Here is a 121,896-nt window from a genome sequence, read left to right on the forward strand (position 1 = left end):
AATGTTAATGGGACGGATAAAGCCGAAGAGTACCGCCCTATTAACATGCTGCACATATTAGAGAAACTGTTAGAACTTGTTGTGAAAGGTCAGCTGATACATTTTATAGATAATAACAGTTTGCTAATACCAGAACAGTCGGGATATCGAGAGGGACACTCTTGTGAAACCGCGCTGAATCTGGTATTAGCAAAATGGAAAGAGAATATCGAGGCGAAAGAGACTATTTGCGGTATTTCTGGATCTTAAACGCGCTTTTGAAAAAAATTCTAGGCCCTTATTGTTACAAACACTGAAGCGCATTGGAATTGTAGGGATGGCGTACAAATGGTTTGAAAGCTATTTGTGCGATAGAACTCAAAAGACTCGTTTCAACGATTCTGTTTCCGATCCCATTGGCAACTCACTCGGGGTGCCACAGGGAAGTGTTTTAGGGCCCATTTTGTTTATTTTATACATAAATGATCTGCGACGAGTTTTACGATACTGTGACATTAGTTTGTTCGCGGACGATACTGTCCTGTTCATCGCAGCTAAGGATATAAAAGAAACCGCGGAACACATAGACGAAGATTTGCATTCTCTGGCTCAGTGGCTTAAATTTAAACAATTAAAGTTAAATGTTGGCAAAACAAAATACATGCTCATTTCTGCAGCAAACTCCAGTATTGACGTAAATTTTGAAATAGATGGTGAGACATTAGAACGCGTGAAAGAAATCAAATACTTAGGAGTTATTATTGATGACACGTTAACTTTCAAGTCTCACATCAATAATGTCATCAAAAAGATTACCAAGAAGTACGGCGTTTTGTGTCGTTTGAAGAAAGAGTTGACAATAAACAGTAAAATTAAATTGTATAAATCATTGATTTCACCGCACATAGATTTTTGCTCGTCGATCCTCTTCCTTGCAAATAATACACAATTAACGAGATTGCAGCGTTTACAAAATAAAGTAATGCGTTTGATTTTAAGATGTAGTAGATACACTTCCTCTAGTTTGATGTTGGACGCGCTACAGTGGCTATCTGTGAAGCAGAGAATTTATTACATGACAATGGTGTTCATCTTCAAAATTTTCAACGATTTTCTACCTCGATATTTGTGTGATCGAATTGAAAGAGGAAGTGATGTTCATAGATACAATACAAGAAACGCGAATGATGCAAGAACACCCAACTTTATGTTTAGTAGGTCGCAGAACTCGTTGTTATATAAAGGTATAAATTTCTTCAATTCGATGCCCAGAGAAATTAAACGTGCGGCAACAATGGCAGAGTTCAAGAAAATGTGTATTTCACACGTAAAATCTGTTTTGTAAACAGGTTTTATAATTTTTTCCTAAATCATTCATTTATGTTTTCAATTGATTAAAATTAATAAAATTTATTTACAGGTTAAACTACCATGTTCGTACTAATGATGATGATTTTTTTTGTTTTGTTTATGTATATTGTAAAAAAAAAGTAATAAGCGTTGTCTACGAGAGTTTGAGCCTCGCGCGCGTTTGGTCGGCCTGGACTATGTTAATGGAACACTGGCAGAACACTGATACATAATGAAATTTTTATGTGGGTCTGAAGTGGAAACTGGAATGGGGATAGCTCATTCTGAATTGTCGTAAACTATCTTATCATAAGATGGTTATATCGAGTATTTCTGAATGTGGCAGATCTCTATCATGTTCTAAGTAGACACTTTTAGATATTGGGTTCGATTCCCAATCTGTCAAGGATCTTCCCGGGTTGGAAATTTTCTTGACATGTCTTAAAAAAACTTTGGGTCTGAAGTTGGGATTATCATTATGATAATGTCGATAAGGATAGGACCATTGTTTTTCTTTTAAAGTTTTTGCCTATTTATGATGTTCGATTAATAGAAATTCATGCCTGCAACAGAGTCAGTTCGCTGTTTTGTTTTATAATACTGATATCTTAATTTGGTTAAATATAAATATTATCTATTAGATAAATCGGCCAGTTCAAACCTTTGTAGGGGTATGAGGTGGGTCATCATCATCATCATCATCATCATCATTCATTGGGCCTTATTATGGAAATCGAGTCGATACGAATTTTGCTCGCTAGCTCTATTTTACTTTTATAGATACCGAGCAAGTCGATAGCATCCACCGAGTGAAAGCTATCGGTACAGGTGTCATAATTTATCGAGTTTTTATATCGACTTCTCAATTCGATTCGGCCTCATGATAGTACAATAGAGCTAACGAGCAAAATTCGTATTGATTCGATTTCTATAATAGGACCCAAATGCTACTTTGTTTGTAACTCTTCAATTATCAACAGTTTCAAACATAGAACATAAAAAAAATGATTAGAATGTTCAGCATTTGCCAGTAGGGGAGGTGGGGGTAAAACGGACATGTTAAGAAGAACTTCATTTATATCTTAGGAAACTCATGTTTCCTAAAGCTTTGATGCAGTTTCTTGCAATTCAATATACTGCTTTTCTACCTAATTGGCTAAATATTTAACAAAAAAGTGTTTTTCAATGTTTTTTACTGAAATTAAAGACAGACAACATTTTTTTCGATGCGAGTAACATGGACATATACAGCCCTATTCTGTATTCCAAGGGATTTCCATTTCGTTCGAGCTATAATTTCGCTTCACCTATTTCGAACGTTTTGCCCCTTTAATGTTCTAAGAGGAACAGATTGAACGAAATGCAAAAACAACTCGAACAGAATACAGAATGGAATTTAATCAAGTCGTTCGAAATATTTCGAATCAATCGAAGTACAGAATAGGGTTGATAGTGGGGATAATATGGACAGGTTTGTAATGTATGGATCGTAGAGGTTTATCGATCGCGAGAGGAATAATTTTATTCAGCAAGGTCTGAACTCATCACGAGTGTCCGTTTAATTATGAAAAAATCGAATTAATCTACCTAGAAGTGATATCGTGCTTTTCAGCAGTATAAACGGACAGACCCTCAACTATTTTGCTTTTGGTTCCAGTCAGCTTCTAAACAGTCCACATCTGGCGATTTGATTTCCATGTATAGACGCAGGGCATTCCTTAGGAACAGATTGAACAGACTTTTCACAGTCCATCTCATTCCTACAGGCAACTGTCCGTTTTACCCCACCAGTTCAATTATTTCAATCATTTAAAATTTCCACTCAAAAATGAATTTACTTTTTCGTACATACCTACTGTCGCTTCTCTGTTAACACAAAAACAGAAATATAACCATCAGCGAATTGAATTTTGATATTAAACCACTCAAAATGCTTAATATCAGAGCAGCTAAAATTACATCCTCACGCGGAATCATGTATGATTTTCGGTTTTTGTTTCCCTTTTCCACTTTTGATCAGTATTCATTGCCATAGGGTGGCTTAAATGTTATAGAATAACATGTAGAAGGTGTTCTTATTAACAGATATCTGAAATTCAAAATGTAACTATACAAATCGACCACCTGTCCATATTACCCCCACTGTCCGTATTACCCGCGCTTCCCCTGCATGGTTTGAGACACAGTAGGCAATGTTATGTATCTTAATTGGCATTGCGTTTTAACCCTCCTATGCTCGCGCATAAGATCTGACAGACCCAGAATCTATGAGGTGGATAAATTCAATGTTTATTAAAACTGAATAAAGTCAAAGATAAAAAAATATTTTCTGGAGTTTTCTCATTCAATAATACACAATAGCAATATTGTAAAGACACGCACAGTCTAAGCGTATACGAGTTACGATTTTTCGAGCGAGTATAGGAGAGTTGAGCAGGGATCTGTTCAAGGTAAAGTGCGTTACTCTTGATGTTTACATTTGTAGTGTTTCTGGTCTGCATGTAACGTCCTATATTCGAGACACCGTACGTACTGTGTCGACATCTACAAAAGTTTGCAGTTGCAGTGTCAAAGTACGTAGAATAAGAAGGTAGTCTCTTCCCTGCTTTATTCAAGTAGTGGTAGGCAAAGAAAAAAAAGCAAAAAATAGTAATAAACCATCGATCGAATTCATATAAATTCGAACATTTTTTAATTTTTTAAAATTGTTCCCGTTCCCGATCCAAAGAGCGAATACATGGGACAGCTGAAAACATCTCCGATTAGTTTATCTTATCACAATTTATATAAAACACGCTTACCTCTAGTACAAAGTGGTCTTCTGTGCTGATTATCGGTTAAAACTAGACTTTCCGAGATCTCGCACAGCACGCAAAAGAGACAGTGTGCTTTGCGTTATCCAGTCTCACATCTCACTAAGTCATTGGGAGCTGTCTGTGAAAAAGAACGAGGTAGAAGGCTCTTTCTCTTCTCTTACGTAAAATTTTGTGATGTATTCAGGAAATGCCTCATCGCGTTTCGATGCGAACGATGCACATGTGTTATGTACATGAAGAGATGCTCGTGCATTAGTGCTCGCGAGACTTTCTCGTGTACCTGCCTCAAAGTGACATTTGGTTAGGCCTTCTGAGATGAATAAAAATAAAATTCAGCTTTACTTTACTTGAATCACGCATTCGAGCAGTGACATTAAGTATTTACTACGTTTGGTATGAATAAAACTGGCAACTGAGTATGAACTTTTCGAAAATGGATGTTTACTTGATTTCGTATGAATAAAACAGCATTTATCAAGTATTTACTTTGTCGTTATCAAGTATGCTCATGAGCGTACTTTGCTTCTGAAAACTCTTTTGTTTATCTTATGCGATTAATATTTAATGCTGCTATCTTACATTTAAACAAGTGAAAAATGTATTATGATGCGCCAAATATTCCTTTTCCGCTCGTTTGTGACATCGGTCCTTCATTTGAGAAAAATCGGGTTCTTTATTAATTTAACTTTAATTTAAAAAATATATACAAAAAACAGGAAGTGGGTTATATCTATGGTATAACCGCAAGGGTGACGTAGGACTATCGTTGATTTATAGATCATTTGTTTGAAGTTGAATCTGAATTCATTCTGAATGAATAAATATTTGGGGGACTTCGAAAACGAGAGCGTTACGTTCGAGGCACAAGGTTTTATGCATCCAATATTGGATACGGAAATATCCTACTGATGGGGAAGAATAATCTTCAGAAGCTATCCTGTTAATTGCGATTGCTTGAAAAATCACAAAACCAAATGTATTTGGTCACAGTGTTACATGGATAGAAAACATTCAAATAAACTCTTTCACATGAATGTATTTTTAAATTCCCAGAGGAACTGGCAGATTATTTTCCGGATCTTTCTCGATGCTGAATGGCATCCAAACGGAAAGAATTCCGCGCGTGTATATGTGTGTGTGTGTATGTAGCGGCTGCTTCGAGATCTTCCCGGGGAACCGTTTGTGGCATCACTCTCCTCCTGATGGATTCCCTTCTGGCCTAAGGTGCACAAACAGGCTTTTGGTGACACCGTTCATCCGCGCTTTCATGATAAACGAAGAGCTTCACCACAACAGCGACAACATGCTCCAATCGCTGTTCAATTAGAACTGAGTGGATTTCCGAGCGGCGCTCGCTTATATACCGATTGGTGATTTCAATAGCCTGTTTTGAAAGCAATTTTAAGACTATTGAAACAAGTTTTTGGATCAAAAAGTAACAAGTATATAACGCGTAGACATTTTATCTTTCGAATGAAGTGTTTATCATACCATTTCGTTCAGTTGTTTAGGAGCTATTAACGCTCAAAATCTCGGTCTCCGGCGTAACGCTTTCGTTTTCGAAACTTTGATTTTACACCCCGGTATAGAAATGAAAGACGTAGTCCTACGTCAAAAATATATACACTTTCAGATGATCATGTTCTCTTTGAGTTTTTTGATTTTCAGGACAGCAATTTCCTTTTTCAGAACCAACAGCTCCATTTCTTTTTGGTGTCGCTCTTCTTGGTTTGCTTTCAATACATCCGTATAATCTTGTTGCTTTTTCAGGAACTTAAGTTGCTCCTCACACACTGTTTGTTGTGTTCTGCCACGTGTTTGGAATAAGAAAAAAAAGAATTAAAAAACTATAAAAGTTCTTTGAAGAACAATTTTAGGAGAGAAATGGGAATAAAAATACCATTTTAATCACTGAGAGCGCATGAAAAGTAAAAGTAGAATTAAAATAAAACACATACCGATTTTTGATTTGTTTTTAGTGTTTGACACGCTTGACTCGGCGCCAGAAACTCGTTCTGCAAGCTGTTGTAATCATAATCATCAGAAGAATCATGCTCCTCCTTCGGTGGATCCTTCCCCATTGCAATATTTTTGCTTCCTACTGCCAGACCATCTGTAAAAGTTATGATAAATGATAACATTTCAAAAGTTTAAATATAATTGAATTAATGAAATAATTTTTAACTTACACGGAACGCTGATGATGCTGGGATTGTCAACACCCCCCAGCAGTCCATAAAACTTTTCTTGCGGTTGGTTGAGCACAATTTTAACGTTCTCTGTTTTTTTTGGTATCCGCTTTGTTTTAACAGCGGTCTTCATGTTATTGATTTTCTTCAATATTTGGTCGCCAGAGAACTCCAATCCACGACGGATGAGCAACTGGTGTCGCATCGCCGCCAACGCTGTCACTTTGAGGCAGGCACACGAGAAAGTCTCACGAGCACCAACACATGTGCATCACTCATGTTGAGGTGCAACGAGGTATTCTTGAGCACATCTCCATATTTTACGAAAGAGAAGAGAAGGAGCCGAACCCAGGCTCGTGTGCTAAAGCCCGGTCTCATCGCTTGCACATGAGGGGGTTGTGAGGAGGAGAAAATCAATACTCGTCCCTCGATTTTTAGTCGCGCGCGTACAGGAAGTCTGAACACATCTCAATATTTTACGAAAGAAAAAAGAAAGAGCTAATCCCAAGCTCGCGTGCTACAGCCCGATCTCATCGCTTGCACATGGAAGGGTTATGAGGAAGAGAAAATCGATACTCGTCTCTCGAAAATAAAGCGCGCGCACAGGAAGTCTGGTTAAAACAGTATCCCCAAAAAAATCCGGCGAAAAATGAAGCGAACAAACCAATTTGTTTCGCGTATCGAACGAGATTTGTATCCGAAAAAGTTTAACCATTTTCGTCCCAACAATTTGTTGGTCGGAAAACAATGGAAAGTTATCCGGCTTTCTTCAAAACTTTCGGTTCTGCTGCTATTCAATATTATTCTGCTCCGGCATCGCGGGACGTGGCACTTTGCTGAAGTAAACAAAAACTGTTCAGTATGAAATCGATAATCGAGAAATCTCAACAAGATACTACTAATAAATATGGCGCAAGTAATACCTACGTTGAGAAGGCAAAAGTTCCACTGGGAACGTTAGTGTCATCCAAGAAGAAAAAGATGATATGAAAACATATGTTAGGGACGTGAAAAAATAGTCTTCAGAAACCGTATCTCATTTGGAAACTTGACATCTCGAGTGGTTCGGCATCCCTGTTGCTCGAAATTGATAGAAGGGTAAGAGTAGGAAGCCGGGCTCTGCATAGTCATAGTCAACTGAGCATAGTCAGCTGACTATCTGACTGACTATATCCATAGTCAGTTAGTAACGACTTTTGGCTTCTTCACGCAGTTTCTCCGCTAAAACGACTGAACAGTCAGTCGGGCGTTTAGTCGCTATCTCCCTCTACCGACTCGACTATATCATTTCATTCTTCCCAGTCAAATTGTCCAAGGTGCTACTGACACTCGACCGCAACGGTTATGTTTTTAGCGCCATTCTAAAAGAGAACAATAGCAATAGAAGTTTTCTCCTGCTACCGAATGCAAAGCTTTTTTCAAAGCTAATTTCGGTCCTAAATAAAGCGTTTCTTACAGCAACAGTTGTCCGGATACCAGGAAAGGAGGAAGCAGCCGAGAAGCCCTCAACGGCCATTCAGGAAGTTGGTTCGGTCGGATTGGCCACTTTGACCGGCAGTTTTCACTGCCCCTTGCGTGTCCCGCTGTTTGCACCTGTCTCATCTACATCGTTTTCCTGCCAGTGACGCGCGATTTTGGCGCAATTTCTGCTCTTCAGCCATCAGCAACTCAGGAGGTGTGAAAGAAGGTCTTTTTCGCTTCGTCGCTTCGAACCGCTGCGGCGATTGCCCTGCCATCGGCGGTATCCGGTCCCTTCCCCGCTACCCCACTACCATTAGGTGGTGAATTCGGAGTGGTTCTTCGGTACGATCGGTGAGTGATTAAAACCTCTTCATTATCAGGAGTTAGAAAGAACAGGACGCCCAGAGGGCATAGGTTAGATAATTTCTAAAACTTATCCCAAGAATTCCATTAGTGATTGCAATTTCTCAAGTGACATTTATTTAGTGATACTTAAAAGGTTTTCAGCAAGTGTTTTTCAGCCAGTGAATTTATCCGCAAGTGTTTTTTTCCGCCAAGTGATTTCGGTGTTAGTTTTTGAACTGCGTTGGCATTGTCCCCCGCCGTTACTGTCCTCCGTCGTTTTCGTCCCCCGTCGCACGTCGTATATTCTACCTTGGTTTGTGAATATTTTTCCGCGCCTGGCTGTACTTCGATATAGCCAGGCCCCGATCATGGCTTCCAGCAGCTCCGGCGCCGGAAGGCCAACCAACATTTATAATGGTGTTCCCACCACTCGTACCTCGCCCAGATGGGCTGACCCTTTTGGTGGCAACTTACAAATATTACTTTTGAGAGCCACTGAAGGCAATCTTCTTCCATCGAATCCTTTTACTGTTTCCAAATCGATCCAAGGAGTGATCGGTAAGGAATTCAAAGATGCTAAACCTCAACGCGACGATAAAAATCGCCTTCAATATGCACTACATCTACGAGATGAAAAACTTGTTCAACTGCTTCTGGGTACAAAGTCGCTGATCGACGAAACACCCATTGAAATTACTTACCATCCCACCTTGAACCAACGCAAATGCGTTGTGTCCTGTCGTGACGTTATGTTTTTGAATGAAGATGTCCTCCTAACTGAACTAGCCGACCAAAATGTGATCGGTGTTAAAAAAATTCTATGATTTGACACAGTCTTGAAGGAAAGAGTTCCTACTTCAACCATGATCCTCATCATTAACGGAACAGTTATCCCTGAAGCAATTAACTTCGGATTCCTCCGTGCTCCAACCAGAAACTTCTACCCAAACCCGATGCAATGCTTCGGATGCTTCGCTTTTGGCCGCACTTCCAAAAAGTGCGCTAAAAAAATCCAACTTTGTCGTAACTGCGGTGTAGCCCACCCTGAACTAAACACAAATACTAATGATAAAGACAAAATTAAAAATTTTATTTGCAATGCACCTGCCTCTTGTGTGAACTGCAAGGGAAATCACGCCTCAACCAGTAGGAAGTGCCCAGCGTGGATCGCAGAGGATAACATCACCAGAGTCCGAATTGACCAAGGTGTGTCTTATAAGGAAGCTAAATCCATTTTCGAGAACAAAAATGGTCCTTCCTTTGCTAGTAAGCTGCAAGAAAGACTAGAGAAAATTCAGAATACTGGTTGTTCTCAATGCAAGTGCAACTGCACTCAGGCTAAGCCAATTTCTTCCGTAAAAGCAGTTCCAACCCCGTCCAGTAATCCACAGGAATCGGAACTCAGCACCTCCTCGTCAGATTCAGAATCCGACCCAGATATTTCAATGGAAATTGATACAACCCCCTCCAACAAGAGGAAGAATACTAACAAAAGGTCAACCTCAGATGAATTCAAATCATCAGAAAAGGAAATTTTTCGAGGAAAAGAATCCAATAGGAAGAAATCTAAGAATCAAAAATACAACTCAACCCAACCATCCACTTCCCTCCAACCATCCACTTCCCCCCAACCATCCACTTCATTCCAACCAACCACCGCATCCAAAACTAAAACCTCCAACCAATCAAACCATTCAAACAAACCCACCCCACTTGCCAACAAACCAATTGCCAACGTTTCCAAAAATGACCCTAGACTAAAGAACAAATCCGGCAAGTCTACCCATTCCTAATCTCATACCCTTCTCTCATCTTCGAACCCTTATTTACTTACCTCAGCCCACTTACCTTCTTCTCATTTTTAAAATTCACTCCTCTAGCTAGTAACAGCAACCCTTCGTCCTGTAACCAAACACCCAACCGAAAACTTGCTATTCAATGGAACTTGCGTGGGCTATCCACTTCCATGAACGAAATTAAGCTAATGTTAGCTGAGGAACTACATCTCACACTAGCACTGGCTTTTCAAGAAGCTAAAAAAATCAATGTATCGCTCTTAGAGCGGGCGTTTAGCGGCAAATTTTCATGGTATTTTAAGGAAGGGCCATCCTCGGGGCTTTTTGGAGCCTGCCTCACTGTCCTGAGTGACTTTCCTCATACCGTCATCCCCATAACATAATCATTACAAATATGTGCGATACAACTGAAGGGACCTCTACAGGTAACCCTTGCTTCCTTGCAACTTACGGATGCCATCAAACAGTTACCGCACCCATTCGTCCTGATGGGTGACTTTAACGCCTCCCACTCTTCATGGGGAGGAAACAAATGTGACAAAAGAGGTAAAACAATTTTGGGAATCGTCCAAAAGCTAAACCTCATCATACTTAACGATCACCGTCATACCAGGATAGATATCCATCACGGATCATCATCGGCCATCGACATCACGATTGCTTCCTGGGCCCTCGCCTCCAGGTTGAGCTGGACCGTTGATACTGACCTCAGAGGTAGTGATCATTTCCCCATCCACATCCGAACCCTGTCTAGAAACCCAAACATTCGTTTGCGCAGGAAATGGATATACCAGTCGGCTGACTGGGAAGGCTTCGAATCCACAATCAACAGCTTACTTTCCGAACATGAAAGCTGCTCTGTGGAAGAATTGACCCACGCCATTATTTTAGCGGCTAAACAAAATATCCACCGTACCAGTGGGAAACCCGGCCGATAGGCTGTACCATGGTGGAACGATGCAGTTGCACAGGCCATCAAAAGGAGAAGAAAATCCCTTCGTATCCTACGACGCCTTCCTGATGGAAGCGCTTGCAAAATGATTGCCCTAACAAACTTCCAAACGGCTAGAGCTCTAGCTAGGAAGGTAATAACCGAAGCCAAGCAAAACAGTTGGATGGAATTTCTTGATTGCATCAACCCTAATACTTCGACATCTGAACTTTGGAACAAGGTCAACTTACTTAGTGGCAAGAAAGCTTCAAACTGCTATTCCTTCGAGATTAATGGCACCTTCACCGAAGATCCAGGCACCATAGCCGACCATCTAGCCGACCACTTTGCCACTATTTCAGCCACCTCCAACTACACTAACGAATTCAAGGCTATTAAGGCGGAGGCGGAACTTAAAGTTTTTCCTCCTGCTTCGGAACAGGTCCACAAATACAACGATAAGTTCTCTTTGGACGAGTTGTTATGGGCAATAAAAATATCCAAAAGCAAATCAGCTGGCCCAGACGGAATCGAATATCCGATGATCAAGCATCTACCTCTTCATGCAAAAAATCTACTTCTTCAGATATACAACGAATGTTGGGCTAACAGCTATTTCCCTGACGCATGGAAAACGGGCTTGGTAATACCTATCCCAAAGGTAAAGGAGAGTAAACGGGCCGCGAATAACTTCCGTCCCATAACCCTCCTCAGCTGCTTAGGGAAAGTCTTCGAAAGAATGATCAATCGAAGACTTAGGACGGCCCTTGAAGAATACCAACTATTGGACCCCAGACAGCACGGCTTCCGCCGAGGTAAAGGTACGGGCACCTACTTCAGTCAACTCGATCATTTCCTTCAAGAAACTACCGAAAAGGGCCAACACAGCGAAATCGCTTCACTCGATCTAGCCAAAGCCTACGATACCACATGGCGCCATAACGTTATCGATCAACTCCACCGATGGGGTTTTGAAGGCTCCCTCTTCAACATTCTTCGCTGTTTCCTCACCAATCGAGGCTTTCAAGTTCACTTCGGAGGAGTACTTTCGGATCACCGTTGCCTAGAAAACGGAGTACCACAAGGTTCGGTTCTATCAGTTTCCCTCTTCCTCGTTGCTATGCAGTCGGTTCTAGAGGTTATCCCTAAAAACACCGAGGTACTGGCCTATGCAGACGATCTACTGCTGATGGCAAGAAATCCTTTCCCAGAAATGGTCCGCAGAAGACTGCAGGAAGGAATCTCGGCTGTTAGTAACTGGGCAAATTCCATCGGGTTTAAGTTTTCGGCAGAGAAGTCTAATATAATGCACTGCTGCAAATGTAAAGGTCATAGGAAAAGGTTTAGAACATGTCTAATCAATGGCAGGCCTATTAAGAGAGTCAACTCAGCCCGAATTCTTGGAATGCTAGTTGACAGTAAACTATCCTTCGGACAACACCTCAGAAATGCTAAAGCTAGTATGAAGTGCCACCTGCGACTGGTGAAAGCTTTAGGTGGCCGATGCCACTTGAGTTCTCGTAAAACCATGTGCAACATAGGCAAAAGCATTATCTTCTCTAAAATTCGTTACGGCATCGAACTTTTCAGCCGTGCCTCTTGGGCTCACTTGAATTACTTAAAGCCTGTCTACCATAGTGTGATTAGATATGCATCAGGAGCCCTTCAGACCAGCCCAATAAACGCTCTGCTTGTGGAGGCTGGCGTAGTTCCTTTCGAACACTTCCTCACAAATATCCTAGCCACTAAAGCCATCCGGACGTCCGAGAAATACCCGGATCTTCTATCCATTTACTCCAGAGCCAACATTTGGCTGCAAAATATTAGCCAAGTCACCCTCCCGACTATTGCCCCATTAAGCAGAGTCGGTCAACGCCCATGGCACGCACATCCGCCAAAGATAGACTGGTCTATCAAAAATGCTGTCAGGGCTGGGGAAGCCAGCAGCATTGTTACGGCCTGTTTTAATAACCACCTTCACAACAAGTATCACACCCACCACAAAATCTTCACAGATGGGTCTTTTGATGGAAACCTAACAGGGTTTGGAGTTTTTGCCAATAACACGGAGCTAAAATTCCAACTGCCTTCCATATGTTCGGTATACTCCGCCTAAATTGCCGCTCTCCTTGTCGCGACATCACTCTGTGATAACGACCGTAAAGTGGTGATCTTCTTAGATTCCTATAGTGCATTACGGGCGCTACAAAGTGACGATAGTAAACACCCTTGGATACAAAGCATTGAGGAAAAAATTACAGGGAAGGACATCACATTCTGCTGGGTCCCAGGGCACTGCGGAATCCATGGTAATGAACAGGCTGATCGTCTCGCCAAGGAGGGTAGGCTCTTAGAACTATGGACCACCTCCCACCCAGCAAATGACACCATCAGATAGGTCAGTCAATCCCTCAGATTGAGCTGGGAGAACAGTTGGTATTTTTCCCGCGACCTTTTCTTAAGAAGGATCAAGAATACTACCCTTCCCTGGAAGGATAGTATTCTCCGATCTACTCAAGTATGTCTGACACGTTTACGTATCGGGCATACATTTTTAACACACAAATTTATCATGTGTAGATTGGAACCAACACTATGTGAGTCATGCAATGTAAGACTCACGGTGGAACACATATTAATCACATGCCCTAAATTTAATGCTTCAAGAATAAAGTTTCAGGTCGCAGACACCATAAGGACAGCACTATCGGACGACGCCGTCGAGGAAAAAAGGACCATCGATTTCCTAAAGGATACAGGTTTATTCGATCAGATCTAATGTCTAATTACTACATTTACCTATACTGATAAAATTTCGTTTGTCTTCTCTTCTACTTTCAGCAAAAGATGAGCAGGTTTTTTACGCCCCTTTTAGAAGCGAGCTCCTCAAGCACACTAAAAGGGGCTTTTTCCCTGCTCCAATTGTTTGGTTGTGTTTTTGACCCCGGGGCCGTGTAGGGTGCGGCGATACGACATACATCCATAGCGGTTACTAGGACTGGGTCGAGCGAGAATAACGAATTTTGCAATAGTTTTCTTAGTTTTCTTTCCAGTTAAATTTCCCGCCCTCAAGGGCAAGAGACGAATGAACTCTCAGAGTTTAAAGTCTCTTTAATTCAATACCGTTACCGTCAAATTGTCCACATTCTTTGTGTGGACACCGACTGGACAACATCGTTGCTGGACAAGCTGGACGGCGAGGGATCGAGTGCCTTTCTCAAGGCAAGAGGGTGGAGGTGGTAGCGCTGGAGTAAAAGTAGAGTAGAGTTTTCAAAGGGCCTTTCTCAAGGCTAGAGACGAATGAACTGCAAAAGTTTAAAGTCTCTATAATACAATACCTTCCTTCCTTCCTTCAAATTGTCCTCATTGCATTTTGAAGAGACTTCCCCCAAAACGAACTCGTTCCTCTCTTTCTCTCTCCCATGTACATGTGCATGCATGGATGTTTGAGTTCAACGTGGTTTGACATACGCTACATGTGAGCTAGATTCTTTTGTATCGTACAAGAAAATTATTTACACTTATAAAATAACGTGCAGTGTGTGTGCGCTATTTTGCACGCCTAATACTAACTAATACTAACGCGAGGACCTTTATAGCATAAATGTCTAAGTTCGTTGGTTTGAGTTCACGATGGGTAGACAATAAACCGTTCGTTGATGGGGTAACTTTTTTTTTTGCATCAGAAATCGTGTTTTCGTTCCTCTTTATATGGACGTAAAAATAATATTGCGTACGCGGGTATGAATTAGAGTTAGGGGAAAATGGAAGTGTGGATTGAAGTCAGTTGAATGAAGAAGTAGATTTGTATTCATTGTTTGAGTCAGTTAAAATAACCACTGACTGGACTAGTTCTCCAGTCAACCTCGCTAGTCAACGCTAGTCAATTCATTTTCTAGTCAAGTTACTTTTTGTTGCCGGCGACTGCCGGAGCAGTTCTAGTCGAAGCAAAACTACTGAGAGTAGAGTCGGTCCTCATTTTTCACCTTCGAAGATTCCGGGCCCTGGTAGGAAGCCAGCTGTCATGTTTTGTGTTAGATAAAAATGAACGAATTATATTTTTCATCAATTAATGCTAGCGTTCAAAATCATAAGAGCCAAATTGTCAAAAATGAGTGTTGTGAAATCGCGAGGTAAAAAATGGTGCTCAGATGAAGACAAAGCATTATGCCGGCCTTGGCTTGATGTGTCGCAGAATGCAGCCGTTGGAATTAACCAAAGAACGGACAATCTGTATGACCGTATTCACACCAATTGTGAGGAAAATCACATCAAGTGTATACGACAGCAGAGTGGTGCTTCTCCGGAAGATGTTTTCAAACAAGCGCTATCCTATATGCAACATAAAAAAAAGATATAGTTTGGAAAGTGTCCTGAAGTGAAAACAATACCACAGTGGAAAGGTAATTTGTTTTTGGTGCCCAATGAAGTAGTTTCAATTTTCTCTCGACTGTATTTCGCTTGTCTCGTGGAAAAAAATCTTTTTATGAGAAACATCAAAGAAACAGCTCGGTGAAATTTGTAAAAACATCCATTAATTTCAATCCCTTCATGCAGGCTCCCAAAAAATCCCAATTTATGAATGACCTCGAAACTGAAGAATTCCGTGATGAAGCAACTACTGGAGGAACATCAGCCTCAAGTGCGCACCGTCCAATAGGCAGGGATGCAGCCAAGAAGCAAAAGAAATCAGAACTCGATTTGGCCAAATCTGGTAGGTTTTTGGTAGTAGCTCAAGCAAAGCTGATCGAAAGAATCAAGGTGTTAAAAGGATTGGTTAACCATTCGATTATATCTGTGAATCTGAACAGATTAAGTAATGTAGCCAGGAAGTATTACGCTTTGGAGCAGCAACGTATTTTGTCAGAACGAAGCGAAAAACCTGGTTCCTTTTCAGAAGCTGATTTTCAGGAAGACGTACTTGCAGATATATCCGATGAAGATGTTGTCAATGAAAATATTGATTAATTTTCTAAATAATGTATATTTGTCGCTATCTAACTTTTAATGAGTTGATAAATCTTTTTCGAATGTTTTTTAACATGTTATTTTAATTTAAATGATAACTAAAAAGTAAAATTAAGTAATAAGTCAGTTTTATTAATTTCAATTAATGCTCTTCCCCCCTCTTGCTCCATCAATGCTCAATACACAAAACCTGGTAGTGAATATTGGAATTGTGTACGTATTCAAAGCGCGTCAAAAATTCTGAATAAACTGCTTCAGAGGTCTCTGGAACAATGGAGTTTTCATTTTCATGCCACTAAAATACACTCTGTCCAACTTTTATAAGACTACCCTGTATATATCTCGTTGCAACACAAACAGTTATTATTTAAATATGTTACATTCATACATTGTAAAATGCTTAGAATAAAGTATATTTAACGTCAATTTCGTTCAAAAGAGTTATTTGTTTATTTATTGTGCCTCAATATGACAATTTCAGCTGTCCAGTTTCTATAAGACCATTTCAAAATTCATAAGTATTATCAATATTATCAATAAAAAATTCAAAACGACTGGCTGATTTACATGTCATTAATTGGCAACCCTGCCATTTCGGCTAAAAACCTGGAAAATTCGTGTTGGTATACTATTTACCAAATTCTGCTAAACAAATTTCTCGATATTTTTCCATGTTTCCGAAATTGCGACCTTGAGCTCTTCAGTCATGGTGTACCTCAATGTAGATTCTGCGTACAAGGATCTCCCTAAGATTTTCAGCAGGATTCAAGTCTGGAGAGCGAGCGGGCCAGTCCAAAAAAAATATGTTTTTGGTCCTTAATCCATTGCTTCGTTCCCTTGTTTTTATGAATAGTAGCATTGTTTTGCTGGAATGTGCATTTTTTGTGACGATATCTACGCAAAAACGATGGGAGGGAAGATTCCAGAACATGTATGTAATTCTTGAATGATGTGAAAGTTATCTTGAGCTTTCCGGTTGCAGAAAATGCTTTTCCTCCTTCCGTAAATCACACCAGTACTCGTTGAAACCATCAGGTCCATCCAAATTGAACTTTTTTTCGTTTGTGAAGATAACCTATACATTGAAGAACTTTTCGTTATGGTATACAGCAAAAAATATTCTTTTAGAAACATTCTTTGTCACAACATACCATGTCCCACTGTCGGTTCATGTGAGCTTTGGTAAAACTCAGACGTCTTCCGATGTGAGATGGTGTGAAATTAGGAGCTTTAACATTTTAAGTCCTCTTTAGGTGAGGACTTTTTACCAAAACTCGACGATTTGTCACCCGAGAAACATTTAAATTAAAATATTGCTTTATTTGCATAAATGATTTTAAGGTACCGTATTACCGTTACCGTATCCTTGAGGATTTTCCAAATAATTGAGCTCTACTTGATGAGATCGTCCAATCCGCCGAACAATTTCTCTGATAGCAACATTTTCTTGGTGAAATGCATCGATTTGTCTTCCTTCTCTCTCCGTGAGCACTTTTCCCTTCGGTATTTTCCAGATTTATTGATCAAAACAACTTAAACTACGGAAAATATAACAGGTCTCATAGAAACTGGACACTTGAAAAATACAGAAACATTAATTTACACTCAGACTTTTTCGGATACAAAGCTCGTTCGATTCGCGAAACATATTTGTTTGTTCGCTTAATTTTTCCCCGGATGTTTTTGGGGATACTGTTTTAACCAGCCGGGTGACGTCTTTAGAGAACCCCCATTGAACTGACAGGAGCCAACATATCGGGTATCCCACTGACATTTTCCCTTTGTTTTCATATGAATTGGGTATCCCACTGACAGTTCTGCTTGAGATTTTGCTAACTATCCTAGCATCAATCATAGCACCCGGCTGGTTTTAACCGATATTCAGCACAGTAGACGTCCTCGTACTGGAGGTAAGCGTGTTTTTTATAAATTGTGATAAGATAAACTAATCGGAGATGTTTTCAGCTGTCCCATGTATTCGCTCTTTGGATCGGGAACGGGAACAACACTGCTTCGATATAACCTCTCCACATATTTGTTCATCGGGTTTTGATTTTTTTTTTCTAATACAAGTGCGATAATTTTACTGTTTTCAATTTTAAAATGATTAAGTGAACTGCTATTTAATGCTTCCGAGATATATTTTGAGGCAGTTCTAGTGTTACAATTTTAAAAAATTAAAAAATATTCGAATTTATATGAATTCGATCGATGGTTTATTACTATTTTTTGCTTTTTTCTTTGCGTACCACTACAGTAAACATTTACTAACTGGGCGAGAATGAAAGACCAGATATCGACATTCACGTTAACTGGTCCGGCATGTTAAACGTCAAATAAAATCGAGGTGAACTTCAATGAATTGTTTGTTTCGCGTTTATCATGAAATTGGATGAATTCCAATTTATGTTTCGAATTGAGTGCGACAACAGGTATGAAATATATTTTGAGGAAATTATTTTTCTTTAATTTAATCAATGTTTTTGTCATGCGAAAATAATGTCAATTTTCATGACATTTCAAACTACATTCGAATGACCATTAGGGGCTGTCCACATACCACGTGGACAACTTTAGGGGGGGTAGGGGGTATCAGAATGTCCACGCTTGTCCACGGAGAGGGGGAGGGGGTATAGACTATGTCCACGTGGACACGAAGAATAAATATTTTTTCAAATATAATCACCGATACACTCGAAATTAAATAAAAATCGTTCCGTATTCAAGAATTTCAAAACTCCGCCCAACCTGAGTATTCCATAATTATCAATAAACTGATTGAGATGAGAGTCAGATATTTACTGAGAGTGCTCCATATATATTTACTAGATCATTGGACTTCTTCACTAAAATCCATATTCTGAAAATAACTCATGTAAACTGTGAACAGCCGGGCTATTTCCTATGATCCTATGACTTTTAGAGTTACGGGCTATACATAGACGTTCATAACCAAAAACTATAAAAATTAAACAGTTCCATAATGGTTGAGTTTTCATGATATTACGCATATGGTTTATTCATCAAATATAATGTTCTATAGATTTTTTTCTAACTCGAGAACAGTTAGTTTTAGAACGAAAATGTCTGTATAGTTTTTCATGCAAAATTACGTGTAAAACCTTTTTTTTTGAATTACTTTTCTTGAAAAGTAACAATTTTCCAAAGTATTGGAATTTTTCAATTTCTAGGATATATTTACATTTACGAAAGATGATTTATGCACCACTAGTTGACATAATTTCCTATGATCCTCTTATCTCTCCACGCTAATAATCTTTTGTTTACACCGAGTACCATTATCTATTATCCATAGAAAACTGCGTTTTATTGCATGATCAAATTCACTAGACATTAAAATTCGTACAGAAGTAGTGTAAATTATTGCATGCGGTTGGATAAAGTATTTAGTATGATTCCTCGCAAAAGGTTAATGAATTGCAGAATGGTCGATAAGGATTTGAAAAATAATAAAATATTTTGATACGCTTTCAATACCCTAATTTTCCGAACTATTGCGGAAAAGGTTTCGTATTGCGCTACAGACTAAAGGTGAATCGGAAATTCAGAGTGATGGGGCCTGATTCTCAAATACACTACGAATACACTTCACGGTGGAAACGGTATGAAACGCATTCGCGATGACAACGGTACGGTGTCGACATCTGGATGCGAGATTAGTTTCCCACTAAATTTATCATTATAAAATCAAATTATCTTCAGATTAAATTTTTGTATGAGATTATTATATCACACGAAGAAAACAAAGTTTTCCACTCACATTGAGTACCAGTTTGATAAGAAGAGGTTAATTTTCATTAATGATTTTTTATTTGAAAAGTGCTCATTCTGCCTGAAAACTCATCATTATCTTCGACACTTCACTAACTCGTAAAACGTAGTTCAATGGCGTGCCGTTTATTTCGTTTCCACCGTGAAGTGTTTTCGAGAATCAGGCCCATGATGAATCGGCATTTGCTGTGATCGATCATATTCCGGAGTGGCCAAGGATCTGCACTCAATAAAAAAAAATAAAGGACCAGAATGCAACATCGAAAATGTTGAGTGGGTTTTGGAACGCTGTAACTGTCATAAAACGATGCATTTGTCAAAGCAATAACTGGGTCTTGTATAGAACATTTCAAAACTGTCCATCGATTTGCTGTGCGATCGTTATGTCATTAAATGTTTATAATCCAAAATGAAAAAACAAATTTTCCTTAGATCGAGAATATCTCTGTGAAAAAAATTCTACTGGAATTCCATTTGAATCGAATGAAAGCGAATCAACCAGGTTAATTGGATTATTACTGGATTTTCAGATGGAATAAGTACACTTCTGAAATAAAGCTGTGAACTTAAATTAACATTATTGTATCTATGTATTCTATGTGATATCAACACATTTTTTAGGAAAAACCTGAACTAAAATTGTATTTGAAAATAATTTCAAATCCATTTTATTTTATTCGATTGGCGTTTGAAATCACAATTAGTAAAGCTCCAGATCAATCTTCGAAGTTGTGTAGTTTATATTCAGATGCGGATTGTTCCTCACCTGGTCAACTGTACATTACTAGTTTCCGTGTGGGCAAACTAGATAGCCTGCACATCTTCGCTGATAATGGAAAATCAAAAGTTTACTCACAAGTATTTTAAAATTAAATGGAACATGTGCTTTGTTATGCTACACATTTCTCTACCTGGTACAGCAGGGTACAGCTAGTAAAACCTGAAATAAAATAAACTTAAATGGAATTTAAGCGCGATTCAGACATTTCCTTAGTTATTTTAATTAAAAAGAGAAAAATGTCCACGTGGACAAAGGGGGGTAGGGGTATTAAAATGTCCACGCTTGTCCACGGAGGGGGAGGGGGGAGTCTAAAATCGTGCTTTTTCTGTCCACGTGGTATGTGGACAGCCCCTTACAGCAAATCTTCCATTTGATTATAGCGTCGATTGTTTACGAAATTCTGCTTTTTGAGTGGTCCAAGGTACATTGCTAAAATAGCTCCCTGTCAAAACCGATCGAAAACCAATTCCAGTAGCAACCATTGATGTGGTTAGTTTTATCGACTGGATTTCTAGGGCCCTTTAACCCTTTACCGTACAACATCGAGTCTCACTTGTGGGTACTTGAATAACATAGGGCGCTAGAACGCTAAACAGGCTAGTGAAATCACTTGATGTGTGACGTATTAAATACTACGGGAAGGGGTTAATTACTCCGTAATTTCGACCAATGAACTATAGGTAAGGGGAGGCAATACGGAGATGGCACAGCGTTCCGGTCGATATCTCGTTCATCGATTTCATGCTGAGTAGTTCATTAATCGATTAATCAAACTATTGCCGGACATCACTATGCACCATCTGACATTGAGCTAGACGTGAAAGCAGCTGGCTGGGTGTGAAAACGTAAACACTAGCCATCACCAATTCATAACAAAAACCTCGCAGTGCAATACGTTAGCCTCCCGAATTTTGAGCAGCCATTTGTGTGCTTATGGTCGAAATTGTTCGCAATCGAGTAGTCAAAATGATGAAGTGCTGAGATTGTATAGAATTTGGGACTCACCATCGGGAGGGTGACAAGCTTCCCACCCATATCGAAGCGCACAATCGGAACAAGAGTACCAACCAACTTGTTTAATAATAAGCTACATTGCACCTGCAGCAGGGAAACACGAACGGGTAGCAGAATGATTACACTGACCAGGAAGAAGAAGGATGCAAGTAACTCGGCGGCGGATTCTAGCAAGCGAATTTCCATCCGAGAGTTTCTCCTCGTTAAGGAAGTGCAAGAATTGGACCAGAACCTGCCGAACACTTGCAAGATCACCTTCCAGGATCCGAACGTGTTGAGTGAATTCACGCTGGTCATCACACCGAACGAGGGCTTCTGGCAGGGTGGTAGATTTAAGTTCGTCCTTTTCGTCCCCGAGGAGTATAACATGGCGGTGAGTAGCAGTAATGTTCCGCCGAGAAGAATTTGCTTCGTGACACAAATTGTCCATTTACAGCCACCGAAGGTGAAATGCGTTACGAAACTGTGGCATCCCAATATATCCGTCGAGGGAGATATCTGCCTATCGTTGCTGCGATTGAATTCAATAGATGGCCTTGGGTGGGCTCCCACTCGGCGGCTGAAGGATGTCATATGGGGACTGAATTCTCTGTTCACGGTTAGAGTATAGCCGGTTTTGCGCGTTAGAGTTGCTAATAACTGTTTTGTTTTCATCCAGGACCTCTTGAATTTCGAAGATCCACTGAACATTGAGGCGGCGGAGCAATTCGCCAGGGATAAGGACAAATTCCAGGCGAAAGTTCGAGAGTACGTAGCAACGTACGCCCGGAGATAATCGATTCAGCCCGGGCGTACCGAAAAAAATAGCGACAACAAAAAACGGACAGAGGTGTGATATGCAGCGGCGCATAAACGTGCGTAAAAAAGCGTGAATAATTTTATGGGTGATTGGCTATTCACGTTTTACGTTTTTCTGAGTAGTCGTGATATTTGTTGTAATTATTTTCGAACACTTGCTGGTTGGTTGTAAATTTCATCGAGTATCGTTTGTTGGAAACATCTTTTTTACATCTTGACAAAATGGGCAATGTTGTACGATTTCGTCGTCGTGAGTTTCTAGAACAACTTATTTTTGTACTCGTGGCAAATTTTTAAAACGGTGGCATTTGATTACATTTATTTTTATCAAATGACATTACAAAAATAAAAAAAAATATTTGAGTATATTTTTATTTTTGTTTCTGTAATTAGTGTCTTCATACCGGTCTAATTTAATAAACGATGATAAGTTATGAGAGATGAAAAATTAAATGAAATCGATTTTAGGCAACGTATTCCGAAATAGATTCTATCACTCCTCCCAGCCCGATGTGGATAAATCGCACGCTTTCCACCGGTAAACGATGGTTGAATTTACAGAACTTATTTCCATTGATGATGATCGAGTAGTACGAATCTTTCACTTTGATTTCCATGTCGAACGGAGTCCCGATCGAAATGGGACATCTCCCATCGCGTTCCTCATTCTGCCAAGCACCACCCTCGTAGCTGGTGCGGATTATTCTTCTGTCGCCCGGACGAATACTTATATGCAGTGGTGCGTCATCACGAGGGTCTACAGCTGCACCCGTTTGGAGATTTATGTTAAAACTAATAACAAGCAAGATGAAATGGATTAAACAACCACATAATGCAAGCTACATCGTTCAACACTTACAAATCATTGCCCGTAACCTGTCCGCGGATATGAAGACTTTTGCCAGCGAACAAACCCCCAGGAATTTCACCAAGAAACGGGATTGACTAGTTAATATGATGATGCAAATGCGTTAGTAAGTGATTAACAAACGGTTTACGTCTTCTGTTTACCGTGTTTTCCACCGGAATTGTAGCCATTTCGACAGATAGTGTAGCCAATACTCGGATAAACGACGAGTTGGTGACCGCTTTAATATAAACTGCTAATGGATAGGTGATTGATTTCAGGCAACTCTTACGGGTATGTTATCTTATCAATTGCCGATAAATAATATGAGGTGATTCATACATTTCCGTCCCAAAGGCGCTTTTGCAATTGCCGATAGAAATAGAGTAGGATTAGAGCATTGTTTTGGAAAATGAGTAAAACGCACACTAATCTTTCTACCGAATTTGAAGTGATGCTTTCCGATGAGTTCCAATAAATGTAGAGTATAAGGCCTTTCAGGCCGTGCAATTATAGCAGTAATAGAACAAAACTACTATGAAGACAATTTTTACATATTGGAAAAAAGTAAATTTATTTTGTTCCAAAAACAATTGGAAACTCTGTTTAGAAGCCCTTAAATATTTCAGCGTTAGGAAATCCAGCCGGTATACCACGCCACGCGGCACATCCATCGTCAGCGGTATGCGATATGCATACCCAGCAGAATGAAATAATAAAAAGGCCACAGCCATGTGGCTCGCTCTCTTTTCTCACACTGGACGTCGGCTAGGGAATAAGTAGGTTAGGAATTTAATAAAACTCTTTTTTAAAAAGTATATAAACAGGAAGAGTTTCCTTACTGGCGCAGCCGGTAGGATACCCATCAGGAGGTTTTAGAAAAAAAGTGACAAAGTGACAGTGAAAGCTTAGTAGTGATCACCAGCAGCAGCACCAAATAATCATTCTGGAGCATCGCTTGGACATCGCCCCTAGCAGAACGACAACTATTGCCCGCCTCCTCGGGGCCTACATATCAGCATATCGAATGCTGGAAATAATCGTGTAAGTACACACATTTAATTATACTTAACTACCGAAACAATGCCAGACGAAAAGTGCAGTGAAATTGAGCAGCTCCGTAACACGGTTGAGGAGCTTAAAACAATGCTCGCCGGGGGGCAGAATGACGATCTTTATCGCCTGCCAGATCCCATCAAAAATTTGTCCGAGTTCACGGGCAACAAACGAGAATTAAACTCGTGGTTGGAAGAAGTTGACGAATTATACGATACCTTTAAAGTGAAGGGACGAAAGGGTGCTCCTGACACATTAAACATGTTCTATCTCAGAGCAATAAGAAACAAAATTAAAGGTGAGGCACGCACCATTCTATGTGCCAACGGGAATCCCAGTACTTTACAGGGGATTAAGAAAATTTTGGTCGAAAACTTCGGTGACCAAAGAGATTTTACTACTAACCTTTCACTTTTATTCCATATCCGTAAAGGTGACAAAAACAATTCGAGATTCTTTAACGAGGTTAAAGAAATCAATACTAAGTTAAAGGCTAATCTTCAAATGAACCCGCTTTCACCAAACGAAATTATCGAGATGATAACAGTCTCAAAATATTTGGACAATATAGGGGAGCCACTTGCGTCCATTATTAGAAATTCTAAACCTTCTACACTCGATGAAGCACACTTAGCAGTTATGCTTAATGCTAACGCCGAGACACGCGCAAAGGGGACGGTAAAACCAAAAGCATTCGGAAATCAAGCACACCAAAGTAAATTAAATTTTAATAAACCCCCACCGCAACAGCAACAACAACAACAACAACAACAACAACAACAAAAACAACAACAACAACAACATAAGAAACCATATCAGCAATACAGAGCGCGGGTTGAGCATAATAATAATGAATCAAATGGAGCGCAAAGCGCCATAGTGGACAATGACTCGGACGATGACAATGACGATGACGATGACGACGAATCAGATATCGCAGTGGAATCCAATGAACTAAATTTTCACGTGGTCAGATTGAAAAACTCTCGAACTTGAATTTTATACCATACATTCGTTTTACGACTTCGAAAGGTTATTTAAACTTTCTGGTCGACACAGGGGCCAATAAGTCGTATATAAATCCGGAACATGTCAAAACCGCTAGCAAGGTATCTAATCCTGCGGTTGTAACAAACAAAAATGGTAAATTTGTAATAGATAACGTTGTACATGTTAATTTGTTTGCAGAATCCTTCAGTGAAAAATTGCCATACCACGTGTTTAAATTTCATCCATTTTTCGATGGCCTTATAGGCTACGAAAATTTAGCGCGCATGAACGCAATCATTGATACAACACATCATTTTTTAAAAATTGGTAACAGAGAGTACTCTTTCACAAAGTACTATCCTTCAAACATAAATTTCCACGAGTGTCGTGAAAAACTTGGTGAGATTTGTACTACATCGAATGGCACATTTTTGATTGAGCATGAAACAGATATTGCTACCTTGGCTACCATGACTGTTGATAGATCACAGTAGCCATGCCAGAAGCAGGAGTGACATGCTTTTAGATTTGTGCTTATTCTAGTTTTACCTTCCAACTAATAAAGACATGAAATCCTCAAACTCTCATAATTTATTTGACTACTGAGAAGGTAACATTTTTGGCGACGAGGTTGAAGCCTGAAGATTCTTCCGAGATGACCACCGAATATGGAACTCAAGCCGGATCCGAAGCTGGAGCAAGTGGAGGAGAAATTCCGTTGTCCGTTGTGATGCAGCAAATGGCCGAGCAAAACAGCCGTTTGATGAAGTTACTGGAACAGTTCACCGGTAACCAAGCAACGTCAACACAGCAAAACGCTCCAGAAAAAATTCTCGAATCCCTTGCAACCAACCTTAAGGAGTTTCACTTCGATCCGGAAAACGGGTTGACTTTCGATCGCTGGTTTTCTAAGTACGAGGATCTATTCAGGCAGGATGGCAGAAGCTTGGACGATGCCGCGAAGGTTAGACTTTTGCTGCGGAGTCTCAGTGTTCCGGTGCACGAGAAATTCCTCAACTACCTGCTGCCGTCCCACCCACGCGATTTCACCTTCGACGAAGTTGTAGACGAGATGAAGCAGATTTTTGGTCAGCATAAATCTCTGTTCAGCAAGCGCTACGACTGCCTCAATATTGAGAAGAACGAAGCCGACGATTTCGTAACGTATGCTGGAATCGTCAACCGTCAATGTGAGGATTTTGAACTTCAGAAGCTCACCGTGGATCAGTTCAAGAGCCTGGTGTTCATCTGCGGTTTCAAGTCATCGAAAGACACCGACGTCAGGACCCGACTTCTGTCGAAGCTCGAGTCCGATCAAGCTGAAACCATCAACCTGGCAGGACTGGTCACCGAGTGCCAACGACTTTCGAATCTTAAACACGACACGGCGTTGGTCGAGAAGAAACCGACATCTTCAGCGGTCCAGGCAGTTCGGCAGTCAAAGAAGCAGCCGAACAACCAGATGAAGTCATCAGCAGACATCAAGACACCTCCATCACCATGTTGGCAATGCGGCGCAATGCACTTTGTGAAGGACTGCAAATTTTCGAAGCACACCTGCAAACAGTGCGGGAAAGTGGGCCACAAAGACGGCTACTGTGGTTGTTTTTCCAAGTCATCAACTACGGAGTCGAAAGCTGGTTCCAAGAAGAAGAAGCCTTTCAACACGAAGGTTATTCAAATCGTGAAGCAGGTCCGTAGCCGTAGAAGGTTCATCACCGTCAATTTCAACGGAAAATCGGCCGAGCTCCAATTGGATTGTGGTTCCGACATCACCGTTATCAGCACACACACGTGGAAAATGATTGGCTCACCGTCATCAACGGTGACTAGCGTAGAAGCATCAACGGCATCAAGGGAACCACTCGAATTGGTTGGCGAATTCACCTGCCCGGTTACTATCGGGAAAACTACGAAGGCATCGGTCTGCTACATCACATCAGTTGAAGATCTGAACGTCATCGGACTGGACTGGTTGGACGCGTTTGACTTATGGTCGAAGCCGCTTGCTGCCAACTGCAAACAGGTGAATCTTTCCAATTTTTCACTTTCCTCTGATCAGCACTTCCTTAAGCAATATCCTGAAGTTTTTCAAGATGGTTTGGGCTACTGCATGAAGACGAAAATTTCACTGTCTCTGAAGCCGGATGCCCAACCCGTTTTCCGACCAAAGCGACCGGTGCCTTTTCATGCCATCCAAAAGGTAGAAGAGGAGCTGGATCGACTCGAGCGGTTGGACATCATCTCGCCGGTCGATTTTTCGGACTGGGCAGCACCCATCGTCGTTGTCAAGAAACCGGGGGGAAAAGTGCGTGTATGTGCCGATTACTCGACTGGGCTCAATGCAGCACTGGAGACCAACAACCACCCTCTTCCTACCCCGGAGGAGATCTTCAGCAAGCTATCCGGCAGTCAAGTCTTCAGCATCATCGACCTGTCGGATGCCTACCTTCAGGTGGAGGTCGATGACGAATCCAAGAAGCTGTTGACGATTAACACCCACCGTGGGTTATTCCGTTTCAACCGATTGGCTCCAGGGGTCAAGTCAGCACCCGGTGCATTCCAGCAGCTAATGGCGAAAATGGTTTCGGGTCTACGTGGTGTGGAAGTTTTCCTCGACGATATTCTGGTGCACAGCAAGACTCTCGTGGATCATAACCGAATCATCCACATGCTTTTCAACCGTCTTCGTGACTATGGATTCCGTCTACGTGTGGAGAAGTGCCGATTCCACCAGGATCAAATCAAGTACCTTGGACATATCGTTTCTGCTAAAGGTATCCAACCCGATCCAGCCAAGATTGCAGCCATTTCGGAAATGCCCGCACCAACCGACGTTCCCACCTTGCGCTCGTTCTTAGGTGCAGTCAACTTTTACGGCAAATTCGTCCGCGAGATGCACCAACTACGCCATCCGTTAGACAACCTTCTGAAAAAGGACACGAAGTTCGATTGGAGTAAGGAGTGTCAGCACGCTTTCCAAAACATCAAAAAAGTGCTACAATCTGGTCTGTTGCTCACCCACTACAATCCAGAGCAAGAGATTATCGTGGCAGGAGATGCGTCAAAAACTGGCATTGGTGCAGTTATTCTTCATCGTTTTCCGAACGGCATCATCAAGGCTGTGTCACATGCATCGAGATCGCTGACTGTAGCAGAGCAGAACTATAGCCAAATCGAAAAAGAAGCGTTGGCATTGGTTTTTGCTTGCACGAAGTTCCATCGTTTGCTGTGGGGTCGCCGGTTCACGCTTCAAACGGACCATCAACCATTGCTGAGAATTTTCGGATCCAAAAAGGGCATTCCTGTACATACCGCAAATCGGCTCCAACGATGGGCCCTGACACTTTTGGGATACGATTTCAACATCGAATACGTATCAACTCAAGATTTCGGTTACGCTGACGTACTTTCCCGGCTTATCAGCAACCATCCGAAACGGAAGTGGAAGTAGTCGGGTAACGAGTTTGCAGTATTTCCGGCCACTTTGAGAAAGAATCCACCACAACTAAATAGTATTCTCCATCCACAGGTCCAGCGAAATCGATGTGGAGTCGTTACCCGACTACTTCCACAACGACCACATTTCTTCGAGAATGCTTCGCAAGATTTGGAATTCCTACAGTCATTGTGTCGGACAATGGAAGCCAGTTCACCAGTGCTGAATTCCGTGATTTCTGCGAAGAATTTGGGATCGTCCATTTCCGTACAGCTCCGTATCATCCACAATCAAACGGGCAAGCGGAGAGGTTTGTGGACACCTTGAAGAGATCGCTGAAGAAAATTGTCGACGGAGGAGAGAAGTCAACCCTTACTGCGCTTCAAACGTTCCTGTACGTCTACAGATCCACTCCATCAGCGGTTCTGAGTGGACAATCTCCAGCCGAGGTAATGCTTGGACGCAAGATGAGGACAACTTTGGACCTGTTACGACCGTCACCCAAACCAGAATTTCACCCGCAACATCAACCAGTCAAGCGAAGTTTCCTAGCTGGTGCTCGAGTTTATGCCAAAGTCTACTCTGCAAACGATAAGTGGAAGTGGATGCCCGGTGTTGTGCTCGAAGCTATTGGCAACGTCAACTACAACATATTATTGGACTGCCAAGTTGGTCGACGCAAAGTGCTACGTTCGCACATTGATCAACTCCGAACGGGAATGGAAGAAGTTGCTCCTGCACCAGCACCATTATCTATCTTGATTGACGACTTTGGACTTACTCCAGCTGAACCAACACCTCAGCTGGACAGAACCCAATCTTCGATCCAGAACGATCAACCAACACCTAATGAAGTCCTGAACTTGGATCAACCAACATCTGATGAGGAGCACGTTGAGTCAGCCGAGGTTCTTGATCTTCAAGATACGTTGTCGAGTGAAGGAGATGAAACTCTACTGTCAATGGATGTTCCCCAGCCGATTCTGACATCGACACCTTTGCAACGTCCCGTGCGATCAACCCGGCCACCAATCAAGTTTCAAGATTATCACTGCTACCAAATTAGAGGGGGAGATGCTACCTTGGCTACCATGACTGTTGATAGATCACAGTAGCCATGCCAGAAGCAGGAGTGACATGCTTTTAGATTTGTGCTTATTCTAGTTTTACCTTCCAACTAATAAAGACATGAAATCCTCAAACTCTCATAATTTATTTGACTACTGAGAAGGTAACAGATATCAACTCAAATGTCACTGTAAATCCTGGCTTATATGTAGCCGAGGATAACAGGGCAACAGTATTTCTGTCTGCAAATGGAAAGAAAAGAAATCACAACTTAAAACCATTCGATAATGATCCTTACTTGTTGGAAGACAAATGCAGTACAGGTAAACTAAAATTTCCTGCCGATCATTTAAACAAAGAAGAAATCCGCCTACTGGTTAAAACCCTGAAGCCATTCAAAGACATATTTTTCAATGAAAGCGAAAGGTTAACTTTCACTCATGAGGTAAAACATTCTATAAACACGACTAATGAAAAACCCATCCATCAGCGTACATACAAGTACCCATACCACCTTCGAGAAATTGTTTCTGAACAGATTCAGAAGATGTTAGACAACGGGATTATTCAAGAGTCCTCATCACAGTGGACATCTCCGATTTGGGTCGTACCCAAAAAAGACGACAATTCAGGCAAAAAGAAATATAGGATTGTGGTTGACTATCGCAAGCTAAACGAAGTCACACCCGCTGACCGATACCCTATACCGGAAATCAGCGAGATCCTTGACAGATTAGGAAAAGCTCAATATTTTTCCGTGTTAGACTTAGCAAGCGGCTTCCATCAAATTGAAGTGGAACCAGCTCACATTCCCAAGACTGCCTTTAATGTAGATCATGGCAAATACGAATTCATTCGCATGCCGTTCGGGTTGAAGAATGCGCCCGCTACTTTCCAAAGGTTGATGGACTCTGTATTGAGGAAACACCTGGGTATCAGATGTTTCGTCTATATGGACGACATCATTATCTTTTCCCCTTCCTTGGAGAATCATCTGCAAGATATCACTAAAGTTTTGCAAACTCTGAAAGAAGCCAATTTGAAGGTACAGTGCAATAAGTCGGAGTTTCTTCGCAAAGAGGTTGAATTTCTTGGGCACCTCGTTACTGTTCAAGGAGTTAAACCAAACCCAAAGAAAGTAGAGGCGATCAAAAATTGGCCAATCCCAAGGACATTGAAGGAGTTGAGATCGTTTTTGGGAACCGTGTCTTACTACCGCCGATTCATACCAAAATTTGCATCCATTGCAAAACCAATGACTTCGAAATTACGCGGAAAAAGTAAAACGTTTGATGTAACTCATGATTTCGAAACAGCCTTTAAACAGTTAAAGGATATAATGACTAAGGATTTGCTATTACACTATCCAAACTTTGACGAAGCTTTTATTGTGACTACGGATGCCTCTAACGTAGCAATTGGGGCAGTGTTATCGCAACTGGTTGATGGTAAAGAGAGACCTATTGCATGTCTCTCTCGAACTCTTTCAAAGGCTGAAGAGAATTACTCAGCCACTTCAAAGGAGCTTTTAGCGATATATTTTGCCGCGAAAACGTTTAGGCCGTATCTCTATGGTCGACGATTTACTATATACACGGACCATGAACCATTAACAAAAGAGCTAAAATTGACAGACGCCACTGGGAGAGTGACCCGACAACGGCTTTATCTGGAACAGTTCGACTTTCGAATCATTTACAAGAAAGGAAAGCAAAACGTAGTCGCGGATGGGCTTTCCAGGATTCCCCGCATGGAACTCAATCTTCAAACGTTGGAAAGCGAATGCTTTGAAAATCACGAAGTATATGGTCCAGAAATTATCAACAAATACAAGAACCAGCTTATATTAAAAATTACTAAGGATAAGTCTAAGAGCCCACATATAATATATAATACTTTTCCAGGTCAAGTAAGACACATTTTTCATAGAAATGGATATTCAGATGGAGACCTAACAAGGATTTTGAAGGATTATCTGGATCCAACAACGAATAACGGTATCTTTGCGCCACTCGACATTTCTTTGTCGTGTCGAAGGATAATTAATAACACATTTAGCAAGACCTTAAAAATTAACTTCTCCAATCTCAAACTTCCAGATTTGATGTCATCAGCGGACCAACAGGAATTCATCAAACGATGTCATAATTTTAACCACAGAGGATGGAAACTCACATACAGTGAGCTACAGAAATCTGTATACTTCCCAGGGATGTTATCTAAGGTCAAGGTATTTGTACAAAACTGTGAATCTTGCAAATTTGCCAAATATGAACGAAAACCGTTCAAAATCCCGATTGGTAGAAGAATTTATGAAAGACCGTTTGAAAATGTCTTCATAGACGTTTATGTCAAAGAGGGTGAAAAATTTTTAACCCTCGTTGACGCGTTCTCAAAGTTCGCGCAAATTTACAAGATTCAAAATGAAACTGCCGATGAGTTAATGGAGACTCTGACTGAATACTTTAAAAGTTTCGGCCTACCAAAAATGATCACTTGTGACCAAGCCACAAGTTTTAGAAATGCAAAATTTAACAAATTCTTACACAAACTTGGTATATCTCTTCATTTCGCGAGTTGCAGTAATGGCAACGGAATTGTGGAACGTTTCCACAACACATTGCTCGAAATGTCTATGGCGAATAGAGACAAAATAGAAAATCTTTCACTTTATCAGGGCCTAGTCTTGGTAACGACCCTGTATAACGAGACAAAGCATACGACGACAAAACTCACACCTAAAACTCACATTGTTAATAACTTTTGAAAAACTGAAAACGCCAAATATTAGACGATTCAGACGATGGGAAACCCTAGGAAAAGCCTGGAAATATATATCAGGCAGCCCGGATGCCGAAGATTTGAAAATCATTAATACCACTACCAACTACCACATACCACTACCAGATAGTTTAAGTAAGTTGTATCTGTTGGTTTGAATGTAATCTGTTGATACTTACCTTGTGCAAATAAATAAATAAATAAATAAATTAATACCACTACCAATACACTAATTGAACAAAATAATAAGCAAACAGCAATTAACAAGCAATTTGAAGAAAGAATCAATAACTTAACAAAAACTATCTCTTTGCTAGTTACCGACTATTACAAGTCATATAATGAAACAATGGATGGATTTGAATCAGTTAATCTTTTATTTAATTTAGATGAGCTCATCAAGAATTTAGAGATAGTAGAGGAGGCTATAACTTTAGCTAGGTTTAATATACCAAGCAGCCGCCTCATCAGCCCAGAAGAAATCTTCGCAGCACAACAGTTTCTCACCAGCAACAATTTCGAACTAGATTCCTTCGGCACTATTCTGGATATCGCCAGCGCTTATGTTCTTCGAACCTCACATTCAATTATCTACACCTTAAAAGTTCCAAGAATTAAGGATGTCATTTATGAGCTACACTACATCGAACCAGTCATAACCAATGGTACACGTGTTCATCTATCTTCAAACTACTATCTAAAAGGACCCAAATCTTACCATATGCAAAATTTATGTCCTAAAACCAGAGGACTTTACATTTGCCAAGAGTCGCAGTTAGAAGTAGCAGGAGCATGCATTCAACAACTAATGAGTGGAAGTTCTGCCCAATGTATGGTTGAGAAAACGTATGGTCAAAATTTTGTAAAGAAAATCAACGACGCCAATATCGTTGTAAATGATGCAAACATGACTATGTCTTCAAGCTGTTTTAAACACACGAAAGACTTGCAGGGATCTTTCTTAATTCAGTTCTCCGGATGTACTATCCACCTAAATGGAGAGGAGTATACAAATCTCGACGCTGAAGGACCTGCAACGTCTTTTATTCCAACCACCGGGTTAAAGGTAAACGCCACTGAAATCATCAATCGTATGCCTCTAGACTACTTACAGAAACTTCATCTAAATCATCGAGAACACCTGCACAAGCTCAACTTGACGACGACAAACATACACGGAAGTTTGCGCACCTTCAAGTGGATATCCTTTGGTTCATTCTCCGTTACAACTCTAATCATCCTTGGAATCATTTTCACCTTGGTCATCAAAAACATACCATGCAATAGAACCAAAATCGTTATCAAGGGAGACACGCCAACGGGTAGTATGGAGGACATTGTAGATGAATATATTCAGAAGAAACCGAGGGTTAAGTTCATACCGCAGCAAGATAATTGAGGAAAGCCGAGGACGACTTTCGACTAAGAGGGGAGCCGTTAGGAAATCCAGCCGGTATACCACGCCACGCGGCACATCCATCGTCAGCGGTATGCGATATGCATACCCAGCAGAATGAAATAATAAAAAGGCCACAGCCATGTGGCTCGCTCTCTTTTCTCACACTGGACGTCGGCTAGGGAATAAGTAGGTTAGGAATTTAATAAAACTCTTTTTTAAAAAGTATATAAACAGGAAGAGTTTCCTTACTCAGACAATATTTTCCATCGCATTGCACGTTCATTTCCGCATTAAAATAAAAAAAACCATGGTCAATTTAATAATGAATGAAACAAATCTAAGTAACATTTTACATAATGCAGCAACACAACTCCTTCAGGCACGAACGTTTCCAAATGACTTCGCCGTCTCAACGTGGTACAGCGCGGGCTCGATTAAATACAGCTTCTGATTTCTTTTCACTGTACATAATCAAATCTTGTATATAATCGAGTAAAAAAATTTTTTTTGCTCGTTTTTTTGCATGTATTATTTGTTTTTTTTTTTAATATAAAAGAAGAATTTGATTTTTGATCCATCCCCTTAAAGTCAGAAAACACCTTTCTCACATGAAAAAAAATAATTTATCCAGATTCTCTCAGGAGGTGATAGACGGTCATTTTCGATGAAAAAAATACTTCTACGCATATGTTCGAATTTCAACAATGGCAGAGTTATATAACTTTTGTTTCGGATTCTGTTTCCTCAAAATGGCTCTACATTATAAAGTACGCTACAGAAGACGATTCTGTTGCTTTCATTTGAAAGATGAGAAAATTTAGTACAGGATATACAGCCGTTCTACGCATAGTTGTCCCATGTTCCAAAATCAGCAACTGAGAAAAACGCAATCAAAGTTTTCTAACACATTTGTCTAGCAGAAGCTTCAAGCATTTCAGTTTAGCAATGCATCGGGTTTTTTATAAGCACTAAGCTATTGTTTAATGAAATGTGAAGAGATTCCCTCAATTGAAGCAATCTAGGTGGATTAGGGGCTTAAAATGCATGGTGGGACAGTTATGCGTAGAATATCAACATGGGACAGTTGAACTTGATTTTATTTTTTTTTTAATACTGGGAACAAATAATAAGTTTTTTGTGTTTTTCCAAAAGATTATGCAAAAAAATATTTTTTTTATGGAGCAAAAGTGAAAATTGTCAAAAAGTAACATTTGAGAACTATGCGTAAAACGACAGTGTCAAAGCATAAAAAAGTAAACATAATTGGCACCGTGGTTTAGTATATAGTAATGTAGTATCCCTAGTATCAGTACTGGAACTTTTTCCTACATCTTGTTCTCCTATTGAACGACGATAAAGTTGACGTTAAGGAGATTGTATTGAAATACTTCGAATCCGGTCATACGTTCATGGCGGCTGACAGTTTTCATGCTGCTGTTGAAACTGCCGAGTAGTAGATTTCGAAGATTTCAAAAAGGCTGTTGGAGGGGCCAAGAAGCGCGTCGATGTGATGGACATGCAGAGCATACATTTTTTTTAAACCGAATTTGCCGTTACTCAATACACTCTCAATAAATTAAATCCGCGGCCATAGATTGAGAATATTAGACGGGTCAGAATTGCAAAAGGTCGGTATGATATCGGCTATTCTGATGTTGTTGACAGCAAGCAACTGAATTATTGTGTTTTGCTATCTAAGAAACAGCAAAAGATGCTTGCAGCTGGTCACTTTTCCTTAGATGGCAGCATGAAGTGGCAAAAAGCTCCGAGAGGAATTCAAAAGCAACGGAAGAAATTGTTATTGGCAGCAATACTTCCAGTTGTTCCAGAAGCCAAGAAGGTTTTTTTTCGAGAACATGCCAACAAATTAATGCTTATATACTTCTTCATTTACAAAGCGTTTTATTTACCATTTGATAGAGCTTGAAATGATAGATCTCCTAAAAATAAAAATATTAAAAAAACTATACCAAAATATTTCAATGTTTATTATGCTGCCTTCACATTCAATTTACACATTACACTTCCATTAGATTATACCAATGGGGGCTAAACCACGTAATAAACCACGTAAGTTCATTTTCAGTCAATTCAGTCCTTATCTTCTTCTCTCTTGATGCATCCATTTCTGGATTTTGTTAATAATCGTACACTTTGACCAAATCTCCTCTTTTCCTGAAAGTGTACGTGGTTTATGGATGACCCTTTTCTTTCAAAAGCACTCCTAGCAGTTTATATTATTATATGAATAATGCACATATCATTCCTGTACTTGAATCGATTCCTTTATTATTGATCTACAAAAAATACATAGTGGGACAGTTATGCCTAGAATATCAACATGGGACAATTGAACTTGATGTTGTTTTTTTAAATACTGGGAACAAACAATAAGGTTTTTTGTGTTTTTCCGAAACATTATGCATAAAAACATCGTTTTATGAAGAAAAGTGAAAATTGTCAAAAAGTAACATGGGACAACTATGCGTAGAACGGCAGTATAGTAGTGGGATATCTAAATTAGTGGGTTTTAATAACATTTTGGAAGTGAAAAACTTAAAAGTTAATAATTTTTAATGTGTTATTATTAATTTCATCCTAAAAAATTATATTAAACTAGATTGTTTCTATCAATTAAATTGAAGCTTTCTAACCGCTCTATAATTTGTTCTTTGACACCCAACTTCTATCTTTCTTAATTTGGCTGCAATATCGTTATAAACAATTCCTGGTGAAAATTCAAGCAAAATCATCAAAAATCACGATTTTTACCCCACTGTACTCATAATAGTCACCTCAATTACACCTTAACGTTGAAAGGTTACATTTCTTCTTGAAATAAGTTATATTCGAAGTATATAAAAAAAAATCCGAACTGTATATAATCGAGTCCAAAATGTAAATGTGTATAATCGAATGACATATAATCGAGTCTGCATACAATCGAGTCCAACCTTTATTACTTGCATCACTTTTATTAGTAAACAGTTGAGATTTCTTACACCAAATAACATGCCTTGAATGTATTTTGAGTGGCAAGCTCTAGAATTCGCGTGATCATGCAGCGTTCGGTACAACGAATCAATTTGCGAACTATGGCCGGCTTGTGTATTGTTCTCGCAAGGGCAAGAATAAAACTTCAATCAACCAACTTCAATTGCTTTCACGCAACCACATAAACCATGGACCCTTTCAATCATCAAATCATCAAAAATTTCTACTAAAGCAGCTATACTCAACCTGTAACCTGCAAAATCCAAGCTATCATTGAAGCTGCAGAGTTTCAAAGTAATGTACTTTATTTCAGAAAATATCTGAGTGTTTTTTGGAGCGTTGGATTTGTAATTTAATTAATAAATACTGAAAAACTACTTGGATATTCAGTAAGATCAGTGTTTAAGTGCCGCTCTAGACAGCGAGCAATTAACAGTACTTGTTAATTTAGAGAGTGAATTTGGAAATTTGGTCAAATCGGCGTTTTATTGCTTCGCGAAACGTTTGCGTCCCTTACCTAATGAAAGCATCCATTCACCAGCTCTTGTCAGTACTACCAGTGCTGTCAGTGCGTATTTAGGCGTAAGAGTATTCTTTCTGTTCTTTCATTGTCCCGTTAGACCGGACAGCGGAGACAGTTGATATGATCATTGTTGTGTTATTAATAGAACAACAGCCCGATCTTTCTTGCAGAGCAAAGCAGTTGTATGGATGAATCGATCTTATTTCGACCGTGGATCGATCTCCATCGCTGTTGATTGTTACGTGGGCGTAGTTATTCTGTGACAACCCAAAGATGGTCAATTGAGGGCCCTGAGTTTTGAACTCACGATCGATCGCTTACTAAGCGAACGCGCAATCAATGGCGCTACAAAGACCCCCACAAAACCAGTTGTATCTCAGGATTGTTTGAAGGTACAAAACTGTTTTAATATCGAAATGCAGAGAAGCACCTTGTTTGTGACAAGAACCTTGACCTCTCCACAACTGATTACTTGCGAAATCTATCAGCGAAAACGAACTTTATTTTGCTGGGGATATCTCCTCTGTCTTATAGAATTTCGGGCCTGGGAGCTGTCAAAAATCCATCTTAGCGTACGTTTCGTCATCCATCCGCATGTACACTTCGTACTCCGTAAAAACCTTGTTGTACATCCTTCGAGCGCGTCGTTTGTGGAAATGTTTTAGCACATCATACACGGTCTATTTAGCCACACTAAGTGATTTCGCAATTTTAGTATCTGACCACGTCGAATTTTTAATGTGGATGTCCAAAATCATTTTTTTCCCTCGGCTTCCATCTTGCACAATTTTTTCTGAACAAATGGATCAACGCGATTTTTTTACGGTCGAAAGATACATGTTTTCCAAACAATTCGCGGTCAAAATATTTCAGATACGCCTACTACGACCGCTGTTGTAAAATAAACGGATACTAACTGAATCAAACCTTAGATTACAAATTATGAAAACATTATATTTCCCTATTTCTAGTGAACGGCATTCCATAAATATTTTAGAAAAGGTTTGAAAAGCGTCATTGATTGCAGTAAGTCAAACGTAATTGCCAGTCATTTCGAGCAACCGATCATGGTTTTTGAAATTTATAGTTTGAAGTTTAAAAAAATTATAGGAGGTTGTGTCCAAGACACGACCGCATTGTTGACGTAGAACTACGCTGTAGTTTAATTCAAGTCGCTTGTTTATAACTGCGAATATTATTTTATAATGCTACGAAGCAGTTATCATTCTTAGTGGAGAATGTTTTGCTACTGGCAAGCGAAACCAAATCACACACAAAATTCCAGAACGACATTTACTTTCTTGGTGACTAAATAAACGAAACGAACTCTTTATGTTAATCTCAACAACCTCGAAAAGAGTAGCATTTCTTCATTATGATCAAGATTTCATTATAACTTATTGAATAACTTGGTATTCCCCAACTATTTTTGGTGCACAATCTTAACACCTGCTTCAACATAGCGTCAGTTCAATGCATTGATGCAATGTCAAAGGCACCAACGAAGCCTTTATGATAACGGAAAACAAAAAATGTCAACTGCTTGGAAAGGGGCTGAATATTTGCCTCAGCAGAGATTTATTACTAATACCCTAGCGCAAATATTTCCCTCCCGCTATCTCCCCTCCATGTCGCCAGGTTCGGATCGACATGTTCACCCGCAACCAGGGGTTAGACATCAATTGAATATAGGCTACCCAAAATCAAAATCAATATGGCGTCATTCGTTTATCAACATATCATTTACGAGGATTGAAATCGAAAAATGCGCTGCTTTATTCTAACTGCATGAGCGATTTTCATATTTCAGTTTCACATGGAGGTGTTCACATTTAACATGGAGTTTAAAGTTAGCCACTATTCGACTATATAACCGGACCGAGTTTTTTTTTAAATTTTTTTTTATCCCATTTATTTATTTAGCATTAGCATTTTAGCTGTAACAGAGCCGAATTTTTAATCGTGTACATGTCATGGTGTCATGGTTATCATATTTATAATTAGCACATTACACAGTTGCCATTCGCCAGTATTTCTTCTATACCAATACATATAGTACATTCACACAGTAGCCATTTAGGCGTAAGAGTATTCTGTCTGTTCTTCCATTATCCAGTTGGACCACCGGACAGCGGAGACAGTTGATTGATCATTGTTGAGTTATTTATAGAACAGCAGCCCGATGTGTCTTGCAGAGCAGAGCAGTTGTATGGATGAATCTATCTAATTTCGACCGTGGATCGATCCCCATCGCTGATGATTGTTGCGTGGACGTAGCTATTCTGTAACAACACAAAGATGGTCAATGAGGGCCCTGAGTTTTGAACTCACGATCGATCGCTTACTAAGCGAACGCGCAACCAATGTGGCTAACACGTCGCGAAACCATTCCACTAGTCCAGTTTTCCGGAATTTTTTGAAAGCGGATGATTTTTCAAGGTAGACCTTTGAACACTCCTTGTCCCACCAAAGTGATGGAGGACGACGTCGTAAAGTGGTAGCAGGAACACGTTTCTTTTGAGCTTGAAGTGCGCTTTCGTAAATCAAACTCGATATAAAATTATACTCATCGAGTGGAGGAAGTTCATGCATTGAAACAAGTGCTTCAGATATTATTTCTGCAAATTTTCTCCAGTCAATATTTTTCGTGAGGTCATACGCAATATCGACTGACTCACGAGAACCTGATTCATTGGCGATCGATAAAATTATTGGCAGGTGGTCACTACCGTGGGGATCTTGGATTACCTTCCACGTGCAATCCAGGGATAACGAAGAAGAGCAAAGTGATATGTCTAGCATGCTTGCCCGTGCAGGAGGGTTGGCTATTCTGGTTGCTTCCCCAGTATTCAAAACTGTCAATTTGAAGTTGTCACACAGATCATAAATCAAAGTGGCACGGTTGTCATCGTAGAGTGAACCCCATGCTGTTCCATGGGAGTTGAGGTCACCTAAGATTAGCCGCGGCTCCGGCAGTGCCTCGATGATATCAAAAAACTGATGGCGGCCAACCATAGTTCTTGGAGGAATATATATCGAGGCAATGCAGAGGTCTTTGCCATTGATTTGTGTCTGCCAAGCGACAACTTCAATGCCTGTCATCGATGGGAGAGTGACTCTATAGAAGGAGTGGCATTTTTTGATCCCCAATAGTACGCCACCAAACGAGTCATTTCGATCGAGGCGAATAATGTTGAAATCGTGGAAATTCAGTTCGTCGGCTGAAGAAAGCCATGTTTCACAGAGGGAAAATACATCACAGTTAGAACTATGAATTAAAAATTTAAATTGATCTAGTTTAGGGATGATGCTTCTGCAATTCCACTGTATTACAATGGTCAAATCCTTGACCTCTTGCACTGAATCAGGCATCGAGGGAAATGAACGCTGCTAAAAAACCACATTTTTCTTTCAAAAATGTTCTCACAATCGGAAGCAAACATAATACTATGCTTTTAAGAGGGTCATTTATATTTAAAGCATTTAAAATATTGTCCACCAGGTCAGAAAGCGCAAGCAAGCCAGATTGTGGCTGTTGCCTCGACCGCGAAAAAGGAACAGACGTGTTGGGCTCTGCTCCGGGAAGTGCTGAGGACCCCTGGTGCGTAGAAGAACCGCTTAAACCAGGAGGTACTTGCTTCGGTCTATTCTCAGCACGTTCGATACGAGGTTTCATTCCAACTTGGGAAGTTTCGGTCTTCTTTCTGGGGAGTGATGGAAAAGAAGTAATTTTTCTTTTCCTAATGGCACCCTGTGATGTACCGGAACTTCCTGCATTGGGAGCGTCTGCAACAGGCTCGTCGTTCTGCAGAATGGAGTAGGGATTGTCCTGAGTCGTTGAGGCGGAACTCTTAAGCATTTCTGCATAAGTCCGCTTGGAACGTTCCTTTAAGGAACGCTTGATTTTTTCCCCTCGTTGTATGTACACCGGGCATTGAGAAAGATCATGGGGGGCCCCGTCGCAATGAAGACACTTGCGCTCTTTTGCGCAAGAAGTCCCATCATGACTCTCTCCACAATCTGCGCAACGTTGTTTATTGCAACAATAGGCGGCCGTGTGACCGAGTTGCATACATTTGTTGCATTTCATTACCCGGGGTACAAACAACCGAACAGGTAAACGAAGAGCACCTATTGCAACGTAGTTTGGAAGAGCGGAACCCTCAAATGTCACTCGAAAAGAGTTTGTCCGATTGAGAACTCGTTTGTCATTTTTAAGTGACACAGACTTCAGTCGATCGCATTCAAGAATCTTCACACTTTTAAGTGAGGAATTCTTGAAGCGACCGACACCATCGAGTATCTCTTTTCGAGTCAAACCCTTTTCGTTTATTACACCGTCTATTTCAACGTTGCAACAGGGTACGTATACGCGATACTCAATCGCAAAGAGATCACAGCGCGTTATTGCATTCGCTTGGGTCCTGCAAGAGACGACAACTCGTAATTTGTCTGGCCCCATCCGAGTAATTTCAGTAACTTTGGAAAATTTCTGCGTTAGTTCTTTTGAGATGCGAATGACATTAAGAGGTTTTGATTTTCGTCTAAAGTATACAATGAATGGACCTTTGAATCCCTCCGGGTATTCCTTTAGACGAAAATCATGTTTTTCATCAATTTCCTCATCTTCAGAACTTTCTACTTCATACACAGAATTTTCCTCCTCAACGTCTGCTTCATCCTCCTGCTCTTCAGGAGGTGGGTCAGCATCATCAGAAACATTCAATGACGTGGATGGGGGATCCTCCCCACCCTCAGCCATAATAATGAATTAGTCACCTGTTCGATGTGAACAGTGTAGAATAATAATAAAAAATAGAAAAAAATAAATGAGTAAATAAATTATATTTGTATTCAAGGTATATATAAATTATATTTATTCCAATTTTTTATTGTATAAAATTCAAAAATGAAAAAAAATTTCAACAAAAGTTCAACGGTAATGTAAGAAAGATGTACACCCCTAATGCCAACGCTTGCCGATTTGGTAAATACAATGTTGGACAATGGTGTAAATCGTACACAGGAGGTTGAAGGAATGATATATGCAACAATAGAAAAATAAACTTCTACTTGCCGCTGCTGTGTAGCGTGTGATGAATGTGTGTTGATCTGAACTGGATCCTCAGCGTCTCGATCGTGCACCACTTTTAATTGAGCTCGCTTCACTCGCAAGCACTGATGAAAAAAAGCACAATATAGATCTGCGTGAAAAAAAACACCGTTATCGGATCGATTCTCAAACTTGTCCGATCAGCTCGCGAGTTCTCGAACGAATGAACTTTTAATATTGCCGGTCTAGATCAGCTTAGCTGTCATCCTTTGTGGAGTGAGTTTTGCTACCGTCATGCGAAACCAAATCACAGACAAAATTCCAGAACATTTATTTTCTTGGTGAGCTGACGATAGCCTAGCTTGATGGTTCCCCATACAATTGTGTAGTTCAGAACCTCAATGCAATGGCGTCAGTTTGATGCAATGATTGCAATGCTAGAGACATCAGCGAGTCAGTAATTTGGTCGCGTTCACAGCTCAATTCGAAACTAAAACATGTGAGACTTTAAACTTCTTGGTAAATTTATCAATATATTGAAATACCATTTCATTCAAAAACCATGATTGACCATGTTTATATTAAAATAATGTTTAATGTAACTTTCAAAATTATGACATCATAATTTTTTGTATTATAAATGTCTGTTCATTTTGATAACAAGAAAAAAATATTCGATGGATTAATCGAATACTGAAAGACAATTATTCGAATGAATCGAATATTTGAAAATGGCCCCACGATTAATCGATAATCGAATAAACGAAAAATTTTGACATCTCTAGCCTCAGCGAGATCCACTGTTTATACTCTAAACAAATATTCCCCTTCATTCTTTTTCTTTTCCTTCGTTTACGGAAACTTTAAATCTTAAGACGCGTCCACATTACGCCGAGCGGCCTTGGCCGCCCGGTAAAACCGACTCAATGTGGACGTACAGCCCGGGCTTGCTGACGTGCCGAAAGCCGACTCGAAACAAACCGAACCCAACCCGAAACAAGTGGGTCCGGTTCGAGAAAGTCGAACCAAAACAAAACGAAGTAAATTAGCGTTGACGACACTGTGCTTCGTGTGTTCGTGACTGCTTCGTACATCCGATGGGGCTTCGGCTTCGTGCACCCTATGTGGCGTTCACATTACATAACGAACCGAATATTCCGCCTGGTACAGGCCGATCGGCATCATTCGGCATAATGTGGACGCGTCTTTACGATTTCCCTTTCGGTTCGGTTCGGATTTTGATTATAGAGACTTTAAACTTTTTCAGTTCATTTGAGAAAGGCCCTTGGAAAACTCTATTCTACTCCTGAACTACACCTCCACCATCATTGCCTAGAGGAAGGCACTCGATCCCTCGTCGTTCAGCTCGTCCAGCAACGATGTTGTCAAGTCGGCGTTCACACAAAGAATGATTTCCCTTTCGTTGTTCGTCGATAAGTTGTGTTTTTAATGTTTTAATGTTTTTATGACTATGATTAAAACATATTTGGTATAACTTTTTTGCGCGTGATATCTGTCGCATGTATCACCGAAATAATTAGTTTGTCGCTTTTCGCCTTTTATCTTTTTTTTCAACATACAAAACAATACTCTTTACATCTATACAGTGCCTCAATACATGGAGTTTTTCATTAATCCTTTCCCCGAGCACGGATGATAACTTGTGTTTATACTGAGTACCGTTATCTATTATTCATAGTAACACCGTTTTGGTTCGTGAATAAGTTAAGTTCACAAGACATAAAACTTCGTTTAGAAAAAGTGTGAACTGATACATTGTTGCATAAATTATAATATTAGTATACTTCTTTGCTGAGGTGGCTGAGAGCAGACAAATGACTGCAAAGAGTTAATACAGATTTCGGTACAGATTTTCTGAGAAAAAACACAGATAAAAAGATTTTTTGAGACCAAAAACACAGATTTTATTATGGCAACCCTGGTGATGAAAACCAATTGAGGAGGCGGATGGTCATCCTTGACGTGGCAAATAATTCGTCTTTGAATGTCCTGTCTTTGAATTACCAAATGTATGTATTCTGCAATATTTTCAACGTTTCGGCACAAGAAATTTTGTTTGCAACACAAAATTTTACACAATATCTTTTATTTTTCCTAAATTACGTATTCCCGGTATATATTTGAATGCGAACATTCGATTTCTATGGCAAATTACTCGACATCAAATGTTTCACCTTAGAAACGATGGATCGCATTCACATACCAAAAGTGCAAGCATGAGAAAATAACGTTTGTTGACGTAGGACTACGTCTTTCATTTCTATACCGGGGTGTAAAATCAAAGTTTCGAAAACGAAAGCGTTACGCCGGAGACCGAGATTTTGAGCGTTAATAGCTCCTAAACAACTGAACGAAATGGTATGATAAACACTTCATTCGAAAGATAAAATGTCTACGCGTTATATACTTGTTACTTTTTGATCCAAAAACTTGTTTCAATAGTCTTAAAATTGCTTTCAAAACAGGCTATTGAAATCACCAATCGGTATATAAGCGAGCGGCGCTCGGAAATCCACTCAGTTCTAATTGAACAGCGATTGGAGCATGTTGTCGCTGTTGCGGTGAAGCTCTTTATTTATCATGAAAGCGCGGATGAACGGTGTCACCAAGAGCCTGTTTGTGCACCCTAGGCCAGAAGGGAATCTATCAGGAGGAGAGTGATGCCACAAACGGTTCCCTGGGAAGACATCGCTACACACACATACACGCGCGGCTATTAACAGGTGGTTATCGAGTTGGTATTAACCACTGGTGGGCTTCCAGTATCGAGGAAAATGTGGAAATAACTAATCGTTACTGAAAATAATCTGCCAGTTCCTCTGGGAATTTTCAAAATATATTCATGTGAAAGAGTTTAATTGAATGTTTTCTATCCATGTAACACTGTGACCAAATATGTTTCAATCAAGTGCTATTAACAGGTGGTTATCGAGTTGGCATTAACCACTGGTGAGCTTCCAGTATCGAGGAAAATGTGGAAATATCTAATCGTTACTGAAAATAATCTGCCAGTTCCTTTGGGAATTTTCAAAATATATTCATGTTAAAGAGTTTATTTGAATGTTTTCTTTCCATGTAACACTGTGATCAAATACATTTGGTTTTGTGGTTTTTCAATCAATCGCAATTAACAGGATAGCTTAGAAGATTATTCTTCCCCATCAGTAGGATATTTCCGTATCCAATATTGGATGCATAAAACCTTGTGCCTCCAACGTAACGCTCTCGTTTTCGAAGTTCTCCAAATATTGATTCATTCAGAATGAATTCAGATTCAACTTCATACAAATGATCTCTAAATCAACGATAGTCCTACGTCACCCTTGCGGTTATACCATAGATATAACCCACTTCCTGTTTTCCTTTTAAAAAAACATGAAAAGAAACACTCTTCATTCACAGTTTTTTTCATCGATAACTTACATTTTTCCAATTTCAATATCTGGAGATTTGAATCTGAAATATGGTCAAAAAACAGTTCCCCTTCAGAAGTAAACCGTTTTTGTAAAAATTGACGCTCAGCAAGTGGGTGTTTCATCAATGCACAAAACTGGTAGTAGGAAGGAGACAACTCTGGTGAGTGAGCCGCATGTGCAAGAACTTTCCACCCAATTAACGCAATCGCATTTTCATGCAACAAAATCACTTTGTGTTGCCTTTGATCGCTTTTCTTCCAAAGCTTGATTCAAATTGTTGTTATTGAACACGTTTTACGATTTTCTGGAGTTTCCCCGTAGCCTTTAAACATATGGAGATGGTTTCTTGAACCAAATTCAATTGATCTGCGAGCAGTTGTTGCGTCTGATTTTAAAAATGCTTGTTAGTTCACTGTCTTCGATCTTTTTCTGAAATTTTCCACACTCTTCGTTTCTTACGTCAAAATCACCATTTTTGATTTAATTGAACCATTCGAAGCACTGCGATTTTCCAAGAGCATGTTCACTGTAAGCTTAGACAAGTATTCGATGCGATTCAACAGATTAAATGCGGTCAAATCGTACTTTTCAAGCACAAAAGTTAGTAAAAGTATCAAATTCTTACAACGTATCCATTTTTACAATACACTATACAAAATATCGAGTGTATATGGATCCATTTGAAGATAAAAAAAATTCTTTGTTGTTCTTCAATGAATTCATATTTTGAGGTTGCGACCTTATTCAAATTGCATTTGTTTGGTTTTAGAGCACTCATAATAATTCCAAGTATTGATAAGACTTATCCATTCTGTAAATAGATGACCAATGCAATGTTTTTGTTACCATGTATTACACATTTAATGTTCCAAATGATAATCATAATAACATAAAAATAATCATTTTTAAATTTATCATGGAAAATTCGAAAAATTCCAAAAACATAGAAAACTTCTCAGCTTATGCGTCGCTGTGATATGGTCGTTTATCTTATCTGCATATCGATGTATTTACCTTATCATCAATATACGTTTTATCAAATCCAAAGGTTCTCAGTATCGTTCTTTTATATTATATCAATCGTCGATTCGCGTACCCATTGCAGCAGGTGAAGTTGGATTCTTAACAATTCAAACAGTGTTTCGTGAATAACCGAGAGTTAAATTCAACCAACTATGTCTCAACTTCCAGTGTACAATCCTGTGAGTAATATTTAAATGTGCTCATAATCGAGGAAACGATTGGTTGATAACTGTATCTCTCAAGTTATGCATATTGACCGTATATCCCGGGGGACAGTTCACCTGTCGTTACCATACATAGTGATGATTCATAAAGTGTATGGTACTAAACTAATTGATTCGACATTCACAGCCATCGCCTTTCCTCGCTTACCTTCCTGCAGGATTGGGACTATACCGGAAAATCATCATTCGAGGAAAAATGACTCAGGATCAGTAAGTACCAGTGTAGATTCTCAAGGTATTCGTTGAAACTGTTAGAGCCCTCGCAGACTGCATACTATTTTACGGCCGACTTAATCAGTATGGAGAGATTTGCATATGCGAACATTACACCGATTCAGTTAGGTCGGTTTTTGCACTAACAGGTCAACTCGATCAAACTGTCTGCCGATAAAAAGTATGCAGTCTGCGGGGGCTCTTAAAAAACAAAAACAAGGTGGAAACAAGTCATTTCATGTGAACCACACCCATTTCTACATAATTGTCGAAAGGTTAAAGCAACTTAGGGGTTACACGATTTATTTGAGGTCCAGAAATACCTTCAATTTAAGATCAGATTCTTCTTTCTGCTTACAAGATTGTGTTTTCATATAATTTATAAATATTATTATAAATTTTATAAATTTGTTTTTACTGTGGTTATCAGTCTTGAAATGGTTGTAATAACTAGGCTTTTTTATCACCATAGTGGAACGATTCCCCTTATTTAAGCATCTAAATATAAACTTTTTACTTTGAACATCTGTTTATTCGAAGTCAATCGATAGCTTTGATAGCTTTGAGCATAATATACTTCGACAGCGCGCCTACAGACAATTGTAGGTAAACCAGTTATAATGGTTTTAATGTTTAAGACAGATTTAGTGATCTAGTGCAGAAAACCTTTTTTTTTCGGCAGATTTATGAAACTTTTTTAATAGGCGAGCCTAGCCAGAACATTTTACTTGCCCCCGGGCTTCTTATTGCTAAAGAGGAAATAGGCTCTGCGGAATGCACGTATCTGCATGAGTATGCTGTTTAGTCCTGACCAATAAATTGCAGAACAATCGCGCAGGTGCTAAGGAGAAGCGAATTATAGATGGCGACCCATTTCTTCTCAATGTTCAACACCTTGAGCGGTACCAGAAGCGTTTTTGGGACAGTTCCAGTTCCAACGAGAACGGCTAGAACAATTCCTAGGACCTCTCTTAGCTCCCACAGTTCCTTGAGTCCCACGGCCAATGGTTGGTACTTGCAATACTTACGGTACTTCCGTCGAGAGGTTGCTCAGAACAGTGTTATCCCAGTACAGCTGGTAATGGTTGTTTTCCAGGACAGGTGGAGGGAGGTACCGGTAGTGCGGTATGTTGTCTTCCATTAGACCACATTGGAGCGCCAGTTATCGATGGACATTGCCTGCCACGTTATTGTGGCGCTCGGTGGCCTAAACGTGACAGCCTGACAGTGCTCTATATTTTTCCAGGCTGATACATCCGGCAAATGTCAACAACCAAACCAAACCAAGCCAAACGTATCGTTTGCAGTTTCTGGTTGGTATAATCATGCCCTGAATGGTTTCCATGTGTGCTTCTATTAATAAAGGGAATTTACCATGCGTTATCCGCAGATAAGATTGGGGTGGGCACCATGCACTGCCTTCTGCTTCCAAGCCGCGATCATCTTCTTCACTGTCTCCAGATGGCAGTTAAGCTGGTTAACTGCTTGCACCAAGTGCAGAGCACTGTATCTTCTGTTAGCGGAGCAGATAGCTCGGTATAGCGCGTATTGGTTGGTGCATTCTGTGAAGTATTCGCTTGGGTAAGACAGTGCAGAAATGTGGATGTTTGATCCATATAACTGCTCCAAGATTGAGAATCAGCACGGGAAACCCAAAAGTGTTGATAGCGGGTACCTATGTATGTAGTTCCCCGCGTTGGAGAATGTCTTCAGAACACATTTCACTCGACTCAAGAACTTGTCGCTCTGCTCCGTGTTGATGATGGAGTGACGAATTCCATTGAACTGTCGGAATCCAATGTATTTATAAGATTCGCCACGAACCATGTCTTTTATTAACTTGCCGTCGTAGACCTCGTATCCTCCGGATTCATTGAGATGTTCTTTCAGCAGATGGACATAACAGCACTTGCCAAGTGCGAACTCCATGCCGATGTCCCTGCTCATGTCTTCGAAAACCCGGATAGCTACACCTAGATACTGAAGTGGATAAGCGTAGACCTTGATCGTTCGTGTTAAAGATTTGGATCACGTCTTCGTGGACGCCGTCGGCATACCTTATCTTATAGCCATGAGCGTCTTGAGCGTCCTACTAAGGAAGTTCAGTATCAGACCAAACCAAAGCGGGCTGAAAAGTCACCTTGGAATTTCCCCCTCGTTATCTGCAACGGATTTTCCCCATCACTGAGGTGTAGAGACGCGCTCTACTGCCTCGTCGCATGTTGCAGGAACCTCACGATGGCGGGATCACTTTTATAGATTTCCAATACCCGGACGAGAAACGAGTGAGTTATGGAGTCATTCTTATAGTCGATTTAGGCCATACTAAGGTTTCGCTGCTTGTATATCGTTTGTCTGAGTGTGGTTGCGTCGATGATGGCCTGGTTTTTGAAGCCATGTATGAGCCACGTGAAGCTCTTCTGCAAGGATGTTATATTGTTTGCAGTGAGTAGAAATAGGCAATTATGATGCTGCTTAGCAGTTTGTACATACACGATGGACACATTATTGGTATGTGCTTTAGTAGGTTCAATGTGTTGCTGTCTTTTGGGAGGAGGAAGGCGTACTACACGGGTGGCTAATTAGGGAAGGTTAAGTGGTTAACATACCACCTTGTTGATGCATTCAGCGATCATTAGATGTGCGACGGTCAGCTTCTTGTGCCAGAAGCTCTGAACACCATCGGGGCCCGGTGCTGCCCAGTTCCTCAGGTAACGCGAGGCTTCGCGGACATCGTTCTCTCCGACGATGATAGCTGACATCTCTCCAATTTCACCACAACTCTTCTTCTCCCGTCTTAACCACATTTGTCCGTCGCGATGCTGTACTGGGGTCTCCCAAATATCAGCCCAGATGTTCTTGACATCGCTAATATCTGACAAACCTTCCCTTTTATCGGGCTTCTTGTCGCTAATATGGTCGCAGAACGTTTGTTCGTTATCTCTGAACATCCGATTTTGTTCTTGGCGCATTGCAGAGTCAGAGTAACGTTTCAGTCGTTTTGATAAGATGCTCAATTGCTCTACCAGTGTGTTGAGTTTCGTCGTTAATTTCGTCGATTTGCTGCCTCTTTTGTACGCCATTTTCCAATTGCGGCGCGCTTGTTTCGGATCCCTTGCTCCAATCTCCTTCGCCATGGAGACTCACGCCTTTCACGTAGGTGTTGGAGCAGTCCGCTTCTTGGTCTTACACAGTACCCCAAACTTTTGGGAATCGCCACAGGAGCACAGTAGACTGTCAGTAGCAGCTTCTCCATGTTCTGAGCCTGATCCAAGTGCAGAGGAAGAACGTGCTTGTTCATAATTTTCACTGCACTTGTTAGCCTGCAGGAATGCTGAACTTCAGAAGCCTAGGATAGAGCGCTCCTTTTCATGTTATCAAAAATAAGGTGACCAAAATTGTCGATGAAAAAAATAAATAACTTTCTTATCATTATAGATAGAGGTAAACATAGCTCGACAATGTTGCAGCCCCAGTTATTTGAGACATCTTTGTACAACAAAGTTTTTTTTTCTATCTCTTGAAATAACCGATATAGCGCCTTTTTCTCTAAGTTGCGTTAGGGTCGCCATGGAAAAAACCGTTTTTTGCTCTAACTTTTATACTTCAAATTCTACATGCAAACCGTCTTCAAATGTCTCTTAGCGTTTACTAATCCAAATATTTTGCGATGCAGATTTTGTCAATATCTCAACTTCACTCGAAGTTATTGATATTTTTCCCAAAAAATACGCTCTCTACATTTGTTTGTCATTCTTTCTGGGGCAAACAAAAAAAAATCCTTGTTGACGGGATTTGAAAGAACAAATTTCACTCTATGTAACATGTGATTTTCAAAACTATGTTTTTTGTGTTTGAGTAAATTAAAATTGAATTTGAAATTGAAATTGAATTTTTGAGTGAAAACCCGTCAATAACTACGAGTAAGATTAAGATATTGACAAGTTCGTACGAAGTCGTACGAAGACTATTTTGATGTAGAATTTTAAATATAAAAATTAGAGTAAAGAAACACGTTTTCCATGGTTACCGTAATGCAACATAGATAGAGAGAGAGATTTATGAGAGACTTTTATCTCTTTATTTCCTACAAACATGTCTCAAATAATTGGGAATACAGCATTGTCGAACTATGTTTACCTCTATCTATAAAGATAAGAAAGTTATATTTTTTATTTCATCGACAATTTTGGTTGCCGTATTTTTGAAAACATAAAAATCTGCGCTATATCATATGTAACAACTTTGTGGAAGACAGTTTTTGTCTAGAGAATAACTGTCGATCTATAAATGCTAATTTCCACTTAAACGACCTCCTGGACCATTGTGCACTGGTGATAATGATTCGCGAGCACTAGAGATGGGCAAATCGTTCACTAACGGTACGAAAGAACTAGTTCGCAAAAAAGAGTGAACGAACGGTCGTTCTTATTTAAAAAACGGTAGTCCGCCCCACGAACTGATCGCGAGCGAACGGTTTGTGAACGAACTGATTCCGAAAGAACTTTTTGCGAGTGAACTGTTGGAACGAACTGTTTGAGGAAGAAGTGTTTGCGAGTGAACTGTTTGAGAACGAACTGTTTGCGAGTGCAGCTGAACTGATTTGCGCTGGACGGAAAGGATAAATATAACGAGCTTGTAACGCTTGTAAGAAAAATAAAACGATCTTATCAATTACGAGCAAAATGCACGTAACGCAGGGTTTAATTTGATAATGTATACTCAATTCTTGATTAAAAATTAAATTTAAATTTTCGTAGTATCTATTTTCTTTGAATGAACCATTATGAAACATGAATTTACATTGCACACATTTGTGCGCATCAAATTATTACATATACTATTGTCGGCCAATAAACATATTTTCACATACAGTTTGCGACTTTAAAAGAAGAAGCATTCCATCTTTCCCCACTAAATTTCAAAAATATAAATCCCATATGTTTAAAAAAAAATCTTCTATGCAATCCAACGATATCAATGAATAGCCATCTATTAATGTTGGATTCCAGCTAACATTCTATGTTGTTCTTATCCACTTCCCGTATTATTTAATACGTCACAAATCAAGTATTTCACTACTCTGCTGAGCGTTCTAGTGCCCTATGCTATGCAAGTACACCATGAGTGAGATTCGATGTTGTACGGGAAAGGGTTAATACCGCTGAACGAAAGAGCGAAAGAACGGTTCAAAAGAACTGATTCACTTAGATGAACGTTTAGTGACTGAACCGTTCATCATCATTTTGTCCATCTCTAGCGAGCACCACTCGTGAATGAATTGCTCAGTCGTACTGAACTTCGTTTCTACATTTCGCTTGCTCTGTTGTTCCTGGAGCCTATTTCTTCCTATCGTTTTCCGTTTGGGAGAACATGTTGTTGCATACAATCGGCCTACGCCTCGCGTTCATTGCGTTTTGATCAAGCCCTGAGACGAACTCTGGATACGCATTCTCGAACTGGTCGTCTCTTGGTATTCACAAGTGTGGACGACTGTCGTCATGCTCATTCCCATTTTCATTATTTTCCTCATCCTCATTCTCATTCTCATTTTCATTTTCATTTTCATTTTCATTTTCATTCTCATTCTCATTTTAATTTTCATTTTCATTCTCATTCTCATTCCCATTCCCATTCTCATTCTCATTCTCATTCTCATTCTCATTCTCATTCTCATTCTCATTCTCATTCTCATTCTCATTCTCATTCTCATTCTCATTCTCATTCTCATTCTCATTCTCATTCTCATTCTCATTCTCATTCTCATTCTCATTCTCATTCTCATTCTCATTCTCATTCTCATTCTCATTCTCATTCTCATTCTCATTCTCATTCTCATTCTCATTCTCATTCTCATTCTCATTCTCATTCTCATTCTCATTCTCATTCTCATTCTCATTCTCATTCTCATTCTCATTCTCATTCTCATTCTCATTCTCATTCTCATTCTCAATCTCATTCTCATTCATTGTCGTTCTCATTCAGTTCTTCCGAGAGAGTTTGTTTTTAAATGCTTTTATCGATTCTTAAGAAACCGACATAACATTTTTCAAATTGTACCATATTTCTAACCATTGCTGAGATAACTCATTGAATAAAATCTAGCTCACTCCGAATGTCCTCATTCTCATTCTCAATCTCATTCTCATTCATTGTCGTTCTCATTCAGTTCTTCCGAGAGAGTTTGTTTTTAAATGCTTTTATCGATTCTTAAGAAACCGACATAACATTTTTCAAATTGTACCATATTTCTAACCATTGCTGAGATAACTCATTGAATAAAATCTAGCTCACTCCGAATGTCCTTATTTTCAGGTTCAACATCAACTTTCAGACCGGTCCGAATGTGAACCCACGTGACGATTGTCCTCTCCATATCAGCATTCGGCCCAAGGATCAGCACATTTGCCGCAACACGTATCAGTTCAAAGCCTGGGGCATCGAGGAACGCCACGGTGGCTGTCCGATACAGAAGAAATCATACTTCGACCTTCAGATCACGGTCAAACCGGACGGGTACAGTATTGCTGTCAACGGGTGTCACTACTGCGAGTTTGCCCACCGTCAACCGTATGCCGCGGTTCGATTCATCCATCTCGGTCCAGGAGCCGACGTGGATGCCATTCTGTCCGAGTAAACCAGCGAAGAAACGGGCGGATTTCAGTATGAGATAAGATAATACGAACTCTAATCCGAGTACTTCGACGATAAGAAATGTTTGTGTACGCCTTGTGTTGAACAAGACACCGATTTCAGGGAGTTGTCATCGAGAACATAAATAAACACCGCTGCAGAAAGATTCGTCTAAAAATCGCTCCATTGGATTATCTCCCTATAAATTTTGTTCAAAGTGTTCAACTCTTATTATAGTTACACTGGAGAAAGTGAGATACAAACGAAATTTTTACGTCCTTTTATTATTGTTCTTTTGCTACAGTTAGATTTTTGCGCGCGGACTCCTTTTTTTTTACTCTTCAAAAATGATTTTATTATCAAATTTTCCATTGCTTGATATGGCACTTTTCCGACTACCAGTATCAATTCCAGTCACAAAATGAAAATTCTAAACGGTACGCCAAATTGAAACGAGAACGAGAGAAGGGATGTGAACATATTTTGTCTAAACTCTCACTATGTATTTTTTTTATAATCGAAAGCAGTGCCTGCAAAAACTTTTGTATCGTTTGTATTCCTATTGGTTTGATTTGTATTTTAGGTTCTTCCACTTTTTAAAAAATCTTGTGCATTGTCATTTTGTTGGAATTTTAAAACCTTTTATTTCTTTGCCAGTAAGAATGACGCGTCGCGTCTTATTCTACTGGATAGTATTTCTATTTTCTTTTTCTCGGCAAGAGCATCCGTTTGCAGTAGCCATATAAGAATATGGTTTTGATAAGTAGTTTGAAAAGTTTAAGAATAAAAGAACTAGTATTTACTTGTATTGTCGTATGGTAATACTTTTAGCGTTTTAGGTATAATAAAATGCCTGGAAAACCTATTCGTAGTATTTGTGTTTATGTTATGTAGCGCTTCGGTTATTGGAAGATGTATCAATGGTTTCGGATGGGTTCTAAACGTCAACGGGTTCTCACGATGTTTTGCGAAGAAAAAAAAACAAATTGCAAAAACATAAAATCTCAATTTCAAATGACAGTCGGGGATAATTGTCAATTTGATCAATAACTAACATCTCTTAAATTGAATGGAACAGGAAACATACGAAACGTATTGATCGAAACAAAAATGATTGTGGATGGTTGACGTAAACTTTCTAGTTGGGAAAAATCACAGATTTTAATGTATTCAAAACAGCATCTTTTAGACACTACACAGCGATTTGCAGTCAAGAGTGAGTGTTGTAAGTCTTCTGTTGGGATGGTATCCTTGAAAATGTTTGTACAAATCTTTTAGTTGACCACGTTATGACATTTTTGTCAATTGTAATTTGTCTCTCCTAAAGAAGTTCCTGTTGGAAAATTCATCATAGGTCGGCTGCATCCGTGCGCACCTCGTACCTCAGGTCTCAACTTAGGCTAAGAAGAGAAAAACAAACTATGTACCTTCGGGAATGTCGTATGATGCAATCCTTCTTTTGTGCTTTGTCATTCCTTTGTTACCAAATAATCGAACCAGTTTAACGACAAGGATGGCAACCTGCTTATTGACAAGTCGACGGTTGAAGCCAGGTGGAAAGACAACTTTCAGACATTGTTCGATGGCGAGGTAGAAGAGGAGCGAATCAGGATTGTGAGCGACGAACATGCTGTGGAACCACTAACACAGGACGAGGTTAAAAAGGCGATCAATGAGCTAAAAAATTACAAGGCCTCTGAGAAGAGCGGCAGAAATTTTAGAAGCAGGAAGCGAGCGGTTCCACGATGCGATTTACCGGATGATATTTAAGAATCTGGGCGGATAAACAAATGCCAGACGACTAGTCGGAAGGTCTCATTTGCCCCATCTACAAAAAGGGCCATCGACTTGATTGTAGCATTGTTTGTCGGCGAATACCAAGTTGGTTTTCAAGAGGGAGGCTCCAAGACGGATCAAATGATTACCTTGTGACAGGTCCTAGATAAATTCCGGGAGTACAAACTGCAGACTCATCATCTGTTCGTGGTTGAAATCCACGAACAGATGCGATCGATGCAATCAAGAGAAACGAACTTTGAAAAACTAATGCTAGAACACGACTTTCCGACGAAACTAATAAAGTTGATCCGAATGACGCTTGAGGGATCTAAATCATGCGTACGAATAGCGGGTGAGACCTTAGTCGCTTTCGTAACGTGAGCCGTGAAGTCAAAAGAGGAATTGTAGCTGCTAGCAGAACTTTTTATGGATTACGTAGCCAGCTGAAGTCTCGTAGTCTGCAAACTCGCACGAAACTAGCGTTGTATAGAACGCTGACTCTCCCGGTTGCTTTTTATGGATTGATATCGTGAAGGCAATACAACGTGGCAGGTTACAGTGGGCTGGACATGTGGCTAATGTCGGATGAAAGAACCGCAAAACTATTTTCAGCAGAGAGGCAGGAAGAGGGCGTAGACTCCGAAGTAGACCCCGCACCTGATGGTTATGCGGTGTACAGGAATATTCACGGGCCGTCGGTGTTCGAGGCGACTGGAGACCGGTTGCTCAATACTTTATTGGACATCAATATCACGCCACTGGCCAACCGAAAGTCGAACATGGAAAGATATTTGTTGGTTGTCATCATCCTGTTAAGCCTGAACGTCCCGAGACTGAGCTGACGTTGAAGTTCGTGAAAGGGAAGCTGTTCGATGAATGGAGGGAGCGGTTGGAGAAATCCGGTGGAAGCAGCAGTTGCGGTGTTGACGGAGAAAAAGTGCTGAAGGCACAAGTGAATCAAAAGAAGCCGTAGAAGAAATGCTGATGGGAACAAGATCGCTGCGGTAGGAGTTGATTCGAACAGATTCCGTTCACTGGACAACAACTTGGGTGTATTATATCTATGATATAACCGCAAAGTTGACGTGGAACTACGGTTGGTTTTATAATCGTTTGTTTGTATTTGTCAAATTATTGATTGAATGAAACAATTTTTGAATTCAATTGAATTCATCTTATTTGCAGTATAAGTGAAGAATTTTAACAAACGCCATGTAATGTAAGGTTTTGATGGTTGTGTTAGGTTTTTAGGTGGGAGCAAAAGTTTGCCCAGCTTGCATGTATTTGCAATGCCAATTTTCCCAGATACCTTGGTTTTGATGGCTGTGTTGGGGAAACCGTAGATCGGGCCAATCAAAACGGGACAGTTAGGACGTTCAGATAGCGCTTGACATTTTATAGTTATTCAATTGCTTATCTCATGAAAAATAACATTTTATTAATTGTAATAGATGCGTAGAAATGATGTTTTCTATCAATTGATGCAAATATCCTTCCGATCTATTAACCCTTTGCGGTCGTTTGTCTGCTCTCAGCCACCAGAGCAAGGAAGTATACTAATATTGTACTTAATGCAACTATATATGAGTTCACACTTTTTTTAAATGAATTTTAATGTCTACTGAATCTGTTCACGAATCCTAACGGTGCTCCTATGAATAATACATAACGGTACTCAGTATAAACCCATGTCCATGTTTCAGGAAAGGCTTGATGGAAAAATCCATCTATTGCGGCAAAGAGCATTGTTCTGTATGTTCAATCAGAAAGATAAAATTCAGAAGACGCCAAACTAATTGTTTTTGTGATACATTCGAACACCTGAACTGCACTTTAGGGACTGTTTCGAAAGATATCATACGAATTGTAGCATATATTTTTTATATGAAAACAACACATTAAAACACATTGTTCGGTAAATACTTATCTGAAGTTTACATAAAAATAAACAAATCTTGTTCATCTTTCATAATATCACAAGTTATACATATTCTGCATACAATCTCATAAAATTATACATCACTGCTTTTTCAAGTAAACATAATTCCGACCGCAAAAGGTTAGGAAATGTTCGAGTTTTGAGCATTAGCAATACTTCATTAGTTCTTGCATGTTCAGTGTTTATGTTCATTTTTTACCCCCCAAATATTCCGGTTAAACGCAGTTCCACGTCAAATTTCTCCCAACTTACATGTGTCTTCCAAGCGTATTTCCCCAGGCACATTAATTTTGATGGCTGTGTTAGGGAACATACTTCGATGGGAACAAAAATTCCCCTCCCCACTTGCACTAGGTACATTGATTTTGAAGTCTGTGTTGGGGAAACCGTAGATCGGGCTAATCAAAACGGGACAGTTAGGGCGTTTAGATAGCGCATGACATTTTATAGTTATTCAATTGCTTATCTCATGAAAAATAACATTTTATTAATTGTCATAGATGCGTAGAAATGATGTTTTGTATCAATTGATGCAAACATCCTTCCGATCTATTAACCCTTTGCGGTCGTTTGTCTGCTCTCAGCCACCACAGCAAGGAAGTATACTAATATTGTACTTTATGCAACTATATATGAGTTCACACTTTTTTTAAATGAATTTTAATGTCTATTGAATCTGTTCACGAATCCTAACGGTGCTCCTATGGATAATACATAACGGTATCCTGTATAAACGAAAAATGTCCATGTTTCAGGAAAGGCTTAATGGAAAAATTCAAATTATGTATGTTCAATCAGAAAGATAAAATTCAGAAGACGCCAAACTAATTGTTTTTGTGATACATTCGAACACCTGAACTGCACTTTAGGGACTGTTTCGAAAGATATCATACGAATTATAGGATATATGTTTTATATGAAAACAACTTATTAAAACACATTGTTTAGTAAATACTTATCTGAAGTTTACATAAGAATAAAATTTTACAAAAATAAAACAATCTTGTTCATCTTTCATAATATCACAAGTTATACATATTCTGCATACAATCTCACAAAATTATACATCAATGCTTTTTCATGCAAACATAATTCCGACCACAAAGGGTTAATACATGTTCGAGTTATAAGCATTCGCAATACTTCATTATTTCTGGCATGTTCAGTGTTTAGGTTTCTTGTTTACCCCCCTAATATTCCGGTTAAACGTAGTCCCACGTCAAATTTCTCCCAACTTACATGTATCTTCCAAGCGGATTTTCCTAGGCACATTTATTTTGATGACTGTGTTAGGGAACATACTTCGATGGGAACGAAAGGTCCTCCAACTTGCATGTATTTGCAATGCCAATTTCCCCAGGCACTTTGGCTTTCATGGCTGTGTTAGGGAACATACTTCGATGGGAAAAAAATTCCCCCTCCCCACTTGCACTAGGTATATTGATTGGGGTGTTGGGGAAACCGTAGACCAATCAAAACGTGGCAGATTTAGGGCGTTTAGATAACGCTTGACATTTCACAGTTGCTCAATTGTTTATCTCATGAAAAATAACATTTTATCGATTGTGATAGGTGCGTGGAAATATTTTCTATCAATTGATGCAAACATCTTTTCGATCCACTGAGGAATGTTCGAGTTATAAGCATTCGAAATATTTCATTATTTCCTGCATGTTCTGTGTTTAGGTTTCCGAATTGCCTTCATGTGTGGCATTGTTGTCTTAGGTTTCTTAGGGTCTCGAAACCGGCCTGAATTTTCAGGAGTGTGATGTGAAAGCTGATTGCGGAGTATGCAACGAGGGAAAAATGTGTCGTGCACCGTTTCCAAGCAAGTCCGCGTCCACTTTCACCATTGAGATCTCGTCCATACCAACTTGTGTGGGCCACTTGGATTGCGGCACCGCGAGGGAATCATTTCCTGATGACGATGGTGGACGATTACAGCCGGTATTGCGTTCTGTACGTGCTGACGAACAAGTCGGAGGCGGCTGGAAAGATCGTCGAGTATTTGAAGATGATGCAGAACCAGTTTGGTCGTTTGGTCGACTAATACGCTCGGTGGTACTCACGAAGCTGGTACGAACTTGACTGGAGAAACAAATGCAAAACGACGAAGTTACCTGCCTTCGCCACAAACTTCGTTGATGAAGCGGTGTTCGAGGATCCAGAAGAAGTTGCGGAGCAAAAGGACGAAATCGACAAAAGCAATTCGTTTTGCATTTCAATCGAGGACGAACCTTACTTCAAGGATTTTTTAGACGATTGACGGAGAGATTCCGCCACGTTGACTACCAGAGGAGCTCTGCTACGTCCAGGCGGCGGATGATGAACCACAGAGCTTTCAAAAGGCGTTGAATAGACCTGATGAGGTGGAGTGGCGTCTCAAAGTAAACTGACTCTTCGACACCTAGATGTTAAGATGGCTTCGTCGAGATGGAGAGCGAGTGACTCGTGTGCAGACTATGCCATAGCATCTACAGGCTTGTACAATCAGCCAACCAGCATTTACATGGCGTGCTGCAAAGCTTGTGATTTAAGCAAAATGGAACGGATTAATGCCTCTACACCAAGATCGTCGGTGGATCGAAAGTCTATCTGCTCGTATATGTCGATGACATATTTGTCGCTTGCTAGGATTCTTTGGAGGTCGATCGAGTGATCGAAGCATTGAGTGAGAGCCTAGCTTCTTCCTAGGTATGGAGATCCAACGACTGAACGAGAAATACAGCATTTGCTTGGAGAGCTACATTGACGAAATCGCTGCTAGATTCGGGTTGCAACATGCCAAGATCGCCAAAAACCCGATGAATATCGGTTTCACTTCGTCGATAGATACCAAATTAGGAATATCATCTGCCCTAATTTAGCAGGACTTGTCTTGATTTTGAGATGTTTTTGGTGCGTCATGTCGACTGCATCTGTGCGCCCCTTGTATCTCGGGTCTACACTTAGACTACGAACAGAAAAACAAACTATCTACCTTCGGGAAAATCGTATGATGCAATCTTTCTTTTGTGTTTTATCATTCCTTTGTTACCAAGAAATCGAACCAGTCGAAATCAGAACTTGTCTCCATAAATTTAATTTTGATTCCTGTTCAATGTCTGATATGATTTAAAAAGATGTTCCGGAGAAGATAGGTAAACATCGCAACAACACCATTGAAAAAGTAACCTTTTCTACAAACTTATGAGGATGTAGTTTTTTTTTCGAAAACGATATGAGGAAATGGAGCAAAAGTACGTTAAATAACTTTTAACTTTGTTTTAATTATTTATGGTTGAATCTTTGTGCATATGATCTATGATCTTCACTGTTATCGTTCACATGTCAATGGAATTTATAATCATAATTTATCACTAAAATGGGGAAAACCTATCACCGATTGCTAAACTTATCTTTTTCTTCTCTCTCGTTCGAGAACGTCTGTTGGCTATTTACACTGATTATTTGTTAATTCATATTCCCCACGTATTTGGTAATACTTGTGATTAGCGTTAATTTGATTCGAAACGCGTCTAAAACCATGTCCTTGTCCCATGTCCAAAGTTTGTAGATTGGTCTGCATCAGAACATCTGCGTCGCAACACTAAAACTTTAAGGCAGGACGGAACCGAAAGTAGTTGTGCCCTTCTAGAAACAAATTTTAACAATAGATATATACATGCTTGCCTAAATTGGTCTAACCCCTCAAATTTTGACTGTGTGTTTATAACACGAACGTAAAGCAAAATTTGCACTACGGAGCTTTGTGCTTTTTTTCTTCTGTGTATCCACTAAATATGCGCCCGCAGGCGTTCCTGATTAGGACCTTGATTAGTAAATCTAAAAATTGATAGTGTTTTTCCTAAACTTAACAGCTTTGTTGTTTTTTTTGACGAATTTGCACTTTGAAAAAGACTTACGGGAAAAATGTTCCCCATCGTTTAGCATCATTCCCTTAATTAAGTAACATAGTCCCAAGAATCTCACTTTCAAATTATGTCCCTCTCTTTTTACATAACTTTTGCTTACCTAACACGAAAAATATGACCAACAACAAAACATACAAAAATGTACAATTCAACGAGACACCCTACCAATATTCCTAGCTCACTAAAGTAAGATGATAAAACATCTTTTCCCATTGGTTTGTTTGTTGTTTTGAGATTACTGGGATAGCTGCTGCTGAGGGAGATCGAGATCTGTTGTGATTCTATCCACATTCGAAAACCCCTGCATCATTCGTCCACTTACCTCGGCTACGACGAAATATTGTTGTGCTTTAGTGTTGATTCGTGGCGTATTTTATTCACGAATCAGTCGTTTTCCAGTTGTTTCATCCGAACCAATCCGCTAGGAACGATTGTCATCAGCTGCTCTGTAATTAGGATGAATAAACTATGATATATTCTGAATAATTAATACAGAAGGCAGTTATATTGAACAGGTTATGTAGATACGATACTATCTAACTAATGTTTTCAACCCTAATTTTGCAGCTTGCAATATGGATCGCAGGCATTTAGATACACACTTCTATGCACGATTCACGACATTTCTATATTAGATACTCAATATGTGTTTTGTAGAATAATCAAAAGTAAAATCGAACAGTAGGAAGGAAGGTATTGAATTAGAGAGACTTTAAACTCTGAGAGTTCATTCGTCTCTATCGAACAGTAGAATTCCAAATCTCCCTTAATGAGTATTCGACAATCAAAAGTGGCCCTCACATTCGTTGACAAGAGTTCGAGTACACATATTTCTATTGATCTCCCTTGTCAAGTTGCTGGAAAAACTACACTAGACTAATCGAACCCTTGAATTCCATTTATGGAGTTTTGTTACTCCGGTTTCGAATGTTCTAAATTACTCGAAAGGAGAAGATTTTTGGAAGAACTGCACTTGGAGTTACGTAGTGGGAAATATTTCGACCGTTACCTTGAAGGACTTGAATGCTATGAGCACAAGTTAGCTAATAGTTGTGTCTTCATGTATACTATATTACCGAGGTCACGAGCAGGTATGAAAGCATCATAACGATAGTAATTGGAAAAGTCCTTTAAATTGTGTAATTTGTGTGTTGTGTAAATTGTGTAACTTTTCCTTATACCGTTTCGGAGGAACATCAATGTTCGGTCTAGATGATTGGCGCACTGATTCAGAGTCTGTTGTACCCTCAACCTTATTCTGCTGCACAGAGTCATCTAGTTGTTATGGTTGTTCATCTTCTTCTTGTGACTGGGCCTCTTCCACTTTAAAAACGAACATAAACTTTAGGTCAAATCACGAACGTCACTTCACGGTGAAAACGGAATGATTTGTATACAAGGATATATGCACGTCCCTTCCTTTTTTTCCTTTTCCCTTCCCTGCACAGGCCCTTTATAAGTATCGTTCTTATTTGATTATTACTCCACTGGTACTTTCTTGCTTCCACAATTTAGCTCCAGGAAGTCACCCTACTACCAGTGCAACTTCAGAATTTTCCGAGTTGTTTGTTTTGCTTGTCGCATATATTTAGAGAATTATTTTGTTTTGGTCCTTTGGGAAACGTTTCAGATAAAGTTTGAGCTCGGTAAGAAATTATCTCGATTTATAAAGTACAAAATTTTGCTCGGTGTGATAGTGATAGGGATTGTATCGGCTTCTCGATTCCATTTACATAGTAGGACCCTATATCTTCTTGCATGTAGAACCTCCGGATACTATGGTTCGTGTATCTTCCACCTCTGTCCGATCAAATCACCTTAGGCTTCTTCACAAATTGATTTTCCACAAAAAGGACGTATTCACGAATCTTATCCTTAACTCCAAATTAGTCCTCCAAAAATATACCATTGTGTATCTGTTATGGTCATCGATCATGGTTCGAAAATATCTGCAACCATTCATAGTCTCTGTTATCAGTTTGCTGACGTCAGTGTGGACAATGTCTAGAACTTTCTTTGAAATCTTCATAGCCACTACTGGAAACGCAGCACGCAGCACAGTGTTTGCCAAATGATCCACTCATTGAAAAAATCGCTTTCGTTCGTTCAAATATGATCTTTCAGGAAACATTTCCCCCAGCGGTATTCTTTTGTTGCTATGTGTTGCAAATCACGACACAAAAGAGAACGAGACAACTCTGCATCGGCTCGCACTTTATTGCACACCAGCATGCAAGCAAAGCTATCATATACGCTTTTAGTCAGAAAGCTTATTTTCTTATTTGCCTCTAACATATGCATATCGACCTCTCCATGCATCATGAAACAGCAGGATCGTACGGACCACGCAAAGCGAAAGATTCATATTCAACTAATGTAGCAGATCCTGATTTTTAAGTCTCAGAGAGTGCAAACTATATGATTATTTAGCTCGATAGAGGCTAAGGGAGGGTAGTCAGATTATATTTTCCATTTTTAAAGCCGCTATCCCTTGAAATATGTATATTCATATAGACCGCATAGTTTTACTAGCAACACCATTCCAGTGAGAAGCAAAAACTCTCGCGTTTTATCTCTTTCCCATTCGCTGCTCTCCGCAAATGGTGACTAAATGATGACGTAATTTTTCTTGTATCATTTATTGCTTTGCACTTTTCTGTGCAGTGGGTTTCGCTATAGTAAAATGGGACGATATATGTGGTTCAAACTTGTATGCAGGCTTCGAAAATGGTATGCGATGTTTGATACAGATCGGATATGCAATCAACAGTCTTCGTTCCTCTCTTAGTTTAATCACTAAATATTACACAAGTGATTACTGACATTCATACAAGTATCTGAATGATCCTCTCATATTTGGTTATATGTTCGTGAGAGTTTACTTGCATGACACATTGTGTATCATTCGATTTTGATCGAAATCCAAACACTGACGCGGCATTCAATACGGTGTGACGCCTACCCAAGCAGCAACGTGCTACACTGTTTTTGAGTTTATATAAACATTACATGTTGTAGGTCCTCCAAAACATTCCGAGGTTCAGACTGATTGATCTACCATTTAAACCACAACTGGTGTTTGGTTCATAACAAGAAATCTTATCCGAAATGGTTCATAGAGACGGGTGCTATGCTGGCTTTGAGTTTACAAGAACATCAGGTGTTATAGGTATCCCAAATCATTCCAAAGTTCAGGAGACCAAAGGGTCAATGTGCTCCATTGACTTTAAATGATATGAATATAAAATCCGAGTAATTTTGTTTCCGTTTACATCAATCGACCATTCTGAAAATCTCATTTGTCACAACATGCGACAAAGATTACCTTTAGGTAACCTGAAAAGGAAAACCTGTACAATTAATTGGACCGCTATATATCCTATTGTTTATCGCATCTTTCACAACCGAAATCCAATTGCGACGGTGGAATATTAACTGTGGGAAACCTTAGAAGGTAACCGAGAGAACTCCTCTAAAATTAATCATCCCGGCGATATCTCATGTTATTCATAGCGTATACACTTCATAGAACTCCATTCGCGACAGTGGAGAGTTATCTTTGGGAAACCTGAAAAGATAACCGGAAGAACAATATACCGGCGATATATTCTGTTATTCATCTTCAATATCGAAGGAGGAGAGTAATGTTTTAGAAAACTGAGAAAATAACCGAAAGAACTTATCTAAAACTAATATTTCAGATGATATGCTCCGTTATCACTCGCGCGTACTTTCAATCGAACTTCAATTGCGACTGTGGATTTTCTTAACGTAATAGCGATGGATAACAGTTATTATAACTGCCCTCCTAAGGGGCTTTGGACCCTCTGCTGAGGCTCTCAATAGTTTTAAGTTCTTTTTTGGACATGCTTCTATAGAGATCCGTCATTCGCAGGTGGAGTTTTTCTATTCCACATTCTTCGTGAGTGCCAAAAAGATAGCAACGAAGATGGTCAAAAGAAACACTACAGAAATGTCAAAATTCGAGTTAGAAGGAAAATAACAGTGGATTGAGGTTAGGTTTGAAGCAGTGATCTATTACCAGGAGTCGTGTCCTCATGCACCTCAATTGATCACATTGTCGAGCAATAAATACGAGATTTTTCAAATTTTATCCAAATAAACCGTATTTTATAGAGGTTCTAGAAGAAAAGCTCCTCAAAGATTGTCACAGTAATGTTCGAGTAGTGGGAAACGTCAATTTAATCTGTTCGAATGGTTAACTAGTAGTTTTTTTTCGCTATTTTATGAATAACATAAAAATACTACACGATCCTTCGAAGGAAATTCTAGTTCTCAAGCGTAATAGGAATAGGTAAAAAATCATTTTGAATAAATCAAAGTCGAACTTCTTAAAACAAAACGATTTTACAGGATCCAGTTTTTTTAAGAGCAATCTTCCAGTTTTTTGAAAAATATTATTGGCAACCCTGAGCACAGCAGAAATAACAGGACACTCGGTGCCTCTGCTTATATCAGCCAATAATCTTCAAAGCCTGTTCTTCCGAATCACCCTTTTTTCTCGTCTATACTCTCTCCCACTTGGTAGATCTGATTCGTTATCTGCTTCAAGAGGGTAACCTCTTGAACCATGTTGTTTTGGCCCTGGTCTTGCGCTTAACCCACGCTTAACCATCCCAGATTTGTATGGAATCTTGCAGACTTTGTTGAAGCATCCAGATATCCAGACTGTCCTTTGTAAAGTCCAGAATTTTCGCACTTTGTCTAGATTTTTCCAGATTTAAGAAAAATCCAGGAAGCAATCCGTTTAGTTTGATTGCCGACGAATCGATGGATCTGTCGAAGAAATAGTCATTAGCCTGTACAATTAAAATTTTCCACTATTTCTGCTGTGCTCAAGGTTGCCAATAATATTTTTCAAAAAACTGGAAGATTGCTCTTAAAAAAACTGGATCCTGTAAAATCGTTTTGTTTTAAGAAGTTCGACTTTGATTTATTCAAAATGATTTTTTTACCTATTCCTATTACGCTTGAGAACTAGAATTTCCTTCGAAGGATCGTGTAGTATTTTTATGTTATTCATAAAATAGCGAAAAAAACTACTAGTTAACCATTCGAACAGATTAAATTGACGTTTCCCACTACTCGAACATTACTGTGACAATCTTTGAGGAGCTTTTCTTCTAGAACCTCTATAAAATACGGTTTTATTTGGATAAAATTTGAAAAATCTCGTATTTATTGCTCGACAATGTGATTAATTGAGGTGCATGAGGACACGACTCCTGGTAATAGATCACTGCTTCAAACCTAACCTCAATCCACTGTTATTTTCCTTCTAACTCGAATTTTGACATTGTGTTTCATGTAGTGTTTCTTTTGACCATCTTCGTTGCTATCTTTTTGGCACTCACGAAGAATGTGGAATAGAAAAACTCCACCTGCGAATGACGGATCTCTATAGAAGCATGTCCAAAAAAGAACTTAAAACTATTGAGAGCCTCAGCAGAGGGTCCAAAGCCCCTAAGGAGGGCAGTTATAATAACTGTTATCCATCGCTATTACGTTAAGAAAATCCACAGTCGCAATTGAAGTTCGATAGAAAGTACGCGCGAGTGATAACGGAGCATATCATCTGAAATATTAGTTTTAGATAAGTTCTTTCGGTTATTTTCTCAGTTTTCTAAAACATTACTCTCCTCCTTCGATATTGAAGATGAATAACAGAATATATCGCCGGTATATTGTTCTTCCGGTTATCTTTTCAGGTTCCCCAAGGAAAACTCTCCACTGTCGCGAATGGAGTTCTATGAAGTGTATACGCTATGAATAACATGAGATATCGCCGGGATGATTAATTTTAGAGGAGTTCTCTCGGTTACCTTCTAAGGTTTCCCACAGTTAATATTCCACCGTCGCAATTGGATTTCGGTTGTGAAAGATGCGATAAACAATAGGATATATAGCGGTCCAATTAATTGTACAGGTTTTCCTTTTCAGGTTACCTAAAGGTAATCTTTGCCGCATGTTGTGACAAATGAGATTTTAAGAATGGTCGATTGATGTAAACGGAAACAAAATTACTCGGATTTTATATTCATATCAATTAAAGTCAATGGAGCACATTGACCCTTTGGTCTCCTGAACTTTGGAATGATTTGGGATACCTATAACACCTGATGTTCTTGTAAACTCAAAGCCAGCATAGCACCCGTCTCTATGAACCATTTCGGATAAGATTTCTTGTTATGAACCAAACACAAGTTGTGGTTTAAATGGTAGATCAATCAGTCTGAACCTCGGAATGTTTTGGAGGACCTACAACATGTAATGTTTATATAAACTCAAAAACAGTGTAGCACGTTGCTGCTTGGGTAGGCGCCACACCGTATTGAATGCCGCGTCAGTGTTTGGATTTCGATCAAAATCGAATGATACACAATGTGTCATGCAAGTAAACTCTCACGAACATATAACCAAATATAAGAGGATCATTCACATACTTGTATGAATGTCAGTAATCACTTGTGTAATATTTAGTGATTAAACGAAGAGAGGAACGAAGACTGTTGATTGCATATCCGATCTGTATCAAACATCGCATACCATTTTCGAAGCCTGCATACAAGTTTGAACCACATATATCGTCCCATTTTACTATAGCGAAACCCACTGCACAGAAAAGTGCAAAGCAATAAATGATACAAGAAAAATTACGTCATCATTTAGTCACCATTTGCGGAGAGCAGCGAATGGGAAAAGAGATAAAACGCGAGAGTTTTTGCTTCTCACTGGAACGGTGTTGCTAGTAAAACTATGCGGTCTATATGAATATACATATTTCAAGGGATAGCGGCTTTAAAAATGGAAAATATAATCTGACTACCCTCCCTTAGCCTCTATCGAGCTAAATAATCATATAGTTTGCACTCTCTGAGACTTAAAAATCAGGATCTGCTACATTAGTTGAATATGAATCTTTCGCTTTGCGTGGTCCGTACGATCCTGCTGTTTCATGATGCATGGAGAGGTCGATATGCATATGTTAGAGGCAAATAAGAAAATAAGCTTTCTGACTAAAAGCGTATATGATAGCTTTGCTTGCATGCTGGTGTGCAATAAAGTGCGAGCCGATGCAGAGTTGTCTCGTTCTCTTTTGTGTCGTGATTTGCAACACATAGCAACAAAAGAATACCGCTGGGGGAAATGTTTCCTGAAAGATCATATTTGAACGAACGAAAGCGATTTTTTCAATGAGTGGATCATTTGGCAAACACTGTGCTGCGTGCTGCGTTTCCAGTAGTGGCTATGAAGATTTCAAAGAAAGTTCTAGACATTGTCCACACTGACGTCAGCAGACTGATAACAGAGACTATGAATGGTTGCAGATATTTTCGAACCATGATCGATGACCATAACAGATACACAATGGTATATTTTTGGAGGACTAATCTGGAGTTAAGGATAAGATTCGTGAATACGTCCTTTTTGTGGAAAATCAATTTGTGAAGAAGCCTAAGGTGATTTGATCGGACAGAGGTGGAAGATACACGAGCCATAGTATCCGGAGGTTCTATGGCTCGTGTATCTTCACTCAAAAATGAATTTACTTTTCCGTACATACCTAATATCGATTCTCTGTTAACTTACAAACCGAAATATAACTATCAGCGAATTCAATTTTGATATTAAACCACTCAAAATGCCTAATATCGAAACAGCTAAAATTACATTCACACGCGGAATCATTATGGTTTTCGGTTTTTGCTTCCCTTTTCTACTTTGTATTTATTGCCAAATCAAAATCTATCATCTATCTATATTTCTATATATATATATATATATATATATATATATATATATATATATATATAAGCCACCCCTAAGAGAGGGGGGAAGGGGTATCTAACCACCATAGAAATATTCATTGCACCCTAAAGTTTCCATATGCCTAATTTGGTTTAATTTGCTTGATTAATTCTCGGATAATGCAAAAATTTGTGTTTCATTTGTACGGCAGCCCCCTCTAAGAGAGGGGGAAGGAGTATCTTAACACCATAGAAACATTTATTGCATCCTAAAACCTCCACATGCCAAATTTGGTTTCATTTGCTTGATTAATTCTCGAGTAATGCAGAAATTTGTGTTTCATTTGTATGGCAGCCCCCCCTTTGAGTGGGGGAAGGACTGTCTAACCATCATAGAAACATTTATTGCACCCTAAAACTTTCACATGCCAACTTTGGTTTCGTTTGCTTGGTTAATTTCCGAGTAATGCAGAAATTTGTGTTTCATTTGTATGGCAGCCCCCTCTGAGAGAGAGAGGAGGGGTCTCAAAATATCACGAAAACCTTCCCCGGCCCCAAAAACCCCTACATACCAATTTTCATGTCGATCGGTTCAGTAGTTTCCGAGTCTTTAAGAATCAGACAGACAGACAGACATCACTCCTTTTTTATATATATAGATATATATATATATATATATATATATATATATATATATATATATATATATATATATATATATATATATATATATATATATATAAATGGATTTCTGTCTGTCTGTCTGTCTGTCTGATTCTTATGGACTCGGAAACTACTGAAACGATCGACATGAAAATTGGTACGTAGGGGTTTTTGGGGTCGGGGAAAGTTCTTATGATAGTTCGAGACCCCTCCCTCCTCCCTAAGGGGGGGCTGCCATACAAATGAAACACAAATTTCTACATTACCCGAGAACTAAGCAAGCGAATAAAACGAAATTTGGCATGTGGAAGTTTTAGAGTGCAATAAATGATTCTATGGTGGTTAGATACTCCTCCCCTCTCTCTAAGGGGGACTGCCATACGAATGAAGCACACATTTCTGCATTACTCGGGAATTAATCAAGCAAACGAAACCACAGTTGACATGTGGAAGTTTTAGGACGCAATAAATGTTTCTATGGTGGTTAGGCACTCCTCCCCCCTCTCTAAGGGGGACTGCTATACAAATGAAACACAAATTTGTGCATTTCTCGGAAATTAATCAAGCAAACGAAACCAAAGTTGGCATGTGTCGGTTTTAGGGTGCAATCAATGTTTCTATGGTGGTTAGACATTCTTCCCCCCTCTCTAAGGGGAGGCTGCCATACAAATGAAGCATAAATTTCTGCATAACTCACGAACTGATCAAGCAAACAAAACCAAATTTGGCATATAGAGGTTTTAGGGATCAATAAAGGTTTCTATGGTGGTTCGACACTCCTTCCTCTCTAAGGGGAGGCTGCCATACAAATGAAACACAAATTTCTGCATTAGTCAAGAAATATTCAAGCTAAAGGAACCAAATTTGGTATATGGAGGTTTCAGGAGACAATAAATGTTTCAATGGTGGGTTGACACTCCTCCCCCTCCCTAAGGTGGGGGCTGCATTACTCGAAAATCAATCAGGCAAACGAAGCCAAATTTGGGATGTGAGGGTTTTGGGTACGAGAAATGTTTCTATGATGGTACGACACCCTTCCCTTCTCTGGAATGGAGAGGGAGTCCCATAAAAATAATACACATATTTCAACAAAACATATTCTAACCAAACACGACAATTGAAAATTTTCGGAAAACTCTGAAGGAAAATGGGAAAATTCGAAAAATTAAATTCGCATATGTTCTACAATTACATATTGACAAGCGTTGTTAGTCCATTTGATGTTTGCGCTAACGAAATTGATCTTGGTTCGAAAGTTGAAATGGATTTTAATGTGATAAAACGCATTCCTATATCGTCTTCTATCTATATAAATAAAAATGAAGCAAACAATCTATATAAATAAAAACCTTCTTCTATCTATATAAATAAAAATGAAGAGCAATACTCGAGAAAGGAATTGTCCGATTTAGGGCTGTCTTCATCCTATCATATTTTCTGTATCAAACATTTATTCCATGTAACGGAGAAACATGTTATTTGCAAGTGAATGAAAAACCTTGCACGAGAATTGTGTCTGAAAATAATCTGATATCGAGTTTTGGTAGAAGTACTGAAATTTTATAGTAAAAAATCAATTTAAAGGGTAGATTAGAAGATCAATCAATGAACAGTTTTGCGATTGGACCAATGAACGTGCGCTTAGTAAGAAAACGTGGATGTGATAACGAAAAATAAATTTTGGGCGGGACGAAGTTTGCCGGGTCAGCTAATGTAACTATACAAATCAACAACCTGTCCATATTACCCCCACTGTCCGTATTACCCGCGGTTCCCCTACATATTTTTATCTTGGTGTGTGGAGGTGTAGTGGACAACAATATCGGGAACAAATGAAAAATCGATTTTTCTTTGTTTTTTTCAAGAATATTCTGGACTAACACAATTTTTTGCTAACCAACTCAACAACAAATCCAATTAACCTTATCAACCAGCTTTTATTTGGTTCCAAGAACGTTCCCATAGGACATTCCCACACAGAGATATTTCAATTTAAAGTTACCCCTTCGTCTTTGATGATGAATAATTCAATAAACAACTTTCGCATCGCAAATCGAAAGACAGTTTTCAAAATTCCAACGAATTCTACATAAAGATAATTTGTTAGTTTGATGAGTTTTAACTTTTTTGTATCGATTTCAAAAAAGTGCCAAAAACAGGATTTTTTTAGTGCTGTACAAAATCCACTGTAATTCTGCAAATATCACAGGAAGTACTAATACTTGCAGGCAAATTTTAATTGTGTTCGTCCAGAATATTCTTGAAAAAAAAAAAGAAAAATCGATTTTTCATTTCTTCCCGATATTGTTGCCTACTACACCTACACACACCAAGATAAAAATTTGTACATAAAATATTCTAACATCTGAAAGTTGTAGCTTCAAAATGATGCACATCCCATCGATATGCGTTGATGTTTCATGAAGTTACAGCATGTCAAAAATCACATAAAATTTTCGACTTCGCATTCTGTTCCTCTTATTCTTTTGTCGAGTTTAATTGTTACGGCCTTATAACAGGGTAACCAATCGCGAAGTCCTTAAATTAGTAAGCATTTTGTATCACCAAGACAAAATCTAGAAATAGATTTTTGTTTCAAAAAATGGGTGGGTTATATCTATGATATAACCGCAAGGTTGACGTGGGACTATCGTTAGCTTAGTAATCATTTGTTAGTATTGATTAAATTATTGATTGAATGAAACAATTTTCGAATTCTATTGAATTGAACATATTTACTTTGTAAGTAAAGAATTTGAACAAATGTCAAAAGTTCCGTCAACATGCATGTATTTGCAGTGCCGATTTCCTCAGGCACTTTGGTTTTGAAGTTTGTGTTGGGGAAACGGTAAATCGGGCCAATCAGAACACGGCAGTTGGGGCGTTTAGATAACACTTAACATTTTACAGTTTTTCAATTATTTATCTCATGAAAAATAACATTTTATTAATTGTGAAATGCGCAGAAATATTTCCTATCAACTGATGTTAATATCTTTCCGATCTATTAAGAAATGTACGAGTTATAAACATTCGAAATCTTTCATTTGTTCCTGCATGTTCTGTGTTAAGGTTTTCATTTTACCCCCCTTATATTCCGGTTAGACGTAGTCCCACGTCAAAATTTGGCTACGAGTACCCATTTTTGTTTTCCATTTAACATGCGCATGTAGGGAAATAATACATAACACGCTAATAAATGAGAGGTGCGCTATAGAGCGTAAGAACAGAAGCAACACCACACAAAAGTACACACACAATAGCCATTGATTTGTGAATAGAGGAAGCCATAGCCGTTGCTAATGGAACTCAAACGCCAGTAGCAAAGCAATTTCAAAATGTGCCTTTGATGTAATAAGCAACTCGATGCAACTGTGAATCCAATGGTTCGATGTTCGAGTCTGGAGTTGGATTAAAGTTTTTATTATGTGTAGTAAATAAATTTGAAGTAGTTTTTGGTATTTATATTGAGTCTTTTACTGGCTAGCGGTGTGGCCCAAGTACCGCCAACCCAATCTCGTTGTTTTGTTGTTGTTTGGAAAGGTCACGAGTCTGTGGTGAGATATATATTTTTATATATATTTTTATTAAGGCTCATATGGCGTCAACCTGACGGGGCCGGGAGTTCAATATTTCGACAATGTTTGCCTTATAACTATGTTAGTAATATGTAACCGATTACTCGCGGTTGGCTCGAGGTTAGTATTACAAGTGTTTTCGTAATTGTGATGTTGCTGTCTTCAATGATCTGTACCTGTGCCCGACACGGGATACTTCCTATTGGGATGCAGCTGACCATTAATCAGCAACGCCCCCCTAGTCTGTACCCCATATCTAGCGTGGTGCGTCTTCTCGAGGAATCCAGGATAGAATGGTCACTAGCCGGCGCAATCATCAAATTCTCAATCAAAATCATCAATTCTTTTTTTTTGTTGGTGTCTTTTCACGTCCACTTCTGAGCTTTTAAGCGAGCTTTGTTGGGAAAAGGATATTTTAACAGGTCCAGTGAGGTAAACGTGAATTTTTGGTCTTGGGATCGGCCTTAATAATCTCGGGTTTTGATCTTTTCGTCTGGATAAGTGGTGTTTCGGGTTGACTTTGCAGTGCAGTTCAAATTGAGAAACAAACCGGGTTTATAGAAAAGGATAAACCAGCCCTGAATTCTGAGTTCTCACCGACCGGGCAACCGAAAACACGGCGGTTGACCTCCTTTACGGGAGTGGCGCATAAGCCAACTGCTTGACTGCGCAGAGTCCCGGTCAAGAAAGACTTACACGCCTCAAAGGCATGTCGGGTTACATCCCGGTTTTGTCGAATTTGCACTATTTGAATAGACTCCGCTTCATCACTCGTGTACTCGGTCTCGTTGATTTGTAAATTATTTACTGATCTTCTTGCCGGTTCTTAGAAGCCTACTTGTAGACTCGGAGCTGCCGCATCGATACGGTAGTTGCGCATTAGTATATGCCGCAAGTCTTTGACCTCTATCGTCGCGAGTCTCGAAGGGTAGTATTGGCGCATGTTATCCCACACTACTTCAAACTTCCTGCTCTCGGATAGGGGTTTGGAGAGCATTTTTATCAACTTCTCAATCTCCGCTATAAATGCTATAAACGTCTCACCTTTTTGTTGCTTCCACTCATGGATCCGCTGGATCCACTGGATCGTATGTCCTGATCCTGATTAGGTTTGCCGAAACGATATTTTATCAGATTTTCGAACGTTTGCCAGTCGTCAAATTGATCGACGAATGTAAAGAATCAATCCGAAGCTGGTCCATCCAGTAACAAGTGTACATCCCGTAACAGTTGTCTTTTGGATACCGCTTTCTGCTTCGCGATTTTTTTGAGTTTATACAAAAAATTCTCCACACTTCCGGATCTCATTTCCCCCGTAAACCTGAGCTTCCACTTTTCGACTCTGTAGAAGTCTCTTCCGGTTTGAAGTGTCCGATCTCGACGCCGACGCTCTCCTTTTCGAGAGCTATTCCGTGTGCAATTTGCGAGTTACTTTCTGGATACGAACCGTCTGAGGACTCGCTCGGGTTATGCGATTTACGCTCCCTTGGGTTAAATCGGTTTTGCTGGGTTTGTCCTGATAATGATCCGGGTTGTATCCTCTGTTGCGTCCCTTCAGGGTTTATGCTCTCACTGATAGTAGGTCGCGGTATGTTGATTTGGGCTTCTCCTGCTCTGCTTCGTTACTCGCCCGTTGTTGCGTTACTGTATCAGAACGCTTTGTTTCTCCAACGGGTGCCCGACTATTCCGCGTTTAATCGGGGTTCTACTGTATTTTGTTATTGGATACCTTAACTTTTTTTTCGATCTGTTCGTCAAACCTAATTTTGTTCGATGTTTGACATTGTTTGCCACTGTCGATAGTTGAAGAGTGGCAAACAAAATAGTGTTTGTAGAAATTTCAAACCAAACATTATCTGTCAAGAAGTGTCAAATATTTGGCCTCCGGACAAACAGTATACGGCCACCTTTACACATTAGAGGTGAGTGAACTGGAAAGTTTAAAGCCTCTTTAAAACAAAGAAGAAGATTCGCATTTTTTGGTGGTCAAACGATCCGGATTCTTGAAAACTTGAAAATTGCAATCCAGAGACCAAACAAAGCCCAAGTCAATATTCTTCATATCGTTTGACGTGATGTTCCGCTACAACTGTAAATTACTAGAAACGGCGATACTTTGTCGTTCTCCGCCTTTCCGTTCAATTAGGATGGAGCTTCATTCTTGGTGATAGTATTTGTCCAAATATAACACAGAAACAGAGAGAAGGAACGAATATACATATTCGATAGTTCAAAGTTGAACACCGATTATGTCGATGAGTATCAAACCAGGCACCCCCAAACTAACAAAAATTTCTAATTGATTATTTCCATATTGCTTCTCCATCGTTGAATTTGCCAGTACGAAATCTTCAGAATTGAAAACAAATACTCACATCGGGTGATATTTCCACGTGGACCCAGGTAAACAGCGACTTAGGAATCAAATTAACCAGATTGTAGTGCAGCGAGTTCAATCCATCACTGTCAAATCGTTTCGAACCGGTAACGAGTTTCTCGTACCTGTGAAATAAAACAGCACAATAAAAAAATCACGTGATAATGAAAAACGGATTAGCACCCTTCGTTCTGTTTCTTTTTTCTTTTTTGGTTTGCTATACATAATTACATTCACTTTCTTCGAGCGGCACTCACCTTTTCGGGTTTGCCTTCTCCTTTTTGTGGGACAGCATGGTGTAGCGTGCGATATTGATTGGATAGCGTGCGATGTGAAACCCGACGTGTTTGAGTCTGGAAATGATTTCGAATACAGATCAGCATTCGTGACAGCGTTTTTGGCCGGTGCCGGCTTATTACTTTACCTGTTCGACATATCATCGTCCTCGCCACCCCAACCCCAGAACGAGTTGGAAAACCCATTGACCGTGCGGAATTGTTTCACGGTCATTGCGGACACGCCGCCAAAAATTGTGCTGTAGGGAAGCTTGAAGCCAAACGTGTCGACCGCAACCGACATATGTCTCGGCTGATCCGGACAGGTATACAGATTGCGATCGTCCATTGGCAGTAAATCAACGTCGTGAAATACCAGGCAATCCCAGTTTTTCTGCTTCATTGCTTCCACAAAACCGACATTCATCAGCGCAGCTCGATTGAATTGTGAACCGGCCGCCTGCTCGACGATGTAAACTCCGTACTCCACCTGTTGCTTCATCAGGAATGGATGAATATTTTTCAAGAACACTGGTAAATGCTGCTCGCGATCCCGATAGGGAACGATGATTGCAACACGATCCCGGGCGATACATTCACGTGGAGTGTACTGGCCCCCGGGTTGCAATTTGGACGCCAATTGCTGCTCCACCGCTGCTAGTGATTCGAAAGCGACGCTCACCTCAATTGGTCCATCTGCGGGGAGAATTCATACTAGAAAGTTAGCGTTTCCACTTAGAATTTCGGTGTAAAATGTTACCTAAATTAGGCGGTATGGGAGGGCAGCTTTCCTGTCCCAACTTCCGCATCAATTTGCCGATAATACCCGTGTTATCTTCAGTCTGCACGTAATTCAAAGATTCGTTAAACCGTTGCCGCTGCAGCGCTTCAGGAACAATTTTTCTACTGTTATCGCTGGCCGCTTCACTCCTATTACTACTTATATCGTCTATGAGAATCTTATTGTTGTCGCTTAAGCTAGTGGAATTTTTGCTAGTACTGCTAGGGTTAATCGTAACGCTGCCGCTTATCGATGCCGTCAGCGAGGAGTTAACATTGTTCGATGCTACGATCAGTACGGGAACAGCCGAACTCACCACATCGTTTGGTTGTGATGGGTTCTGCGGCTTGGGAGAATTAGTCAGGTTACCGTTGAGGAGTTTCGTCTTTCCGAGACTGTTCGATTCCTGTTGGCTGTTGATTGTTTCTGCTCGTGGGCTGAGACCGCTAGTCCCGGCCAACGTTCGATTATTATTACCGCTGACTTCATCATTGGGCACGGTTGCTTGCTGGTGGTGGTGGCTGCTGTCGTTGTTCTGGTTTTTATTAGGTGCGTGTGGTTGGAGGAGTCGTTCCAGACTGGTTCTTGTGCGTTTTGGCCATTGAGCTATGCTGGAATTGGAAAAAATAAAACATTATAAATTTGATGCTCTTTAGAAAAACGGAATGTTAGACGACAAACCCCACTCGAGGTAATCCCGTCGACATCGAATCCCACCGCGAGCCCAGTAGATTGAGCAGTATCAGCAGGAATCCAGCCACCAGCGCTCCCTTGAGAGCGTGTACACGATTCCACGAAGCCATGGGTCCATTTATAAAAATGCTAGTCGGTAGTTGTTGTTCGTTGAAGGAGATTTACCCAACTCGCCGCACCCGATTAACTGCGAAGCGCAAATAGTCCTGTTATAGTTGGATGTCTGGAAATGAATAAATTATCAAGTATTATAGGGGGTGTCTTTGAGAACATTGAGAGTGGAATACATTTTGTGTTTAGTTAAGGAAAGTATGCAGAGTCACTCACGCAAAACTACTTTGAATTTTTCATGTGTAGGAATGTAACTTTGACCAGAAAAACTTCCTGTGTCTTTTTGTTGATTTTGGAGAAATAATAGAATGTATTTGTTCACCTGTCAAGAGAACAACATCAAATGGTCGGGGTTCTGCCAAAATAAAGCGCCAAGTTTTCTCAAAATTGAGTTATTAACACCACTAGATGTAGAAACTGATATTCTATCGCCAATAATTGAACCATGTCATCCGGACAGTTGACAACGGCTCCAAAACGAAAATTTTGTGTAGCAGGTTGTAAAAAAAATTAAATTGCATTCAACCAGAGCGAGCAATAAACCAAACACATGACATCGGAGGATAATGATCGTTTTTCCAAAAACATAGTGTTTCCTATTTATCCCAATCTTTATCATATTTTTATGTCTCGGACAGCCCTTGGAAATAGTTGTCGTTTGGATCTGGTAAGTAAGACGGCCAAAGGGCTGCCCAGAAGTGTTAAACCGTGTTAGGAGCGCTGATCTGCATTTTTCAAAATTGCGTTCAGCCATAACGAACCAAGTGTAATGCATTTTCAAGTCAATTTGTTTTCATTTATTAGGATATTATAATACCAAAACAGCAAAGGTGAGTCGATGTATATACTATCTACGAAATTAGTCAAGAGCAGTTACAAGATACTAATATGGAGCAATTCCATACCAAATCACCTCCTCTCCGATTTTTTTTAAACTTGGTATTTATGACGGAAAATACCAAAACAAACACAGTTTTCGTTATAATTTGAAAATTGAAAAGGACGTATTAAAAATCATTGATCTTTCTTTCAAAAACTTGTAACTCAAAATCCAGATGTCTGATTGAAATGTGTTGTTTGACAAAGTTGTTGGAAATCAATTAGCTATTGAGGAGAAATAACATTCAAAATACACTGTTAAAAATCTTACTCAAAATTTGATATCTCAAAACACCCCCTGCGATATCTGTTGTATGTTATTATTAAAAAAGTGAAGTGATCCACTTAGGACTTAGTCTAGATATTCATCTGATTTTTAGGTCTCACGTTAATAAAATCTTCACGAAATGCAATATTCTGCTCCGGTCATTGTATTCGATGATTGGCAGAAACTCTAAACTTTGTTTGAAAAATCGGATGACTGTCTACAAACAGATCATTTACCCTGCAATTGAGTATGCGGTTCCTGTCTTGAAGGGCTGTTTCCAGATACACAGATTGAATCTGCCCCTGGGCGAGAACTACCGAGGTGCACGAAAGGGATACCCTGGAAGTGAAATTCAACAAATATATTCAGAAATTTGACGAGAAATGCTCCTAATCCGAGCGTTTCATTGTTCGGAATTTGTATAGTAATTTCATAGGTTTAGGTTGAGGCTAGGTTAAGTAGGTAGTTTGTTTTAATAATTTTAATAATAATTTGAAATGTTCAACGTTGAATATCGAAAAAAAATCATATCATATAAAACATGATATAAATATTTTTAATATCATATTCAAATTTTGAATAAGATTTATTAACAGTGTATTGTAAAGGTTATTTTTCCTAAATAGCTAATTAATTCTCTAACAACTTTGTCAAACATCATATCTTAATCAGACATCTGGTTTTTGGGTAACGATTTTTTAGAAAAAAAGATCAATGATTTTGAACACGCCCTTTTTAAAAATCAGTCGTAATTTAAATTGGTTATATTATAATGAATATTGTGATTTTAAGTAGCTTCCGTTATGAATATCATGTTTCAAAAAAAAAAAAAATGGAGCGGATCGGGTCAACATTTGCTGTTTTTTGGCCGATTTGGCGTGGAATTGCTCTATGTTGTGTAATGATACTGTGTTAATAGTTAGCATGTACTTGGTTCGCTCTGCCTGCAAAAAGGGTGAAGTTTTGCATGACTAGCAGCTACATAAGCAGCATGAAAGGGAGTATGGTAAATGATCTTAGTTTGTCCGATTTGGGGTGTTTTTACGCAACTAGTAAATGCAAGTCAATTTTTCTTCATGAAAATGACATATAATCGATAGGAGTTTGGGTTTGTTTGAAAGCCCCAAGTTTATGTTTGATTTTCCTCAAAGAGGAATTATGATCATGGTTTCACCACCTCTGATCATGGTTTGTCCAAAAAATGATCATGGTTTGTCCGGTTTTAGAAATCACCATTTTTGAATGAAAACATTCGAATTCTCAAGTAGATGTTGCATTTATCATTGCTTGAGTTTACTGTCGTCATATTGATCCATTCATAAATTAGGCTTTCTTCAGAATATTGCCTTTTCTTGGGCATTTTAAAAGTGTCACCCTCAATCATGAAAAAGACAATTTTATTTATATGTTTCTAAACATTTGAATACCTGATTTGACAAAGGTGTGTTAAATTAGAGCATTCAAAAAAGTGGGCAAACCATGATCATATTTTCGACTGGACAAACCAAAATCATTTACCTTATTATGTTATTGAGAACTTGGTTATGGAGGTCAGAAATGTAAGAGGCAATCGTACTCTAGGAGACATTTTTAACTGGGTTCAGTTTGGCTGAACTTTTTTTTTTTAAATTTTCTTCGATCATAACATTTTAGAACCAGAAATAAATGTTACTTTTGAATCTATTAACACATTGAGCTTTTTGGTAGGAAAGCGCTGACCGACTGGGACTGACAGTTGAAAAATAAGAAATTAAAAATATATAGGTTTTTTTTAATGTGAATTTTCGACTATTTCTATTTATACAATAAGGATCTTCAGGAGCTGGGAGCAATAATGATATTGTGCAAATGCTCTTGATGCGGGCTGAATGGAAAGCACGTCTGTCAAATTTTAAGCAAATTTACGAAAAAGCCTCGTGGGAAACACCGCGGCCCAGATGATTCATTCTTTGAGTTAGCCTTGAGGAAGATTTTAGGAGGCCCTTTTTTGATCAAACCAGAAAGGAACTTTTACATCCAAATGGGCACAGCATTCCTCGTGCGAAGTACAACGACATTCAACATCTGATGAAAATTGTACTTCTTGTAAACCATGAATTCTTCATGAAGATGATTTCCGATGATCAAAGCATTGTTGATATTAATTACGACCTGTTCAGCGCCAAACAATCATAAGTTTTTCTCAACCATTTCAATATTATTATTGCAGTAATCATTCAGACTAAAACACATTCAACCTTACTGAGTGGAAAACCATATTCTTCAATTTTCATTCTGCCAAAGTGAACTGAGTACATGCATATCAAAATTAAAATAATTTATTTCGATATTTATGTGTTATTTTTGAGATATTAATAATTTAATTCTTAATTAGATTAATAATATCTCAAATACATTGTAGACATCCTGTTTGTAACACGTGAGTGATAAAATAATAGATTTGATCAGTTACGGTCAATTAGTAGGACCCCAAACTTCAAATTAAATATCTCAAAATAACGTGTTTGGCGCTTGGTTCGTTCTGGCAAAACCCCGACCAAATAACATGTTTGTTGTTCAAATATATCTTTGTTAAGAGTGTAACGATCAAGGGGTTGCTAGGCGGCCATTTCTTTACAGCCAGCATAGAAAATCATGAGCATAGAAATAATAATCTAGAGTTAAAAATGAAGTGCTTCGTGCGATCTTGCTGCAGTAATTTAATTGTAAATCTCAAAATAAAGCTGGATATCCAAACATCTAAGAACTATTACACGCAATCATTGACTACAGGGCATCGCAAATGATGAACATATTTGCATCAATATTGACTCCAAACTACCTTTATGCTGCCTACGCTCAATTTGTATTGGTTATGATAGGGTTGCCAGGGCTCTGGTAACCACTGTATCCATGTTAGCTCCCATTTTTCTATGTCTCTACATTAAAGTCAGATCATCAATAGGAATAAAAACAAACAGAGGTTGAAAAAGAAAGTGTAAAAACACTTTATTCAATAAAGTGAATTCTTGTTCGAGTAAATTTGCTGATTTCTAGTATTGGGTTGGGGAAAAAGAAATGTCGTATATTGTCAATATATGGCAACACTTAAACATATCTTGTATTATACTTATCGCATCGGGTCATACTATTTAAAGACGACAATCTGTGCTACAAGTGTTGTTTTGACAGTGTTGTGATTGTCCTTTTCAGTCTCAAGTTATAGCGCGTCAAAGACGGAGTCCACCAAGCAAGAAATTCGCCATATTTTACGTTTTTACTACCTGCGAGGTAAAACTGCAACGAAGGCGGCCGAAAAAAATCGTGTAGTTTATGGACCTGATACTGTAACGATTCGCACAGTACTGCGTTGGTTTAATCGATTTCGTTCTGGTGTAGTGGCTGTCGAAGATACACCCCGTACTGGTAGACCAATCGTCGTGGAAACCGATAAAATCGTTGAAATCATCCAAGTAGACCGGCATGTGAGCACTCGCTCGATTGACCAGGAACTGGGTATAGACCATAAAACCGTTTAAAATCATTTGCAGAAGATTGGATTCTAAAAATACTGGATGTATGTGTGCCACACGAGTTGACGCAAAAAAAAATCTTTTAGACCGAATCAACGCCTGCGATGCACTGCTGAAACGAAACGAACTCGACCCATTTTTGAAGAAGATGGTGACTGGTGATGAAAAGTGGATCACGTACGACAACCTAAAGCGAAAAAAGTCGTGGTCGAAGCGCGGTGAGCCGGCCCAAACCATCGCCAAGCCCGGATTGACGGCCAGGAAGGTTTTGCTGTGTGTTTGGTGGGATTGGAAGGGAATCATCCACTATGAGCTGCTTAACAATGGCCAGACCCTCAACTCGGTTCTCTACTGTGAGCAGCTTGACCGTTTGAAGCAGGCGATTGACCAGAAGCGGCCAGAAATGATCAATAGGAATGGTGTTGTTTTCCACCAGGACAACGCTCGGCCTCACACATCTTTGATGACCCGCCAGAAGCTACGGGAGCTCGGATGGGATGTCCTATTGCACCCACCGTATAGTCCGGACCTGGATTCAAGTGATTATCATTTCTTTCGGTCCATGCAAAACGCTCTTGGTGATACTAAGTTGGCCTCAAAAGAGGCTTGCGAAAACTGGCTGTCTGAGTTTTTTGCCAATAAGGAGGGGTTTTTTTTAAGGGGGGGGGGGAATAAAGGGGATAAAGAAGTTGCCTTCTAAATGGCAACAAGTTTGCGAACAAAACGACGCATATTTGACATAAATTGGATAATTTTAAGTATGTTAAATAAAGCGTCAAATTTCGATCAGAAATCGTCGCGAATGCGATTCGACATAAGAAACTGTATGAACTGGACTCCTATTCGAACAAGAAATTTCCTAGTGATGCATTGTTGTCGTGTGTTCGGATCAGGAAGAACTCAGAGTTGTGGCATCGACATTTCGTTCACCCGAAGCATCTGGTGCAGGGTGAACCGGTATCAGGAATGAACATGACCTCCATAAGTGACAATCGGAACATTATGGTGGACTCGTAGACGCCGGTTGGGCTGTCTGGAGTGCGGTATTCCGTCACCTTCACGAACTCACGGTCACTTCATGGTCGTCAACCTGATGCAGATCAAGAACCAGGTGTAGAATATTGCGAAGAGTACGAGACCTGATCACGGCAAAGTATCATCAGAAAATCTCCCGCCTGAGATGTGATAACGGGATAGAATATAAGAGCAAGCGGCTCCTGAAATTCCGTCGGAATAAAGGAGTCCATGTCGAATGGACCGTCCCGTGCACTCTACAACATAACGGACTGACTGAATCGGACGTTCGTCGAGAAGGCAAGAGCGATGTTGGAAGACCAAAGCGTTGACAACCGTTGACACACTGTTGCTCCGTCATCTACGGAGACCGAGCTGGCAACGCTTCGTTTGACTACTTGTCACGTCGTTTGAATGAATTGCTTGGCGATTTGGGGAAACGTTTAGAGAACGCGGTAAGGTAAATGATTTTGGTTTGTTCAGTCGCAAATATGATCATGGTTTGTCCACTTTTTTGAATGCTCTAATTTAGCACCTTTGTCAAATCAGGTATTCGAATGTTTCAAAACATATAAATAAAATTATCTTTTTCATGATTTACAGTAGTTTTATAGTATTTTTTTACGGAATCACATGTTTTGAAGGATTATAAAATACACCTTCTCTTTGTGTCAATGCGCCCCTCATTCCAGCTAACTTTTAATCGATCACCAGATGATTATTTGGTACGTATTCAGACCTTTTCTGGATTATAACACTTATAACACAAACATCATGCTTGCACACAAATTGTTACAGATTTACATATAAACCATTAAATTAACGCATTTTGATGAACTCAATTCTGATCATGAGTTGTCCAATTCAATAATGTTGTTTTGTCCACATGGTTTCTATGGCAACCGCTTGGCGCGCTGCAGTTTGTTTATTGTGTCCTTCGCGCAAAGCAGAAATAAAGTTTCTCTGTGGGTAGAGGGTAACACTTTTGAAATGCCCAAGAAAAAGGCAATATTCTGAAGAAAGCCTAAATTATGAATGGATCAATATGATGACACAAAATGCAACATCTACTTGAAAATTCGAATGTTTTCATTCAAAAATGGTGATTTCTAAAACCGGACAAACCATGATCATTTTTTGGACAAACCATGATCAGAGGTGGTCAAACCATGATCATAATTCCTCTTCGAGGAAAATTGTTAAAAAAAATAAAAATTTGAATAATTTCAACACCTTATGGTAGTATTAGCAACTAGAGGGGTTTTTTCAACAAACCCAAACTCGTATCGATTATATGTGATTTTCATGAAGAAAAATCGATTTGCATTTACTAGTTGCGTAAAAACATCTCAAATCGGACAAACCAAAACCATTTACCCTACCCGGTTTTCGAGGATAATCATTCCATCATCCGCATCGTCGAAGATTCGAAGGATCATAGCAGGCTTAAACATGTGGACACAAAGTTTCACTTCGTACGTGATCTTGTGCAGCAAGTAGCGATCGATATCTGGGATTGGAGCAGCAACAGGCTACCGTGGTTAAGCAGGAGTTTTAACAGTGTAATCACTGTACCCATGATTGCTCCCATTTTCACATGAATGTCAGATCATCAATCAGCCATTCCATGCCAAACCGATATAGTGGTTCTCCGATTTTCGTGAAAAGTGATAGTTTTGTTCCTTATTGCAAATTATTAGACCCATATTTTTTTAATTGTTTCGTTAGGGTGCCTATTTCCATTTTAGGGTGGTCTGAAAAATATTTTTTTTAGTATTCAGCCATTCACAAACAGACAAAAGCGTAAAAAACACGTTTTTCAATAAAGTGAATTCTTTTTCGGCGCAAATCGCGGATTTCTAGTATTTCTTTCCTCTCGGTATATCCGAAACGACATAAATCTTTATACATCTTTAACGCAGGATGTGGTTCAAAGTAAAAAAAACACAATATGCGATTCAAAAAAACATCACAAAAGTCATGGTTGGTAACTTTTTCAGATATATCCGCCATTTGTCAATTGTCGCTTGTTTCCTGGTTAATTTCACTTGCTATTTCGCCATGAATAAATACCTGATTTTCTACAAAACAAAAAACCATTGATCAATTCGAGAAAATCATCTCACTCTTCGTTCCATTTAGGTCGACATAATCCTAGAACGTGTGTTTTAATACCCTTGTAATATTTTCAGTGAGGCCACGTGACGTCTCTGGTTTATTCCGATAAGCCGCAGACGATTGACACTTTGAAAGATAACATTCGCCACGTTATCACTGATTTACGACCTCTATTGGTGCAAAAAGTGACTTTCCGATTGAACTTCTTCCGTGCCAGCCGAGGTAGCAATATGCCGGAAATCATATTCAAACAAAAATGGCTTAGAATTATCTTTCGAATTAAGCCACATCCATTTCAATTTGATGTTCTATGTCTCTACCCTTTGCCCTTGCTTGCAGTAGAGAAATAGTTCCTCTTGTGGAAAGCTTTAGTGGTGAAAAAAAAGCTTCCAGGAAAATTGATGAGAAAATTTAAAAAATACATAAAACACATTAGATGCATCAGTTCTTTACCAGCATAAGCAGGAATCTGCGAGATAGTCTACGAGAAAGCACGTTGGTATTCTCCTATAATCATCAGAACGTGTTCAAGTGCACATTTTCCATAAGAGTTGCAGCTGGTCACCGTTTAAAATACACTTGAAAAGGATGAAGTGTGTACGGAAGCTGGGACAGCAATAAGGTGAACAATTACTAAACATACTGTCTTAGAAGAATAATAATCCACAATTTGATGTTGCTTGACCATTTTGTAATGTTTTTTTAGTTTGCACAGCTCCTGCCCTGTCCGGCTAACCAAATGCGTCTAGAATAATGTTGGACGGTTGAATGGAATTGAAATTTAATAATTAATTGTACCGCACTGTGCGGTATGGAAAATGAGACAGCAGAGTGCTTATGAACCACACCATTCCATTCCTCGTTGTTCTGGTGAAATTAACCAATTTGCGTTTATAATTGATTATATATGTGTCCGCAAAGTAATAAATTCTCAGAACACGTCTTATCAGCAGTGTCTTGTGTACTATATTCAAAACAAGATTCCTCATCACGATGCTTCACGGTACCACATTCAGGAAAATTCTCAGACTTGCTAACACACCTTCCGAAGTGAAGGGGCAAAAAGGGTAGAGACATTTTTTTTCAATCCCATCCTCTAATCGCTGTCGGCCTTCTTCGGATGCTAATTAGAAACAAGAGGCAGGAATCAAGCAAAAAAACGAACGGTGCCAAGAACAAGATTTCAGCAACTTCTACATCTACGGAGAGAAGTATTTAATGGTCAGACAGAATCGCAACATTTTGTGGTCTGTATTAAATTTTTGCTTTGCCATCAAATGGTAGAAGCTTTAAAACGAGAAACTGGGCCCCCGAATTCGTGCGCTTCATGTTTATAGCAAAAAGGCGCACGAGAGGGCATGGGAAAATAATAATCAAAATATCCGCAATAGAGTAGTAGTAAGTGGGTGAAAGTGCCTCAGTGTTCGGTTATCAACTGGGGTCAGGAAAGTAGCCCAGTTCTGGGCTGTATTGTGCATTCCGTAGGAAAATGTATGCTACAGTGAGATATTGCTTTATTGATAGTTGTTTAGCGTTGGATACAATATAGTTTGATCTATTGAGACGGAATAAAATGTATATATTTAATAATCGTTAGGATTATTTCATTCTATCGTTTCGAATGCAGTGAATTGATCTCTCGTTGTTCTATATTCAAGACAAGAGTTATAATCTGACAATCAGTGCCTCATGCATCATGCGCTGTTGACAGCATTTCGACATGCTTTGGACATTTGGACTTTGGACATGTCGGACAATCCGAAGTAAATTAAATAAAGTTTTGAATTTTACGCAAAAATAATGGATTTCCTTTCTTCAACCTAATACCGAGGTTATTTTTGGCATCCTGAGAATGTCGCAAAGAAACTCTTTCGAAATTTCTCGAAAATACGATATATCTTTCAACCTGCGAAGGTCACGGGGAAATCCCTGGCTTAGGTGTTCATCCATTTCATTCTTTGCGTTGCAATCACGGAGAACAGCTATCACAACCATTCTTATTAGAGGTTCTGGACCCTCTGCTCTGGTTCTCAATTGTTTCTCTCTCTTTTTCGGACATGCTACTGTAAAGATCCGTCATTCGCAGGTGGTGTTCATTCTATGACGTTGGACAAGAACTATTGGTGATCTCGTGAGCAGCGGGCACTTGAAAAGGTTTTGAACTGACAATTCCTCAGGAAATATCAGAATATATTCTTACCACAATCGACCGCATTGTTGACGTAAGACCAGCCGTCGAGTGCGGACCGTACCCGGGTACCCGATTTTCGCAGAGTGATTCGGAAAATTAAATGAAAAATGTCTGAATCTATGGTACATTAAGACATACTTCATTATTCGGCATACATCATATGCAGAGAGCTTTGATGGCATTATTTAAATCTTTGCGATCCAACGGAGCATATGAATAGAAAAGGTACTGCTCAAGGTCTCATCCACAGTTACATACTATTTTGATTTCATCTGTTTTGTGCATCCCTGGTGTGCAGTACTTGAAAAAGGTGGATGAAGCTCAATTTTATCTACAGAAAAAATGGGTGACCATGAACACAGTTGTTGTGTGTTGTGGAGCTTAATGCCTAGGAACTCTTCTCAGATGAAATAAACTGCTAAAAATTGATAAATCAATTCTTAAGAAATACCATATCCAAGTGCATCGAACTTGTTATATTAACCAAGCAACGATGTACGGAATCCATGTAAGCTTTCGCACCAATCTACTCAAAGGCTTCGTGAACATTCATCATTGTCACTGTTGCTTTTACCAAACAATGTGGTCTTTGTGATATGGTGAAATATTCTCTATATTAAATATTTCGTATTCACCGTTATCGAATCCACCACCATCTATATCGAATTGTTATCGAGACTTCGTTTTTTACTAAAGCCTCCGTTCAATTCGGTGGCAGAAAAGAAATGAGATTGGAAGAGAAGAGCATAGTGTTTATCTCCGATTTATTTTCAGTCCGATGGCAGAAAAGAAAAGCTCTAAAGCATAGTGTTTATTTCCGGTTTATTTTCAGTCCGATGGCAGAGAAGAAATGGGATTGGGAGAGAAGAGCATAATTTTTAGGCGGGCTAGCGTGCGAGCGAGTTAAGGTCAGTGGCAGAAAAGAAATGGGATTAGGATTTTCCCCATTTCCTTGTCACTTCGCAATTTCAACTGAATGGATTTACGAGCGGATTCCGGCTAGTAAGCCTCCGTTCAGTCCGGTAGCAGAAAAGAAAAGGGATTGGGAGAGAACAGCATAGTGTTTATTTTCAGTCCGATGGCAGAAAAGAAATGGGATTGGGAGAGAAGAGCATAGTGCTTATTTTTGGTTTATTTTCAGTCCGGTGGCAGAAAATAAATGGGATTGGGAGAGAAGAACATAGTGTTTATTTCCGGTTTTTTTTCTCAGTTCGGTGGCAGAAAAGAAATAGGATTGGGAGAGAAGAGCATTGTGTTAATTTCCCCATTTCCCTGTCACTTCGAAAATTACAAATGAATGGATTTTCGAGCGAACACCGGCTAGTAAGCCTCCGTTCAGTCCGATGGCAGAAAAGAAATGGGATTGAGAGAGAAGAGCATTGTGTTAATTTCACTATTTCCCTGTCACTTCGCAAATTACAAATGAATGGATTTCCGAGCGAACACCGGCTAGTAAGCCTCCGTTCAGTGCGAAATGCGTTCAGAAAAGAAATGGGATTGGGAGAGAAGAGCATAGTGCTTATTTTCGGTTTATTATCAGTCCGGTGGCAGAAAAGAAATGGGATTGGGAGAGAAGAACATAAGTGCATATTTTCTATTTATTTCCAATCCGGTGGCAGAAAAGAAATGGGATTAGGAGAAAAGAGCATTGTGTTAATTTCCCCATTTCTCTGTCACTTCGCAAATTACAAATGAATGGATATCCGAGCGAACACCGGCTAGTAAGCCTCCGTTCATTCCGATGGCAGAAAAGAAATGGGATTGGGAGAGAAGAGCATAGTGCTTATTTTCGGTTACACAAGCTAGTAAGCCTCCGTTCAGTCCGATGGCAGAAAAGAAATGGGATTAGGAGAGAAGAAGATAGTGCTTATTTTCGGTTTATTTTCAGTCCGGTGGCACAAAATAAATGGGATTGAGAGAGAAGAGCATAGTGTTTATTTCCCCATTTCCCTGTCACTTCGCAAATTACAAATGAATGGATTTCCGAGCGAACACCGGCTAGTAAGCCTCCGTTCAGTCCGATGGCAGAAAAGAAATGGGATTGGGAGAGAAGAAGATAGTGCTTATTTTCAGTCCGGTGGCACAAAATAAATGGGATTGAGAGTGAAGAGCATAGTTTTTATTTCCGGTTTATTTTCAGTTCGGTGGCAGAAAAGAAATAGGATTGTGAGAGAAGAGCATAGTGTTTATTTCCCCATTTCGCTGTCACATCGCAAATTACAAATGAATGGATATCCGAGCTAGTAAGCCTCCGTTCAGTCCGATGGCAGAAAAGAAATGGGATTGGGAGAGAAGAACATAGTGCTTATTTTCGATTTATTTTCAGTCCGGTGGCAGAGAAGAAATGGAATTGGGAGAGAAAAGCAGTGTTTATTTTCGGTTTATTTTCAGTCCGGTGGCAGAAAAGAAATGGGATTGGAGAGAAGAGCATAGTGTTCATTTCCCCATTTCCCTGTCACTTCGCAAATTACAACTGAATGGATTTCCGAGCGGTCTTCCGTTCAGTTCGATGGCAGAAAAGAAATGGGATTGGGAGAGAGGAGCATAGTGTTTATTTTCAGTTTATTTTCAGTTTATTTTCAGTCCGATGACAGAAAAGAAATGGGATTGGGAGAGAAGAGCATAGTGCTTATTTTTGGTTTATTTTCAGTCCGGTGGCAGAAAATAAATGGGATTGGGAGAGAAGAACATAGTGTTTATTTCCGGTTTTTTTTCTCAGTTCGGTGGCAGAAAAGAAATAGGATTGGGAGAGAAGAGCATTGTGTTAATTTCCCCATTTCCCTGTCACTTCGAAAATTACAAATGAATGGATTTTCGAGCGAACACCGGCTAGTAAGCCTCCGTTCAGTCCGATGGCAGAAAAGAAATGGGATTGGGAGAGATGAGCATAGTGCTTATTTTCGGTTTATTATCAGTCCGATGGCAGAAAAGAAATGGGATTGAGAGAGAAGAGCATTGTGTTAATTTCACTATTTCCCTGTCACTTCGCAAATTACAAATGAATGGATTTCCGAGCGAACACCGGCTAGTAAGCCTCCGTTCAGTGCGATGGCAGAAAAGAAATGGGATTGGGAGAGAAGAGCATAGTGCTTATTTTTGGTTTATTTTCAGTCCGGTGGCAGAAAAGAAATGGGATTGGAGAGAAGAGCATAGTGTTCATTTCCCCATTTCCCTGTCACTTCGCAAATTACAACTGAATGGATTTCCGAGCGGTCTTCCGTTCAGTTCGATGGCAGAAAAGAAATGGGATTGGGAGAGAGGAGCATAGTGTTTATTTTCAGTTTATTTTCAGTCCGATGACAGAAAAGAAATGGGATTGGGAGAGAAGAGCATAGTGCTTATTTTCGGTTTATTTTCAGTCCGGTGGCAGAAAAGAAATGGGATTGGAGAGAAGAGCATAGTGTTCATTTCCCCATTTCCCTGTCACTTCGCAAATTACAACTGAATGGATTTCCGAGCGGTCTTCCGTTCAGTTCGATGGCAGAAAAGAAATGGGATTGGGAGAGAGGAGCATAGTGTTTATTTTCAGTTTATTTTCAGTCCGATGACAGAAAAGAAATGGGATTGGGAGAGAAGAGCATAGTGCTTATTTTCGGTTTATTATCAGTCCGGTGGCAGAAAAGAAATGGGATTGGGAGAGAAGAGCATAGTGTTTATTTTGCCCATTTCCCTGTCACTTCGCAAATTACAAATGAATGGATTTCCGAGCGAACATCGGCTAGTAAGCCTCCGTTCAGTCCGGTTGCAGGAAAGAAATGGGATTGGGAGAGAAGAGCATTGTGTTTATTTTCGATTTATTATCAGTCCGGTGGCAGAAAAGAAATGGGATTGGGAGAGAAGAGCATTGTGTTTATTTTGCCCATTTCCCTGTCACTTCGCAAATTACAAATGAATGGATTTCCGAGCGAACACCGGCTAGTAAGCCTCCGTTCATTCCGATGGCAGAAAAGAAATGGGATTGAGAGAGAAGAGCATAGTGCTTATTTTCGGTTTATTTTCAGTCCGATGGCAGAAAAGAAATGGGATTGTGAGAGAAGAACATAAGTGCCTATTTTCGATTTATTTCCAATCCGGTGGCAGAAAAGAAATAGGATTAGGAGAAAAGAGCATTGTGTTAATTTCCCCATTTCCCTGTCACTTCACAAATTACAAATGAATGGATATCCGAGCGAACACCGGCTAGTAAGCCTCCGTTCCGTCCGGTGGCAGAAAAGAAATGGAATTGGGAGAGAAGAGCATATATTTACGGTTTATTTTCAGTCCGGTGGCAGAAAAGAAATGGGATTGGGAGAGAACAGCATAGTGTTTATTTTCGGTTTATTTTCAGTCCGCTGGCAGAAAAGAAATGGGATTGGGACAGAAGAGCATAGTGTTTATTTTGCCCATTTCCCTGTCTCTTCGCAAATTACAAATTAATGGATTTCCGAGCGAACACCGGCTAGTAAGCCTCCGTTCAGTCCGGTGGTAGTAAAGAAATTGTATTGGGAGAGAAGAGCATTGTGTTTATTTCATCATTTCTCTGTCACTTCGCAATTACAACTAAATGAATTTCCGAGCGAACACCGGGATCCGTTCAGTCTGATGGCAGAAAGGAAATGGGGTTGAGAAAGATGAGCATAGTGTTTATTTCCGGTTTATTTTCAGTCCGATGGAAGAAATAAAAGATTAAGATAGAAGAGGATAGCGTTTACTTTCCCATTTTTGTGTCATTTAGCAAATTACAAATGGATGGATTTCTTGTCGGAGTGGAAATCGTGAACTTCCACCGATTACTCGCAGCAGTACTAAACGCAGACGAGCGAAGATAAAACACGTGTTTTTCATTTTTACCCGCATTCTGCATACGACAGTCAGAAATCTCCACGATTCGAAGATTGATTCTAACAAATGTTTGGATAAACTCAATCCGTTTGTATAACTTGTCAGTTGAAAACAAATCAACAAAGGCGATTGATTTTGAAGAAGTTAATAATCACCCTTACTCTGAAATCCGATCAAGTCAGAAGTAACCCAACGGATCTCAAGTTTGCATTCCTCAAACTCAAGTTTGCATCCCATAAACATTCTGTTGAATATATACCAGGATTTTGAGTTTTTAAAGAAAATGCTTTTTTTTATCGTCAAAATTTACATTATCGCTTTCAAAATAGGTCCTTCTGAAGCAATACGCCTTTTCCAACGAACAATCCAGTCATTCAAACACTTTTTATAGCTGTAATCAGAAATTGCAGCGAATTCGTTTTCATGTCTTCAGTGCTGCCAAAACGGGTTCCACGAAGCGAAAATTTGCGTTTCGGAAATAGGAAAAAATCTCAATGAGCCATATATGTAGAGTACAGTGCTTGTTCAATCACATTTGTGTAATTTTTGGTCAAAATTTCGTTTACAATGATCGATTGATTAGCATGGTGCATTATCGTGGTGCAAAATCTAAGTGTTCTTCGTCCACAAATCTGACCGTTTGCAACAAATTTTCTCTTTCAAACGCCTCATAACGCCAAGATAATACCTTTTATCCGCGTTTTGACCCTTCTGGAGGATTTCCGAATGAACAACACCACGAATATCGAAGAAAACAGTGAACATTACCTTCACTTTGGTCGACGGTAGTTTTTTCGATTTCGACTCGTTTGATTTCTATGCTTATGACTTTCTATATTGGGTAAAAAAAATATGACGGCTTATCAGCCCCCTGATGGTGACAGTACATCGATTGGAGTGCGTTGCAGGGATGTCAAGTATTTTTTGTTTACATTACAGATGGCAGTCCTTGGTATGGCAAATCGTTCATCGGTCTTCTTTGAATGCCTTATACCACTCATGCACCAATTTTTTTGAAATAGTTGAATTACAAATGTATCCTGCAACATTTTCAACGTTTCGGCACAAGAGATTTTTGTTTGCCATACAAAATTACACACAATATCTTTGTCCAATGGAATAATCCATATCAGAAATCACCGAGCAAAAAGAAGTTAACTTGTTCTAAATGAGGCTTTTATAAAACTAAATGAGCGGTCGCGCACAAAATTGACAGTAGTACCAACTTGTAGGTGGTAGGTAGTAGTAGGTGATTGCTGCAGATTAGAGCCGAACGGAGATGACACTAGAAACCCTGGCTTGTTTGAATGCAATTATATTCAGTTATACATATTTAAATTAAACAACTGCGACTATCGCATTTATCCAGCTCTAGCTTAGAAGCGCATTCCATTCTGCGAACGATGCACCTTCAGAACCATAATTGATTCGTGCGAGCGTTAGCTCGCGGTTTAATCAAAACATTTCTGCTCGTTAGGTAAATTGATCAATCTTATACAGAGTACTGAGAATCCGGTTTGCAAAACAGCATGTGTAAGCTATCGCATACCGATACCACGAGAAGATGACATAACAGATAAAGGTTTTAAACCGCATTCTGCAGATTGATTCTAGGTAAACTCTTTAGTCTGGAGTAATTTAAACCTACTCACTTTCAGACCATCAGCATCCCATCAGGAACGTAGGCAATTCGCAATCTCTCATCTCACATGAAACAAATCCAGAATCGCAATTTTCACTCCGAAACTCACAATTTCCACTGTTTTTTTTATATTCCTCTTCGGACTCTTTTGTCACGAGACACTTTCTTGCAGTGTGGAATAATTGATTTGCGCTGCCGCTCTGATTTCACCCTTTTCTCGCTGCCACTGATGCTGTTGCTACGCAGGACGACACATTTATATTATTGGATAATTCGACCCAAATTGAGGTTTACACTGTTATTCGGCCTTCCTCTTCCAAAGCGAAGAACAATTATTGTAAGCCTTGACATTCGCATAACTCTTTCCTATTCGCGTGAGATTACGCTATCTCCAAAATTGACACACGATACATGGAGAGGATCACGTATGGGATCGCAATTCAGGAATCATTTTTATCACAAAAACAAATCGGAAACTGATTCTGGCACTTTCATCCGATGCATTATTTTATTCCAATACGATTATGCACGCTTGCCACTAGGTCAATTCGTTTAACATACCGACGACTGTCGCGACTAAGGGAATAGTGATGTATGGGAACAGGAAAATTACTATCCAGGCAAATTTGATCTGCTGCTTCTACTGCAGAAGCAGAAGGAATAGAAAGTCGGTACGCGGAAAATGTAAACAAGCGCAGGTGGATGCTTGGATGTGCTGTCAAACTTGCACAATGGTCACACGACGGGGGAATGGACAGAGTTTGTGTATCGCCACAAGATGCCACAGTTGATTCGATGTGCACGAAAAAATGAACGGTGTACCAATCGTCCTCATTCGAATCAAGAAAAAGACTAACCCTTCTTTGATAGAGAAGATGATCATTGGGAGATGGTTATATAGGAAAGTCGATAACGCTACTGACGAGTGTGATACAAACTGGACTCTGGGGACTGAATAGTTGATTGTAAATAATACGAATCTGATAAGATTCCATTTCTTAGATTGCTGTTAAGTAATGATTCAAGTAATCATACATTCAAGGGTTTCAGTACTCAGTTTGTAGATTAGATAATAGGTTCACCGGTTCTGTAGTTATAGTTCGATTACATTCATGGATAGCCTGAATTCGCGTGATCATTTTTTCCTTGAAATCCCATTCCACAAACGATGTTTCTGTCGATGAGTTGCTTCACTAAAACAAATATCAAATAATCTGCTCTAATTAATAATTGTGCATGGAAATCTAATAATGTACTACTATGTTCTCATAATCCATAGAAACTGTGGGCATCGCTTTCCTTTTCGATTGAAAACAACTTTTGAATTTCGATTTTGGCTGTCTCTAACAATTGGAACGGCGGAGTTCCAAATTTTTAAATGCTGGTTTTTGCACTTGACGAGCAGCATTTCATATGTGTTTTTCCGGTTTCCTGCTGTTTTTCGTTCAGCTCATGTGGAACCCATTTACAGGTCTTCTTGGACCGGAATTCAAATGTATGGAGATGGCTTATAATGAATTGATCTGCGGGTTATTGTAGCGTTTGAATGTCAACTTCGTCCAAAAGTGGCTAAAGTACACTGTCCTCGACATTTTCTGATGTTTTTCACGGTTTTCGTTTCTCATGCCAATCACTATTTTAAAAAATATTTAAGCCACTCAATGTATTGCAATTTTTTCAAGATCATGTTCATCGTAAGCTTCGATAAACTTTCGACGCGATTCTGCAGCAGTTTTGTTTGAGGCAGTGTTCTAGTCTAGAAATTTCAAAATTTTCAAACACATTTGTGTAGTTTAGGCATTTAAGAATATACTCTAGAAAGGACTTATCGAGAATTCTATTATTTACCGAGTTAGAACCATTTTAGTGATGCGGTATCTAACCTGGTACGGCCAGAAAAATGAACTTCAAACGCGTTTTTCTCGAAATTAGTTTTTTAAAACTGGCGTACACGATATCTCAAGTTCTACTGCACCGATTTATGTTGAATTTATATGGATGCAATCTGCAAGCATCTCTCTATCGCATGAACCTCTAAAAAATATATTTTTTGAATTTTACTGTTTTTGATAACTTGGGAAGCGTAAGAAAAAACGTTTTTAACCGCATTTTGTCAAAAAAGATGTTTTTGACTTTTCCGAGGTTCATGCGATAGCGGCATCTTTACTGATTCAGAATCTGTTCGATTTTTTTTTTGTTTCAGATTACTAGAAGGGCTGGAATCGTGTACGCCATGGCACAACTTTTTTTTAACTCTTTCACTCCACCAGCTACTAAATATTCTATTGTTTTATTGTTAAAAGATAGAAGAATAAATAATGGTATAATGGATAGTAAAAATATTCTTTGTTTTATTTATATGGAGCTCGGAAAAACATCCGAAATTCGTGTCCCTACACCAGAATACCTCCTTAAATGGTAGTAATAAGTTAATGCTGACCGCAAAACATACTTTCCAGACACAAGATTTGACATGCTTAAGGTGAAGGTGGAAGCTAGCCACAAATGGCTGTCACAATGGCATTTTTTAATTTCTTTCATCTCCCTCCCTCACCCTTGGCCCGAAAATCAATAATTTTGCGAAACAGTGTGAAGAAAATTATCGTTTTCGCACGCTTCCCATCAAGTAATATCAACCAAACTCTAATCGATTACTCACAAGATATTAAATTCTCATCTGCTGTCGCACTGTATAGTGAAAAACGTCGGAAGACTCTAGCTAGTGCTCTAAAAGTTAAATTTTAATTTTTCAATTTTCGGCAATGGTTTTGTTTATATTGGTGAAAGTATCGTTATTTTTTTGACTCTGATGCCAGACAACATCATCGAAAAACTATGAAAACCACTCAATAAAATGTTATTCCTGTGTCATAGCGTTTCATGTGATGAAAATCAATAGAATAAAATTGTGTTGATATCAATAGAATTATTATTTTTACGTTTAATGGGTCTATAATGTAAGTTTTAGCAACTTTAACATTGGTTAAGCAAATTGTATTGCAGAGCTCGGAACACTGCCACGGCTGCCTATGCTTTCAAAAACAGTAAACGGAAAAGTATTGGCGATCTAACGTACAAATCTACACCTAGGCGGTGCTGCGGTGAAAGTGATGATGGTTTTAAATTTTGCTATGTGAGCTTATGGAAGGCTTGTAGTTCTTTCCATAAATTACAATGTTATAATCATAAAAGATTATTTGATTGCGATGAGTTTGTTTAATTCTGCGCAATTTTATATATAACATGTTATTTATTTACCTCTTTCAGTAGTGAAAACTATAAAAATGTTGACAATGGTTGAATTAAAGAAGGAAATTCGAGAGCACAATTAAACACAAGTAGAAAAATGCACGGTTCCTGCATGTGAGAACAACCTTGGAAAGCCCGGAAGTAAAATATACGTGATTTGTTTTTGAGTTTTAGGTTACATGAGCATCATTTTCTTAGTTCAAAAACAAAATCCAGATGTCTCACCGATCGTTTACCTTTTGCGTTAGATCGCCAATTACATTCAATCAAAATGCCTCGACCAACGAAGAGAAGGGTTAAGGCTCTCCAACGTGAATATGTGAAAACAATACGATCAACGAAGGAAAATATGAAGAAAATATCAACATCGAGTTACTATGCGGAAGAACTTGTTAATACCAAAAGAGCCCCAATTCGAATGTGTTATAAATTTGCTAAATTTGCTCGCGTATAAACAGAAATTTACTTCATATGCAAATGCACCTTCTATATATATTTATATTTCAATTGTTCATCGGAACATATCGTTCATACATTTTACTTTAGTATTCAATTGTTATTTTTTTTTTCAAATGTATTCAAAGACTCATGTCAATGAAGCGCTACACAGTCTGATAAGTGAATTGTTCTATTTACGTGTGTTTTGCTCTTCTCTCACAAACACTATTATCCCATTTTTACACCAGGTTTTACCCAAGGCGCCTAGAAGTATATCCTAAGGTGGGCCAACTTGCTAAAACGACTCTTCAGCCATCTTGGAAGTCTACTGTGTTTTGTTTGTAAACAATACACAATACACTAGTGGCGAAGCTCGCTCGTGATCAGTCTGTCTCTTTCACGCTACAAGCAAATAATTCTCCTTCTGCTTTCTTCCGTACTGTTTTCATATACCGCTCCCCTAACCAACTTAGTGACGAAACGGCCTCACCTAGTACCATAGACCCGTATTGGTTTTACCTATACCATACCTGCTTCCTTCCACCTTCACCGTAAAGCTCTTCAACCCTATGTTGCAGATTGACTTATTTGTTCTGAGTTGAACACAGTTCCAATTAGAATACATTTTGTCTCCTAACAAAATTACATTCTGAACAACACAATAGCTCAACTTTGATAGAACATACGTTATCCGGTCAAAAGCGATAAGCATCAATCACATGAAACATTCAATGAGATAAGAAACAAGGAACCACGTGTTCGACTTAATAAAGTAATAAATAATAAAGTTTTATGACGAATTTTTGTTCACTTAGATCTCTTACATAAACAATAGCAACGGCGGGGTGTTTCTTTGAAGATATAGAGCATTAAGGCAATGAAATAAAACACATACAAATGGAGTTAATTGCCATGAATGTGGCTTTTTTCGAAACATAATTCTCGCGCAACTTTTGAAAAGGTCCTATGTAAGGGTGGGTTTAGACTAGTGATATATTAATGTGAAGGAATATGATGAGATTTATAGAAATCTCTCCAACTTGAACAAAAATAAAATTGAAAAATGTTCAGCGAGAAGATTTCAAATTACAAATTCTCAGTATATATTTAACGGAATCAGAACAGATATCTCTGGGCGTTTAATTTAGACAGCTTGCGTGTCTCAATAGACGAAATCTTCGCAAATAAACAGTACCGCGAAACAGCAAAATATCACCTGATAAGAATTGATAGACCCGAAAAGAACATTTATAGATCCTCTTAACTCGAAACGGAATTCCTGTGATTTTTTATTAACGTGAACCACACCGACTAACACAAGGTTGAGCATTATCGAAGCGCTGTAGAAATCGCATCAACGGTTTACACTAGCGTGAACTTCTATAATGAATATATTCATATTTTCGGTGAATTTATTCATCGAACTCTAGTGATTTCTCACCAGTGAGAAATTCACAAGCGTTTACATATGCTGAATTTATTCAAGTTATATATACCTCGAATAAGTGTATCATATTTATTCTCACCCGTTTACACCTATTTTCACGTGAATAAATCCATCTATAGCTATAGATCTCCCTAATGTAAACCCGCCATAACATTTACGTTAACCCTTTCCCGTACAACATCGAGTCTCACTCGTGGGTACTTGAATAACATAGGGCGCTAGAACGCTCAGCAGGCTAGTGATATCACTTGATGCGTGACGTATTGAATAATACGGGAAGGTGTTAACTCGAGAAAAACGAAGCTGAAGATCGGAACATTGTTGCGCGAATTATTTTAAAAGGAATCGATCTTCGTCGCTACTTTTACCACTAGCAGTCAATAAAAACTCTGGAAAACCAATTCTAACCGCTGTTCCGTGATTTAAGTTTGAAGTTGAAGCCTTAGAGCAAAAATAACAATCCACATACCTGCACTTCGTGCTAGAGGCAGTGTATTATTGTTAACATTCGTTGAATTGTGCTAAAAGCGGAATGGGAGCACAGACACGGTAAGATAATTTTACAGCATGATAACGCCAAACCACATGATCATGGATTTATCAAGAGTTATCTAGGAAAAATCGAATTGGGAGGATCTACCGCAGCCGCCATATAGACAATTTTTGTAGTAAAAACCGTTCGCTATATGACCAACAATAAGCTGAGCTACAATATTCTTCAAAAAAAAAAACGGGGATTGTAGCGATTTGTGGAAGCAAATGTACAGAAACAAAGTGGAGGTAGTACTACGACGGGCACTTGGACAGGAGACTAAGACGGCGTTGAAGAGGACTGCACCGGTGCAGTGAACAACGAAGACGTACCACCCTCGATGGGGGAAGTTAAGAAGGCTACCAAGACCACCAAGCAACTGGAAAGGATGGTCTCGCAGCGAAAATCTTCAAGGGAGGCCCGGGAAACTTGTAGAGTGTATGAATCGGTTCAATAGGAAAAAGAAGGCTGCTGGCTAGGACTGGATAAAAGGCTTTTTAGTGAAAAATTCGTAATTACGTTCCGTGAACCCGAGGCTACATTAGCAGCAAAAGCCAAAGGTTTTTACAAGCCTACGGTCAACAGTTTTTTTTTACTTGTTGGAGACTATTCCAAAAACCAATCAATTTCAAGCCACTGTTATATACAATGTTGATGAGACATCGGTATCAACGGTGCATTTTATAAAATAGTATGGATTTTAAAAATTTATACCGCCTTTAGGTACCTAACAAAACAACTAAAATTGCTGCAACGAAAGGCAAAAAGCAGGTGGACGAGGAACTCTTGCGCCATCATTGGTAACAGATCAACCAGAAATAAATTATTTTGTATTCTATCAAAATTCAAGTTCTACTCAATGATCAACAGAGATCTGTATAATGGTTTATAAAGGGTTCAAAAGAGATTCTGGAACGATTTCGATATTGGCAAATCCTTAGGGTATTTTCCCTGATTTCCCCTATAGGAAAATGCCTTGGAAAATTGAAATATGAGTGTGACACATTATTGCTGCGTCGGAACTATCAAAATGGTAGGTTGTCATTGTTTTGCTTATGCGTGCATTGCATTTGTCGCCTAAGCAGGTCGATGCTATGGGAACTGATAGGATCTCCCGGTATGATGATGCGATCTTTGAAAGGTATACGGTTGCTATGCGGGACTGGATGGCATGTGGAATACACATGTCACGTTATACAATCGACCGACGATAGCCATGGAGAATCATGAACGAATATGGCTTTATTCGAAAGCTGGCAAGACTGATTTCGGCAACGATGAACGGTATGCGGTGCTGTGTGCGATTCATAGGAATCGTTCGAGGCTCACAGTACCCTCGACAATGCGATGGAATCTTCTATTTGCTCTTCAATGTGGCGCTGAAAAGTGTTGTGCGGAGAGCGAGGTACGATTTTCAACAAGTTCGGACAGTTTTTTTCGGACAGATTTGTTTTACCGATGGCGTGAATAGAATACGACGGTAGCGGATATTTTTTCACTATGGAGCTCATTCCCACTTCACGGTGAAAACGGAATGAGCGGCATGCCATTGAACCACGTTTTACGAGTTAGTGCAGCGTCAAAGATAATAATGGATTTCCAGGCAGAATGAACACCTTTCAAATAAAAATTATGAATGAAAATCAACTTCTCAATATCAACATAGTGTTCAATGTGAATGGAAAACTTTGTTTTCTTCGTGTGGTAAAATAATCTCCTACGAAAATTGTCGACACCGTACCGTTGTCATCGCGGATACACTTTATTTCGTTTCCACCGTGGAGTATAACGGGAATAAGGCCCTATATTATAGTGACTTTCAGTCGTTTTTGACTGGTTCAACACTTGGAAACGGCTTTACATCCATTCCGAAGCAAGAATATCGGGAGTAAAACTTGAACTCGTTACTTTTAGCGTCAGAGGTACGTGTGATAAACCATATAATTGGTCATGATAGTGTGATAGTGGGGGCAAATTGGTCATGGGGGGCAAAGTGGTAACCCGCTTGTTTGGTAGTATAACTATCCCACCCTGTACTTCAGTAGAGCTGTCACATGTCAAAATACAAATAAAAACAGAAATTACTCTTTCGATAGCAATTCGGCCGTAGTTCTGTGCGCATAGTATCTAAGAAATTTCTCGTGAAATTTAGTTTATTCAATCTGATATATTGGACAAATCATCAGTTTAGACGACCGTTCACATATTCTAGGGGAGGTGAACAGATATTTTGTTCAATCTCAGCGATTAATTAGCATAGAAATTACTTCTTACTACGTTTTTGTATGCCTGAGAAAATTTTAATTTAAACTCTAGGTGAACAGGCCAAGCTTATTTCATACATGTACCTACTATATCGAATATTATATGAACAAATTTGGACGAATAAAACGCATAAATCTATCCCATTTAGCTTGATATGTGCGGGTGACCACTTTGCCCCCACTAGGTGACCACTTTACCTCCAAGAAAAAAAAAGGTCAGTTTTTCACTTTTTTTTTCTAATGATGAAAAGTGTACTATTTTGAATTTTTATAGTAAAAGCCGTTTGCTATCTTGAAGAACAATGAGTTGAACTATAATATTCTTCGAGAAACGGGAAATGAATCGGTATGTGAACGCAGAAAATGGGCATATTCCTTAGGGTGACCACTATGCCCCCACTTCCCCTACTGATTTCTATTTCATGTTGAACTCCTATTATCCGCGTTGACGGCATTGAGCTTCGTATTACGAAATGGGGGAGCAGGCATGACAATATGGGTTTGCAAAAGACATAAACGTGCTTTTAAAATAAAAATTATGAATGAAAATTATTTTTACCAAACCAAATTAGTACTCTAGGTAAACTAAAATCACTTTTGCTTGCAAGTAGTAAAAAAATATCATACACAAATTGTGTTTAAAGATAATTTTGTATTATAATGGCAAGTTTTGGTCAGAATATCTGAAAATTGATAGAAAATAGTTTAAATTGGGGTCAGAACAGCGTACTTATAGAAGGCAAATAACGCAAAGAAAAAAATTTCATTCAAATTTTAGCAATTTAAAACTGCCTTAGGGTCGACTAATCTGATAGAGAATAGTTGACCTCATACAAACTAATATCGTATCCAGATGTCGACACCATTCCGCCGTCAACGCGAATTCCAGACACGTCTATCCTTATTGACAGTTTATACAGTACACCGTTTGTTTACCTTTTACCAGCAGAGGTACACTCTAAATTCAGGATACCACATTTTCCCCTGGCGGTAACAACAATGTAATGAAAAATAATCTAATTAAAGAATTCAATTCGCATAACCGAACAGCGTTCGTGTTATTTATTAGTCAATATCCAAACTTCTGTGTTATTCCATTGCACAAAATTGATTGATTTGCCGTACTTAGGAACCCTCATCCTCTGAACACACTAAAAATGAAGAAAATGAACAGAGACTGACGTTCATTGGTTTACAAAAAAAAAATCGAGGGGTTGTATCCGAGACACGACCTCTTAGGATGTAGGACTATGCTTTTTTTTAATTTGTTGGTTTATCATTTCAGATATTATTTGCGAATACGTTGAAATTTCATAAATAACTCTTTAGTAAAAAGTTCCGGGAACCCTGAAAAGGTTTAATGGCTTGCGTGGTTTTGTAGAATCATTTCGAAAAGCAACGATTCTGGGCCTGATCACGAACGTCACTTCACGGCAAAAATGAAATGAAGTGCATAGAACCTTGCATACAAATCATTTCGTTTTCACCGTGAAGTGACGTTCGTGATCAGGCCCTCTGTCTTGCCTTTGCGAGAACAATACACTAAGTGGTCATATGTCGCAATTTGTTTCTTTATATCAATGCCACATTGAACTGAGTATTTAACGAGAGGCATCTTCCGTGCATCGCCATTCAACAAGCATCAAACACGCGTCTAACAGATGCACACATTTGCAACGATAAAAATGAAACATCGCGAGAATGACCGTTTATGGCACCTTACGTGACCTGTTTTCTGACTTGGCACCCTCAATGTAAGACGTAGTCCTGCGTCAAAAAAATAATAAAAATAAAACATTTTATCGCAAAAAAATTAGATTGTCCGTCTTAAGTTCATTTAATTATTAAAGCGAAATTATTACTTTCCAGCTCCTGTATCTTTAAGTGTTTTTGTACGGATTGTCGGCGTTGTGTTTTTGTTACCTTGACAAGTCCTTTAAACTTCTATTTTAATTTTCCGTTCAAGTTTTGCTATCGGGTTTGCAAACGCAAAATTTCTCATCAAGCATCTGTTACTGGTACAAGTTCTTTTGAAATGTTCTCTTGTAATCAGATAGGGTTTACTCCACAATCAAAACAGGCAAGGCCAATTTCTAGCCACATATCGCTTCTCAATGTTTTAAGAAATTCTATGATCTACATCGAACTAATAAACATCATGGCACAAGAGTACCAAGTTTTCAAGTGATGCATATTTTCCAATGAGATAGATAATTTACTCCATGAAACACTCGCTAAAACTTAATGACTATGCTCAACTGCATGTAACATGTAACATATGTGGGAATACTTCCGAAATAATTCATTCAGTTTATAAAAATTGGTTATTTAACAACGGTCAAACCGAAATTAATCCAATCGCCTCTTCTCTATCTACAGATGTATTGAATACTAAGAAATGTATAGTTGTTTTTACAAACAACTAAAATATTCAAAATCCATAGACAATGGATTCGTTCCACTCCCCGCAAACTCTCCTTGGTCGAACACACTTTGCAATCATTTTTGCTCACCCCGTTTTAGCATTGTAAACACGCCTCCGACCGCACACTATGATATTGGCCTTGAGCATAACTCGACCCGAATATCACAAATGCAATTGATTTGGACTTCACCCGACTCAATATGGTAAGCAGAAACTGCAATGCACACATACATGCTGGTCTTGCGCTTAACCCGACTCAACTGTTTCAAATGCAACGATTTTGGCCATGAGCTAAACTCAGCGCAAATCTAACCGAATATTGGTCTTGGGCTGAACCCGACTCAATATGGTAAACAAAATACATTTGATATGATTACATGAATATAAGCTAGCTGGCCTTGGACTTAACCCGTCTCAACTGATTTTGGCCTTGAGCTGAGCTCGTCGCAAATCTATCCAAATATCGGTCTTGGGCTGAACCCGACTTAATATAGTATCTGAATAAAACATAACATATATCACTTAATACGTACACGTTGGTCTTGGGCTCAACCCGACTCAACTATTTTATTCTCGAGATGATTTCAACACAACATAATGTTCAACAATCTGAATTTCATAGAGACGAATGAACTCTCAGAGTTTAAAGTCTCTCTAATTCATTACCATTACCATGAATTTCATGTTTTCAGAATTACTGGCAGCACTTCGGAGAAAATCGAATCTCCCTCTATCACCGTTATCTTCATTGTTTCAAAACAATACTTATTGGACGCAAGAATCCTTTTTGTCTTAATCATAACACTTTCTTCCTGCGTACATTCATGTACTAATCCATAACTACTGGTTTTTATTTCATGTTGAACTCCTATTATTCCAGACACTTCTTCTTCTTCTTAAATGGCAATAGCGTTCCTAGAGGAACTTCGCCGTCTCAACGTAGTATTACTTGCGTCATTTATATTAGTACTTAGTTGAGATTTTTATGTCAAATAACACGCCTTGAATGCATTCTGAGTGGCAAGCTCTAGAATACGCGTGATCACAGTGCAAGTCGGAGGACATTTTTTTGACCAAAAATTCCCCGACCAGAACGAGAATCGAACCCGAACTCCCGGCATGCTACGTGTGACGCTCACCACTCGACCAACGGAAGGCGTGTCTACTATGGCCTCCACAAATCCCTAAGTTCCAACAAAAAGTAAATATTTATTGCCGGCGATTACCAAATGTTTTCCACTTTAACTTTTTTCGTGGGACGTAGGGTAGATAGGGGCAATATGCTCTCCCTGAGAACGAAACGTCCTAAAACACGTAGAAACGTTTATAAATTATGCTACATGTTAAAATCTCACGATTTGAAACCTTATTGATCGATGTAAAACGCGATAACTGGTCTTCCCTTTTCGCCCAGTTAGCGAATGTTTACTGTAAAAAAATTAATAAGATTATTACACCCATACCTCGCTTTACGGCCCAGATACGTTCCACGAAATTTGGCTGCAAAGCGAAAAGCCGTATAAGGAATCAATTATTCTAATACAAATTCTTATAAATTCAATCAAATCGTTTTCAAATTAGTTATATATGTAACATGGTTTCTCATTCAAAATGCATTTATTTTTTTATTCCTTTTGAATCAAAAATTAAATTCATTTAAATAAAAAATACATACATAACATAAACATAAAACATATAATACATACAACATACATGTATAAAAACCAACAACAATATATAAACAAAAATAAAAACAACTTGATGTTACATGGAATATGTGTATGTAATTTTTTTGTTGCTGAAGTTATTGTCTCGCAAATATTTTTGTGATTTTTGAACCAATCCTCGAATTATTTTTGCCGTTATAACAAAACATTTTAGGCCGCAAATCGAAAACATGTCTGAATTGAAGAGCGCCGTTATAGCGAAATGCCGTATAAAGAGCGGCCGTATAGCGAGGTTTGGGTGTACTCATAATGTTTTTCTCTATTTATTGTTGAAGTGCCATCATATGTGCGACTAATATGAACAGTAAAAACAAGTGTGTATTTGAAGCGTTATTTTATTGGATAAATCATCATTGTGTGTGAGGCATCTAAAGCGTAATAAATAACATATACTGGTTCAATATAAATACGAATGCATTGTGCTCAATTAGTTCCAGAAGGAGTTCGTAGCCAAATAGTGGCGTGTTCGCTAACTAAGCGATCGTTCGTTAATTTAATTATAGGATCATTCATTTATCGATCATCCAATTAACCTTTCCAAGGCTAGAAGTGAATGAACTTGTAGTTTCAAGTCTCTATAACTGAAAAATTCAATCAATAAATTTTTTTTCCGATAGTGTTCAATTCCACACGAACGCAACCTATGCGCTTTATTTCTTTACTCTTGCCACCGGTGGCTTAATACCCATGAGATGACAAAGATTGTTCCGCCATTTTCTGGCTTCTTCCAGTTCTCCATCCCACTTCTCCTCGCTCAAACAAGCTAAAACGTCGTCCAAATTCTCCTCCGGAATGCATGTTTGATCTCCGTACACCAGTATGGTTTCGTACATCTTAAGGGCCGTCTCGCGTCGTATGTTAACACAAAGCATTCCCAGATACATCACCAACTTGCTGAGAACCCGCTTGCAGATCTTCGGTGCCAGCATGAGCGCGCAGTACACGGAAACCGAGCTCAGATGTTTCTTGTTGTGTGCGATGATGTTGTTTATCAGGTTGAAAATCGCCTCCGGAAAGTCTGCGCACTCGTCGGTCGTCAGTAGGATGCGAGAGTTCGAAGAGGACGACAGCAGCTCCGTTATGAACTGGAAGGTGGATGTCATGAAAAGAGTGTCCTTAATGGATCTGTCTTGAAGTATTTTCAGTGCGGTTGCCCCGAAATGGGGTACGAAGGATTGATGGGTGTTTAGATATTCATTCATTGTTTTAGCAGCGCAACTATGTAGCGATTCAGTTGGAGCCCCAACAGATAATATTAGTCCACCGGTAATACTTTCTACATACTCGGGATAATTAAGCAGTTCGATGAACAGTGGGAATGTGTGATGCGGGAATAACCACAAGATTTCTGTGTTGTCCTGTGGGAATATTTTCTGGAGGTCCTCTCTGTGAGTAATGTGTGGAATTTCTGGTTGGCTGTAAAGTAGAGAGACAAACATTTTGCCGGCAACAGCTCGTATCTTATCGATCCTTTCCACTGCTTGCTTCGCGATCCCTACCATTGCTTGATGAACATATTCAGGAGTCAGCAATTTGACTGGGCACGATGTCAGGAATTGAAACAAGGCATTGATGCCAGCCTCACGTACCCACGATCCAATGTCTCCCCGGTTATCGATTGCATACTCTTCCAGCGCGCGCAGGAAGATTTTATAAACTTTATCCAAATCCATAGCATCATCCTCGAAGCCAACCGTTTTAACAATGTTAACTAACGCTTTGATGCAATCGCGCCTCATCTCCGATTGATTGTATCCCACGGCAAACATTTCCGGTAGGACGGTTCTCTCGTCTATCGCGTCAATAATATCCCGCAGTCGGAGTTGTAGCATAAATTTCGGCAGCACACCCAGAGCAGACACAATTCCCTGGGCTTTGTGTTCGGTTTGGGTACTGCGAAGATCCTTCAGATAGCCATCGATCAGAGTGGCCATCTTAGATGAATCCTCCGTGCGGTAGAAGGTCGAGCAGAAGGATGAAAACGCACTGACTGCTAGTTCCCTGGTTGTTGTTTTCTCGTCGATAATGGACTCGTCAAGAATTAGTTGCCAGGATTCTGAAATGAGGATTTAAAATAATGGTCATAAATAGTTTGGATAGCTCATTCTCATGTAGACACATGCCTTAGATGAAATCGTTGCGACCGTACGCATTCCCCTTGGGAGCGGTCTGTGTTTTTTTTTTATTAAGAACTCACCGGAAAGGTATTACCGGATTAAAACTACATCTCCTAACAAATAAATATGCAATATTCACGCGCGGTATAGTAAGGAAGTGCAAAACCGTCACTCTGTCCGTGATAAATGAGACTATCTCTAACCCACTGGCTGTTGCAAACGCCCTGGGAAACCACTTCCATTCTCTATTAGCGTTAGATGGCTACCCTGAAGACTACACCAGAAAAAAACGTTGTCAAGACAGATTCAATACGGAAATACCAAATACCAGATATAGACCCAAACCCGCACCTCAACCAACCATTCCACATCCGCGAACATAGCGACCCGGCTGTCGATAAGGGCAAATCAGCGGGACCGGACGGAGTGTGTTACCCGCTCCTTGAGAAGCTCACCACAATAGACAAGTCGAAATTGCTAGGGATTTATAAGCGTATCTGGACGGAGAGCTATTTCTCTCGAGAAAGATCCAGCGACAGATCGTTCCGATTAAAAAACCAAACAAAACCAGACGCTCGCCAGAGAACTATCGTCCCATATCACTGACCTGCTGCGCCTCCAAGGTCATGGAGAGAATGGTGAACCGACGACTGGCTCAACACCTATCCGAAAACCGTCTGCGAGACTTTCGACAACACGCGCTCCGATCAGGCTGTGGGACCAACACATACCTGGGCACTCTGAGCCATGCTCTGAACGAGGCAAAGACGGAAAACATTCACACCTAACTAGCCGCACTGGACATTGCCAAAGCATATAACCGAGCTTGAATTTCGGAGTTCTGCAGCAACTGTATAGATGCGGCATCGCCAGTCACATTTCTTTAGTCTTCGTTCCTTCCGGGTAATAAATGGAAACGAAAAACCGAGCGAATTCGCCGAAGAAACCGAAATTCCCCAAGACTCCGTGTTAGTCGTGACACGGATACCCCTTGGTAGGTATTTTCGAGAACCCGTTTTCAATTTATCGAGTATAAACACACTGTTTGTGATTTCGCAGAATTCATGATTCATCAGTCATCCAAGCTAGGGACCAGACAGCAGCGAAATTACAAGAAATTGATGTTTTCGAATAAAAACAAGAAGTGGTAGCAAGGTAGACGTAGGACTACCGTTGGCTCGGTAATCATTTATTTGAAATTGCATCTGAATCAATACTTAATGCATGAATGAATGAATATTTTGAAAGATAGCTGAAAGTTTTTCTTGTTAGTGTGTGGGTGGATGAGTATAAGTATGGAATTGTTATTAACATAAAATTCAACTCTTTCGAACTTGTTGGTGGCCCCGAAACGAACCTATGGGTTTTGAGTGGCCTTGTAAAAGCAACTGAAGATGTTTGATACATGATAAATTCTTGTTTTCGTGAGAATAACACGAGATTTTTCATGGTCACTCCATACGCAGGATAGAAACTGAGTGCGCTATTTCACGGTGAAAACGAAGTAAAGTCTATCTTCGTGGTGTGGCAATTTTTCATGGCTGTTCCACGCGAAAGCAGAACAGAAACTGATGCTATTCGATTGCATCACGGGAACACCAAGCCGAATGTGTGAATGGGTGCGTCCTTCGCTCGGACGCATTCACACGCAAACAATTTTTCATGACTGTTCCATGCGAAAGCAGAACAGAAACTGAGTGAAAGTACTCAAGCCTTGCGGTTGTCCGCTATGGTTTCGCAAATACTAATGCAAGCGAGCAAAACAAATCACAGCTCGCATGTATTCATTATGACGGTTTTTTCAGGTGCTTAGATTTTGCGTCCGTGTTCGGGAACACATTGCGATCACCAATCATCATTAATGAGCTTGATTGTTATGATTTCAATAGCTTGCTTTCAATTGATCTTGCAATTTTTAAGCTATTGAAACGATTTTTATGACCAATAAGTGACAATCATATAATTCGTTGACATTTTATCTTTCGGATGAAGAGATTATTCTACCACTCCATTCAGCCGGTATTAACGTTCAAAACATTGCAGTTCAGCGTCACTCTCTCGTTTTCGAAACTTTGAACTTACACCCCGGTACAGAAATGATGTTGATGCCAAATGTATTAAAATTGCACGAAACGTCCAGATCTACTGTAATCTCGAAATTATTTTTCGCTAAAGCTCGGTCGGACATTGCTAAAGGATCGTATCTCATGTTTCAAACTAACCGAGCAATTAATGGAATCCAGGTTTGCGTGTGCTCCCGTGGCCGAGTGGTTAGCGTCATAACTAACATGCCGGGTGTTCGGGTTCGATTCCCGTTCTGGTCGGGGGAATTTTTCGTCAAAGAAATTTCCTCCGACTTGCACTGTGATCACGCGTATTCTAGAGCTTCCCACTCAGAATGCATTCAAGGCGTGTTATTTGGCATAGAAATCTCAACTAAGTACTAATAAAAATGACGCAAGTAATACTACGTTGAGACGGCGAAGTTCCTCTAGGAACGTTAGTGCCATTGAAGAAGAAGAAGAAGAAGAAGAAGGTTTGCGTGCCAGACAGAATAAATTTCGAAAAACGGTAACGAGAGCATATATACATAATAGCAATCTGAAGCATGATGATTTTCTCGCGACACTTTTTCTAAACGGCTGTTTACTGCAGCTATTTATTCCGCGCACGCATGTGAAAAAAACCTAGAATAAAATCAAACATTTTTAGGTGTACCTGATTTGCAACAACAACAACAAAAGAGTGTTTAGATGATGAACAGACTTTGCAAAGAAGATTATGATGTTTACAAACTTTATCATAAAATTTTTCATATTCCAGATCAAAGGTTCTGTTTAACAATTATCTTTCTACTTTTCTGTTATCCATACATTGTTCATCATAGAATTTATTTATTTATTTATTTAAAATGATTGTACATCCCATTGAGAGATTAGATCTGATTCACAACTTTTCGCCAATGCACCCGATCCATGGCTGCAGTTCTCCAACTCCCGGCTGCACCGATTCTTTCCAAGTCCTGCTCCACCTGGTCCAACCACCTCGCTCGTTTGGCTCCTCTCCTTTTTTTCCTACCGGATTCGATGCGAACACCATCTTTGCAGGGCTGCTGTCCGGCAATCTTGCAACATGTCCTGCCCATCGTTCTCGTTCAGTCTTGACGACTTTCTGGATGCTGGGTTCGCCGTAGAGTTGCGCCAGTTCGTGGTTCAATCTCCTTCTCAATACTCCGTTTTCCTGTACACCACCGTATATTGTTCTGAGTACTAGGCGTTCGAAAACACCGAGCGCTTGTGAGTCCTTTTCAAGCATCGTCCATGCTTCGTGCCCATAGAGAACAACCGATCGAATTAGGGATTTGTACATGGTACACTTCGTACGTGGTTGGAGTTTGTTGGACCTCAAGGATTTGCGGAGCCCATAGTGGGCATAACTTCCATTGACTATGCGTCTTCCAATTACACGGCTGTTGTTGTTGTCAGTTGTTATCAACGAGCCAAGGTAGACAAAGTCCTCTACCACCTCGAGCTCCTCGCCATCGATCACAACATTACTACCAAGAAGAACTCTGTTGCGATCATTTCCTCCTGCTAGCATGTATTTAGTTTTGGATGCATTGATACCAAGCCCAATCAGCCTGCTTCGTGTTTCAGGCGGGTATACAAGTCGGCTACCGTTGCATTTGTTCTTCCGATTATGTCCACGTCGTCGGCGAAGCAGATAAACTGGCTAGACTTGTTGAAAATCGTGCCCCACATGTTGAAGCCCGTTTTCTGCATAATACCTTCCAGCGCCACGTTGAAGAACAAACAGGAGAGTCCATCGTCTTGTCAAAGTCCGCTGTGAGTCTCAAATGATTCCGATAGTTCACCTGAGATCAGAACACTGCACCGCACACCGTCCTTCCACTTCTCCGGTAGCTGTTCTGTGTCCCAGATCCTGACTATCTCTACAAGTTTTCCCGGACCTCCCTTGAAGAGCTCCGCTACGAGGCCATCCTTACTAGCTACTTTGTGTTTTTTTTTGCTGATTAATGGCCTACTTAACTTCATCCATCGTCGGGGGTGGTTCGTCGTTGTTGTTCACTGCACCAGTGCAGTGCTCCTCAACGTCGTCTTGGTCTCATGTTTGCGCGCTGTTCAGGTGTTAATCGTAGTGCTGCCTCCACCTTCCGATCACCCCGCCTCACCTCGTTTGTCAAGACGCCTCTTTCTTTGTTCCTGCACATTAAGGCCCGCGGCACAAAGCCTTTGTGCGAGGCGTTTAATTTCTTGAAGAACTTCCGCGATTCTCGAGAACGATAAAGCAGCTCCATCTCCTCCCACTCTTTCTCTCCCGGGTGGCGCATCCCTTCCCGAAAGAGATGTGTTTGGTGCCTTCGCTTCAGTCTATAGCGTTCCACGTTTTGTCCAATCGCTCATTGCAGCATGGCTGCGCGTGCTACATCCTTCTTGTTCAGGACTCGTCGTCAAACCATTCGTTCCGTTGTCCCCGTTGTTCATACCCGATGACGATCTCTGCCGTGCTGCTAACTGCTGCTTTCAAGGCGTTTCAGCATTCATCGATAATTCAAAAACGGAAAAAGATACATTTTTGATTTTTGGACATGTTATGTAAAAAAATTCAGCCTTTAAGAAAAAAACATAAAAAAATATAGCGCCCTCTGTCCAAAGCCATGAAAACAACAAAAACAAATACAGTCAATAATTGTGAAAACGAAATAAAAATTTCTTGCGAATGTAATATTTCTCCAAAAAAGATTAGTGGCTTTGATTTGATATGTCAATCATCTCAATCGGTCAAGTAGTTCAAAAGTTATGAAGAAAATGAAAAAAGTCATTTTTGAAAAAAATGAGAAAAAAAAAATTCGGGTGGTCCGAAAAAAATTTTCTCATTTTTTCCAAAAAGGGTTTTTTTTAATTTTTTTTTATAACTTTTGAACTACTTGACCGATTGAGATGATTGACATATCAAATGGAAATGGTCACCCTAACAAAATGAAAAAAAAAAAATAAAAAAATACGGGTCTAATAGTTTGCGATAAATAACAAATCTTCCACTTTTCACGAAAATCTGAGGACCACTATATCTGTTTGGCATGGAATGGCTGTATATAAATAAAAATGGAAGGCCAAATGTGTTGGTAAGCGGAAAACCCAAGGAAGGAATGGTCAAAACCGCGTAAAAAGTGACTTCAGTGTTTATAAAAATATCTTCAAATCTTCTGTCGAACTCATTTCGTAACAAATAAATTTAATCAGCATAACGATCGTATTCATGTGTTTTAATCTGCTGATTTAGTCGCAATATTTTCGAATTGCTTTAAATCTCGTCTCCTAAATTGTGCTTCTAAGAGTGTTTTCAGTTTTTTTTCCCTTGATGTTTCAAATATAATTTGCTTCGCTATGATGACACGATGAAAAACGAGATCATGCACCCACTAATAATCATTTATTGAGGATGTGATTTCTTGGCAGATGTCATTCATTCTTTTAAAAAAAAACTCGGGGTGTGATAATCATTTTCCGAGGGAGATCCATCATGTTTTAGTGATGAAGGACTTGTCCCTCCATTGATAAAAACTGGTTAAAAATACTTCTTTATTAGACATATCCTGCAAACACATCCTTATGGATACACATAACTATGCGGTATCAGTTGATTCGTCGAGATGTGATTAGATTTTTATGAGCTTTCAAACAACGATCTTTCATGGAAAATAACTCATTCTTCGATAAAAATGAGTTTGGCTACCATTTTGACATTTTTTCGGATTTTCAAAATCCCCTATGTGCCGCTTTAGGTATTGTCCTAAAGTGTCAAAATATTTATTTGAATTCGACAACCCATTGCTTCAGGACCGATACCACCAGCAAGGTATCGATTTTCAGAAAGCATCTACGCATCCAGTTGTCATCAGCGTAATGATCATTATTCGTACATTAAACAATAACCAAAATACCCGAATACTTCACTTTATTCCTAAAATATGAAAAAAAAAACACGACAATTAATTATTTTTCGATTTTTCAGATAGAGACTCGCCCTTGAGCAACAATTGTTAAATAACGTATAGCATGGAAGGGCGCGCAGGCATGCGTAGCGAAAAATTGAAAGTGTATTGGTGTAATGTGGTGTGATGTTTGCGAAAATCTAAGAGAGATTATTGGTTTCATGTACGGACAAAAGTAACTACTCATGATGGATGTTTTATAGTCAATTGAAACATAAAATATAATACGGGGAAGCGATTGAAAATTCTTGGATTTTGGCGCCCCAAAAGGGTCAGCGGTTTGCCGCCCGCACACTACGCTACGTAGGAAGTCGTAGGAAGTGTAGATTTTGAACTAGAGCCAGTTTAAGGCAGAACTCGAAACAAAGAAAAAGTTCAATAACTCTGCCATTGTTGAAATTCGAACATATTCGTAGAAGGATTTTTATCCTCAAATATGATCCTCTATCATTTCCTGAAAGAATTCGGAATTTTTATATGAGAAAGGTTTTTATATCTCAAGGGGATGAATCAAAAAATAAATTCTTCTTTTATATTCAATAAACGAAAAATATATGCATAAAAAATGAGGGTACTTTCGTATTAGCGTCACCGGAGCCGAACATTGAAATATAAATGATATAGTTCAAAGCAAAACTTAACCGGGCAAACGTATGCCGTCCGACGCTCGCTAACGCTGGGTCGGACCTAACTAAAGGATCGTCTCCTATGTTCCAAAATAACCGGGCAATCGATGGAACACAGGTTTTTTTTTTGCAAAAGGCGGGTCAGCGAGTCGGACTCGGTTATATACAGGATTCGATTATATACAGTGAAAACAAAAAGAAAGACTGTTTATAATCGAGTCCGCGCTGTAATTTTTTTTAGTATTCCGTTTTTGTTACACAAACAAAATAGTTTAAGTACAATGAAGTAACACTAGATGGACCAACAAGAAGGAACCGCTGGGCCACATGAGTTGAGTATAGCTGCATCAAGGGGGTATTCTAGTGTAGAGACACGAATTTCGGACGTTTTTTCGAGCTCCATAAAAATAAAACAAAGGATATTTTTACTATAATGGATAGTAAAAATATTATCATTACTTGTTCATCGATCTTTTAAAAATAAAACAAAAATTGAACGGAGAAAAAATATTCATAACTAGAATAGTTAAGAGCTGATGAAGTGAGGGTTAAAAAAAATTGTGCCATGGCGTACACGAATCCAGCCCTTCTGGTTATCTGAATAAAAAAAGTCGAACAGATTCTGAATCAGTAAAGATGCCGCTATCGTATGAACCTCGGACAAGTCAAAAACATCTGTTTTTTGACAAACTGGCGGCCGCTTGAAAAAAAATGCGATCTAAATCGTTTTTTCTCACGTTTACCGATTTTTTTAAAATAGTGAAATTTTAAAAATATCATTTTTAGAGGTTCATGCGATAGAGAGATGTCTGCAGATATAAATTCACCAGTTTGAAAAAAAGTAGTTTCGAGAAAAACGCGTTTGAAGTTCATTGTTATGGCCGTACTAGATTAGATACCGCATCACTAAAATGGCTCTAACTCGGTAAATAATAGGATTTTCGATAAGCCCTTTCTAGGATATATTCTTGAATGCCTAAACTACAGAAATATGAAGGATTTTTTTTTATTTTTTTCAAATTTCTAGAATAGAATACTGTCTTAAAGAGAGTCGAGATAGGAGTGACGGGTTCAGACATCTGAACAATGTCTTCCCAGCAGAGGCGGTTGCAGCGACCCATCCATCGGACCGCCCTGTCCTGGTGCTGTCCGACTCGCCCAATGTGATATAAGCAATTGATTCGGAAAGACCGACACACCCGTGGATTTAACAAATCCTCATCGACACAATTATGTGCGATGAAGTGGATCGTCTTACAGCATTGGTCCGATGAAGGGCACATTTCACAGGTCTAGTTCCGAGAAATGATGTGAAAACATGGGTGTTCAAACAAATTGAGTAAAATTGGGCCCGAGATTGGTACGACGCAGGTCAACATGGAACAAGATTAGAGAGACAATCTCAGGATGGAAAGATCCCCGGGGACACCACGATCAACATGTAGTCTCCAGATTGAGAACCGAGCATGCTGCGTTTGCCTACATGGGCGGAAACAGAGGCAGCTTCCGAATTCAATGCGGATTGTTCCGCAGTCACCAGTCAGTGGAACATCTATTTTATAGCACTGTCCACACTACGATGGACCAACGGACACGGGATTCCTGGGAGTATCAGAGACACCCTAGGTATGACACATCCACAATTGCTGCGGTGATTGCATACTTGAGGGACCACAACATGTACAACCGGACGTAAATTACAACACCAAACGCGCACCATGTAAACGGAGGAGGGTGAACGCCAGACCGGCAGTAAACTAACCGTCTAAACTAAATCCACCGTCTTCCATTAACATATAACAGATGAAAAAATATATGACGACACCACTCAAACGGACACGATAATGAAAACGGTAACAACGCACCTAACACAGGATGTAATCAAGGCCTAATAGACGAATCAAACTCACCAATTTGCTCCTCGGTCAGTGTTAGTTGGGCTTCGCTACAATTCTTGATGAAGCTGGCACAACCGTGTTTCATATATGTGCCGCTCATCCCTTTAAATTGTCCACGTTGTCGAAATTTCATCACCAGCTGCCCGCCACGCTCGATCAATGGATTTGGAATTAAACCTGCCCCCTCGAGTCCCCGAAGTGAGAGGATAATCTCACCAAGAGCCAATGTAGCTCCATGGCGAGCGTTGAGATCCGTCGTCTCGGTCAAATCGAACAATTTGGAGAGGATCTTTTCCCGCATATACGAAGGGTCGCGTTTCGCCAGATTGCTCAAAGCCTGAGCTGATAGCTCACGGATGTTGGTGTCCCAGTGGTTAACTTTTCTGGCGATAAGGTGGTCTGAAAAGAGGCCCCAATTCAATGAGAAAATTTTACACAAGTAATATACAACTTTTTACCAATCAACTTCCGCCGGTATTCCTCGAACTGAGCGATGAAATCGCTAATCTGAAGAAACGCGTTGCTTCTTACTGCCACGGAGAAAAAATCCGCCGTCGTGAGGATATCGATGCCATGCGGGAAGTTCCCCAGTCGGCCAACGCTTTCCTGGAAAGCGGCAGAGGCAGCCCTTCGGCAGTTGATTTCCCTGTCGAACACAGCTGTCACCAGCAAAGCGGATGCAATACGTTCGACAAAAGGTTGCAGGATAGCGGGGTGATATGCCCTAGCGAAAGCCCAAGACATGTAACAGGCAGCATCCCGTATGTTTTGCCCAACATTTCGGTATCCCTGCATTTCATCGTATACGAGCGCTTGCAACAGCAACGGGACTATTTCGGGAAGTCTCGCTGGAAGCAGCAGGCCGCGTTTGGCTAGTTCTGCGAGGGCTAGACATGCCCCATGCCACGCATCATCCTGCTCTAATGGATTAACCAATTCAATTACCGATGAAACAACTTCGTCGCCGAGAACCTTTGGAAGCCGGTTAGTTAAACGACCGATCCCTTTCGCGGAGCTCCATCGAACGATGGTAGAGTTACTCTTCAAGCCAAGTAGCAAGCGTTCGATGATTTCCTCGAGCTCAGCTGGAACTTCGTCGTCATCATCTTCCGCTTCATCTGGAGACGATTCGTCCAATTTGACTGCGGCCTCCTGCAGGGATGTGGTTGTAATCGTTTTCTGGACGTTAGCTAGCAGAGAACGCGCTCCCCGTTGATATCTCCACTTTGCGATTCGAGGAGGAAGCAAAACCAGTCCGATACGTTGGCATATCTTGATACATATTTTGTAAACTTTGAAATTCTTAGACACTTGGTCGTAATCCAGATGAAGTATCCACTCGGCAAGTTTCTCTACATATTGAAGCAGATCTTCACGTTTTCCATGTTTTAAAACACATGCAATCGCTGACAGAGGACCAAGTTTGGGATCGACAACGATATCGGCGCAGGAACTGGCCCAACATAAAAATTGCTCTAAATAAACTGTTTTCACATCGTTTCTAATCAAAAACTTAGCGGACAAAAAGGCAGCAATCGGAGTGCAGCTGTCATCCTTGAGACAGTTGGCTTTGCATACTTCGTAAATCCGTTCCATCGTACTTTTCTCCCCATCGTTACTGTCGAGTCGGCTCAGGTCGAACGGATTCAAAACCAATATTGAAAGCCACAGCAAACACAGAAATCTGGTCTCCCAATTTTTCCAATCTTCCAAATCCTGCTGCTCCAAATAACCCAGCACATAACTCAAATGTTTAACTTCATGGGGCAAATGCCTTTGGAAGGCTTTGAATGTGCGCACTTTGCATATTTGATACAAATACTTTGCGGCCCTGTGTTTCACTTGCACACTCTGTTCCGCGTCCAAAATGTAAGCCAAAATCCCCTGCACCAGCTCTTCCAGATTTCCATCCAGCAGGTGCGGCTGCTCCTGATACTTCGATAGCACTTCCGAGTACTCTTCATAGGCTTCTTCGAATCGATCTTCCGTTTGATCGGTTGCCGGTAGCTGCCCTATCAATTCCCACACCCTTGTTTTGTCCTGTACGTTGAATGCATCCAGCAAATTCTGAGGCCCGTCGTCTGTCGGGCTTTTGCTGTCATCTGCTATTGATTCAACCATTTTCTGTTGGTTATTTTTCACGAAATACTGAGAAACACACGATTTTTCCAACAGTTGCTACGAAATACTATTGTTGTTGTTTTCGGCTTGCAGCTGAGTGTGGGTGGACGAGATGAATCAGTAGCATAAACGTCAAAATTTGTGCAAGGATCAGAATAATGCTGCCACAGTTGATTCGGTACACTGAAACAAAAACGAGCTTGTACAGTGGTAGACATTCGTTTAGCTGCACCCTATTTTTCCTTAATATTTTTAAAAATAAGTCAATTCTTTGTACAGTTTTGCTCATAAAAGACGATTATTGTTTATTTTTATCGAATTCATTCTAAAAAAAGGATAAATTCACTTTTTGATTTCTAAGTAATTCAAATATGTGGAATCAGGGTGGACATTCGTTTAGTCGCATCCTGAAATTTCAACAAAAGAAATTTTGTGCGGCTAATTTCGAGTCCAATCGGTAGCTAATATTTAGTATGTCCACCTCCATTTCGGATCACTTTGAAAACTCGATTTGGCATTGAGTCAGACAACTTTTAAAGTGTTGCCGTATTGATTATAGCTCAACATTCCTGAATTACTGCCTTGAGACTGGAAATGTTGTCAAATTGTCATCCGTTTGCATAGACCATCTCGGCCAAGATTCTCCATAGGTTCTCTATGGGATTGCAATCGACTTCCAGCAGATCATTCAAGAAGTGCATTGTCCTTCTCGGCAAACCATGCCTTCGATTGCTTGGAAACGTGGATCTATGCATAATCCTATTGAAAAACGACATCCTCGGTAGCGTTATTCTCAATATGGCCAATCAAAACGACCTCCAGTAATTGAAGATACTTTTCGTAGTTCGTTCGGATGGAAATGAAACAAATGGGAAGCTTGCTGTGATAGGAAACGGCTCCCCACACTATCAAACTTCCGCCTGCAAAGTCGCTTCGATCTCACGACATGCCGATGACTTAAATTGTACCAATAGCAACTGAAACAGTCCAGACTATCCCATTTGACCTTTTTTAGCTGGAAAATACAACATTTCTCCATTCTTCCACATGATGTTTGGTGACTCATTCAAGATGCGCGCAATATGCCTCTTCGTTATTGGAACAACCGATTCTGCCTTAATGTATGAGCAGGACATCGTTTCCTGGTTGCTTCGTGTCTTTTTCGACCTGTAAGACGCAAACAAACTTTGGTGTTTCCATTTATTGGTCGTTATATCCCATATTTCTGGCACTATTTAAAGAAATTCCGTATCACTTTCTCAGATAGACCAACTTTTGTTACGATCGAGCGATTAGAAAACTTTTGTTCACTGAATATCTTTATTATTTTTCGCCCCGCTTCCTTCAATAGAATACATTTCGCCATTCCTTTAAATTCTACGTAAATCACCAATCTGACCAACTTCTTACGTTGCACATCTAATATTTATCTTGTAATTTGAACATTCCCAATTATTTTTCCAAAAACACATATAAAGGCTTGGTAATTATGCGAATACTCGATTTTTATGCCCTGCGGCTAAACGTATGTCTCGGGAAAAAACGACGTTTGAATGTTTATATCCACCGATGCCGCCTTGTGTGTGTGTGATTGTGACGCACGTCTTTTCAATAAAAGTGACTTAAATATACTATCACTGCAGCAAATCTTCTTCTTCTTCTTGAATGGCGTTAACGTTCCCTGTGAAAGTTTTGCCGTCTAAACGTATGCATTAATTAGCGTCATTTATTAATACTTAGTTGAGATTTCTTAAGCCGAATAACACGCCTTGAATGTATTCTGAGGGGCAAGCTCTAGAATACGCGTGACCACGTGCAAGTCGGAGGAAATTTCTTTGACGAAAAGTTCCCCCGGCCAGAACGGGAATTGAACCCGAACACCCAGCATGATAATGTGAGACGCTAATCACTCGGCCACGGGTGCACTACTACAGCAAATAAGTATCCCGATAAAAAGAACATTCCTAGTTGTTTTGTAAGTGTTTCAAGTTTTTTTTTCAAGTGCGGCTAAACGAATGTCTATTACTGTATTATGTGTGATTATTGCGATCTACAATAATTGTGTTTTTAAACCGAAAAATATTGTTGTATGAATGAAGTGATTGAATTTTTGAACTTATTAAATCCAGACCAAATTTAGAACTACATGAATCATTTTAAAAAAATTGACATTTACGCTCAATGTTATTGTACCATTTAACGTGTATTTTGGATACATAACAGTTACACAATATATTATAAGAAATCTGAAAATTTAGATATTTATTGGGAAACGTTGAAAAATATAGCATAATTAAAGGGATTTTAAGAGAATAGAGGACTTCAATATGTGCGGCTCAAATGTCTTAAAGGGTGTGTCACATCAAATTGCATCACGGAAAAAACGCTGTAGAAATTTAATTTTTAGGAATTATATCTTCAGCTTTCGCTTATAATCAGATAAGAGTGTATAGATCACGTTGGCCATGCTTCACTGTCAATTTTTCGTAAATTTGGAAAAATGTCGTCGAACGAAAAAGAGCGTCGTGAATTAATCCTGTGCACTCATTTCGAGAATCCGGAGTTGTCACATCGGGACATCGGTAAGATGCTGGGAATCGTCCAATCCACGGTCAGCAGAGTACTAAAACGATACTTCGAGAACCTAACCATCGACCGGAAGGTGAAGAACGGCAAAAATGGATGCTCCGTCAGTGAAAAAGATCACAAGCGCGTAGTTAAGCAGTTTAGACGTGATCCGAGAAGTTCGGTCCGGGATGTCGCCAATAAGCTGATTTTGTCAAGTTTATTCGTCCAGCGGACCAAGCAGCGG

The 121,896-nt window shown here is 39.5% G+C and overlaps 7 protein-coding genes across 8 annotated transcripts; 4 read left to right on the plus strand and 3 right to left on the minus strand.

Moving 5' to 3' along the window:
• Positions 1-21,221: 21,221 nt before the first annotated feature.
• Positions 21,222-22,659, plus strand: LOC129768134 (NEDD8-conjugating enzyme UBE2F-like). The gene is made up of 3 exons (XM_055769574.1): positions 21,222-21,795; positions 21,859-22,020; positions 22,081-22,659. The coding sequence occupies exons 1-3, from the start codon at positions 21,538-21,540 to the stop codon at positions 22,195-22,197; spliced, it is 537 nt and encodes a 178-aa protein (XP_055625549.1). The 5' UTR covers positions 21,222-21,537; the 3' UTR covers positions 22,198-22,659.
• On the minus strand, positions 22,086-23,366 carry LOC129768135 (galectin-4-like). The gene is made up of 3 exons (XM_055769575.1): positions 23,232-23,366; positions 23,080-23,165; positions 22,086-23,012 (listed from the first exon to the last, which is right to left on the minus strand). Exons 1-3 carry the CDS (start codon positions 23,256-23,258, stop codon positions 22,685-22,687), a joined length of 441 nt encoding a protein of 146 aa, XP_055625550.1. The 5' UTR covers positions 23,259-23,366; the 3' UTR covers positions 22,086-22,684.
• Positions 23,367-26,434: 3,068 nt separating this feature from the next.
• LOC129765986 (uncharacterized protein K02A2.6-like) lies at positions 26,435-28,567 on the plus strand. Its single transcript, XM_055766448.1, has one exon. It carries the CDS (start codon positions 26,576-26,578, stop codon positions 28,565-28,567), a length of 1,992 nt encoding a protein of 663 aa, XP_055622423.1. The 5' UTR covers positions 26,435-26,575.
• Positions 28,568-28,659: 92 nt separating this feature from the next.
• Positions 28,660-29,667, plus strand: LOC129765987 (uncharacterized protein K02A2.6-like). Its single transcript, XM_055766449.1, has one exon. It carries the CDS (start codon positions 28,660-28,662, stop codon positions 29,665-29,667), a length of 1,008 nt encoding a protein of 335 aa, XP_055622424.1.
• A 17,210-nt stretch (positions 29,668-46,877) lies between these two features.
• Positions 46,878-57,318, plus strand: LOC129767267 (galectin-4-like). The gene is made up of 3 exons (XM_055767965.1): positions 46,878-47,009; positions 47,182-47,264; positions 53,583-57,318. The coding sequence occupies exons 1-3, from the start codon at positions 46,983-46,985 to the stop codon at positions 53,902-53,904; spliced, it is 432 nt and encodes a 143-aa protein (XP_055623940.1). The 5' UTR covers positions 46,878-46,982; the 3' UTR covers positions 53,905-57,318.
• On the minus strand, positions 54,471-94,982 carry LOC129767266 (beta-1,4-N-acetylgalactosaminyltransferase bre-4). 2 transcript variants are annotated; one of them, XR_008741503.1, is made up of 8 exons: positions 94,235-94,982; positions 77,657-77,891; positions 76,955-77,586; positions 76,344-76,890; positions 76,177-76,272; positions 75,918-76,044; positions 61,855-61,978; positions 54,471-61,782 (listed from the first exon to the last, which is right to left on the minus strand). XR_008741503.1 is itself a non-coding variant. In XM_055767964.1 (7 exons), exons 2-7 carry the CDS (start codon positions 77,776-77,778, stop codon positions 61,970-61,972), a joined length of 1,533 nt encoding a protein of 510 aa, XP_055623939.1. In that variant the 5' UTR covers positions 77,779-77,891; positions 94,235-94,982; the 3' UTR covers positions 54,471-61,969. The 2 variants fall into 2 exon arrangements, 1 of the variants encoding a protein (XP_055623939.1); XM_055767964.1 differs by having other exon boundaries at positions 54,471-61,978.
• Positions 94,983-106,623: 11,641 nt separating this feature from the next.
• On the minus strand, positions 106,624-119,190 carry LOC129770025 (tubulin-specific chaperone D). The gene is made up of 3 exons (XM_055772605.1): positions 117,422-119,190; positions 116,976-117,362; positions 106,624-108,362 (listed from the first exon to the last, which is right to left on the minus strand). The coding sequence occupies exons 1-3, from the start codon at positions 119,082-119,084 to the stop codon at positions 106,957-106,959; spliced, it is 3,456 nt and encodes a 1,151-aa protein (XP_055628580.1). The 5' UTR covers positions 119,085-119,190; the 3' UTR covers positions 106,624-106,956.
• Positions 119,191-121,896: the final 2,706 nt, after the last annotated feature.

Source organism: Toxorhynchites rutilus, chromosome 2, assembly GCF_029784135.1.
Source record: "Toxorhynchites rutilus septentrionalis strain SRP chromosome 2, ASM2978413v1, whole genome shotgun sequence".
NCBI lineage: Eukaryota > Metazoa > Arthropoda > Insecta > Diptera > Culicidae > Toxorhynchites > Toxorhynchites rutilus.

Excerpts from the sequence above, each read along its gene's own strand:
- LOC129767266 (XM_055767964.1), bottom strand. The coding sequence starts at position 77,778 with ATGGCTTCGTGGAATCGTGTACACGCTCTCAAGGGAGCGCTGGTGGCT. Across the intron at positions 76,891-76,954 it reads TCCCATACCGCCTAATTTAG|ATGGACCAATTGAGGTGAGC; the intron begins GTAACATTTTAC and ends TTCTCCCCGCAG. Across the intron at positions 76,273-76,343 it reads GACGATGATATGTCGAACAG|ACTCAAACACGTCGGGTTTC; the intron begins GTAAAGTAATAA and ends AATCATTTCCAG.
- LOC129767267 (XM_055767965.1), top strand. The coding sequence starts at position 46,983 with ATGTCTCAACTTCCAGTGTACAATCCT. Across the intron at positions 47,010-47,181 it reads AACTTCCAGTGTACAATCCT|CCATCGCCTTTCCTCGCTTA; the intron begins GTGAGTAATATT and ends CGACATTCACAG. Across the intron at positions 47,265-53,582 it reads GGAAAAATGACTCAGGATCA|GTTCAACATCAACTTTCAGA; the intron begins GTAAGTACCAGT and ends CCTTATTTTCAG.
- LOC129768134 (XM_055769574.1), top strand. The coding sequence starts at position 21,538 with ATGATTACACTGACCAGGAAGAAGAAGGATGCAAGTAACTCGGCGGCG. Across the intron at positions 21,796-21,858 it reads CCGAGGAGTATAACATGGCG|CCACCGAAGGTGAAATGCGT; the intron begins GTGAGTAGCAGT and ends GTCCATTTACAG. Across the intron at positions 22,021-22,080 it reads GACTGAATTCTCTGTTCACG|GACCTCTTGAATTTCGAAGA; the intron begins GTTAGAGTATAG and ends GTTTTCATCCAG.
- LOC129770025 (XM_055772605.1), bottom strand. The coding sequence starts at position 119,084 with ATGGTTGAATCAATAGCAGATGACAGCAAAAGCCCGACAGACGACGGG. Across the intron at positions 117,363-117,421 it reads ATACCGGCGGAAGTTGATTG|ACCACCTTATCGCCAGAAAA; the intron begins GTAAAAAGTTGT and ends GCCTCTTTTCAG. Across the intron at positions 108,363-116,975 it reads ACTGACCGAGGAGCAAATTG|AATCCTGGCAACTAATTCTT; the intron begins GTGAGTTTGATT and ends TCCTCATTTCAG.
- LOC129768135 (XM_055769575.1), bottom strand. The coding sequence starts at position 23,258 with ATGGCTACAATTCCGGTGGAAAACACG. Across the intron at positions 23,166-23,231 it reads CAATTCCGGTGGAAAACACG|TCAATCCCGTTTCTTGGTGA; the intron begins GTAAACAGAAGA and ends CATATTAACTAG. Across the intron at positions 23,013-23,079 it reads CAGGTTACGGGCAATGATTT|TTTTAACATAAATCTCCAAA; the intron begins GTAAGTGTTGAA and ends GCTTGTTATTAG.
- LOC129765987 (XM_055766449.1), top strand. The coding sequence starts at position 28,660 with ATGTGGAGTCGTTACCCGACTACTTCCACAACGACCACATTTCTTCGA.
- LOC129765986 (XM_055766448.1), top strand. The coding sequence starts at position 26,576 with ATGAAGTCATCAGCAGACATCAAGACACCTCCATCACCATGTTGGCAA.